Here is a 144,179-nt window from a genome sequence, read left to right as displayed (position 1 = left end):
TTTTTTTTGTCCTGTTTTGCATGGTTAGCCTCCAGAAAGTAGCAACTCTCCTCCTACATGCTAGTGTGTCAGGGATTAACGCTGCCTCATAATAGCAAAAAGGTTCTGGGTTTTAATTTGCTGGTCATCTGCAGAGACATCTTTTCACCAACCCATTTTTCATTTTTAACCAAAACTCTTTCTTTCTTTCTTTCTTTTTTTACTAGGAAAGAGTTCTTCTCCTTTCATACCCATTTACGTTTTGGTAGACAGGCAGGCAGAAGGTCGAGTGGGTCATCTACAAGTCAGATGGTTGGTGGTTCTATCCCTGATTGCTCCACTCTGCATACCAGCATACTTTTTGGCAACATACGGAGTCCCAAGTTGCTCTCTGATGTGTTCATCAGAGTGTGAATGTTAGAAAATACTTAGGAGCAGTGTTGGTCAAGTTACTTGAAAAAAGTAATCAGTAACTAATTACTGATTACTTCCCCAAAAAAGTAATCCCGTTACTTTACTGATTACTTATTTTCAAAAGTAATTAATTACTTAGTTACTTAGTTACTTTTTAAAAACACGATTTACAACCTGAATAGGTGATAAAGCGATAGATCTTTCAGCCCAATTCTACTTTTTCTACATAATCCATCATACAAAATGTAATCAAATGGAAAAGTCTCTTTTTAAAACTTGTTTTATTAGTTTTAATCTTTTAACTTTATGCATCAAGCAAAAATTTAATTATATGCAAAATTCTCTGACTGGAAGAAATTTGTTTAATATTTAAACCTATTTTCTGCACATTCCAGCACATACAATAATTTTTTTGTGTGTGTGTTTACACTCAGTCTTTCAAATAGATGCAAGTAAAACACAGCAGAAAATAAATAAAATCAAAGACTAACGGTCCTGTTGCTCTATTTTCACCTGTATAGCAGGAGTAGGGTAGGCGGAGGTTTGTCCTGGTGCAGGTGTGCCGCAGCGGTCAGTGGAAGAATCCACGAGTTTCTCTGTGAGTTTCCCATTACGTTGTAGCGCACTCGGTGCTTGCTTGGAAGTTTAGGGGGGGTTTTTTTCGCTGTAAAAAAGTTTTCTTCCCACGCACAACGGACACTAATGTTTTTGTCACTTTTTATGGAATCAAACTTAAAGTAAGGTCAGTACTTCCACGCTTTAAACACTGCACGCTCATACTCTCTCCGCACTCGATATATGATCCATTGTTGATCTGCACACAGCTGTTGTCACGAACGTGGCACTTGCTTACATCACTGTCATGAGACATTCTCGCAAAAAATCTCGGTTTTAGTAACGCAGTAACGCAGCGTTCCTACGGGAAAGTAATGGTAATCTAATTGCCGTTTTTGCAATAGTAATCCCTTACTTTACTCGTTACTTGAAAAAAGTAATCGGATTACAGTAACACGTTACAAGTAACGCGTTACTGCCCATCTCTGCTTAGGAGTAGACACAAAGCTGTAGTATGAGTGAATGAGGCTTGATGTATAAAGTGTTCTGAATGTTAAAGTACAGTGGAGCAGCAATATCTAAGAACCAGTCCTTTTACTTCCCTTTATTCAAGGTAGTAGCCGCAGAGACAGACAGAGAATGTGGTGAGACGGGGCAAAGATGCAGACACTCAAGAGTCAAACTGGAGACTCAACTGCTAAGGTCAATTTAGCCCAGTGCACCCCAAGCACTCATCCAGCTGGTCTCACTGGTAATTAAAACTGACTGGATGAGATCTATGACTGCAACAGCTAACAGAAAATCCTCATCTTAACAATACTATAAAAATTTCCCTTGCAATTACAAAACTGACTTTTTTGTATTAGTTTTGTAATGAACCTATTAGACAGACGTATGGATGGTGATTGTGATAAAAACTGGAGTTGGATAAATGAGGAAGAAATCCTTCAGGTCATAAGAAAAATGAATGAAATGGGAAAATGTCCAGTGGGAATCAACTTTAGATCTGGGTGGAGGAATGAGAAGAAGTGTCTCTGCATAGTGTCTCAATAGTGTCCCGAATACTTGTGGAACAGCAGGACTCGTTCATTTGCATTTACATTTGCAGATTTCCTCTATGTGTGTTTTTAATCCTTGTGTCAAATCTGAGTGAAAACATGAAAAGATCATTTTCTGTTTTTACCAGATTCTTTCACATTTTCTGCATTTTCATCCTTCTGTTCGCTGAAAACAGACAAAAAGAAAAACTAAAAGACTGAAAGACGTGGTTGATTTCTTGCTATGGAAATACTTCTTACTTTTCTTAGTTGTAATGCTTTCTCCAACAAAAAAGAGATTATGCACCATAATCTAATTTTGGTACATAATCAGATTTTACACATTATAATCAGATTGCGCATGTTTTTCCCAACTTTTTTCTCCCGCACAGCTGTTGTATTAGTCTATTTGATGTGTTGTGTACTTTAATGTTAGCCATTACAATAAATAGAGACCCAGTCTACTGAAGTTTAAAAGCCTCTGTGCTCCTCACACAGGATGTCTCATGACCAACCTGAATGGTACCCACACACACACAGTTTAGCAGCTTACCTAACCTAACCTCAAATCAGCTCTTCACCTGAAAATTTGTCCTTAACTCACAACATGCACTTACAGTACTAAACAGAATGTGTGAGCCAAGGCAAGTTCTGGTGTCCACGTTCTCGCTGTTCTGCTGGTTCTGACCTCTCCTGTCTCCGTCTGCCTCTAAACAATGTATTGGTCACCTCTTCACCCGAACACGCATTCACCTCCACCGTCTGACAAGCGTTGGGGCCCCAGATCATAACCTCTGTCTAATTTATGCTCAACTTTGTTGCGAGGCCACGCGCCATGGTGCGAGCTCAGTTCTCTAGAAGCAATAAAAGTAGTTTTAAATCTTTACCAGGAGGACAGAAAAGGACGCTGGTCCATTAACGCTGAGATTCAGGACGGTCGCATGCTGCATAGATGAGTCAAATTTGCTGATATGAATGAATAAGGAAGGATCTTAAAGACTCATTCAGGAGAAAGGTGAGGAGAACAGGTGTGTAAAAAGGCAAACAGGCACTGGGTAAAACTACTGGATACTGTTTCACGAGGAACTTATCATGACTGTTCTGCACCTCTCTGTTTTATGTCTAAATATGTCTCCTGGGCCCTTTGCTTTCTTTCCTTTTTTCTTTTTTCCCCTCCTCATCTTTTCAAGAGCAAAAATTGCCCGTGACAGCTGCTGGCAAACTTGGAAGATAATTTAGGTGGAAAAGAAAAACAAAAGAAAAGAGTCCTCTGCTTTGACATAATTACCTCTGTACAAAAAGAAACCCCCCTTTGAGCCGCTCTCACTGCACTTTCTGCTCCAGTAAACAAGCTTTTTCTGAAAGTGTGGAAGGTTTTGACAACAAGTTTTAGAAAAGAAAACGAGAGCGTGAAAAGAAAATTGGAGTGACATCAGCTTTTCAGTGAGGGATGTCAAAGTGGAGGATGGAAACTTCAGGGAAGAGAAATAGATGTGGCTTGAAATAGCCATGAGTCAGGTCTTTCTTACACAGCAATGGGTTTGCCGCTTATAAAAAAAGAAAAGAAGTTAAATGAATTCATTTGAAATGTGACGATTTAAAAGACAAAAAGCACAGAAACGTTTAAATCACAGCTGGATATTAGAGATTCCTTGGAAGCTTTCTACGTCTTGTAAGTGACACACAATCATTGCTGACCATTCTCGATTTAGCAGCGAGGGAAGTGCCACGCTATGTCCTTACGCACAAGTATAACGAGTGATGATATTTTCATAACCCGGTTATGGTGAGGTAATCAGCTATAAAGGAAGGCCTCCACCAACAGCTGCAGTGAGGATGACATTGGCTGCAGATCCTGGAATCTAAAAGGGACTGCACCCTTTTCCTTACACCTAGGCCTTTTTTTTGTTTCTTTTTGCACAGAATCCACAATTACCAAATGGAAAAACTGTCATTCTGACCCAAGCCACTAGTCAGCATTGGGCTTTAAAAGTGTGGATTTCTACATGCAAACTGAACAGCACCTCCTTTATTCTGAGTAGCTGCCCCAGATGTAGAAGTGCAGAAAGTTGCGGGTGTAAAAAGAAGGAACAAAGGCGTGGTGGGTTTGAAAATATGCCTTCATTTCCTCCCTTACAATACTTTCCAAAAGGCCCACAGAAAAGAGCACTGATGACAGAATGATTAAATATGTGCCTTCACTGAAAAAAAAAAATACGATGAATTAATTATTGCACTTGTAAGCGACTTTGAGCTGGAAAAGCGGTCATATAATTAGCCATTAATACTCTAAACTGACTCTGACAAACAGCTTAATGATGCCCTTACGAGACTGAGATAATAAATTGTGAAAAAAAAACTGCTCAGGAAATCTCGCTTTGGTCTGCAGCCATCTAAATATACATTACTTATATGTAATCAGCCATCATGCATAAAATAAACACAGTGCAAGATCTTTATTTTGAAAGGTAAATGGAAACAGTGCCCAGAGGTTTTGTCTCCATCTGTGTGCCGTTTAGCTGAACACCTGAAACACATGCGTGTGTGTGCGTGCGTGCGTGCGTGTGTGTGTGTGTGTGTGTGTGTGTGTGTGGTGAATGAGGAGGAGGGGAGCAAATGACAAGGCAATCGCAGCCTGTTTCTATTAAATGAGACACTGTCAGCCTCAGGAATCAAAAGTAATGTAGCAGAACTAGAAATACCGTAGTCCTTATTCCATGAAATGTTTTTCATCAGTTGACATAAATGACCCACAATAACCTTGTAGTCTGGACTTCACAGCCAACAGAGATAAGGCAACTTAACCTGTACGCATGCACGTTGTTGGATCCTGCCCATCCCTGAACTGTCAGTTTTATTGTTGTTATTTCTGAAGTGCTTTATAGATTTGTTTTGGTTTGGTTTTTTGTGTCCTGTCTGGCACTGTAGCAATCAGAATTATTGTTGGAAGGCCAAGAAAATGCCCAACAGATTTACTTTCCCAAGTGGGCCTTTTGCTATACTGGTCCGCTTTATTGTCATAGTTTATTTTATCTTTATTAGTTATTTTCATTCTAAGTTATTGTAATCAGGCCAGACTGGACTCGGGGACGAGAAAAAAAAACAAGAAGAAAAGTTCAGAATATATAGATTTGTAAATAAACAGTAAGGGACAAAGCCATAAATGAAGTAAAAATATTGTGAAACTGCACATAGAAACTTTATTTGGGACAATTTTTTTATTATTATTTTGGGTGCGTTTTTGGCTTTTATTTGACTGGGGAATGAGAAGGGAGGAAAGGGGGGGAAATGGCAGGAAGTCACCTGCTCAGCCAACTGAGTTATAGTGGTGTTGACAACAGCCTTTTTTGACGAGCCTTTACATGCAGGTAAGGCTTCCAGTGACCACTGAATAAACTGAAATAACAGTTATGGCTCACTTCCAGTTCTTTGAGACAGATGTCTGGTTTCGACCCGAGATAATTCCCCATTGATGTTGCCAATATGGTTTCCGTATGTTGAGAAAAACGTCTACAGAGCATTGGAAAATTGGTTCCATTTTATATATTTGCTTAAAATCTGGTCATATAAAAGGCTTAATAATTAATTTAAAGCTTACATGATTCTTTAAAAAAGAGATTTACACATGTTTTTATCGACCTCCTGTTTATGATTAAACTTATAGAGGTGTGCAGATAACTGCGCCATCTTAAAGCATTTTGTCTTCACTTGCTATCAGTTGTGTTAGCTTAAACTGTACTTTGGAAAACTCCAAACATGGTTGGTGCAGTGAAAGTTTGGAAGCACTTGTGACATATAATCCCCTTTTTCTTGGTTTTGTCACCACATTTCTTCTATTGTAACCAAAACAAAACCTGTTGTGATGTGGAGGAATCTCCTATTGCTACTGCATAAGTGTGAAAGCTGGAGTGTGTTTTGGTTTTGCCAGTTTAGACTGTTGTAGAAGCCAATGTGTAGTTAGGCCAGCATTGTGACAAGTTGACAGCTGTTTAAAATATTCTTGGCCATTTTGCTGAGTGCTCAGACTACCAGTGAAAAAGCTGGCTACGTGTCAATTTCAATAGTCATGCTAGAAATCCCTGATCATTTTAAAACAAGGTTTTAAAGTTATGAATAGCTAATTAGGCTTTAGATTACATTAAATGTTCCTGTGTGATGCCTTAAAAATACAAATATAAATTATATTAAATATCCTACACATATACAGTACATTTGTGAATACAGAGTGGAAGTCAGCAGCTGGTACTGTAGTAGGAATTCACATTTAGGTTGTAGTGTGTAAAGGTTCACCACTAGGTGTTGGTAGACTGCAGAGTGCAGTCATCATGATTTTGTTTTCTTACCTCTCCCAATTTATGTGCATGATCCTAGCTATAGTGGCCACAATGTAGGACAAACAACTCTGGCAACCATTCTTCTGTAGAGTAGGCTGTCAGTCCGCTATTAGCTTCATCTCGAGGAGGCTATAAAACTTTGCAAAATAAGTCCAATATGAGTTGAGGAGTCAGTGAATATTACTTCTGTCCAATTACAGTGATAATGAGGTGAGTTGTTGATGATATCCTCAACTTTTCTGTTGGTAAGCGCTGCAGTTTTTGTCGCTGTTAGCTGCTGTTAGCTGCTGTTAGCTGCTGTTAGCTGGCATTAGTGAAACTTTCTTTGAAGTGGATCTAGAATTGTTGGACTCAAACACTTAGCATATAAACTCTCACATGACGTGAGCATGTAGTCAAACTGTTTATCAAAGAGAACGTGTGATCTTTAGGACACTCTAGCCTAGTATTAGCTAACAAAATGTTAGCTTACAACCAGCAGCTGTTTTTTAGCTGGCTTGTTGTTAGCTTTCCAGAGTCAGGACGGTTGCCTGTCTAATCTGCTAACAGTAATTGCAACAATATTGGAAATAAATAAGCATTTGTATGCACATTTTCAGGAACGAGATCCTTGACTTCAGTTTAGGGGATGATACTTGAGGTAATGAGGAAGAGAGAGGAGAAAAAGCTGTGGTGGAGGACATGAAAGACGTAATGAGGAAGAGATGATGAAAATATACATGTACAAATGTTAAATGGTCATATATAATTTGAAAGAGCTATTAATTGTTCTTTAAACTAAAAGTAACATATATCTGTGGCCACTGTCTAGTTGCATAAATAAAACATAATCAGGCTGAACAGCGATGTCCATCTCAGCCACTGTATTAAGGATGTTGGGGAAACTTGGTGACTTGTATTTTTAATGCAATAATATACGTTTACAAAAACTCATCACTATATTGGAAGACGTATCAGTGTATAGTTATGACTATAAAATTGTGTTGTTTTTTTTAAGTAGCCTAAACAAATAGTAGCATTGAACAAAAGAATCAGTTTGTTTTAATAGGATTTCAGCTATCGTAGATATTCTGTCAGAGGCCTTGCAAATTGCAGTGCAATACTACTTTGAGTGACAGTCCAAAAACTGAGTTCCACAATGAGCCACAGTGGTGTGTTTGTTTTGCTTTGCCTCTCCTGTCAGTGTGTCTGTGGAAGCTGTGGTTGGAATGGGGTCCTTGGGGGCAGTCAGGGCAGTCATCCCAGACCAGATGAGAACAGGTGGCTATTCTTGTAACCAGGCCTTTCATTAATACCAGTGCTCCAAGTGAGCATGGTGTTAACACTTTTACAGCTCCCCTGGGCAATGCAAGGCCCATGGCAGACTGGTATAAAAGCCTGTGGTGACAGGTCACCTTGGCAGAGGGTGGCACTGTCTACCTGGGCACTCTGCCAGGTCACATGGGTCAGTTCTGCGTACAGACATGTAACCTCAGCGACAGGGCATTGCTGGAGTGAGAGACAAAACAGCTGGTAAGCGTCTAAGACTTTGAACTCAGAATGTCTTAGTGTGTTTGCTGCAGTACTGTTCACAGAAGGAAGTTTGGCTTCTTTTAAAAAAGGGACCGTGAGTAGACATAAATGCAGCTGAGTACAAGAAATGGACTCAACCAATCAGCGTTTATCTAAAACAAATACAAGTAATTCTTGAAGCATCTGTTGCCACAGCTGCTATGGTTTCAGACGAAAAGTTTCTTCTTCAGATCATTAAATCCCTGCGGCAGATATGTAGATAAATCAGCAGGACATGATACTTGAAGTAATCCTTCACCAGCACCATATGAATACAATCACAATTATTTCTTTGATGCAAACAATGCATAAATCATTGAAAATAATGGCAAAGTTTCATCTGAAAGGACCTGCATCTACTTCAAAGTCTGACCTCAGCACAGTGAGGTAAGGCCACTGAATCTTACTTGGCTTCTATATTTCAGCCAAACAAACTCATCAGTCTGTGATGATAGATGTATGTCCTTCATCTATGAGGCTTGCATTAAGAGACATCAAAGGTACTGCAGCCTTGTAAATGCTGCTGCCGGTACCATTAATCCAATAACCTTTTCGCTCATCGAGACTGTGTTGCTTTCACAAGATAAAGTCATCCTTGATTTATGCATCAGCTATAATCAAGAAAGGCTAGAATTTCACAAGCTGGACAAGCTAATGCGTAGAAAAGCCCAGTTAATGTTACATGTTACACGTCCAGAAATGTGCTTGTCATGATGTATGTGGGCTGTGAGCTCCCATTGCAAGAAATATTCTCCTGGTTAACTTCAACAGGCTGGCTTGGATTAGTATGTTAAGTGGCTCATTTGTTCTTCTGAGAAATGCAACACGAGCTTGATCAAAGAAAGATACTGAAGTCTGTAAAATGGCTACATAGTGGCAACAGGGACCGGTCAGATTAACCTGATATATTAAAACACTTTAAAAAAAAAAAAGTTATGGCATTGTGCTGACAGCATGCTTTTCTCTTGAAATGCCTCAGCATCTATTGGATATTCATTGAGGCAATTTGCACAAGCATGATTAGGTTCTTTTTACACAGCTCACCAACTTTGTCCCAAACATTGCTCAGTGACCTGCAACTGTTGGAGCCTACAGTTGTAATTTGTGTTTATGGCCAAAAAGCAAATGCTAACACCCTAAATTATAACAGTAATGGGGAAATAGCTCTCTGAGTTGACCCCTGTAAACATTTCCTGTTGAGTTGATGGCTCTTTCACTCATTTTTGATCATAAATGACCAAAAATAAGTGAGATAAATGAATAAAAGTGAATAAAAATGCAAGGGTATTTTCTAAATCTTGGTCAAACCGTGTTTCAGATTGTGGTATTATCTGTGGTATGAAATTGTACAGTCATTGGCTAAAGGCTTATCAATCACAAGTCATTAGCCAGTGAGCGTGTGCTTTCACAGATTTTTGGAACCGCAACAGTGGAAACTTTCACCTCAAGGCTCCAGGAAGGGACACCACAAATCAGTGAGTGTCATGGTAGTTACATGCATCTTTTATACAATCTATGGGCTTAGTACAGGCAGATAAATACAGAGCTGATAACCTTTAGTCATATTAAAGTGAAGGTTTGAGCATTTAATTTGACAAGAACTGAAATTTCAATTTTGGAAGCGCACTTTTTGACTGAGCATTTAATTCTGATCTGAGATTTTCCCAGAGTTAATATGTTCCATACACACTGAAGCTGGAGTAGCAGAGCAGCTTATCAAGGAACTAGCCAGTATATCAAAACTATGAGCAACTTCAGCCCACCAAAGAGAGTTGCCATAAATCAGCAAAGGCATTGTTCTTTTATAAGCTCAACAAATGTGCATTGTTTCTGCATGACTTCAATCATCTAACACAATACTAAGTTTCACAGAACCATCACAGCAACAGTTTCAGGAAATAAACTGGCACAATACAGCTATTGAGGTTATACAAGCTGCAAGCTGATGGCCAAGCTGTCCACATATTTGTTACCTGCTCTGTATAATGTGGAATCTCGGGCAGTGCGTTAAAAGTGAGAAAGGTACTTGAAAAATGTGTCCAGCTTAAGCTCGTGAATAAAGTTTTAAAGTTATGAATAGCTAATTAGGCTTTAGCTAATTAGCTATTCATAACTTTAACTTTTTAAAAAGTTCAAGCAAAGCATCTATAAATACTATGGATGATTTGCTTGAAGTTTTTCCCACACAAATTTACAGAAGGTTGATCGTTTCTTCCCACAGGAGCATTCGCTCACTCTTCCTAAAAGATCGCAGGCCCCTACTCTAGAGGAGGAGGACATAAATCTCACCCTTTAAGAGATTACACGCTATTAAAGGCATATGATCCAGATTGGATGGAAAGCAGAGCAATGGAGGGGGCTACAGGAAAGACTCCAGCTTGCCTGGAATGACTCTGGCTGACACACTGGCCCCATTCTCCACTCTCAAGGTTTATTACCATAGGCCTGTTGGTGCTTTTGATTTCTGATGGTCAAAATCCAGTCGAGCGCTATACATCAAATTTAAGTGAAGGATCACAGTGTATCTATAAATGCATGATAATGTAACGGCCCATTCACCCACGTAGTGAAATAGGACTCGACGTGAAAAGCCAAGTTTGTATCTGCGCTCTCAGACATCCCACAGAAGTTAGATATATGATACGCCATTATGCCAGAGGATAAAGCAACAACACACTGACAGATTAACACACCTGTAGCCATGGCTACGAATAGGATAAACACAGTTTGTAGGGGGGAAAAGGTTTTGTTTTTGCCATTACTGTTCAGAAAGCCATTCTCAGTGAAACCACAGTCATTTACACTCTCAGTCTCTTGGGGAAATTAGTGTGAATGCACTCAAACGGCCTCACATCTGGAGTCAAAATGCCGAGTGGTCCTAACGAGTCCCTGGTGTCTCAGTTTTGATGGTCACAATATGCATTAAAGCAAAGTACTGATGAGCAGTGAGCTGCCGTCCTGAATGGCATGCGCCTTATTTACAGTTTATACAGTTTGTACAAGTAAAGTCTACGATGAGCAAAGTAACCAAAAGACCCTGCCACAGGTAGCCTCTAAGTGACAAACCATGCTGAAAATAATTTAATAGTCATTTTTATATTTTATTTATGGATTTGCTCAAAGGACATCGGGTTTTGTCAGCAGAAGTCAAAGGACAGATCTGAAGATAACATACTCTGTAACTGATCTTTTACCCATTTATCTGTTAAAGATGAGCGTACACACACGCACGCAAACACGGGCACGATTCCTCGCATTCTTAATTGATGATGCTCATGGTTGCGGTATGAAACACGTGTAACTGGGTCTTTATTACCTTGGTAAAAAAAAATTTTAAAAAGAAAAATAAACACACGCAGTGTGTTTGTGGTTGCTAAACACACTCCGACGTGCTGCCAATCCCTCCCTTTCCGACAGCTGAACAAAAGCTGCTCTGTTTGAAACAAAACATCAGAATGTGCAAGAGGGCCCCAGACTTCGCTTGGCTTCCTGCCAAGCTCTCCAATGGCTCATCAAAGTGAGAATAAGGAAGGAACTCCACTGTGGTTTCATAGCAAGCTCGAGCTTGGACTGAGCTTTTAAGAATATGTTTGAAAAATTGCCATCTTTTTTCTCTCTCTCTTCTTCTTCTTCTTTTTTTTTTTACACTCGGGCTTTGTAGTGTGAAGAGCAGAAAAAGAGGCATATCCACCATGGTACTGAAAGTGTTTGAAAGTCATGTCTTTTGAGCACATAAGACAAGGAAGATGTAACAGGAAGGGGCATCTTATGAAATTGCTCAGGAAACATCTTTTACTTACACTCACAGTCTATCTGCTGTATATCTAAAACGTGAACATCTAAACCACTTGGCAATAGAGTGGCTCTTACAACAAGTAAGGGTGGGGCTGATGGATCAAGACACGTTTTTTTTTTTTTAATGAAAGAGTCCCTGGGTGGGTAGGATGCAGGCATCCAGTCAAGCATGAAGCCATACAGGCCAAGGTCCCTGGGTGGCACTGTGACAGACAGAAGGAGGGAATGGCTGGACGAGGTGCCTGGGAACCTTGTTCTAAGAGGATGACAGCTCTATAAGTCAGGCCTTGATAAAGCAGTCAGAAGTGACAATCTCTGGGTCACAGCCAACGCAGCGTCCGTCCTGCTCAGATAAAGTCAGACAGGCCATCCATCAGTCCGGAGACGCACAGCTCTCCCATGCTCTCCAGCCACAATGGAAACGACTCAGTGACCAACGGCTGCAGGAATGCACAGAGCCTCTCGAGAGCGAGAGGCAGCGCTAAGGACACAAAGATAGTTGTCAACCACCTCCAGAGAAATCATGCATGGCGATTAGTAGGAGTTTGTGACGTTTCGCATGTTGAGAGGCAGAGGTGACGTGTCTCTGAGTGAAAGGGTGGAGACGGTAGTTCACAATGACGTGGGACATGACACGTCTTTCGCTGAGAAGACCACCGTAGCTGCAGAAAGCAGGCCAGCTCCAGAGAACCTTTATAGCTTAATGAGAATGCAATAAGCCAGAGAAAGCTACAGATGCATTCCACACGCCAGGCCTGTAAAAAAGGCACACAATGCAAGTGTCACAGGAAAATGAAAGCTCTCCTTTTTTACAACTATAGGCCACATTTCAGATATAAAAATAGGATATACTTGGAGACTGAAAAAAAATCCACAAAAACATTTCTTTTAAAGTGAGAAATAGCCAAGACTGTAAACTATTCAGTGCAAACATATAAACTGGAAAACCTGTTCTGTAGCTTGTCAGTATGCACAACCTCTCTCTGTGTCCATATCCTCTCAAGCCAGGAACTTGTCTGTGTGGCTCCAAAGAAAATATAACCAATTTCACAAGAACAAATAATAATTTCCCTCTCATGTTTACTCAGAATTAGCCTCTTGCAGGTGCACATGATGGGAGGAGAACAGGAAGTCTGCCAACATGATTTAATTCTCTTTTCTATTGACAATAAAAGATAGTGCTTTTAATTGTTTCCAAGCATTAGATTTATTTGCATGCTTAAAATAAGTTACCTCAGCATGTGTAGTGTCTGGACAATGTTAATGCTAAGTTGATGGAAGCTGGAAATGACCCGACTTAGGGCTGCTGGTGAAAAAAAATCTCCTCACTCCATTTTTTCTTTTTTTTTGTTTTTGTTTATCGTTTTATTTGTATTCTGTGCAACAGTTAGAATAGAAGATTTGTGCCGCTCGCTAATTAGCTAGCAAGTGCAAAGCTACAGCTAGTGCCTGAAAGAGTGGAAACTGAAAGAGACAGCTAGCCTGCTGTCGACATAGCAACCTGAAATTTTACTGTATGTTCTCTAAGTGAAGGAAAAAAGTGTTTTATGACAAATAATAACGCATCAATTTTTGTTTATAACAGAGTTAATTAATATGTTTAAGTCAGAATTCATTGCACTCATTTTCTTAACAGCCTAAAATATGATGCATGCGAGAGACTAGACTAGCATCTTAAATGTCAGTTTTTTACTTTTTTATGATACCTAAAATTTCAAAACTTCTAGATTAACATGCAGAAAACAGATTTTACTTACTTGTTAAATTTCTCTGCCTTTGGGGTGGCTGCAGCTCAGGAAATAGAGCAGATCATCTACTATCTGGAAGGTTGGTGGTTCGATCCCGGCTGCTCCAGTTTGTGTGGAATGTGTCCTCGGGCAAGATACTAACTGCACTTTGCTCTGTGTGTGTGTGTGTGTGTGTGTGTGTGTAGACAGAAAGCATTTACATAGAAAAAACGTGCTTTGTGTTCTCAGATAGACTATGTAAGAACCAGTCAGTTTAACTTGAAGGTGTCAAACTGTGTCTGTTCTTTAAATTTCTGTAGTTTAGTAACCAAGCAAATACCTAAATACCACATACTTTAAAATAGCTCATTTACAAATAATTACACTTCTGATTTTAAAAAATCCAACAGTTCAAACTCCTTTAAGAATAATATCAGGAGGTATAAATGGAGTGTAAGGTGCAGGGCTTTTTTATTGCCTCTGAGTTCTCATCTGAACTGGCATTTAGTTTTGAGCTCCCAGGCATTGGATCCCTGGCCCGGGTTATTGTTTACCACCAACCAACCTTTATGAAGTGTCACCTTCAGAGGGCATTGTCCTCATTGTGGTCTGACACAATGAGACATTCTGCACCAGAAATAGTAACATGTTCTCATTTCGGAGGCGAATGCCAGCAGCAAGGAAACAACATTCCTGAAAAAACAATAGCGTTCCAGTCCTGCTTCATCATGCTTTTTTATGGAAGGACTCTGCTCTCAAAGACCTGCATATGCTGTGCTCCAGTGCTGTTCTGTATGCAACCTTTAATCAGGCTCCCAGAAATGCTTTTAACTTGGCAACGGAGTGAGTGTGAAGGACATGCTAACTATGTCAAAGAATGTAATTCTTTCTTCCTCTGTGATTGCCATGCCTCATCTCCTTTCCTGTGTAGACAAACACTTTTCTTCATCAGATCATGTTCAAACACTTTTTTAATTACACCATAACACATAGAAGTGGTTGTATAGGCGAGCAAATTAATGACTGGAAAGTTTGCTTTGGAAAAATCTCAACAACAACACTGCTAAAGCAAAACTACCATTTGCAAACCAGTGCAAGCAAGTCAGCATAATTAAAACGGACAATCCATTAAAGTCACACACTTAGAACACAGTGTGGAAAACGTGAACATGTTACAGGAAGGAAAAAAGGGTGTCATAGCAAAACTCAGTATCTAGTATGCATTTGAGAGACGTTGCTGTCCCATAGCACGCTTTTCTCTGTTTCCCTCTGCAGGCTGCTTGTAGCTGAAAAGTGTGCATGTCCAGGTAGCTGGCTAAAAGTTGCCAAGTTGCTATTTTTTCCTATGTCTTCATGCGACTGAGGTAACTTGTACTGCAGCTGTTTCTCATCAGCAAAACTTCAGCCTCTTCATAGTTTATAATGGAGCCCAAACCCAGGGGGACAAATGTTACTTGTACTGTATGAGCAAGAATAAATCATGGTGCTCGAGAGACAGTGCTGTAGATATTTCCCTAAGGTAATCTGAAAAAAAATAGAATTCAAACAAATGTAGCCAAGAAGACTGAGTCTGAAGAAGAGCAACAGATCGCCACCTCACAAAACACTGGAGGCTTCTTCATAAATCACTTTTTATCTGGAGCTATGCTAACTCCATCATTGCTGCCGATGCAACTTGACACGCAGTAAGGATGAATATGCACACCGTGTCAGCTTGGAGGTGTAGGGTGTGCCCTGGCAGGGGATCAAACCAAGGTAAGGCTGTACTTCCATCTGATTGGCCTGATGTTCTCTGCCAAGGCTACCTGCAGTGCTGATATCAAAGGCAGGCTACCTGGTCTAAATCCAGCTGTCGCTTGGTTTCCAGTTCGTTTGAGAACATCTGTCCCTCTCACTGAACTGAGTCCAAAGTCTCATCAAGGCCTTATTTAGAGGAATAAAGGTGGCCTATGATATTTAACTCTTTCTGGCAGCCAGGCTTAGTGCTTGGAGCAATGGAAGTGAAACAACGCTCTGTGTTTTTGAAAGGGGAAAAAAATCAGCACGGCTGACCCTTTGCTCATTTGCTACATTGTCTGCACCACATTATTTTGCCCCTATTGTTAATCTTTTTTTTCCCCCTCAACATTCCAGCCTACAGTGCACCATTTGTCCTGTCAGTGCTCTCTATTCATGATCCATGGGGGTTTACAGCCATTGTCAACCTGAAGTTACGGTGACTGGAGGATAAAGGAGTCACGCGGCCCCTGCAAAGTCCTCTAACACACTCATACCTGGTGCTAAGGCAAACAAAGAGCAGCGGATTCTTCAAGCCTTCAGCTATGAACGCTGGAAGCGCACAGTGAAGACTTCCTTTGTAGGGATTTGGACAACATTTATCAGAAAAGACACATTTTATGGCGACATGCTCTTTTATTCCACTCTTCAGAATTGTGTTTGTCATGGTTTAAAGACCTCCCAGGGCATGTTAATGAATAAACCCGCCTAATTACGGTGAGATAGAGAACAGTGTTGTGTTTGCACTACTGGAAACTAATTGTATGCATTGTGTGGGTAGCAATTACCCAATATCTACCCTTGGTTTTCAACTAAAAAAAGCCTCTCTTTTTTTCACCTCTCCTGTGTGCTATGTAACAGTTAGCATATTACCACTTGCTTTCTACTATTGCTGTGCTGCTAGCTACCTAATTTAGCTTAGCTACAGACCGGAAGGAGATTAAAGGAGCCAGATTGGCCAAAACACAGCAAAATTAGATGTCAGCACCTCAAATTATTGCATGTTATAAATCTATATATGTAATACATGCCTAAAAAAACAGTAGTGAATTATGTGTGGGACTATGTCTCAGCCAGGTGCAATGACTTCCTGGAGTCCAGACAACCAATAAAGATTTTTGCGCTCGGAGGAAGATTTTGATGTATTGTTTTGCATTATTAATCACATGTTGAAGGTTGCACATGTGTGGAGCTCCTGAGAGAAGAGGTTCAGGCTTGTGCTCAGTCCCTGCATTACTATTCACCCCACATAGCAAATACACTCCCTTGTTCAAAGAATTACACTCCCTACACCAACTTTTCATTAAATATACATAAATCCAACATGGTTTAATAAAGTGGACTACAGTGAATCTGCCTTAAAACGCAGACTGATAAATACTCAATCTATATGTAAATATGAGGTACACAGGAAAAAAAAAAAATCAAAACGCAGTGAAAATGCATTAGCCGCCCTGTTTGATCAGAGCCCCAGGAGCTGAAGTTATGATTTTTAATGGAATCAGAGGAGGGGAGAGTGTCAGAGCCGAGGCAGGGAGGTGAGAGTATGAAAGCATTCACAGGGGAGCTGGCTATCTGAGAGGACACCGGATAACAGAATGGACCTGAAAGATTACTCTCACTGAGTGGAAATGGAATTATTGCATTTGGAGGTCTCAGCAGCTTTTTCGGACTCCCACAATCACGCAAAAAAAAAGGTTTATGTCAAATCAAAAACAAGTTTCTCACTTGCAGCTCGAGTACACTCTTAACTACGTGACTAATGAAAATCTCTGTTTCAAGTATAAAGCATGTGTGTTGGTTGAAGCAGTTTTTGTCATTTATTTTTGCATGTTTTACCTGAATAATTGGTTGAAAAAATAGTAATGAAAGAAAACTTGGTTGTTTCACAAAAAATTACAAAAAAGGAGCCTTGAACAGATAAGTATTAATATAAAATAATATGCCTATTATTAACAATACCTGCGTACAACCATGCTTGCAGTACCTCGCCTAACGCTAGTAATAGCTTGCTAACATGGTTATGGTGTAAAAGATTGGCATAGCTTCCAGAGCTCAAAGTCAAGCTATTCTATTTAATGGCCACCAGGGGGCAATAAGTGGGGTTGCAAAACGACTTTAGGTCTATAGAAGTCTATAGGAAATTGCCAGGACCTCCATAAACACTTTGCAGCTGAGTTTGTGTTTTCAATTGCTAATTTCGGTTTATATTATATATAACAATGAGCTATTTTTAAAATTTTAGTCAGTCTAAGTTTGAGAAAAGAGCATTATCCAAGACATACTCACTGGATGCCAACTTGTGACTGACAAGTTGGCAGCTAATGAGCATATAGTTTCAGTCAGACCCACCCTCATCACCACATTTGATTTAAAAAACACCAAGAGGACACACTCACTCGCTTAAATAAGGTTTTCTCCACAGACTTCTATACAAACAGGATTCTTTTGCAACCAGAGGGCTCGCCCCCTGCTGGCCATGAAATAGAATGCAGGTCCACACAGGGAAATAAATGAACTAATAAATGAATCATAGTAGCTACATCTATCATTTAGTGTCATCTATGGCATAAACGAGAAACCAGGCATGATGAGTGAGTGGTGGCTCTGACTGTGAAACTTTGGTCGTTGTACGTTCACTGGTTATTACTGTAAAGTTATTATTTATTGAGCACACACTGGGAAATCTCCCTTCTGATTCTAATAATAACCATATTTTCCTAAATTAATTTCATATTCAGTCAATATAACAAATTCAGTCAACAATATAAAATAGAGAATAAAGACAACAAATATAAACAGGAAACATTCACTTAGCTTACAGAATGAAGGAGCGCAATGCCTTTTTTTCACAGACAATACCACCAAATTCTTTTGCATCCCAGGAGTCGCCCCCTTCTGGATATTAAAAAGAATGCAAGGTGGGTCACTTCTACATACAATAAATTATTTTGGAGTGAAAATTTAATTTTGTATTTAATTTAACCAAGTAATTAGTGGCTTCATAGTGTAGTACTTTACATATTTAACAAACAAGCGAGGGATCCCATACTCAGTCTCTGGAGGAGACACAAATCCCCTGGAGGTTATATCAGGATGTAAAGATCTGCCAAATCAAATATATGGCTCTACATGCTGTGGTGCCTCCTTGTGAATGAGTATCTCCTGAGAGGAGCTTTCATTTATCTAACAAAGTTTCATTAAAGAGAAAAAAAAGTCTAATGAGATTGCTTAACCACAGCTAATTTGACTCAAACACTCACTCGTGTATCCACACTAATAAACATTCATAAAAGGCTGGGGTAAAACAGCTAAGTGCAGGAATGCACTTAGCTGTTGTCTATGGAGCCCCATTAAGCTGGGTTATTACAGGGTGTGTGTGTGTGTGTGCACGTCACCATCTGTCTTTTACAGGGTGCCGAGCACTAAGGATGGTGATATGTACCACGCAGCTCTGTATGAATCATGTGACATTCCACACATAGTGATTAGTGCCAAATTACGGTCCGCACAGGGAACTGAATGAAGTGCTTGCAGATGCCTGTCAATGCTGAGCTCCAAACCTCTAATCCCAACACTATAGTTTTAACAACTTTGGAGCACATTATTTATGTATCATAAAACAAGCCTTTCAGATCCCTGGACAAATTGCCCCACACTTAGCTCAGCTAAACACAGTGATACTCTGCCCTCGCTGCTGTCACATGAACAAAGCAGTCTGACAAAGACCTGGAAAAAAAATCTGAAATATGAAAGTCAGGAGTTCAGGAGTTGGTTGTCTTACATACGTACTCAGCGTGTGGTGGTTTGAATTTGAGTTTTCTATCATTTTCATGCCATACATCTTTTTAACTGAGCTGAAGTTCAGATTTAATAGCTTGATGTTTAAAACTCGTATCAACACAGATGCCGTAAATCAGACACGAAACAACCGTGACCTCCTTGAACTACATGTTCTCAGCTCCAGGATTTAGTGAGATGCTCCATGGGTGCGCTGCAAATGCTGTATATTATAAACAGCATGACCTAAAAGTCTAAATGCTGGAAGTGAACTAAATATTATTACAGCCCTGTCTGGAAGACATAAAAACAGTTTATAATGACACCAAGGTAGAGGAAGAAGGAAGGAAGGAAGGAAATGGGAACGCTCTTGCTTTTATAGGGATAGTACAGTCGTCACTAATGCTTCAGTGGAACCAGCTAAATAAACTCAGCGTGCTTATGACTGTACGTCAGGAGGAAGTTATCCTGTAACCGGGCAGATATTTAATATTTCCCCTTTTTAAAATGGATAAAAGTGCAACACTGTCTCCATGTTTGGAAGGGAAAGCACAGACTTCCATACACCTGCAGTGCTGAGCAGAGGTTTACTTGGCATCATATCAAAAACAAAAATTGAAGTATTGTACAGCACCAGTGCTGAGTGAGAATGTCCAACGTATGAGTGACAGCAGCTTCAAAGTGAACCTGTTATTCACATTTATACAGGGAGTATTTTATAGACGGGAGGCTGAATGGATGTCAGATAGCTGTAGCATTGTCAGTTGCATTGTCAATAATTAGGAAAGTTTAAGCTCATTAAGCTCAGAGTCGTAGCTGTGAAGTAGAGAGAAAGCAAATCATATTTGCAGGAACACTGAGGAATTCTTCTCATTAGAGCTCCTGTAATTTGGCTGACGATCATTCACAGGGCAAGCTCACAAGTTTGTACACACAAGAAATGCCAACAATGCTGCAGAGGCGGGTGGCGTATTACAGCATGGGTGAACTAGTAACAGGATGCAGCTACGCTAAGAGTTCGCCACGCCTTTAGGTCGTCTGTGTGACCTTCCCTCTGTGGTTTGTAAGCACTGCACAATCCCTACAGCAACTGTAAACCGCAGACGCACATACATAAAGACCCCATGTGGACACGCACACCCTGCGTTTCTCCGCCGGAAAACACCTGGATCTCTCCGCACCTTCTGACTGCAGTAAATGCCAGATGGTGTTCATTAAACGCTGCATTTAAGAAATGAGATTAATTAAGGTGTTCCAGCTTGAACGGCACAGGCCCGCGATCACAGTTCGCTTTATTGCCCCCTAGTTTGCGACGCCCTCCCTGCGTTTGCCTTAACGTTATGGGTGTTACATTTCTTTGCATAATAGTCAATTTGCTGCCAAGAAACACAGAGGTGCTAATCTTCTATTACACAATAGCGGTAAAACAATATTTCTACAAACGTAGCACCAAATTTTTTTTTTGGACATTAGGGGGATCGAGTTTTATTGTTTTTATATAGGAGCCTCTCTTCTGTGAAACCAGTTCCCAAATCTTCTCTACTTTTAAGATTACGCTTTGTTTTGATAAAACTTATATTTAGTGCATCATGGGAAGCCACCAGCCCTGAGTGTTTCTTCTAAACTCACTGTATGTTTATACACCACTCTAGATTTAATCATTAGTCATTATTAATGTCTTGCTCTCTTCCACAGGGTCTCCTCTCCTTCAGCCAGATGGCAGATGGTCACTCCTCCCTGAGCCTGGTTCTGCTGGAGGTTCCTTCCTATTAAAAGGGAGTTTTTCCTTCCCACCATCACCAAGTGCTTGATCATTGGGGACAGCTGATTGTTGGGGTTTCCTCTCTATTACTGTAGGGTCTTTACCTTAATATATAAAGATCTTTGAGGTGACTGTTGTTGTGATTTAGTGCTATGTAAATAAAATCAAATGTAACTGAATGAAAGATGAAAAATACATGAAAAATATGGCATGATTATTGTGATCACATACACTTTGTCTCATTCTAAATGTCTGCCAATAATAAATATATATTTCCAGTGCTATGGACCACTCAAAGAAATAACCTTTGAGTTAAGAGTTTACTCCAGAGTCCCAGGGCAGAGGAAAGCCGCAGGACAATGCAGCAGAACAAACCCTCTGATAAAACCTAGGAGTGTTTAAGAAACACTAAACCTCCAGCTTTGCAAAGTCCTCTGCTTCCATCTAGTGGCAAAACATTTATAGACAATCCACACACACACGCATAAAATAAGTGATGCCACACTTGAAATCCTTAAAAATAAAAACAAATTTATTAGCAATCACAGGGAAAGAATGCATGACATCTACAGAGCATTTGTTGGAATAAAAACGCCAACTTCTTATTTACAAAGTCTGCAGTTGAATGTGAATAAGTTGAGCACATGCACATACAAATTGCAAATAGGCTAGATTATTACACAGTTAACAAAAGCTTTCCCCAAATTTCCCACACAGTCACCAGATTATACAGCCCCTCACCGCTGCTGTGGTCCCAACAATCGACATCTATGATTACGACGATTTCCAACAGACGCTGAAAAACAATGTGAGACGACGGAGCGTGATGGACTTGTCGACGGTATTGCAGTGAAATACACGAGCCGAGCAGGCCTACATACAAATATGGGAGCAGAAGGAATAGGTCACTTTAAACTGGGGGGAGGGGAGCATAGAAAACCAGAAGAAAAAGACATTTCATAGTGATGTACTGGCCAAGCAGGGGGTGGATTAATAGTATACAGTGCTCAGACTTTTTTTTTTTGGGCCGGGGGTGGGGGTGGGGGTGGGGGGGGGTCATTGTCTTTTCGCTGCAAGGACACTGCTTGTCAATCAATATGTCGTTTTCTGAGGACACAGTACTGTCCTTGGACTGCTAAGGCTTTCACAAGAACAAGAAAAGAAAAAAGAAATCCGACATCAGGACTCAGATAAGAGCATCGCAAAGAATGGACGACATCAAGCATTCAACACTCTGAACTCATGGACTGCCCTCTGTTCTCAGTGTGCTCCATCATCACAGCTAACACTGCCTTCCACTTATCCGACTCAAACAAGAAGATTATGGACACACAGACTCGGGCACGCCCACGCTGCGCTCAGACTGAGAACGACCTGAGAACTGCAAGCAAAAGTTACGCTTCAAAAAGCTACATAAGAATTCACAGCCTGCAGGCTTCGAAGTACCCAGCAACCAAACAACATGTAACATCGTCTCACTCGCTCGTCGCTCATTCATTACTTCATCCTCAGCGTTAGCCCGGCACTGCCTTTTTCTCAGACGTCGTAATGCGTTTGCGTGATTACAAAACAGAATGAGATTGTCGAGAGGCGGCGTTAAGTGTAATCAAGGGATTTCTGCTGTGTCTGTACTGAGTGTTTGTTTATAACAGAGGCTTCAAAAACTGCGTTGGGCAATAACTGTCTGATCGGGAACGCTCTCAGCTGAAGGCACTTAAAACTTTGCTCAGGATTTTTGCCCCAGACGCAGCCGCCACTTAAAGTCTTACCTTCTATTGATCGTTGTGTTACGTGTAAACTTTGATTCAAGTCATTTATTAGAACAGCGCTTCCATACACCAGCAAATAAAAACGCAGGCTACATTGCTAAAGAGATTATCAGGAATTGAAGGCATTTAGCACAAGTGACCATCATCATCATCACCATTTGGCAAATAACTGTTTAAAAACTACAATCGCACAATGTCACGTAAACACCAAATGTTGACAGGCAACAGAGCACATGTTTGATTGTGGGATTAGAGGAGCTCCATCCTAATGTAGCTGGGGAACAGTATACTGCAACATTTAAAAGAAAAACTCCATGATGTACACAGACCCACATCATGTGTGTAATGATGAGCGATAAGGCATGATGGGTATGAACAATCCACCTGCTAGCGCAGTAGTGAGACAACTTTTCAAGACTCCAGATGGTTTTGGGGTGGTGGTAGTGCTGTACAGGGGGAGGCTACACATCTATGGTAGTGTAGTAGATGGTGCGCGTGGCGACAGTAGTGAGCGGAGAGAGCTGGAATACGTCACAGAGGCAGTGGAAGGGATTGACTGTCAAGGACCCATGACCGTACAGTGGGGCTGAGGCCAGAGCTGCGACCGGGAGGGAGAGGAGGGCGAGGCTTTACTTTCAGCTTCTCCGTGACTTTGAATGCTGGATGAGCCACTGCAGTGTGATATCTGCGGGTGGAGGAGGAACAGTCAACAGATCTTTAACACCCAAGCAAACACTATCTGTGAAGCATTAGGCAGTACACTTAAACTGATGAGGGCCACGATGGATTTCTTGGTCTGCTCACTTTATTAATTTCTTTGTATCATAAATGCTATTCCTTTATACATGTATTCATTCCTTCTACATCAGATTGTTTTGCTGTTTGAGCTGTCTTCTGCACGGCACTTTAATCAGCATGACAGACAAAAGGAAACCACAAGATATCAACCAAATCAACCCTGAAGGCTGAAAGAGGACCTAACTGATGACTATAAAGAGTAGTTCTGCATGCTATACCTCTCTATCATCTAGAATAATACCTGGTTAGAATATGAGAACAAATCATAATCCATATCAACAGACTAAATACTTTATGTAACTGCCAACATCCCGTGTATACTGAGCTTCATTTCAGTTATGCTGCATTAAAGATAATGCCGAGATAACGTCATTTTCAACAGAATAGTCACAACACTGCCAACAATGCCTGACATTAACCTGAGACTGAAAATGAAGGTTAAGTTGATTCAAACTCTTTTAAACCCCTGAATGATCATTGCATGACTTCCACAAATCCTCAGATACTTACCTATGTTGTCTTTCTCTTTGCAGGACACAGAGTAGCAGCAGATCTCTCGGTCCTGAATGGCAGATAGATTCCTGTAATGAGGAAAGTGAGAAATGTGAAATTCAAATGGTAGTAGTCCGTGGACACGTGACCATTGCATCAGTCACTAGCTTATCTTACAGATTGACATTCGCAAAAGTCCCATAGATTGTATAAACTGCAATGTTACCCATCAGCTTCTTAAGTCCAGTTTTCAAGAATCGACCTGGTTTGGTTTCTTGAACCATGATGAGCAAGAGGTAGATCTGACTGAGAAACCAAGCACACTGTACGCATGTACAGTGTGAAGCCCCACCCTAAAGCACACCCTACTTTATCATACAAGTTAATAATTGTGACTGTAAATTACAAATTTTACATGAAAGTGGATTGAATTTTTTTTTATGAAACTAGTGATGGGATCATAAACTCATAAGAAAATTGTTTACTCAGGTCACAGCAATTGAGGAGTATGGAAATGTCCTCATGGACTTGTGTACATGATATATTTTTGCAAACAAGGACCCCTGCTGGCTATCAGAAAGAATGCAGTGGCCTCAATTTTCAAACTTGTAATCCATTTTCATCTTAGAAAAAGTCTATGGGGTTATTAGGAATCATCAAACACTGGTCAAGTAGACACTTATTATGTAACAACACCATTAACAGAACATTTGGCAAGAGTTCATTTCTTACATTTTTTCAATAAGCTGCTTCTCATCAAGTGCATTGGGAAGGTCTCGTTTGTTACCAAGGACTAGCACCTGGAAAAGAAAGACAGGGCTGATCAGTACCTAATGCAGCAATGTATCAGCATCACTCTCTTCACTCAATCACATGCCTCAACCATCACACAATATTTACTGTTAAGGCAAAATAAACTGCCTGCGTGAAGTGTTGAGTCGAGGAAGCAGAAAATCTTATGGATTCATCAAATCGCACTCCGTCAACTCAATGAAAAGAAAATACATCCATAATTCAAGCTCTGTTTCATATTACCAACAAGTGTAACATCATCAAGCCTGAGTCACTGCAACTAATGGCTTTCTGCAACTGCTAACTATGACTTTAATGACTGCTTGTGACTGTCACTGGATCCTGATCATCGAGTGCTTGCTGGAACACCACAAGCTTCTGGTGATTAAAAAAAAAAATTAACAAGAGGTCTCTTACTGGAATTCCTTGTAGCTGTGGTTTGTCTAAAAGGTTGTGCAGTTCATTTCTGGAAGCTTCTATCTTCTCTCGGTCTGCTGCGTCCACCATGTAACTAAGGATGGGGAGAGATAATCAAATTAGAGCTCACAGAAACAAGGCATTTCTAAATACTAATGTGCAATTTGCTACATTTTTCATGCAGCCACAAAGGGAACATGCTGTACCTTTTTGGCAACACACTTACACAATAGCATTGACTCCTCTACAGTAGCGCTCCCACATGCTTCTGAAGCGGGGCTGTCCACCTATGTCCCATATCTGACACAAGAAAGCACAAAATCGAGTCAGAAACGACACGCACACGCACACCATTTTATCTGTAAACTTTGTAAATAGTCCCATTTACATTTGTAATTAGCAACCAGCTGCATACCCATTTTTGATAGCTTACCTTTATTGTCACGTTGCCTTTAGTAACCTTCCGCATGTTGAAACCAACTGTGGGGATCATGTCTTCACTGAACTGTCCTGACTGCACGAGACAAATAGCAGACAAAGGACAATCTCATATTAGTCAAGACTGCATGCTTTAATCTGATCTAAAAGCCACATGAAAAACAGTGTGCACACTAGTCACTTCTGTGCATGATTAAATTAGAAAATAATTGAATTACAAGGGTTATTTTCTTCCAGCTGAATTTGAGCATTTGCCATTTTCACTCCATTAATCATAAGATGGTGCCATCTATGTGTCAGCACAAAGTTCACATCACAAGTAATCGGACTGCTTCGTGTTTTGTTTCAGCTCAATCAATATGAAATACAATAATGGATAAAGAATAAAGTCATGAGGTTTCAGCTGTAATTGGAGTGGGTATGCATCACTGGAAAATGAAATTGGATGGAAATGGTCTAAAGGTTAAAAGTTTTTTAAAGAAATTGGACACATTCACATGAAGACAACCTTTACTGCAGCCAGTATCTGAACCCACAGACACAAGCACACTGCTTGCATCTTCCCTGGTGATTCTCCCAGGCCTTCACTGCAGCTAACAGCTTTGGGTTACTACAAGGTCTTTCTCTCTTTACTCTGCTCTTTGGCCAGTCATCGAGATCAGGTGTGACTCAGCCAGGCATGGATATTGCACCTCTTTACATTTATTTATGAATAGAGGTCCAGTGAAACTGGTGGGATCTAAAAAACACAAAAATCCTCCTATAAGCTTCTACATTAACACTGCTGCTTCTGACAGCAGAGAAATCATCAATAAATGTCAGTGTGCCAGTTCCCCTGGGAACCATAACAGCACCACCAGGCTTGCCAAATGGGGGGTGGGTATGCTTTGGCTCACAAGGTCTCCCACTTTCTTCACACTTGCCTTTCAATGTACTTTGTTTCACAGCTTTACCCAATCTGTGTGTTTTTGAATGCTTAGCATGAGGTTGCATTCTGTACTGAGTCCCATGAGGTTCTGATCTCAAAGATTTGTCTCACCCACTGACAAAGAAAAAAAAAAAAAACATTTATGTAGTCTACATCCTGAAGAGCATTCTTGTCCCATGCAGCCACAAGATGTGATCACCTGACCTGGTGATTATGCCCAACAACCTACCTTTGATTATCCTTTGTTTATGTATATTCATATCTTTAGCCTGGCCACTTTTAAGTATTTGGATTCCAAGAATCCAAATACTTTTGAAGCCCTCAACTCTGACACACTATGACGTGGCACTTGTACTTTACTTTACACTTATGTACTTTATTATTTCAAACTAAACATGCAGGAACAGAGAACCAAAACAACAAAAATGTGTAAACTGCACACATACCTCCTGTAATAACCACACTTTCTGATCCCAACCTTTGCACCGTGATCACACATTCCACAGGTTTAAAGCACCAAATACCTTAATTCTAAATGGGAAACTGTTTTGGTCAGTACAACACAGTCTTACATCAACTGAGGTCATGACTCAGCAGTGACAACTTTGTACGTTTAGAAAGATGCGAAGAAAATGTATAAGAGGTCAACAGATTTACATATGCAAAACGGTCTAAACTGTCATGTATGCAATCAACGTGTGAGGGAAAATGACTCGCAACCTTCTTAAAAATGACACCATGGCATGACACAATCAAACGTGGAATCATCACTAACCTCACACCCGCCCACAGTTGTCACTGTCAGACACAACAACAAAGTGAGGGGTTAACTTTTATAGCGTCCACGCTGCCTGCTGCATGACAACAAGCCATAAAAACACAACTCAAACGAAGGGAATTGGGAAGACTGCTCTTGTGCGCTTACAGGATGTCACTTTGAAAGATTAGGAAATATTTTGATGACAGACTATCCAAGTATTCGCAGCTGGCAACCTGCAGCCATGATTACTCAAGTGTCGTCCCCTCCGGTACACCCTGCTAGCAACAACATGACGAGGCAGACTGTGTTCAAAACCAAATAACAGCCCGTGTTGTCGACATACCGCTTGTGTTGACACATTGGCAGCAACGAAAGCACTGACGGCTCCGTTCACATGACCGTTTCACACGTAAGCGCATATCATACCAACCAAGTTCGTCACCGCAGCTAGCAAAACAACGACAGGGTGTACCGCAGCTAATGCTGCAGCTACTGCGGTACACTTGTAGCTTTGCGACCCGGCTAAGCAGCCATGTCGCATTATCTTTAGAAGTTACGGTGTAGAAATGCAGACAAGTTCAAGTTATACACAGCACGTACTGAAACCTCCTTCTGCGACCTATATAAGGTAACAGCCTGGGCCCGCACTGTGACTGTGCGACTTCGCAATCGTCAGCTGCTTACCGCTATCACATTGACGAATGTGGTTTTTCCGGAGTACTGAAGTCCCACTAAAGTAAGCTCCATCTCTTCTTTCCAAAAGAGGGACCTGAACCAGTCCAAGAGCCTGTTTATAAGGGCCAGCATCTCGGATGAAACTGTAGTCGCAAGTCTATGCGGCCGTCAGGATGGAAATTGGGAAGCGGCGTTCACAGGAAGCAGCTAGCTGCTTTGTCATATCATGTGATCCTGGCGACAGGAGAAGAAGAAGAAGTGATTCTATTCTTCTTCTGAGGGGTTTTAATGGCACCTTATGTGGTACACTACTGCCATCTCCTGGAGAAACCCTGTCCAGGCTGTCAGGTCTGGTGCACAATGATGCTCTTCGAGCTCCGGTATGATCTTTACTCCTGCTACTCTTTCCTTGTATCATGTCACGGTCAAAGTTCCTGTGACTAACAAGCACGTGCGCTGTTGTTTATGACACCTGACAGTAGTTACGAAAACATTACTTTCCCCAGTGTTCAGCCTTACTCATTATGACTGTATCACAACAGAGGGCCCGGGCAAAATCAGCCCAGCAAAGACTCAAATAACATCATCATGAAGGAGGACATAATTTTAACTGTATTTTCACAGGTTTTACAGCTTTTTCTATCAATAAAGACCTCCCCGTGAGCATTCATACTAAACCAAAATAATTAATTTCTGTATTTTAAAATGTACTTTAAGCTCAAAGAACCACGCTGACAGATTTCTTCCATCTACTACAGAGGCACATCTTTATCGTGCAACAAAAAGTAAGACGTACTGCTGAAATTACACTTTTTATATTATAAAAAAAGACGATATCCCATCAATTAAATGATTAAACTTCTTTACACTGACAGAAAGGGGGGTTTCAAAGTGGGCTGTATGTGGTCGGTGACATAAAATGAGTTTGGCATCCCTCATATCCTCTTTTTTCTCCTACCTCATAGTTGAATGCAGTTGTCTCACTATAAACTAACAAGCCCAGTTCTGTTCCCAGTCTTTCCAGTCTCCTCTCCGTCTGATTTTAATAAACAAATGTGTGTGCCTGTGATCGCACTCTTTCGTCCTCCACTCATGCGTGTGTTTCCTCACACGTTTAAGCCTGCTGGGTAGAGTTCACATTTTTAAACTTAGAAATATGTGAATTTGCTTGTTGTGTGCCAGTTGACTCACTATTGCGCCATTTGGAAATGCAGAAGTTATTATTTTTCGCATTATCTCAGGATTTAGCAGATCTTGATCAACTCTCTGGAATAAAGGTTATAGCATAGGCGTCTTTCCTCCAGCTGGCAGGGTTTTAGTATGTTTTGGGTCACCAAAACATGAAAGCTGACTCTGATTTTTCCACCCGCAACCTCACGCTAGCGCGGTAATGTTAATTTTAGTAACGAACGTGAACATGTGCACTTCAAAGTGCGCCCTGCAGGTACATTTTACACATTATGCTGTGATAGATCAGCACCAAAAACAAGACTAGAAAAGCATTTCGCTTCACCTTCCATTCTTTGATCTGGTTATAATAGAGGACCAAACGTTCTGGACACCAATAAACTGATAGCTAAAACTGTACACCGCCACCTTCTGATTAGACACATTAGAAACACAAACTAATAGGGTTTGAGTGTGCGTGCATGGTTTTCATATAAATAACAAACTACATGCAAACAACATGAGCGCACTGCATCGCATGATCTGTTGCACTTGGCAGTTAACGACGTGTAACCTGCAGGGCGTCCTTCTAGTCATGCTTATAAAGTGAGGACAATAAAAACAGATTAAAATAAAGCCACGTTTTATTGGAAGATAAGGTGCATAAAATGGCAAAAACAATCACAGCAAATGTTATTTTATTAAAGGCACTAGCACAGTGTCATTGAATATTTTAGGTGCATTCCCTTGTCATCTCATTGATCGCGCAGTCTCCAAGTAGTCGTGAAGATCGCCGCCTGCCGCAAGAAAAAGGAGTCTGCGTCTTTTACTGCTTCACCTCTGTCTGCTCAGTCTGTCTTGTTGCAGTCCTTGAAAAAGATTTGAAGAGACAAGTGAGTAAATGTTATATATTTTTTTTCATTGACATTATTGCCGCCTCATTGAGCATAAATGTTTAAGGTGTAAACTGAATTACCTGCAGCCTAAGGATTGTGATGTACTTCTCAGGGGCTGCTGCGCTCATCACTGTCGTGTAAACAGTAATTCTGGGAGGATATTAAGACAGGCGACGGTCACTATTTAATGCGATTCATTGCGTGAGGTTTTATTTTTTTGAAAAGCAGAAAAATAGACATCAAGATATTCATTCAGCTATTGTTTCTCTGTAATCTACTCGCTACACTATACTGACAAAAGTATTCATTCTTCTGCTTTAACACACATGTGAATTTGAGTGACATCCCATTCTTAATCCATAGGGTTTAATGTAATGTTAGTGAAGTCAGACACTGATGTTGGATGAGAAGGCCTGGCTCGCACTCTCCACTCTAATTCAACCCAAAGGTGTCCTATCAGATTTGGTGGGGACTCTGTGCAGGCCAGTTAAGATCTCCCACACAAAACTCGCTCATCCGTGTCTTCATGGACATTGTTTTGTGTGCTGGTGCACAGTCACGTTGTAACAGGAAGGAGCCATCACCAAACTGTCCCCTCAAAGTTGGGCGCATGGAATCATCCAAAATCTCTTGGTATGTTGGAGCATGAAGAGTTCCTTTCACTGGAAGTAAAGAGTTGAGCCCAACTTCTAAACAACGATCCCACAATCCCAACAATGCGTGGCCTATCACTTCATGGCTGAGCTGCCGTCGTTATAATATAATACCACTAACAGTTGACTGTGGAATTTTGAATTGTGAGGAAATTTCACGTCTGGACTTGTTGCACAGCTGGCATCCTATCACAGTACCACACTGGGATTCACTGAGCTCCTGAGAGGGAGCCATTCTTTCACAAATGTTTGTAGAAGCGGCCCCCATGCCTAGGTGTTTGATTTTATACACCTGTGGCCATGGACGTGATTGGAACACCTGAACTCAATCATCTGGATGGGTGATCGAATTCGTTTGCCAATACAGTGTATGTGCTACATGTCAACGAAGGGCCCACTGACATAACCGCTGAAGTTGGAAAAAGGGAAGTAAAAGTGATGAACACACTAAGTGAACTATCCCATCTAAGCAACACAAGCATTTATAGAGTTGCTGGAGGATAAATAAGGGCATCAAACAGGAATAACGTCCTTCTTACCCATTACACACTGGATTCAGGGACAAAACCTGGAGGAAGAGACAGAGTTATAAGCCCGTACATCGTCTCCGATTACCAGAAGTGTGACTTCGTGAACCAATGTTGAGGTTAGTTGACTTACCTGATAGAGTGTATTCATATTGATGTGCGCCTGGCCAGTAGCATTTAGAGCTTTGTTAGCCGCTTCTCTAAGAAATGAGCACACAGCAGCGGTGTAATAACAGCAGCAGCAACACAGCAAGCGTGCTCATCATGAGACATGACTCACCTCCGATGATCTTTAGCAGGAGGAGGAAGCCAGTGGTCAAAGTTTGTCTCCACTCTGAACCATCTGAAAGCAATCCCCAAAACACACATTGAAATGCTTACTGAGCGATGAAATCATTTTCCATCCTCCTCCTCAGATCTTTTTTTTTTTTCACCTACCCTCCCTTCGCAGTTTCCAGAGGCCAGATATCAGCAGGGCCCTCTCGATCTCTGGTGATCACGACCCCTTCCCCGGCCCGCACCCCGCCGACTATGTAATACACCCCAGTGATGATGGGGACTTTTGAAAGACGCATGACTGCATCCTGAAAGTCCTCTGCTTCCTCCAGTGTCTGTCAGGCCACACAAAGAATACTTTCACTTCCGCATATTGTCAACTTTTTTTTTTTTTCTTTTTCCCTACACTAACTTTTCTCACCTCCCTCACCAGCCAACTAACGGGGGATCTCTTATACAGGAAAGCAGAGACGATGTTCTTCCACCAGTTATACCAGTGTTCAGTTCCTTAGGAAAAAAAAAACAAGCTTGGAGACAAGAAGAAAAATGAAGATGCTACCTTTTCCACAGCCATGTGTGGTCTTACCTCGCTGGTCACCTGAGACAGTAAACTTGTTAGGGCTTTGTCCCGTCCATAGCCCGACATAGCCCGCAAACGAGGTTCCACGGTATACCTCCTGAAATGGTGTGTCAATAAAACACAAACTAGATTTTAATGTCCGAAAAATTCAAGTTGCTACGTAATTACTTTAGCTGTGCACCTGCTAATGCATGACGTACCTTTCCATTCTTGAGGAAGACTGCGTTAAAAGTCAGATTCTTCAGAACAGGATGCGGGTAATCGAGGTTCCTGCCGTGGTACACGTGCCCCTTTGTGTCCTGAGCCACGATGCTTGTGCAGAATCTGGAAGTGGATGAAGTTGTTTAGTGTGCATGAGAGGATTGAACTTTTGTTCAGCACTGTGGGGCTTCGCTACAAATGTCTAGGTGGATTTAAAAATCACACATACGCGGATACTTCGTAGGCAAAGTTGAGCAGGATGACATCGGACAGCGTTCCTCCCAAGTGTGAGGCCAGGCCGCGGATCTCCCCCGCATATGGCTGAGGAACGTACTTTTCCAGGGCCATCACAATAGGTTTGACTGCGTGATGCAACCATTTTGGAATCGTGGAACTGGAGCAAAGAAAGCAAATTTAGCATGTTGGTCTGCAATCCCTGTCAGCAGAGATGTAGTGAAAGATAAACATGACAACACAGCAAAGGCAGAAATAAGATAAAGCAATGAGAGAGGAGGTTAAGTTGAATCTGTGCTGTGAGGGTTTCCGTGAGTTGTCCTTTGCAACTACTCAAACAACGGCTGGGAAAAAAGCAACAAAAACACAATAAAAAAATAACACTGTACATAAAATAATCCTTTGTGAGGCTCAATGCTCTTTGTGTTTTGGTGTCTCAAAGCAACATAGTGTGAGTTTGATGGTGTCAATCTCTGAAGATACTCTGCTTTTCTGCTGTAGAGCTAGTTGTGTGTAGTGCCTGCAATGCTCCCCCTGGACTGACTGCCTTGGCGTTTTTCAGGCAGCCTGTGTTTAAGTGGCTAACAGTGGTTCCCTACATACATGCACTACAGTGCAATGCTTAGCTTAGGCACCCACTTTCTAATACGCCAACTACATGTAGCTTAAAGTGGTGTGGCGTAAGGACATCAAAAGCCATTATGATTACATTTTGTCCGTCCTCCCCTTCAAGTTAATTTTCTCATACGCCTGTGCGACGCTTTCAGAGCTGCTGCTATTTTTAGATCACAGGCGAATGAAGGAGACACGAGTCTGATAAAGTCAATAAAGTCAACGAATCAATAAAGTTTTCGATTTTCACTGGAAAATGGACACCGTTATATGTTAGAGCTAAGTATTAAGAATCCAACCCCCCAAAAAACGGGTAGTAAGCAGACTACAAAATTCAATTTTACAGTTTACTCTATTAAAGTCTGTATTATGTATGAAAATCATGATTAAATTAAAATGCCCAAATGCTGGGGTACACCTTGGGTACAGTGGTCCTAAGGGGTCAAACATACTGTAAATTAAAGAAACACCAGGCAACAGAAAAATGCTGCAAAAGCAAAAAAAACACAGTAAAAGTTGAATAAAACGCAACAAAAGTTAAATAAATACAACAGAAGAAAAAAAAAAAACGCACAAAAAGTTAAGGTTTTTTGTGAACTTTTCTTTTTGTATTTATTTATTTTTGTGAGCTTTTGAGACATTTTTGTGTCTTATTCAACTTCCACTGTGTTTTGTTCTTCTACAGCTTTTTTCTACTTGCTGGTGTTTTCTTAAGCTGCAGTACATTTGATCTCTCGGGGCCACTGTAGATAATAGCTGATAATAAAGTCCACAAAGGACACAACAAAATGTTTTCAAAACCAGAGGGCTGACCGGGGCTGATAAACACAAGCTGAAGGAGACACGGGCGAAAGTAACAACCACAACCGAACAAACGGGAAATGACACCAAAACACGGCTCGAGAGAAAGCCAAAGTCAAAGCAGAACAGGAAACAGCCCACAAAACAAGGCGGTTCGCACTGAACATGTTAATATATCACTAACAGAAAGATCAGACAGAAGGAGGAACAAAAAAACGTGACAGAAACCAAAACTTAAATAAGACATAAAGCAAAACACACACCCAGGAAGATGGTAATGTCACGAGACCAGAGCCGTAAAATTTTAATCTTCTTACATTACCAAGAATCTGACTTAAACATTAACTAGACCTCTAAATGCAACAAGAACCAAAATCCAAATGAACAGAATGATGAAGAAAACAAAACAGAAACCAAAAAAATCCTGACAACTATCAAAAGCTAAGAGCACTAAAGCAGCAGTGAAGCCAAAAAGAATCAACACAAATCCAAAAACATTCAAAGGACCATGATACTAAAATTGAAAAGCAGTTTCTAGTTTAACTGGATTCTTGCTGCTCGAATTTCCAACCGGTCAAACTATCATGAAAACAGAGCTGACAGTTGATGGATGACAAGTATAGTAGCAGATCTTTACTCGTAAGTGTGAACGTGTTTGTGAGAGCAATCACAGCCTTGAAGACACCTCATGTAAAAGGGACTCCCACTTCCCCCCCCTTTGAATAAAACTGCCTTTCACAAGATCCAGTCATAAATCTACAGGTGTGTACTCGCCAGATAAAGTAATAAAACAGTAACAACTAGCTGCTCTGCCCTTTCACTCTGGTAACACTCTATAACATCAGTGTTACCGGCCATATTTTTCTCCCACTATGTATTAGACGTGCCTCGCAGTCATTCATGTTAAACAGACCCCAGGTTTAATTAGGACATAATGTGGCAACTTTTAATACTGACATGCATTCTTAACATTTCACAGAATTTAAACGTTGGTAAAACCGCGTGTAGAAATCCAGTTTTTCTTGTAAGCCTTGTGTCTTGTTGTCCTGCCAATGAGGTTGATGTCAGTTAAAACAATAACTGCTTGGAGGCATAGGCAGCTATTGTTTTAACTGCCTATGCCTCCCGTGTGAATCACACGGGAACCACTTTTTTGATTGCACAACCTAAATTAAAAAAAATAGTACTGCCGAAAACAAAAGGTCAAGAAAAACTTTGCCAAGAGGACCTCATGAGAGCGACCCCTGCTTCCTTTCCTTTCCTTTCCTTTATGTGAAGATCACTTTTAAATCGCATCGTTACACAAGATCAAGCAAACAATGATGTAGAATTACCGAGTACTTTAAACATGTTAATCGCTTTGAGCAACCTAACGCAATACGTCACCAACCCCATTTAAGACCACGGATTTTGTAATCTGCGCTGAAACCCTTCAAACTCCAGCAACCCCCCGAAACCCACTTCGAAGATAAAGTTCGCAAGTTCGCACTTGCATACTTGCACTATTTTTTTGCATACTTCCTGGCAAACTTACTCAATGACCTCTACAGCAGCTTTATTCACGTAGTCTATGTCGAAGACTTTCGCAAGAGGCATCCATCGCACTGCTGGATCTTCATCCAGACTGATGTTCACCGTGGGTGGAGCAAACTGTGCCCGGCACGACACTGCGAGTCCGAGCAGCAGCAGCAGCAGCGTTGTCCGCTCCATCTTTCTGTCGTCTGCACCGGAGACAGCCGACTCCTGCCTCTGGCTGGCAACGATAACGACATCTCCGCTTCAAGCTTTTCACAATAAAAGGAAGAAACCGCGAACTTACTCACGCAAACTGAACAGCGCTTCCGCAAAACGAAGGCGTTGAACTTGATCACAATATCACAAATCACAAAAATCAGAATCACAATTTAAACTCCTACACAGCCATTTCATTCAGCAGTAAATGTCATCTATATATAGTTTCATAAGCAAAAACAGGAACAGAAACACTCCTTTTAGCTTTTTGTGTATTTCGAAACTGTGTTGTTGTTTTGGAGACCTGGAATTTAAATGTGCCTGTCACTAACACACTTCCCTTCAGCTTCTGTTGTTTAAATGTGATATAGGCTGTAAATAATAATAATAAAAAAAAACACTGCAGTCATGACAAAAAGGTTTCAACATTTTTCATAGTAGATGTTTGAGGTATTTGACCCAGTTCAGTGGTACACATACAAACAAAGTATATGAGTCTACTAACACCAACACTGGTACTGATAATATCAATATCTGGATCGACTGTGGTTATACTCATCATACAAATGTTGTCAAATAACTCAAGGATATTATACCAACATCATATTATTATTATTATAAGTTGAAACGGTTTATTATGCCACAGCAGTGCACTCATTGCCCTTGCATATCAGGACCTCTCCAACACTTGAAACCTTCAAAACATGTCTAAAGACCCACTTTTATTCTCTGGCTTTTAAATCAAGATGACTCTGTTTCTATTGTTCATTCCATGATTCTATTTTCTCTTAATCTATATTCTATTTTATTTGGTATGTCTTCTGCTTTGACTATTTTACTGTACAGTACTTTGGTCAACAACTGTTGTTTTTAAAAGTACTATATATATAAACAAATAAACTTGAAACTACTATCAAACTATAGCAACCCTACATGGGTCATTTACCACTAATCAAAAAGTGGCAGAGATCTGGAAGAGAATATGTGATCTAAAATATGACTTTTGGGCTTCAGTCTTCTCTGTTTAAGCACATCACCGTGTGATCTTCATATCACAGATGTGACCAAAGCAGCAGGATATGTTGGCATGTTAGATAATCACTCACAAAAGGGGTTAGGAGTCCACAGCTGGTGCAATCTTTCTGCCAATTATTGATCCAATACCAAGTAAATGCAGGATTAATATTGCAGATAACACTATTGATACTGATTGGTATCAATCGATTGATCCGCCCACCTCTAGCAGACTGTGGTAAAGCCAGACAATATTGTAAGAGAAATGAATGTTGTCAAACAACTTAAGGATATTATATCAAGATCATATTATTCTTATAGGTTGGGATCAACCTCAGATCAATCCGCCCACCTTTATTAACTAATTTTCATTCATGTAAAAAAAAAAAGCATAAGGTTTTTGACTCAGGTTCTTGTGATAGCTCTTTTGCCCCTCAGTTACTCCGCCTTGTCGGCCTGAATGGAAGCTTTTTAGCCCAGGGGCAGATCTAGAGAAGGTTTCCTGGGGTGGCATAAAAATCAAATGGGGTCGCAAAATCAAAGCCTTTTTTTAAACATGTATGCAGGTGGTTAAAATGATTAAAATGCACTAAGTCTGCACTTGTTTCATATAAATATTCTCTATAACTTAATTATTTTCTGTAGTACAAATAACTAAACAATTCAGTTACAGAACACATTGAATTTAGATGTTATGTCCTGAACAGCCTGTATAATAAATACATATTTACCCAAAAGTATAAAATCCAGGAAGCTACACAACATGGGCTGGTTCTTTACAAACACAAGTCTAACTTAGGTTTCACACTGGTAAATTTACACAAAATGTCAGAAATCTGCACTGTCGTAAACAAAATTTTAAACCTAATTTGTCATGATTTCTTGGGTTAATATTATGAGGTCCAAAAAACAACTGGCACATTTTTGGCTACTTTTGATTTTATATTTGTATTTCACCTTCAAATTGTTTTTGTGCGACACCCCCACTCACCCAAGAAAGAGCAAAATCAGAGTACCGTAATTCCCGGACTACAGAGCGCACCTGATTAAAAGCCCCATGCTTTAATTTTAGAAAGAAAATCAATTTTGTACTTGTACAGGCCGCACCGGATTTTAAGCCGTATGAGTTTCACTTGTAATATGAGATTTGTAAGGTAACATAGACATGGAAACATAAACGTTATGGTAACATACAAAAATAAATACTGCAAATGCTTTTTTTTCCTCGAGCAGCGCCTGTAACACGGCTACCTTTAAGTATACGTACGTATCAGTAACACACAAATTACGCTGCTTATGGGTTTTTTACTGAACAGTGCACAAACAACATTCCAATGTCTCTTAACAACCGGTAGAAATATATACCGTATATATATTACTTATCAATTTTATTGGTCTACTGTTACCAGGCAAAATGTTTTTGGCCGCACGAAAAAAAAAAATGCATTAGCTGCACGTCAGTATAAGCCGCAGTGTTCACAGTGTGGGGAAAAAGTAGCGGCTTATGACCCGAAAACTACGGTACTTTTCAAAGTGCTATGCAGCCATTTACTTACATTGGGAGTGAGCAATGCTAAAATAACAAACCCCTAAACATCCCTAAACTTCCCTATATAAAAAAAAAAAATCCAACCAAAAGACTTACCTGACCTTCTAAGTGAAAAACAGGAGAAAACCGAGCCAACAGAAATGGCTTCTCACCCCTACCAGGCTGCTGCAGTGGACAATATATACACAGTGAAAAGGGTACGAAAATGCTAATTTACAACAAAAATGCTCTAGCGCCAGACAAACACAGGTTTTACATACTAATACCAATTTATTACGTTTTCATACAAAGTAAGAAAGTCCAGCATCCTGTTGATGGTGGAGGTGTTAAGTCTGAGCAGGTCCAGCTTGCCGATCAGCTGCTGGGCAATGATGGTGTTGAATGCTAACATGAAATCAGTGAACAGCATTCTTAGGTGGGCGTTGCATTGATCCAGTTTTGATAGGGCTAGGTGAAGTGCCAATGAGATCGCATCGTCCATTGTCTTCAAACTCCGAGGCTGTAGCTGTCTTTAGTACAGGCAGTGGTTCCCAAACTTTTTTTGCTAGGCCCCCCTTTGTTTTACAAGAAAAATGTTTGCAAAAAAGGAGTTTTAAAACTCCTTTTTTGCGTTTACGTGTGGACGAGGAATACAGAGTTCGTCCCGCAACATCAAAGGTATGTGCCTTTTTTCACGTCACAGTGTGCACCACGTTACTGTTTACATGAGATGAATGCAGAATGGCAGATATTCAGATTAACAGTGACAGTATTTTGTCTCTATCTTCAGGTTAGTGGCGGGCCCCACACTTTGGGAAGGTCTGGGAACAGGTATGATGGTGGTGGTCTTAAAGCACAGTGGCACAACAGCTTGACTCAGGGAGATGTTAAAGATGCCCACTAGGACATCAGTCAGCTGGTCAGCACAGGCTCCGAGCACGCGTCCAGGTATATTGTCTGGTCCAGCAGCTTTGTGTGGGTTGACTTTAATGAGAGTCCTTCTCACACTGGCCGTGGACAGGGACAGCACTTGGTTGTCTGGCAAGAGGGTGGCCTTCTATAGTCCGTCTTGCGTCCCATTTAAACAAGTGCGTGTTAACACTGCCCCTGGATGTCCTGGCCTCTGAGGTTAAGGTGTACGGCTCCTGGTTGTCAACTGACCAATTTATCATGGCAAAGCCTGTGGTGGACAAAAGATAAGAGGCTGATTATAAAAATGATCCATGCACGCCTTATGACCTACAGCATGTACAGTTAACACAGCTAAATGGCTGTGAAATTGTAAAATTACTTTTGAAATAAAGCTATTCAAAGTCAATTAACTGGGACTATAATAATAGCAATGTTAGCCAGCAAACAAAACGTTAGCACTAATTAAAATAAGCTGCTAGGTGATGTTACTGTTTCAAGTTCTCTCATTGTTTGACATGTAGGGCAGATATTTTGGTGACACTGAGATTAGCCAGACACTAAACAGCAGTGTAATATCAACGCTAGATTAGATGTTTTCGAATCCGATAAAATGACATTATTCCTGTTTATAGAAGATGTTTGTCGTCTGTTTGTTTGACTGACAGGAACAGTCAATTTTAATAATCGATTCATCGATTAAAATCGATTCTGGCTTGGATAACGTGATATCGATTCATTAAAATCCTGAATCGATTTTTTTATATAAATGTATTTTGCCCAAAATTCCAGAATCTCAGGTGAAACATCACAAAATTTTGACAACGACCAAACATTTAAAACAGTAAATGAGAGCAGGTACACGGCTTCTGCACAAAGACATAAACACAAAGCGCGGACCCGTGGATCAAAATCAGTCGCCTTTCTCACCCGACGGCACGGACAGGGTCAGGGCTGAAAGCCGACAGCTCGCTGATTCTGATGTTTCGGCGGGTCCGCGCTTTGTGTTTACGCCCTTTTTGTGGTGATTCTAAAGCTGTTAGTTTGATCTCTTTCCAAACAATATTGACCGAACCAGCAGCAAAAGAAGATCCAAACTAAACTTCACATAAACATTGTCATGAATTCCCTCTGACTTTTGCTGTTTTGCTTCCACCACAATAAAATCACACTTCATGCACAGCACTCTCTCTCTCTTTCTCTCTCTCTGTACTTCAAGAACAGTTTCCCATCTAAAAATCTGTTTTCTGCATTATTCGCTTGCTTGTTACGCACAAGACTACCGTTGTTTACAGTGCTGTCGGCCGACGTTTTTTTTCTCCTTTTACTTCCTTCCGAAAAGAAAACCTAATTTCTGCCGTTCAATAGGCTTCTGAACAAATTTGAATTTTTTAAAATTATGCAAAACGCTCAGCCGTGTCTCTAATAAAACCGCTGTAACTTCAGAGGTAATGTTCATAAGTTGACTAATGGTTTTCTTTTGTTTTTGATGTACTGCAGAATATTTTTATAAAATCCCAGGCCAGGAAAATCATCTTCATGTTTTTCTGTTTTATCTTCAGCTACTTTGACACAAAGGCATCTGCTGTGATGCTCACAACTTTGATAAAGTCTGGAAAGTGTCAGCTTCCTTTTTACAAATACAAAAATATGTAAATGTACTGATCTGAATTATAATATTTCTGACTGTCTGAGGCAAAATTTCCCAGATTCAAATTGAATTGAATCGAATTGTGGCTCGAATTAATTCTAGAAATCAGTGATGATACCCAGCCCTAGTAAGCAGTTACTTTATCCTTTCACTTAAAACTTCCAGGAAAAACACTACCTTGGCTACTTTTGTGCTTACATTTGATCTATGCTGGGTCACTACTTTTGCACTATAATGCTGCTGCTGACACCTTGGTTCACACTGACAATTAGAAAAAAGCTGCTGCCTCCAAACTGCAAGCATCAATAAAATGTTACAGTATTGTTTTCTATATCTGTGGATATATCATTATTGGTAGTTTTCTCGAAATAGATCTTCATTTTAAAAAAAATCTCTGATAACATTGCTGAAGCTAGCGCCCACCCCTACTGCACGTACTGCAAATATAAAACTGATATATACTTACATCATGAAGCAGTTGATGTCTGGTTTCCGACAAATACAGTAAAGAGGTGCGTTCTCCCCCTCCATACCAGTGTTCTCAGGCACTGGTACATGGTCAGTGTCAGACACTTCACTGTCCTACAACATACCACATAGGACCACATTAGAAATGACATATATGTAGACATGCTAATTATACCTGGCTGAATGGATGCAGTAACAAAATGTTACTTAACTACTCTAGTTATTAGTTTCCAGTTGTGTGCAGTTGCTCCAGTCTTACTGACAGTATACTGTTTCAAACACCAGTGCCAACACTTTATTTTTTAAATCTTAGTATGATTCTGCACCAAGACTTGTGGCCTGTTGCTCGGTAACTTATTGTCTGACTACATTAACTACAGTTCATAAACATCATTCATTTTCTCCTACTTATTTTATTCAGGTTGTATTCCAGCTGTCATAGGGCAAAAGTACACCCTGGACAGGTCGCCAGGCTGTTGGAGGGTTATTAGAGAGACTCAGACAACCACTCACACCAACAGCCAACTAACCTAACCCCGCATGTCTTTGGAGGAGTTCAACACCAGTCTGGCCGAATCACAGATAAGCAGGGTGTCTGTGCTGCAGAGCACAGCTGTGTCAGAGACTCTCGACATCAATGTAGCGTTAAGGATGCGGGGCAGGACGCGGAGCAATGGGTGCACTAACACAATGTAAATATTAAAGTTATCGCCATTGTCAATATGCTGTTGCGCTCTTGTTCGTATTATTGCAACCATATCTCTATTCTAGCTTACCCTAAAAGTTTGGAGAGAATTGGTCTGTTAATAAACGCGATCGATTGTTTAGGACTGCTCTAGTAATCACGTTGCATAAACAACTCTACTTCCGGTGGGAAAACTAATTAAGGGTAAAGTCGCACTAATAACACCTACCACCCACGTTCATAAGCATACACTATGATCACTTCCACGCAGTAACGTTGTAATAAATATAATCCCCGGTAAAGTCAATTAGCGAACACTACTGGCATGTAATGCCAATGACGATCATTTCACAAACTGTAGAAAATGCTCAAAATGTTGTCGGCACCAAAAGTGAAGGGCTGACAGTTGTGTTTATATACGAACCGTAAGCGCTAATGTTGGTTAGCATCAGCTAAAGCGAGGAAGTTTGACACTTGCAGAGGCAGTGAACGCAGAGAGAGCTTAAAAATGCATTGTGGGTTTTTTTGTTTAGTCTTTGCTTCGTTGCTTTGATTTGGGATTTTTTTTAGCATTAAGACGTTGCACACAAAATTACAGATATAACGGTTACTTAGCTGCTCGTTGGATAAACCCATGGACCTTAGAAAAGATCAACACTACTCGGATGTAAGCACCCGTGTATAACACAATAGGCAAAATTACGCTTGCTAACCTTTCCACATCACAGGCTTCACATTAAATAAATATTTATTTATTCAAATACTCACCATGATCTGAGACCGTTTAAATATTTTGTTACTCTGAAAATATGGCAGTATGAAGCTAAACTTTTAACTTGACGGCTAACGCAATGCTAAGATTTACACGGAAATGATCAGCGGACATCGTTAAAGTACTATTGGTCTACATTCTTCTTCTATGGTAACAGCCTGGGCAGAGTAACAGCCAACTTTAAACTGCCGCCATCTGTTGGCACCAATTACAGTAGAAAACATTATTACGACAACACGTTTTTTGGGGAAAATAACAGAGATTGAAACTTTATTGATAATTTGTCCAAGTTGAAAAATGCCCTCCTCCAAAAATATCATGTGACAACCTTATTGCCTTACAGAATCATGACGTCACACACATGTAGAATCTTACCACCATTCTGATCCTTTGATCCTTTGATCCTTAAAACCCATAAATAGGGGTGAAGCTCAACGACTTTTAGTCCGTTTCTCGCAGCATTGATGTTCGCAGCATTGAACCGTTCGCCAGAAAAGCCTTTTGAAATATTTGGATCCTTTGCAATTGTAACTGTATCCAGACCCAACATGTCTCAAACAAATCCAAAGGGACAAGAAGTTGACCCCTACGCTCTTCCCTGGGATGAGCCACTAGACTCTTCCCTTTCCTCTCTTCCTTGGTGTGACCAAGTAGAACTAGAGGAAAAGCGTTTGGAAGAAATGAAGGATGAAGCGCTCACAAACACAGAGAAGATTAAGTTCTTGATGGAGGAAAATGAGCGAAAGAGCGCCGAACTAAAAAAGTTGTCATACCAGCTTCAAGAAAAGGAAGCTATTATTGAGGAGAAACAACAGGATCTCCGTGACATGGACAAAAAGAACCAGGAGCTCCAAGGAAAGCTTGATCAAGCTCTGCAACAAAATAAAAAACTCGTCCAAGAGAAGAAACAAGACGGCATGAAGAAGAGAGGGCTGCACAGCAATCTCCGAGACATGGAGCTAATGTACAGTGTAGACAAAAAAAGGCTTGATCACACACTGCAAGCAAATGAGAAGCTTCTCCAAGAGAAAAGGCAACAGGAGTTAAAACAAAAAGAAATGCATTCCAAGCTTCAGAGCATCAAGCAACACAATGAAAGCTTGCAAGAAAAGCTTGATGAAGCTCTGCAAGAAAATGAAAAACTTGTCCAAGAGAAGAAACAAGACGGCATGAAGAAGAGAGGGCTGCACAGCAATCTCTGAGACATGGAGCTAATGTACAGTGTAGACAAAAAAAGGCTTGATCGCACACTGCAAGCAAATGAGAAGCTTCTCCAAGAGAAAGGGGAACAAGAAATCAAACAAAAAGAAATGGATTCCAAGCTTCAGAGCATCAAGCAACACAATGAAAGCTTGCAAGGAAAGCTTGATGAAGCTCTGCGACAAAATAAAGAAATCCTTCAAGAGAAAGAGCAGGTGGACATAAAGCAGGGAGACATGGAGTGCCAACTCCAGCTCCTGGAGGGAAACGACAGGATGCTGCAGGTAAAGTTCGATGAGACACTGCACAAATATCAGGACCTGCTTCAAGAGAGAGAACAGCTGGTCATTAAGCAGAGAGGAGAAAAACTTCTTCTCCAGGAGTTTGAGAAGAAAAACCAAAATCTGCAAGAACTTTACAACAAAATGAAGTCCAAAGCATCTGAGCTGGAAGGAGAAAATGAAAAACTGCAAAAACAGGAGGCAACATCTAAAGTGCTGAAAGAAAGGTTGGAAGAAAAAGAAGCCGAAATAGAAGAAGTGGAGAAAAAATGCAACAAGCTGCAGAAGCAAAACACAGAAACAATCGAGGAGCTGAAAATCCTCATCCTCGAGAAAAAGGTGCTCGTGGAAAAGCAGCTGGAGAAAAAGAAAAAACGCTTCTGCTTCTTCTGGAGGAAGAACACTCCTTCTTTCACTACTGCCAATGTCACCTCGTCTTCCCCCACCTCTGTTCCAGCTTAATCCCCCCTCCCTTTAACTACTAACACCTCTCAACACATCCTTCTACCCTCTCCAATCTTAGAAGAGGTTTACAAGTTTGTGGACAAGGCTCAATGGGCCCAACACTCTAAAGGAAAAGAAAGACAACGCAGGAAATTTCACACCTTGCTTTCAAAAACACACACTCCTCATTCTGAACCTACACAACCCAGAGAAGAAAACACACCTGAAGACAGTCAGGAGAAATGGGTTAAGAACTTTTCAGACAGGAATCTCACTGAACCTGAAAAGAGAGTATTAGCCAAAGGACTCAATTTTGCCATTTCTCCACAACAGTTGCCCATAGTGGACCTCATCACAGCCACAGAATCTGCCATACGGATTAATAAATTATCACAGACAGAAGCAGAGCAAATCAGGATGAAAGTCTCAGCCACCCTCTCCAGTGCCAAAGTCCCTCCGTCCAACCTCACAATACAGGAAAAGAAGGCTGTCGCTTCCCTGAGCAAAGACCACAACATCACTGTTTTACCAGCTGATAAGGGAAGATGCACCGTGGTCCTAAACACTACAGATTACCATACAAAGATCACTACTCTCCTCAGTGAGAACAATACCTACGAAGCCTTAAAGCGAGACCCCACAAGCAGCTACAAAAAGAAAGTTATAGCTTGCCTTCAAGACTTTGAAAAGGACAAAATCATTGACCGCCTTACATATCACCGCCTTTACCCAGGGGATGCCATACCCTGCATTTACGGACTTCCTAAAATCCACAAGGAAGCTGTCCCACTCAGACCCATAGTCAGTAGCATAAACTCAGCAGTGTTGGGAAGGTTACTTTTAAAATGTATTCCATTACAGATTACAGAATACATGCCCCAAAATGTATTCTGTAACGTATTCCGTTACGTTACTCAATGAGAGTAACGTATTCTGAATACTTTGGATTACTTAATATATTATCATGCTGTTTACAACTACATGAATGTACTATTGCTGTGATTTATTACTGTTACTGAAGGTCCGCGGCTCCGAACCGTAGTAAAGGGACCTCTGGCTAATACGGTGGGTTCCGTGTTGGGCTTGTAGCCGAAAACTAGCTTTACTTTGTTGTCTGGGTCAACCTTGCTAGCGAGAGACAGAGAGAGGCGTTGAAAGGTTGCTCCAACAGAACTTGTTGTTTTTGGAGGAAAACACGAACACGGTGTACAGTCGAGTCTTAATAGCTTACTTACAACTGGGCTCGTCAGGCACTCTTCTTGGCTGCAGTGGTTATTATTATTATTACATGCTTCCAGCTCCCGTTTTTGCTCGATGGCAGCTCGTACTTTTCCTTTTTCTCCCTCCCTCGCTCACAGCCACATAACGTGTATGGCAGTCCATTCTCCCTGCAGCACAGACTACACTGCCCATGATGCTACATTCTTTAGAGTTATACCGGTAGCATTCTGCCTATTAGCTTAGCACAACAACAACAAAAAGGCCTCTTTCACCCAGGAAACACGCAGAGAGAGCGTCACCCTGTAACCATGGCAACCGTAACGCTGCCACCTGGAACAACAGAACGTAGCTTTCAAACAAAACCCAAACAGTCCTGACCCGCCACAATATGAAACAGGGAAGTACCGCCGTGTAATCCACTATTTCAACAAAGTAACTGTATTCTAAATACCACCTTTTTAAACGGTAACTGTAACGGAATACAGTTACTCATATTTTGTATTTTAAATACGTAACGGCGGTACATGTATTCCGTTACTCCCCAACACTGAAACTCAGCCACTTATAACATTGCAAAACACCTTGCTACCATCCTTGCTCCTTTCGTGGGGAACACCCCACACCACATCAAGAACTCCACCGACTTCACTGACAAGGTCCAGAAACTTACCCTGGATCCAGATGAAACCATGGTGTCCTTTGATGTAGTCTCTCTCTTCACTTGCATACCCACCACGGAGGCAGTGGAGACTGTCAGAAAACGACTACAAGAAGACAGCTCCTTGGAGGACAGGACCAACTTCACACCCAATCAGTTTTGCACACTGTTAGACCTCTGCCTCACCGCTACATATTTCAAATACAACGAAGGCTTTTACAGACAAAAACATGGCTGTGCCATGGGCCCCCCTGTGTCACCTATTGTAGCCAACCTTTACATGGAGGAAGTGGAAAGGAAGGCTCTTGGCTCTTTCAAAGGAAGAGTACCCAGCCACTGGTACAGATATGTAGACGACACCTGGGTCAAAATCAAGACACAAGAAGTGGAATCCTTCACTGTGCACATTAACGCTGTGGATAAAAAACATCAAGTTCACCAGGGAAGACACAAAGGACGACTGTTTGCCCTTCCTGGACTGCGCTGTGCACATTGAAGAGAATGGCAACCTCAACATCGAAGTTTACCGGAAGCCCTCACACACGGACCAGTACCTCCTGTTTGACTCCCATCATCCTCTGGAACACAAACTTGGAGTAATTAGGACCCTACACCACCGGGCAGAACATGTTCCCTCTAAGCCTGAAGGAAAAAAGAAGGAACACACACATGTAAAGGAAGCACTCAAAACATGCGGCTATCCTAAATGGGTGTTCTTAAAGTCAGCAAAGAGGCACAGAAAAGAAGATCAGACACCAGCGAGGGAGGATAAGAAGGACAGACGCAACAACATTGTCATCCCCTATGTAGCCGGTGTATCAGAAAAACTCAGGAGGGTTTTCTCCAAGCATGACATCCCGGTACATTTCAGACCCAGCAACACGCTCAGACAAAAACTGGTTCACCCGAAAGACAAAACGCCAAAACACAGACTTAACAATGTGGTGTATGCTGTACAGTGCAGCGAGGAATGCCCAGACCTCTACATTGGAGAGACCAAACAGCCACTTCACAAGCGCATGGCACAACACAGAAGAGCCACCTCCACAGGACAAGACTCAGCTGTCCATCTGCATCTTAAGGATAAAGGACACTCTTTCAAGGATGCCAATGTTCACATTTTGGACAGAGAGGACAGATGGTTTGAAAGAGGAGTGAAAGAAGCCATCTATGTCCACTGTGAGCGACCATCTTTGAACAGAGGCGGTGGTTTACGACACCAACTCTCTGCCATCTATAATCCAGTTTTGAGTTCCCTCCCCAGACGCCTTAACGCCCACTCACATCCTGGGCCATCTGACCTCAGGAATTCGCATGATAAGGTGGGGCCAGGTTTCACAATGAACTCACCCGAAACTCTGGCTGATAGGGACCCACACCCAGTTTCACACCTTGGCTCAGGCGATTAGAGGATCATCAGGGGGTCCTTTTGTCCCTCTGTGGGGGGATACTCCCACTAGGTTTAAATCTGGGACTCCCCACCATTTGACCTTAGAACTGAAGAAGCTTCTCGGATGAGAGATGAAACGTCTTCAAGTAACTTAAAGAAGTCCAGACGCTTTTCTTTGCAAGCTTCTTTGACTAACACCTCTCCCATCTCCCTCCCCTCTTTTCACAGTCACCCCCCAACCAGTCCCGACAGTTGACTGCCCCCTCTAGAGCCTGGTTCTGTCATAGGTTTCTTCCTTTAAAGGGAGTTTTTCCTATCCACTGTCGCCTAGTGCTTGCTCAGAGGGGATTGTTGGGGTTTTTCTCCTCTCTCCCTTTACTTTACGCTCTTCTTTACATCCCCCCACCCCCACCTTTTATTTTTTCTTAATAATTGAACAATAAAAACAATTGGCTGCTAATTAAATGTGTCAAATCAATGTCTTTATTCAAGAATACAAGAAATGGGTAATAGCTGCATGTGTGTTTGTGTGTGTGCATAATATGCATACTTTACGTGTTGGATCCAAATCCCACAAGGAATTAAATAAAACAAGAAGACAAACAAAAACAAATATTTCTCTCCCTTCCCAGGTCAGGAATCAGGATGAGGAAGAAATGAGGTCAGACCAGTGCAGATTTTTGCACTACTGACATAAAGTTTCTGCTGATTAAAAAAAGTATGTCGATATCTCTGAAATACATTTGCATTTGCATTGATTTAGTTTTGCAAGCTGCTGATTTGACACAGATCCACTGCCCAAACGTGCCTTTGAGTTTTTCATCATTTAACAAGAATAGGCTCAGGCAATCATTGTGGAATTAGGCTTAGCATATGTGACAGTACATGGCACAAAATAAAGAAGAGGTTTCCATGTATCTAAATCCAGATTTTAGTCCTAATTTTTGTTGACTATAATGAAAATATATACTCTTTAGTATATGTTAACCGCTGGATGCAAAGTAATATATACAAAGGAAAACTTTCTGAATCACATTTAGTTTTACATTTCAGATCACCACAATAGGATATCCACAATTTAGGATTCAGGCATATGTTTTAGTTCAATATCGCAATCATTCTATGTTTGAGTAGTTTACAGAACCAGCAACTAGCAGCCGCAACTCTGCTGCTTCAATTCAAGCATTGCAAGCATTCCTTTATACACAGCATTTCAGTCAAGTTGAGGTCTGGGCTTCCATGCTGTACATTTGCTTCTGTACTTGGGGTCATTATCCTGGTGCATGGCCTAATTTAGGAGAAGCTTTAGCTGTCGGACAAACGGCCTCACATTTGACTCTAGAAAACTTTGTCATGCAGAGGAGTTTGTCAGCTGCAAGGTGACTATCTCTTGTGGCTGCAGAACAAGCTCTTTTTGAAAAAAATCATCCGCCTTGAACCAGTATAGTTCACAGTTGGTTTGAGGTGTTTGATTCTTGCTGAAGGTACTGCTGTGCATTATGGCCAAACCTCTACTTTGGTCTCAGATGCAGGGGGGGGGGGGGGGGGGTGTTCTCGGACCTCAGGCCTCAGTCTGCTCTGGCTGCTGGCGGAGCCCATGGACACGTCACTGCAGCTCCCTGTGGCTTCTGCACCATGCCTGCTGGGTGACCCCACATCTCAGGCTCTCCTCAGCTCTTTCCGGTAGGGTGGCGCGGCTGCCCCTTCGATGGTCCTCCTTGGGCTCTCGCGCTCTGGGGGCTTCTGGATGTCTGGGGCCTGGGGGACAGGGCTATGGCTCCCCACAACCTCTAGCAGAAATTCACATGGAGAAACCTTTTGAATACAAACGCGCTCGTCTACACAGGTGTGAATACAGGTGTCAACACGGGTGATCACAGACACAAACTATATCTTTCTTGGCTGCTACCTCAAAGCACATCGTGCGCTGTCGGTCTTGCGTGCTGCAAAATAACATTCACTATTTAGTATTTATTGTTACCTACACTTGTCTAGGTTATTGCTGTGGTCTCCATATTGTTTTGCTCTCTTTTTGCTTGTTTTCTTCTTTTTTCTCTTCTCTCACTGTCCCTCTTCCTCTGTTTTTCTTTCCCTCCCTTTCTTTCTCCCTTTCCCATCCCCCAGTCATGTCTGTCCAGTCTGTAATAAATAAAACAAATAAATAAATAAATAATAACAACAAAGGTCAATCAAGTTGCCATAATGATCCACTTGGTAAAATTAATTCATTGGGCATCTTTCAGACAACTCCATAAATCATCCACTAGTGCTCTACACTCCTCCTCTGCCCATCATTAATATGCTCAACCACTACAGAATTATCAGAGTACTTCTGTAAGTAGGATAACCTGGATTTGTACTGAAAGTCTGAGGTGTACAAGGTGAACGGAAATAGAGACAACACAGTCCCTTGTGGATCTTCTGTACAGCACACCAACAAAAATCACACAGAGCTCCACATTCTTCCACCTGTTTTGTCAGGTATTCATCCCCAGACTTATTTTAATTTAACAATGCGCTGACTAAATAAACCAATTAAAAACACACTGGCACAATTAAATGTTGTTTTTGATTATATCCAAGGCTTATTAGACTCTGGTCTGGTTCCACCAAATCATGAGAAAAATATCTGACGTAGTAACGGCTGAATCGGTCAGCTGTTGTCATTTTATTTGCTCGTTGCTTGGTGCTGGTAAACAGCTGTTAGCTACCGGTGGAAAAACCTGACCTCACCAATGAGTTGGGTAAAAGTATTTGAATTTCATTACTAATGGAAACCCATTTCACACCCCATGAAGTAATCTGAGACACTGTTACTATTCATTGATTAGTGCAGTTTTCTGCAAATTCTGCAAACACACGCTGACCAAGGCAACAGTGAGAATGTATTTTATTTTGATGAGTGTTTTCAGCAAACTTCTATAAAATGTAATCGTTACTGAAACATTTTGCTCTTATTAAAATTTATCACACGAAATGAAGCTCTAATTCCACAAGGTGGCGCTTGTGTCGCATGGTTGGATTAGTCAGGCGTATTTGCAACCTTAACAGTCTTTGTAGACTAAATTAAAAAAAAAAAAAAATCAACATACTGTTTACAAGAAAAGAAAAACTGTCATTTCCACGCGCCTCATGGAGACGTAGTCTGTGGTAAGCGGCTCATGATATCGGCCTTTTAATTATCACTATTACTACAGCTACAGCTGCATTACCACGCAGGAAACAGCCCCCAAACGAGCGGCAGAAGGTCGGCGGAGACACGTATTCCATATTAAACACGAAAGTAAATCAAAGGCTTAAAAGTCATTTCCCTCATAACCTCAAATACCATTTCCACTGTGGTCTTCTAAAGCTGCCAGACACATCTTATCTCCAGACACAGGTATGGCCCACTTGAGAATTAAACCACAAAAGGTAAACTTCTCGTAATTCGGTGAACACGAAGTTCATGCCCACTTTATTCTTTTTTAGGAACATTATCTCCAGGTTTCAGACTCACACTATGGATCGTCATACTAGTGGGTTATAATAGCAAGTTCTTCCTTTCCACTGTTACTCATCTGTAATAGCCGACGGTTAAATAAATATGAACGATTCCTTTGCACATTTCTGTAGATATCATTCGGAATTGAAAATGTTCACAGTAGTCTAAGACACGCTATTGATTTACAGAGACTGTGTTGCTTTATGGGTTATGTAAGTGTTATGTAAGTATGCCTTGTTATGAGAAACTGTCAGGGTGGCTGGCTACAACACGTTTAAGCCAACAGGCAGTCCAACACAAATTCCACAGGGAGGGGAAAAAGCTTTATTAATACTTTAATATATATCAATAATACTTTATATACAAAATATGTACATCCTTTGCGTTACATTTCAAAATAAAAATCCCAAGTACCTCTTTCTATACAAAACTATTATATTTGTTTGAACTTTACATTCACTCTCTTTGCCACAGACACATTTAAAGCAAATACGTTTGAATCACCTGCCACTGTTTGTGTCTGTGTTAAAACGAGTAAAGGCAACAGCATGAGCTAAAAACAGGCCTGGACTCGACAGGAAAGCAGTGGGCAATATGCAAATCAGGCTGACGCCGTATGTATACTGTACACGATGTCGCGGCGTACAGCCAATCGCTCCCTCAGCCTTTCCCTACAAAATACACTCAGTGGGTCACGTATCAAAAATAGAGATGTACGAGTAGTATAAGCAAAAGAAATAATTACAAGACACTGCTTCACAGGAACTCCACCTAAAAAAAAATGCACAAACAGTCACGAGCAACAAATTAAATCATAAAAGCGTGTATGGCCACATCATTCATCGACAGACATGAGTGACACACCTCGTACGGTGACAACGCCCTGAATTCTTTGAACTCTAAACTCTGCGTTCATTTAGCTTTGCCATAACTGAAGGAGTTAAAGGGGCAATTTTTTTTTTTTTTTATGGTAGGTCTAAAACAATAGTTTGTTGCAGTTACAGGAGCAACAAACACTGAAAGTAGATCATCCTTAAAAGTCATTCAAGCAGCATCTACAACGGAGCTTTTGTTCAATCTTTACATTCATTACAGACTGGCGTGTGTGTTTGTGTGCGCGCGCAAAGAAATTAGCTCCAAAATGTTTTCAAATGGGGTGTGTGTTTGTGTGTGGAAGGGTTAGTCTACACCTTACATTCTAGGTTAACCTTTGACATTCAACAATAAGTGCTGAGATGACAGGTATTGCAGAAAAACACTTGCGCGCTCCCTCGTGCACTCTAAACTGACCGTATTAAAACTCACAGTATTTCAGAGCCATGCAAAAGGTCTAACATGAGCCTTCTCGTGGCCATGCCAGAATCCCCACAGAAAGTCTCATTTCACTTCAGGAGCTCATGATAGATGGAGGTGGGACACAATGGGTCAAACTACAGCTGCTGTTTAATGGGATACCAGTGCTTTCGTGTTCGTTTATCCCATTCGACATTCAGAGGATACGATTTGTGACACATCTGCTCAGTCTTTGGTTTCCAGATTCAAGGGAGCGACCTGCTTTAAAGCTTTGTGAAACATGGGGGAGTCCATGCGACTCTGGTGTACTGGAGATCCTGGCCTCGGGGACATGGACATCATCAGAGACGAGGGAAGTGCCTCTGCGGGTAGGCCTGCTGCAGAACCGCTCATGCCTGGGTACATGACAGGCAAGCCCCCAGGGTACCAGCATTTCTCCAGCATGGGCAGATACGCTGCTGCTGTTGCCGCTGCGGGAGGGATGAGGTAGAAGGGAAGGCAAAACGGGTTCTGGTTAGGGGAGAAGCTCATGTAACTACCAGGAACTTCTGTCGTGTGACTGGAGAGAATTTCATCTTCCGGGGAGTCCGATCTCAGCTTCTTGGCCCGAGGCTCATCGTCCTCCTGCTTGATGGCACTGGCCATGCGCTCAGATCCCGAATGCTTGAGCTCCCCCTCCATCGAGTGGCTTTCTGACCACTGGGCTTTGGGGTCCCGCTTGTCATGTTCTCCCCCATAGCCACTGTCAGTGTCTGTGTCACTACCGCTCAGCTCCCCTGTCCCGTGGGGATAAGTCCTCTGAATGACTGGGACGCAGTTCTTAGCAGGGCCTTCAGAGGCCCTCTGTGGCTGTCCGGCGGATTTCTTCACTTTTTCAGAAGAGCCCACATCCTCATCCGGCCGAAGGCTGCTTTGATGCTGCAGGACTTCCGCTGCTACCTTTTGGATGTGAGTGATTACGTGTGAAGGAGTCAAGTCCCTGCTGCTTTCTTGGGTGGCCATATAGTGCAGAACCTCTTTGGCGCATAAGTGAAAGCCAGAGCGGAACATCTCCTCGCTGCTCTCAGCGCTGTCACCTCCATGATCACCTAGGTGATTAAAAAAAAAAAAAGTTTAAATCCTCTTTACAGCAAGTTTTACCTCAATAAAACACCAGTGCCAGTCCCAGTGATGCCTCTGTACCATTTCCACTTCACAGCCGTAAACAAATAAGAAAAATAAAAATGAAAATGAAAACTTACCAAGCTGTAGGTCCTTCTGTAGAGCGATAATTTTCTGCTGCTGCTGCTCCAGGAGAGAACTCAGGGCTTTCACATGCTTGAGAGTGAGTTCCAGCACCACAGCTTTCTCCAAATGACCCAGCGTCTAAAACAGGAAGACCTTCAATAAGCATGTTGATCTTTCTTATGTAACACATTCTGCAGCTGAACAGAGAACAAGTCTGGAACACCCGGGAAGTCATGCAGTCCATGTACACACGTACAAAAACTTATAGTAACAAATTTTAAAATATCAAAGAAATTAAATTAATTTTTAAAAAAAAAAAAAGTACGATTGCAATTAAAATTTAAAAAATAAAACTTTTTAAAAATTATTATTATTCAGTTCTTCTCTTAAGATAAAATAAATATAGACATATGTATATAAATATTTTTTTAAGGCTTCAAAACTGAACTGAAAGTCTGGCGCAAACAAACTGCTCAGCAGAACCATGTGGCGTCTCAGATTCCCTGGCTGTTAGCAAACCTGCCATATGCAGAAATAATACTCACTGTAAGCTTAAGATGTTCTGGCAATAAATCTTTCAGTTGGGCAATGCATTCGTTTATTCTGTCGCGTCTCTTCTTCTCGATAAGTCGGTGGGGCAACTTGTAGGTCTCCTGGAGAGGGTTGTGAAAGGTGGTCAGTGAAATTCTGCTCAGATTTAACTGTTTAAATATATTACACTTGTAAAAACTAGAACTTACCTTGCTCTCATTATCTCGCTTCATGCCCCTCCTGGGTTTGTACACATAAATTGGAAAATCCACTCTTTGGAGAGAAGATTAAATTAGTTGATTTCACAGAGCTTCAGTATAAAGCGCAGAATGACATTTTTTTTTTTTTTAATTTTTTTTAAGTAAAAGAAATTGCTTCGTTTACCCTTGCATGTCAGCTATATCCAGAGAGGGGTGTTTTGGCATACAGGGAGGTGGTTGCGCGCTGGTAATCCTCTCCATGTCGATTATATGTAAAACCTGAAGAAAATGTTTTGGTTTTTTTGTTTTGTTTTTTTTTAAAAAAAGCTCCAAAATGTGTCCCAGCAGCCGCAATTCAAAATGAAAAAAAACTTTCCAAGATAAAAGAAATAAAGGAGAAAAAAGTATTTCCTCTTATCCAGTGTGAGTGTGTTTTCCTGTTGTGAGCTGCAGTCGAGCGCAGCTGGAGTTTTGTCGCCCTGAGGTCCGGGACTCAGTAGTATGTCTAGGGAGGCTCCACGCCCGGCGCAATGTGTGAGAGCTGGGTGGATTTCTGACTACGTGTTAAATAAACCCTGTGACTGCAGGCACGTCTCTCAGCTACAGACACAGACTCCGCTCCGTCACATGAGCCTCACGTGTTGGACGGTGCTTTCAACTCCTCACCTCCCCGCTCGCTCCGCCCCCCTCTCTCTGCTGCTGGAGCACACCCATTTGTGTAGTACTCCTCCACTGGGGCCGAGTCCCGTGTACCACCACGCTTCGGATCTCGGGGGTTGAGTCGTGTTTGCAGAGCAGAGCGTGTTTATGGAGGCAGAAAGTAGAGCAACAGATTTCCCCTGGACAGTTAGGAAGTGTGGAGCCGCTTTCCCCATTTTAACTGGCATAGTAAGCTGCACTATAGAAACACTAGCATAAAATACTATAGCCTCGACGTTGAAATACAACTTTTTTTATTTTTTGTTATTGGGCAAAAGGCCTAAATTTTGAGATGAAAAAAAAAAGTGTGGTAAAATTAAGCGAAACTAGTTAACATGTAGAAATTATAACACAGAAGAAGCTTTTATCATTAAGTTGCAACACTTGTTTACAATACGTTTTCCAAGACTTTGCTCATTTTAGACGCTTTATTTTCTCACGTTAACATACTTACACTGGGCTCAACAAACAGTTGCAACACGATAAGTCACGCGATAATTATCTATGGGGTCTCAACGTTTCAGTGCGGCCAGCGGGCCACTTATTTTAACTCCCCGCATTTTCAGAGCCTGCCAAGTGTCACGCGCTCAATGTGGCGTGGACATCCGTGTAATTTCATTCTGTACGGGTCTGGTGTGCGGCACGTGCACCTGCGGCAGGATGACAGAGTCCCTGTGGTGGAGCGCTTTCTCTCTACATACCCGCACCGTGCTGGTACTTATTAGACCTGCTTGTACCCAGCGCGCTGTCACGTTGAGCTCCTCATGGCCGGGAGAGAGCCGAAGAGCGGATCCCTGTCGGTGACGTCAGTCGAGCAGACGACCGAGAATGCCCGACTGGTCGGTCGGTTCCACCCGCCGACGTCCCGAAGCAGACAGACTAAATATAGAAACAGCTTCAAAACAACGGAGAGGAGAGGAGGAAACGGGAAGGGGTTGCAGATAAGATTTTGCTCTTAATTCCGATAAGGGGGGGAGGGGGTGTCAACTACTGTTTTCGACTCTGTCCGCATTTCTTATCATTTCACACAATTAGGTGCCAAACTGTGTGGTTTTAAAATAATATTAACAGATGCCAGTATCTGATTACCCCGAACTGTGTGCATATAGCCTACTCCCATTAGTGTAGAAAATTTGCACTCGTTCTCCTTGCCCTAAATTATTAGTTGATATAAGTTAATATAAGTTGTTTAAGAATCATTGTAACCACGCTGCACCCTTAAAGTTTGCATTTACAGATGCAGCAAGTCTGCACCTGCTACCACCTTCCTTATGCAAGAATCGGCATTATGAAGCATGAGCTTCTCTGACCACAGTTTATCTGCTGAAAAACACTCAAGCAAGAATGCTGATTTTGCCTCGAGGTACTCGTTTAAGGGTTTTGGAGGGATAATTTTGTAGAAAATTGTTTACATTTTTCTGGAAATGACTGACAAATGAATGGCTCTTGTACGCAGACATTTCATTAAAAAACGAATTAAAAAAAAAATCAAGTGCTTCTAAATATCAGGACACCAACTGATTGAACCTGGACAGTTACACATTAAGTAGAGCTTGGTGAACATATACTTGGCTGTCAGAGAATCAGGAAAGTCCCTGATCAATGGGGATATATTCTACTCAGATGTTCCCCGTTTCCAGTCAGCATATACAGATTTTCTGAAAGCCAGAAGAATAATTTGGGACGTGGCCCAGTTTAAGTTTTAAACCAAACTTTCCGTGTGAACCCATATAGAACATTTTGCTTATTGCCAGTGAGCGGCTTCTGTATTTCAGTATCCATTTGGGTGATCAGATGAAGACAAATTCATACATTTTTCTGCTTTATAGGTCTCCAGTTACTGAAATAAAGATACAAAGGCAGTATTAAAAAAAATGAGTCATGTGGTAATGTACGAAGGTGTGCATTTGTAAACAAAAACACATAAATCCTGTAAAAGCACATCAATAACAATCAAACACAGCAAAGGGAGTAAAGGATAATTACATCAATTTTAATAAATAATTCTACTCCAGTATACAAATTGATAGCGCCTAAATTTTTTTAAGTAATTATAATATTCATAAGTAACCGTTTTTTCCCCCCTCTTGTCATTTTTCTATACAAAAGCGAAGGTAAGCAACAAATTGTATATACACATAGGTAGTCCAAAAATGAGAGAAGTCTAACAGTAGCAACTAATGAGTTTTGGTGGAAATAAAAGTGACTCGGCACAAGCAGCAAACATGTCTCAGACTTAACTCGAGGACCAAAAACAGGCACAAATGGAAGAAGTCTGCTGCAAAAACTGGACAAATTTATTATTGTAAAAATGACACAACTCCTGAGCAAATATTAGCATGAGTGGCACTAAATGTCCTTTACGACCCAGTTAAATAAGAAAGCAAATATATCATAAAATTAGTTAGCACTGAGATATGACACTGTTGGCTTTACACAGGTGAAAGTAAACTATCCGTATATATTGCTCTCAAACAATATGCTATCTATACTGAGTGCCGTTGCCCCTCAACAAGTACGCACATTTTCAAGAAATAAAAGAAGAAAGTAAAACTGAGAAGGCCAGCTTATTAAGTATTATCCCTATCTGTGTGTAAGTACAGACAACCAGCAGCTCTCTATTTTATCCAGAGACAAAACATCGGGCTGTGCTTTTAAATAAGACATAAATGATGGAATTTAAACCCACACACCAATGAGGTTGCATATTTAAGTTAATATATTGCACAACATACAAAAATAAGACATGTAATACTGCTCATTATTCTAGAAATATAAATAGAGAACAATAACATAAAAAAAAGAACAACAAATGGGACTATTCCCTCTTGTCCAGTCAGCTTTTTCCCCCCATTTCAAGTTCAACCAGTGAAGGCCATGTGTTGAGAAATCCAAATGATTTCTACCTAGGAAACATTTGGCACCAGTTCTGACAGGCCTGAACAGAATGAGGTGGGTGAGTGTCACGTTCTAGAGTAACACATGCGTGGTGGGTAGAGCTACACATCGCCTTATGACTACCTATGTTACAGTGTTTCCCTACCGTTATAAGTTACACTCAGTGCAGTATACATTATGTGCAACCTCGGCGTGAGGAGTGCGCGCTCCACCTGGGCGCAAAGCCAACGCGGAGCTCCTTCAGGGCTGTGTGCCGGTCGACCTCACGCAGGCTGCTGAGGGTTGACGTTCATGTGCTGAGGGTGTCCCAAAAGGCCGATCCGCTGCTTCTGCTTCCTCTGCTCTGTCATCTGAGGGGAACAGAGAGGGCTCATTTTGTTAAAAGAAGAAAAAAGAAAAAATGATTCCACCTTCTCTGCTCTGCAGTCTTAATCGATTCAGTCTGTCGCAGCACCTTATAGAAACTGACAAAATGCAGCAGCAAACTCTGCATGCAGCTCAACTGAAACACATTCTTCTGAAATCCTGCCAGCCTTGTCATCCACTTTGCTGTGTCTTCTGACGAAAGCAGCCGAATACAAACTACTAATCCTGAAACTCAGTCAAGAGAAATTTCAGAGATCAAGAGAAGCGCATGAGTCAAAACGCAGGTGCTAACCTTTATACGAGCAGGAACAAGAGAGGGTTTTCTGCTAAGAATTTACTTTAATTGACATAAAGTGGTGATTTGCACCTCGGCAGTGAAACACAACAATATTAAAAGTGAGAAGACAAAGTGGTCCTGTAATGAGTGTTCCAGCAGAAATAATTCTGCGCAGAGGGACGTGTTAGAGAAAAATATCATTTAAAGTCAGACAGCAATAGCATGCTGTCCTTTTTGCGCTATAATCCGCTAATTATGGCAATCTTTTGAGTGACACAACATGGAGAGCACTCATGGTATAATTTTCACTCTCCGGTGAATAAACGTTGGTTTGTTCCTGAGAAAGTAAAGAGTTTAAATTCATCAAGCGAAGGAAAAGAAATCAAAGCAGGCTATGCGAGCATTTGTGCGTTGCAGCGCGATGTGACAGATGTTCCTGTGCCCGTCATCGCTCTTGGAGGCACAATAATCATTTCCCCCACTGTCTGGGTCAAAATGTCTCTGAAACATTCACTTCCTCACAAATAGTTCTCATTTCGAGGGTAAAAGGCTTTTTACAATTCTGTTTACTAGAAACAGCAGATTGTGCAACAATCGTCTTGTTTTCCTGGATATGCAACACCAGCAGAACTGTATCCTTACACAAGTTCTAGTGTGTCTGCTGAATGCAAAAAGTAAAATCTTTTACAGAATAACCAAACTGAACTGAAGCTTAGCTAACGGGTCTATAATCCTGAGAAACAAAAAATGTGCTTATAGCTCAGTGATGAAAATAAAATCAGATTGAGACTCTCATGAGCGGTGCTGTGAACTATGACTCACCACCTTTTGCATTTAGAAAGCTCTGCATCTAAAGGGCAATGAGAAGCAAACAAACAAACAAAACTGAAAAAACGTCAGCTTTGCTCTTTTCAAAAAGAAAAAAAAAACCCTCTAATGCTTCATGTTTTCTCCCCCTGACAAAGTGTCAGACATCAAAATCAGATTCTCGATCTTTTGATCAACTTTAGCTCAAACCGACCTGTTCCTTGAGCTCGGTCAGCTGGCCTGAGAGGTTGGACACCAGTTTCATTGTGGACTCCAGTTTCTCCTGCAGATTTCTGATCTCATTTTGCTCCCCATCTGCGTCACTGCTGACCAAAGACATGGCCCGCATTCTTGGAAACCAGTCCAAGTTGTGCTCCTGGTAAATAGAAATTTGATTTGTTAGGAGGGGCATGGAGACACAGTGAAATGTATTTATCACGTTTCCCGTGACTGCCTTCAGGGTGCTGGAACCTTTGCAATTTTCTAGGAAGTTTTTCACTTCTCATTCTAATTTTAACTCACCAGAACAAGCTTAAATGGCAAAAGGCCAAATGAAATTTGTACCCCCCCATCTAACGCCCAGTTTTATTGTCTGGCTTGTGTGCAGTGATTTGAAGCTGACTCTAAAAGCGGAATCAAACTAATTAGAATGGGACTTTCCATATTAGAATCACATGGGATATGCAGGCATTCTTGAAATCACTCACACGAGGCAGCTCGCTTGTTTGATCTGTTTCTGTCACGCCTAATCTTAAAGAGCAGACGATCACACTGGCAGGCGTACAGAAATTTTCTCATATGACTCCACATTCTTTGCATCATATACACAGATAAACACCGAGATCTCGAATGTTCTCATCACTACTTCAAAATGCTCTCTGCTTGCTATAAGTTTTTGTAGACTGTCGGGAATGAGACTTCCACGTGCAGCAGCAACCAAGAAATAGCAACATTTGATGTGCATCATATATAAAAATAATAAAATGTTAATAATGTTATTTAGATGAAGCAGCATGCAGAAGGCCAAAGACATAAAAGCCAGCAGTCAGCTCACAGGTTGTTGTAAACTGTTTTTAGTGCCTTTTCCCCAAATGCCACGGTTAATGTGTGTTCTCCCAAAGAGGCATTTATACTGAAATCTTAATCAACACACTTGCATATTATCACTGTCATGTTCCTTAAATCAGCACAACGATCTGCCCTAATGCTGCATGAATGAAATGCAAGTGTGCTGCACTGCAGGCACTGAGGTCACTGTCCAGAAATCGTGCAGTGCCAAAGAACTGGGCTGAAAAAGTCCCCGCGTTTCAGTGGTCGATTTGGAGACATCGACGCAAGTGAGGTGGCCGTGCATACCGCAAACCAGCCCTGGGTCAGACGGTAGCCCGAGGGGGAATCACACAACACTAAAATAATGAGCAGCAAACAGTCATTCTGAAAGGAGGAGAGGACGGCTGTGAGCAAGTTCCACTTCCTGAATGCAAAGAGACAGAGGCTGTGTTTACTAGTTTACCTGCCTCCTCCCATTCTAACACGCACTTCTATATCTGAGGACAGCTACTGCAATATTTGGTACGTGTAAGAAATTAAAATAAATAAAAAGATACAAATGTGCCATTTTGATTATTGGAACGCTACAGTCTCTCTAAGAAAGATTGTTATCTCTCGCTGACTGTCACAGATATAATAATTTGAAAACATCTTCCTGTTCCCAGACTCGGCTCTGCTTAAAAAAACAAAACAAAACAAAACAAAAAAATCACCTAAACACGACAGAGGTCATTTCCCCTATTTGGATGTCGCCCGCAGGTTGCAGCCACACGTGTGTTTGTTTGACGACTTTATCACTTAACGGCCTAGCCTTCTTTCCATCCCCAGTGTTTACATATGAAAGCACTTCCAGTAAACTGAGAAGTGCAGGCATGACTTAAGAGTCTACAACGTGCTGGTTCAATGGAAATGACGGAAGTACATTTTTCATTATTAAAACCGCACGGGCCATGACAGAGAAACAGGATGCTGTGTGGTTAAAACAGCAACACAAAACGTCACAGTCATGCCACAAGCCACCTGATAAGCTGACGACCCACTCACTTTACAAATATGCAAATAAATGCCCCCCCTTCTCCCCCCTCCCAGAATGATCACAGTCTTGAACGTTTACAGCAGCGGATGATTGGAAATAGAGCAAATAGAGCATGGGTGTCATTTTTTTAAGCGTCGGACATAATTAGAAGTAGGGCAATGGGTGCAAACTGAGCATAGTCTTTTTTACTGTTTTCTTTTTAACACCTTAGATATGACATTTCACCCAGAGCCCTCCACCATTGACGTCAGTCCCAGTCATTGTCAGAGTAGTCTGACTTCTACACCCCCTTATGTCCCGCTGCTTCTTCCACGTTAGTGCAGCATCAAAAAAATCGAAACACAGTGGGAGAGAGGCAGCTCAGATTGAAACACAAGAGCCTGAAAATATACCATCTGCTAATCAAATCACTGGTAAATACAGTGGAATATGTCTGTAATAAAAGAAAAGAAAAAACAAAAGCTAACAACTGAAAAATCTATAACAAAATAATTCATTAATAACTCCTATTACTGTTGGCAGAAATTATATTCATTATTATTATCGTCATGCAACTTTTGTGCATTCAAATAAAGTTTAACAAAGCAAGTATCCAAAAATTGGAGAATTAGATGTATGTATGACTGTATGATAATTTATTGGCACTACTGCACTCTACATTATTATGGTTTAAAAAATATGAATATTATTGTGAAGTTTTATTTAATGTAGATAACATTACATGTTTACTTACATTCTTTCATGTAGGATTTTTTTTAATATCTAAAAAATAAGTTAAGTGTTGTATGGTTTTCCGTCTGCCACTCAACCAAAAAATAAAACCAAAAAACTCCAACAAACCTCATCCCATTTTAAAAGCTGATAAAACGATATCCTTGCACACAACGTGACTCAATTTAACCTCCGTGAATGATTTACCGAATGCGTTTTATGACAGACGCTCTATGAATGATATACTCTTTGTAACGAGACACAAGGACACTTGCTGAGAGTTGATGTTAAGGATGACTGGGCACGCCGGCATCTTTCACACAATGTGCAACTTCTTCTGTTTGGCTAAGACCCTTAACCCAGTCGGAATGAACCCTTGACAAACGTATTTTGGCTCAGTGGGAGTACACCGCTAATGAGCGAGAGGACAGGGAGTTAATCCCAAATCAGGTGGTTCCTCACAAGACTAAGGGTAGCAGATCAAGGCAAAAAGAAGGAAAGTGGGCTAAATGGCATCGAATGAGAAACTGGGTCAAAAACCGACGGCAGCACAAGTGCGTCAGGGGAGCAACCACTTCAGAAACAGGGGCTTTCCTGTGGCAGTTAAAATGCTTTCTAATTGCTCACAGACTACAGGTATGATGCAGCAATCAAAACAATCACTTTTCAGGCCCTTTTATTTTTCTGAAAGGCACAATTTGACAGATATCCACTTGAATCACTTTCTCCGCTGGCTGTACATTTATCTGATGTGCCGCTCTGTTTGGCATAAACACGAGCACTTGGCATTTGCTATCTTATAGTATTTTATGATAGCAAAGCCTTTGTTGGAACTAATAACAGTGATGACATACTTTCTATACAACACATAGAAATATGCATTATGTCAGGATAGAAAAAAGTAAACTCAAGGTTTCAGTGTGTTTGCATGCCAAAGTGGCTGTCATGTGGTGATGTAAAGGGTGCATGCATGTGTGTTAAATGATCAAAACAATGCATGCCTCCTTCAGAGGATTAAAACCTTTTATGCCAATGGCAGACTGTGCCTGAATGTTAATTGTCCATTCATAAAATGGACTGATGTGATAATGCTTTGGAAGGATTCAAGGTCACAGAGGTAGGGATTACATAAAAGCAGTGCTGGTACACTAGAGCACACGAGGTGAAAAAAAAATAAATATTACTGCCTGTCACAGTGCAGGAAGCGAAAAAGACTGCAGTAATCACTTCTGTCCGAACCCATATAAACCTTTACGCCTAGTCGAAGCGCCTACAGTGTTCTTCACGAGTGAAGGTTAACCTCAGTTAAGACCACAGCGGTAGCAGATACAGTGTTGCACCGTACGTTTTGCTAATGTAGGCTTTGAGGCACACCTGTAGCACTGAAGAAGATGAACGAGAGCTCTATTTTGAGAGGAAGGCAGCTAGAAGAAAGTGAAAAACAAGTCGATTACAGAATTTCCGGAGTGTCTGTGAATTTAAAGGATAAAACCAAAAAAAAAAAAAAAAAAAAGTAGATGTATCAGTCTGTAATATAAGTACCTAGTAGCTCAGTTCTTAATTAGTATCATCCCCAACAATGCAGAAGGCAAATAGATGGAAAGATACACTGTTGAAAAACAAATTTAAGTAAATTAATATTATTAGGAACTGGGACTCGCATGCTACCTTACTGAAGTAGCTTTAGCAATAATTAAATTAACGTCTAAAGCAAAGAAAGAAAATATCCACAACGTACCTAATTAAAATAAAAGTCTTTCAACATCCTCTTTGGGGCTTTTTTAATGCAACTGAAATCAAGACTCGGAAGACTTGCAGCTACACTAGTATTTGCTCCAATAAGACCCTCATTAAACTAGTGCATGTGCATGTTAGTGACAACATCCTTACCCGGATCATTTCAGCCACATAGCTCTCTGGGCCAGTGTACTCTGTTGAGTCCTTGACCTTCACCAGGACAATGAAGAACAAGTAGTGCCACATGTTGTGCTCAACTTTGATGTGCTCTTCAAAGGTGACCGTCTTGTTGTCAAACTTATCTCTTTCCAAACCTAAAAATACATAAATAAATAAATAAATAAAAGACATAATTTCTCACCAACACACGCGCACACACACACACACACACACACACACACACACACACACACACACACACACACACACACACCAAATAATCTGTCCTCTTTACTTCTTAGGAAAAGTGAGGAAATAAATTTTCTTATGCAAGACTGCATCATCATTCTTGTGACCTAAATAATGACAGATGACGATCATGACTTTTTTTTTTTTTTTTAAGACAGGAAATGGGGGTATGAGGGAATGGGCAGACAAAACAAGCGAGCACAATTACAACTTACTACTGATTATTTAGTTGAAATTACCCCCCCGACAAAAAAAAAAGAAGAAAAGAAGAAAAAAAGTGGCGGTGCAGTGACAGATGAGGCCAGTGTCTGAGTATGTGTACTGTCTAACATGGTCAAGACCCATATGGTAACAGGAAGAAACACTCCTCCTCCACATCAGCACCTGCCATGACTAACCATTCATTCTGGGAAGAGGAGGCGTTTGGTTGTTTACCCAGAAGAAAAAAAGAAGAAAGAAAAAAAGCCCCCATTTGAAAACAGACCTGATGTGAAGTTGCATCATAGCAGGAGCATGCTCATGTGAGAGCTGAGAACAGGGCACTCGTTTGATTTCCCTTAATTTCATCATCATCATCATCATCATCCATTTGCATCGTTCACACCCGCAAAATTACCGAGTCTGTAGCGAAACGTGTTGCGTATTGACTGTAGCTTCGACTCGAATGGAACTAAAAAGGCATTTCCGCTTTTTCTTTTAAACTTGAAGAATGGAGTGCTACTAGTACATAGAAACGAGGGTTAAAAAGACAGGAAAAGAAGTGTCAAAGGTCATGAGTCATATTCCCATAATGCTGACATATTACAGCGTTTGCCGAGTAGGCAGAATGGCTCTAAAAGTAAAACTAGAATTACCACCTAGCTGTTGTAGGCCTCCTCCAACTAAACAAGTTTCCCTTCCCACCTTTGTTTGAATGTGCTTGAATTCTCACCAACTTCATCGACTCATTCCATTAGATATCAGTGTTTGTCATGGCAAGCCTCACCTTTGACACTAATTTCTAATTATTTCATTCAAAAGAGGTCCCAGATGTCAAGAAATTCAGTCCAAGCCTTCCTGATATATTAAATTGGGGATGCACATACATAAATTTCCTTGCCTTCATCATTTCAGCACTGTTGGATGTGTAACTTTATTTATAAACTGCATGGTGGACAAAGACAAAGACCCACAGTTTGGGCAGAACCTTCAGAATAAAAATCACATCCAAAACAGAAAGAAAATGTTAAGCTGTGGGTTTAACTTTGTGTGAAAGAAGTGTGCTTTGAGTCCAGGTAACCATATGTTTGAAACTAACACAAGAGCAGGACTGATGTAGGGTCATGTAATGTTTTATAACCCAAATCTAATCAGTTCACACTGAAGTCTGTGAGAACGCCAGCGAAACGTATAAATACCTCCCAAATTAAAGAGTTCTCACTTTTATGAGAATAGGACAGAAACCTTGAGCAAAATGGGGCCATTGAAAGCATAAATAGCAGCACTTAAACAGTCTTAACTATTTTAAAAAATTATTTTGCTTCTTTCCTCACCGCAAATAAAACATGTTGTCTTCAGAATTTCCTCTTTCTTCTGCTTCTCACTTCTCAGGTCAGCAAATGTGTCAATAATGACACCAAAGATGAGGTTTAGGACAATAATGATGACCATGAAGAAGAAGAGCAGGTCGTAGATAACCCTTGCTGCAAAAAGTGGTTCCTGTTGAAGCCAAAGAAATTGGGGGGAGGGGGGGAGGATTGAGACAGGCAATGAAAGCTCGCACGTTATGTCAGCCAATGAGAGCATTTTTCAGTTTAGAAGGTCAGTGAGGAACAGAGTAAAAAAACAAACACATTTTACTAAATCATTACTCACAGATGAAGCTGAACAAGTTTTCAAAGCAGTCTTACAAGTACAAGCACTGACCTGTGATTCTGAAAACTTCTAAGAGAATGCATAAAAATATTATGTCCTTTGAGAGGAGTTCATATACATATATAAGAACTAAGTTAACATATTGGTATGACTCAGTGCCCTTTTGCATGGGTACAATCCAGCTGTAAGGTTGTGTTTGGCAGGCTTCTGAACAACTGAAAACAGACATCAATGCAAATGAGCAATAAGTTATATAAAGTTAATAAAAGTGTGAATGATTCATAATTCTTTGTGCCATCTTGTGGGTTGAGTTGCAGGTCTAATGCGTGGTAGTTACAAACTTGTCTTCATCCTGTGTGTTTTTGCTATGTTTGGAGCTTTGAAAACATCCTCTTTGTAAAGGACAACTTTCAATCACAGACTTTCAGACATACTGGACTCCTGATAAATGGAGCACTTTTCTACTCTACTGGAGCGCTCAAAGTGCTTCGTATCCTCTACTACACTTATTACCTCATCCAACACATATTAAATTGACAGCAAGTCTACTTTTGCTTATAATGTTTAATATTAAATTCCTTATTACAAGACTAAATACACCTTTAAATATCTGTTAGCTTCTCAATTTAGCTGAACTCGAGTTAGACTTATTGCGCATGGCAGGGGGATGTGCCAGTACGTCTCATCTGTGTTGCTAGACTTTAAAGTAAAAAACAGGAAAACCAATATTTGGTCATTTTATGACTCTTCTTCACACCCTCAAAGGTGTGATCTCTCCTCATTGTTGGGTTCCTGTTTTTTTATACCTCTTTGGATGGTTTCCGTAGGACGTCCCCGACACCTCCCCCACTCCTGAGGCCGTGGCTCAGTACTGTGACAATGCACATGAGCAAGGAATCGCACGTCCGCTCCTTGTCCTCAATCACTACCGCTGATGGCTGGATGGTAAGAGAAGCTACAAAGACACAGAAAAGTGTTACTGTAGGATCCTTTAAAGTTTACTCTGCATTTCTATCATCCAGCAAAAATACCTTTATATATGGTTTCAGTAAAATAAGTGGCTACATTACATAAAGATTCAATTAGCTCTAATATATTACCAAAATAAATTAGGAGGTTTTAATGTGACTGAGGACATTCTTCAAATTCCCACACAAAGGCTAGTCACCAGACTACCCTAATTAGCCCGCCTGGTGATGATGGATGGGAAGCTCAGACAAGGTCAAGCTCCAGCAGTATGAGGATTCGACATGGTTGGCCGATCAATTTAAAGGTGTTACGTGTTCACCTTTGAACGATGTCTTTATCCCAACAAGGTTGGATGGTTTGCAAAAACTCATTGTTTGCAGTTAGAGAGTCCCCGCACCATCTCTGGGTGGACCCATCGACCTGCTCTAATCTCTGACCTTTCAGCTCTGGGCCCCTACATCAAGTCTTAGGCTTGGTACTGTGAGACCACAAAGTCTAAAGAGTCTAAACCCCTGGTGTATGACCCAGCTCCCTGAAAGCCCCCAGTTGGCCCAGTCAGTTTTAATCCCATGACCACCCAGTCGCCTAGATTTGTAGCTCGGTGGGACGAATCTCTTCTGGGCAAGTCAGAAATGTGTGAGAACATAAAGTCCTTCACACAAACACACGCACCCAGCCACGTGGAAAAATTCAAGAAATTCACGAACAAACACATGGATTTACACTTAAAAAGAAACCTTCGACCCTAGCCTCCACCCCATGTACACGCACTCACGTTTACCTTTCACTTTGTCAACCTACCATCCATCGTGGCCTCTGTTGAGCAGTTTTCTCCATTTTCTTTCTGACAAACTCCACCAGAGAGAAACTCTCCCACCATGCTGGCTCCATGCTCTGTTCAGTTAGGAACAGAAGAAATTATGCAAGTATCCAAACTATACAAGGTTCACATTTGAGAGTCAAACACTCATTTTTATACAATACATTTTTGTGGCGACGAATAGTGATAGTGTAGCTGGATGCTAAGAGCAAGTTGGATGATCTTGAAGTGAATGTACAAAAATCCTCCACACTTAATATTTTTCATCTTTGGTTTTTTTAGTGATTCAGAATGAATGAGGAAAAACATTCCATGTGTTCTGGCATCTGGGTAAGACATGACATGCATTTTGGTTCCAGCAAGGAAAAGGCAAGAAGCCTGTATTTCAACTTACCGAGAGTTTTGTTGGGTATCCGGTCGACAGCCAAAATAAAGTCGTCCTTGAAGAAGATGTATCCCACAATAGAGAAGAGGTAGACGAGGATAAGCGCCAACACAGCTGTCAGAACAATTGAGCGGCCATTGCGGGTTACGCTCTTTATTACGTTCAGCAGGGTTTCTTCTCGGTAAACCAGGTCAAAGAGCTGGAAAGAACAAGGGTTTAGAGATGTGTGTGGAATATCTGGAACTGGGTTAAATGTCATATATGAAATGTGTATAGGATGAAGTATGTGTGAGCTCACATACTAGTAGACTGTAAAAGAAGACATGGACAAAGACCCCCAAGCTGCAGATAATCAGATAGAGCAGGTGGTACAAGAACTCGACATCCATAATCATGGCTGTGTATCCACGTGTAAAGGTTCCTCGGTTTCCAACGAAGCTCATCAGGAAGATGACCTTATTACATAACTGAAGAACAATGGAAAACACACAGCATGTATAATCAGTATGGTAAGGTTTGTTCAAAGGCAGTGCCTTTCAAACAGTCATTGTTCAACTACTAAATATATGGTGCAAGTGCTGCATTGTCAGCATAGTGTGGAATCTCCCTGACCTGATATACAAGATTTAAGATTCAGTGAGTGACATTTGTATTAGCAGCTGTTTGAAGGCAAAATCTTGCTTGAACAGAGTCCGTGTTTCTGTACTGCATGAAAATTAAATGTCAGGTTCATGCACACTTACATTAAAGCCTCCTAGTAGGAGCAATGTGGGCTCGAGGCCCACCGAGAAGATCAGGCGCAGGATGGTGGAGGCAATGAGTGCCCTGATACCGTGAGGCTGAGGCAGCACTATGACAATAGCCAGTGAAACCAGCATAGCCATCCACAGCAGGGCAGACAGATGGGGCTCCAGAGTGCCTGAGGATGAAGGAGACGTCATTAGGGCGAGGAGAGAAAGCTTTCACTCAATCTTTTCCATCACAGCCAACTATTTTAAGTAGTTATTAATTCTTTTATCAAGTCAAATGATAATCCAGTCAGTCGGGAGTGAGGCAAGTCACACTCGCCAACATCGGTGCGCCGTGACTTAAATGCATCAGTTTATCTGTTTAAACATGAAAGCAGCTGTGTGATCGTTGCAGTGAAGCAAACACACAAGCCCTTTTCAACAAGGCCATCCTTCAGATGTATTCATTCATAAAAAAGCTTCAGGAAACAGAATAGTAAGCCTTTCATTTTTAGAGAAGGAACAAGAGTTGTTTGTGCTAACTGTGATATCAGAACAATTGCTACATTGAACAAAACATTTGTGTCACTACATCAACAAGTAAATGACACAAAGTGGACATCAGGTGAAAACTTGAAGCTCACTTATTTTTAGTTGGGAATGTTGATGCCTTACAGAAATCTAACTTACATTTATCCTATGTATTATTTGTTCTATATCAGTTAATGCAGTTCAGGAAAGCAGTATTATGAGCTCATGGTGCACCGGCATCACCCCATAATCTGATTTCTTCATGAAAACAAAAAACGACTTTTGTGTCAGGCTTTTCTATGAGAAAGGACGAAGAGCACTTTCGATGTCTCCCTCCATTCCCGTCTTTCAGAGGCCTCCTTCTCGTCTCTCCTTGTATACCAATCACATGACAGGTTGTTACATAACCTCCCACTGGCTAAAAATATACTTTTGTTCCCGCCAAATGTATCAGCGATGCATCCCAGGTACTGCATCGTAACAGGCAGACTGGGCGCTCAGACTTGGCAGCCAACCCAGACACAGCAGCTTTGACGTCACACACCTACTGTCTAAGGCCATTCATCTCTCTTACTTGCTTACGCTGCAGTTATAAGAAGAGAAGCGAGACTGACCTTCACATTGAACTACTTGCACTACACTTCACATATCCACATGGCTTGCATTGTTGACAGACAAAAACAATCCGTTTCTCTTCATATTATAATAGCCGCCTGTGACAGGGTGGAGGCTCTGGCAGTTTGACCACCTGACTCGGACCTCATCATCAAGCTCCTCAACTTGTAGTTATTCCGGGTGTTTATTTTTAAGGCTTACACACTTCTGCTTGCTACTAGAAGTTCGCAACCACAGTTTCTCTCCAAACAAACCGCTTACAGTGAACCATCCACGGTCATTATAAGTGAGGTTTTCAATAGTGTTTAAGGTAATTCCATGTAGTTTAAGACAGTATGCAAGTGAGGCTTGCTATGAATCAATGGCAAACTTGCATAAACAACATTTCTGACCAATTTAGCTTCACTGGTAAAATTTGATATTTCTTTGCAAGCAGCTGGTTTTAATATTCAAATGAAGCATCTCAGCTGGTAAGAAAATAGGGCATGTTATGTTTTCATGCACGCATCCGTGTGGCGGTAAGCATTCACCATTTTACACTCACACAGATGCCCAAATCACCTAATTTTGCAGTGAGTGGTGTATCCTGGAATGAACCTCTAAGCTCTCAGAAGGCCTTTAACAGTGAAAACCACATCAGGTTTCTAAAGCTAAGCTAACAACCTCTTTTTTTGTCTGCTCTACACCACTGCGAGGAAGTTCAAACAAAAGGGACCTCGCCGTTTGACCCCAGACAGAACAATTGAAAGTTTATGCGAAAAACAATGTGCGTCTTCTCTTTGCTCTGGAACAATGGAGGCCTTAACGGCTGAGGCTTTTCGCGTCCCCACAAATATTGCCCTGAAGCAGAACTGAGATAAAAAACGGAAGGGAATAAGAGACGGCAAATCAAAAAGAAAACTGAAACTTCACACAAAAACATGCTCAGGTCTGCTTATTCCTTTGGCTTGTGAAGAATCTCCTGTAATCACTCAGAATCTCTGTTTGAATGAATATTCAGTCTTTGAAGTTACAACTTGTGACCAAACACCAGACAGAGTTTTCCCTACCCCTAAATTTAGAAACGAAAGCCTCGTGACAGCCCAGACTGATCTGGGATTATAATCATTTGGGGAACAAGGTCAAATCTGGAGATCTCAGGGATAATAACTTTTTATGTCCACATCCTTGTTGGTTAAAAGAAAAGGAGTGTATTTTATGCATTTTAAATGAAGATTAATATTCATTACGCTGGTTTGTTTTGGGTTTTTTCCACTTTTTTGTCCTTTTTACTCAATACATTCAAATGTTTGTAGGCATTAAACTGACATATATGGTTCAGGTTGATTACTTCATACTTTGTAGTGCCAAAATCTACACTTTAGGCACAAGAGACACAACAGCTCTAGAGCTGAAAATCAATTAAATCAGCAGAGCACTGAATTTCTGTAGGTGCTTATATGCTTACATAATTTCTATAGTTGTGAACACGGGGTTAAGTAAATGCATGATGGATGATGGACTTTGGTTGACATAACAAAACCTAACCATAACCCATGTCAGAAACTGATAGGGCATGAATGGAGCATCACTCTGAGGACACTTTTTGCTAAAAACAAAAGAGAAGAAAAAAACCCAGTTTGGAAACACGTTTAAATCCAATCAGCGCCGGCAAACGGTGACTCTAAAAGAAGGATGGCACACAGAAAATACCGATGTTAAGGAATGAATAACACCATCTGTAGTTTCGGTATCGAAATGAATGGCCTCAGTCTTTAAATTCTGGCTAAGATTGGATCTCAATTTGGTTTTGTAAAAACATAAATGCTTCTAGATGCCTTGTAGCATTTGTTGTGCAGTTCTGGTTTTGTGGGGTGGGGGTGTGTGTATCAATCACAAAGTCCGCTCTCGTCTTAACCCTCTCCAGGCAGACGTTGCAGATTTGCAACAGTTAAACACTAACAACCTGATTACCCCACATACATATTTTATGATTTTTTTTACTCAGAAGTACCACTGCAGGACTTGGTTGTGCATTAGCAACAAAAAACGTAATTTGAGCCTGAGAGGGTAAAAGTTGTGACCACTGCTGACTGGCTGTATCAACATGCAGAGGTCCATTTCAGAAAATGGGTTTAGTGAAAGTGAGAGATGACGGATCCACTGGGTTTTTTGTTTCAGACAGAGCTAAATAAAACTCTGGGTTACTCATCAGTTATTAATAGAGTCTGAATCCACCTGTTCCTTGGCAGGTTTTCTTCAACAAACACAGAATTTCTTTGCGATGTCTTCCCTTTTCGTCTGAAAAGCAGTCTGAAGCAGCTGTGTGAAACTTGATTGGTTTCCTCATTGATACAAAAACTTTAACACCAAGTGCATGTCTTTATAAACATCAAGCTGTTACCACAGAATTGCTTTAAAATGACGGCTTTTATGAAGAATCGGCCACCAATGCGATGACAAATGCTGCTGACCAACTTTTAGCTGTGAATACAACCTTTAAATCTTCCTTCTTTATATCTCTGCAGATATCGCTGAATCATACACCAGAGCTTACTTTACTGATAACCGTTTAGATAAAACATGTCTGTGAGAAGACAATGATCAGTCATCAGTGTCATTTGTCATGTGAGCACATGTGAAACAGCCTTATCACAGTTAGCAAGTCATGTTGTGTGTGAGTGAAGGACACCGTGGTGTAGTCTTCCACTTTAATAGGGAAACTTTATGATTTCAGTCATAATGTGTTCTGATAGTATTTCATGTTCAACTACGTTCACACTTATAAATACAGTCATTTTGATCAATAAATAATAGCATAATAGCGCTTGGTGTTGAACTAAACACTAAATACTAAAATTCACTATGACTGGCATTGATGCAGTAGTTTGCACTTTCTCTGCGCAAGAAGCAGCAAGAAGGCTCCTGGGTGAAATCTCGTGGCATGTTTTCCCTGTGCTGCGTGGGATCTCTCTGGGTACTGCCTCCCACAGTCTACAGACATTCATATCCAGTTAATGTGTGATTGTAAATTGACCTTAAAAATGGTTTGTACTGTAAAGCATTGTGAGTTCGCTTTTACATTTAAAACTTCATTTAAAACAGTTCACTGCTTGGACAAATATTTATCAGTTGTAAAGCAAGACATCTGCCATTTGAAATCTTGCTGTATGACGTGATTCTGGCTTTTTAAGGTGGTCACAGTATTAATAGTCTGGGTGAATCTATCACATACCATAATTACCAGAAGTCACGCAAAGAGAGAAAAAAAAAGACCTCAGAGGAAAAGACGTGCAAAATCAATATTTTATGACACCACTGCAGTTCAAGATCCAGCTCTTCAACCGGGATTACATTCTCTTCACAGCTGTAGCGATGCTCACACCTCCCCAACTTTGGTTAGGGAGGTGTGAGGCTACACCCAAACCACAAGCACGGGAACATACAGCGTTCTGTAAGGTCCTTTAAAGCTACGCACTCATAATTCCTTTAACTGTGGCAATCTGATCAAGTACTGACTGCAACTGTGGAAATGAATATTAAAAAGGTCTAAACATAGAGCATTTCGTAAAGGATGTGAAAATTGGGACGCAAATCAACAAGCCAGACACCCCTCGTACATCTCTCAACAGAAGCCAGATCTCAAATAGATTTTAGTTTTTTTTGTGTTTACTTCAGATTAAAAGACAGAAAATAAGCAAATGTGACATTATGTAAATTTTTTGAGACACTGGACAGCTAAAGGTATTTAATTGTCGCTAACATCCACATTCCCTGGTAGATGCTAATATAACTAAGAGTCGCTAACATTAATCAGATTTCTGCTAACACTAGTTTTTCACTTCTAACATCTTCAACTCCAGCGTACACAACGCCTTTTTTAATTGCTCTGTGCCAGTCATATACTGGTTATGGAAACTTGGTGAAGGAAAAAATAAACTATTGCATTTCTCTCTAAATATCAAAAAGATTCCTGCCATAACTTTACAGGCTAATCTACACTTTTTAGATCACAGTTTGCCTCGGGTGGTCGAGGACTACTTTCTGTGAGCTGGAAGGTCTAAATATGCTGAGGTGTTGCGATACACCTGATCATAAAATGAAGAAATTGAAGAGTAAACACTCAGTTTCTTTCCTGTTCTTTTTAACCAGGTCTCTGATAACACACATGTTGCACTCTCTGCATCCCGCCCCACCCCTGATCTCAGCAGTAATGCTTGTGTCACTCACTCCCATTTCCTGTGTTGTAGTAGTCACACTCATTGTGTTAACCACAGTGCATGCACACACACACACACACACACACACACACACACACACACACACACACGCACGTACACACACACGCAGATAACAATCAGGGCATAAGCAATCTGTTATTCTCAAGTGTTAAAGTTGTAAGTTGTAAGACCAAGGGTCTGTCATGGTGTCCACGTGTAATCTTCAGCTCAGGCACGAGAATATAAGCAGCCATGAACTGAGACATGCTAACAGGATGTTCACATAAAACAAAACTCTGTTTATCTATAAAGCTGTAGATTTCTCATAATGCTGCTTCAAATTGACCTACACAGCAAAGCTTATCTCACATTTCACCTCGGACACTTCTGCTACAGCACACCACTTCTACTGCTGGGTGTTCGACCATAAGCAGCTCCGAGGATCGAGTCGATGAATCGCTTCTACTGTTAGTAGCCGTACACTATGAATCAGATGGCAGTACCTACACAGAATATTTACAATATTTGTTCTGTGTTTAAGAATATTATAGCATGATCTCAGCTGCAGAATGACTTTTTGTTTGTGTGTTTTAAACTCCAAAAGAAAACTGACAGAAGTCATCTTAACAGGGCAATGACTGGGTATCATACACAGAGAAAGACTGAGAGTGACTGACCTCCACGGATGCCTTCCAGAGGGTAGAAGAAGGCCACGAGGAGGTTCATGAGCACAGCCAGGTTGAAGGAGATGCTGCTCCAGAATGACATGTTCCTGGAGCACCAGTACAGGATGGGCTGGGCTAGAGGACAACATAGTGAAGCACATTAACACAGATGGCTATGCTAAAGCACTCAGATGTAGTGCGTACATGTCTGTACTCCAAAAACTGTCCAGTGTTTCAGACCAACCAAGTTTCACTCTCAATACCTTTGAGTCAAAGCTGAAAAAAAAAGATTTATACAGATAACCAACTTTGCACCAACCCTAAATTACATGAACTGCTTGAACTCTCTCTGTCGACAAACACTGAGCATGGCAACTATAAAACTGGTGCCATTAATAGTTTCTTTCGTAAAGCCAATTCCAGCTACTCCCTTGTCACAAGTGGCAACCACAGCGAGCAGCTCTGCTTCTTTGGTTTAGAAGAACCAAAACTCGCTGAGTGAATATTCTGGATATTTGATTTGGTTAGTAGATTTGGTGTGAAACACAGTCAAACGAGTCAGAATGCAAGTGTGTACATTTACTGCTAACATAACCACCTAAACAGAATAATCTGGGACACCTCAAATCCATTTAAGTACTCAAAAGTCACACACATTTCACATTTGAAAAAGGAAAGAAATACCCTCAAAAAAGCCCAAACAAACTTGGGACTCTGTGGAAAATGTAAACAAAAGAATGCAACAATCTGCAAATCATTTAAACAATAAGCATCTGAATAGAATTTCAAATTATGATTCATCAGACAACAGGACATTTTTCACGTCTGCTCAGACCATCCCGAATTACCTAAGGCACACAGCAGATACTAGTGTTTTGCTCCGTTTATTTTATTTGATGTTGTTGCATGGTAGTATGAACATTTGGAATTTTTGGATGCTGAATGTTTTCTGAAGTATCGCCGAGGCTTTCAAGGGATTTACACCTGTAGGTTTTCAGACTGTCCCTTGTTTTCAGGGATTTCTCTGGATTCTCAACATTTTTATGATTTACCATAGATGATGAAATCTGGAAATTCTCCTCAGTTTTCCAAATCATTATAACCTCTGTGCACTGCTGCATTTAGTGACCCAGTAATTTACTGACAATCTGCTCATCAACTACTTCCACACGTAGACATACTGTTTCAAAGTTGGTGAATCCTTTTAAATTTTCCGTATTTCTGCTTTATATGTCCTAAAACCTCACTGAAGTTTAGGATCGGAGTTATTTTGAAGGTGAAATCAGAGTCACATGTTTCAGTCAGGTGTGGGTGGGGGCTCGGTTTTATTCAACGAATGGGGATTTATCAAAGTCTGACTTTCATACATTTAGGGAAGTGATTCACAGCACGAAAAGGAAAAGAAGTGCGTTTGCAAAACCTAACTTAAAAGTCTGAGCACCAGACTTTGTGTAAAAAGAAGAAAAGGTCATATGCAAGGTCACAACTGAACTACAAGTAACATCTGAGGAATTAAAGGCGACGCATCGGCTTATGTTCATGTTAATGAATGCACCAAAAACAATAGTGCGTGTGTGTGTGTGTGTGTGAGCGTTAACAGATCAAAGGGAAAGCCACTGATCTTCAAAAACAACACTGCTACTGGTTTGACAAATAAGACCTTTGGTATAAACGAGAATCTTTGCGTTTGGAAAAAGGACAGCACAACATCCCAGCAGCCGAACTTTATATGTGAAGCATGGTGATGTCAGCGTCCTGTTTTGAGCCGGGTTTTGCTCAATCGAAGCACAGGTTAACAAATAGCTTCTTAGTCTTAACACTTAATATGCGGTCTGTGCTAAAACGTTGAAGTTTAAATAATAATGCAAATTATTTTGCTGTTGATTCTTTTTGGTTATTTTCCATTTCAGACAGCGACAGAGTTTTTTTTGGAAACAGGGTTTCGCACTAAACGCTTTTCCTCTTTTATTTGAGTAAAAACAACCATTTGCACGCACATATTTGGCCGCACACTCACACAGACACAGCATATTAGACCTCGGTCAGGAGATCAGTATCGTGGCTAATGCTATTTTGAGGTCGGCTATTCATTAGAAAAGAAGAACTGCGGGTGGGGACTTTTGGCAACAGAAGTCACTATATTGATGACAAGCGGTTAGCACCAGTGGAACAGCACAGTCTCCAGCTGTGCTGATTCATTCACATAGGAAAGAGGCTGGTCTCTTCATATTTTGTTTCCACATTATAGGCTAACGCTGTCTCTTCTGGCCCGACTGTATGACGAACCACAACCTTTTCTTTAACCAGCAAAGACAAACAAAAGCAAAAACTGGCAGAGTCAGGTAGGCAGTCGGCAGGAACCGGACCTGACCTTAAAGGGAAAGTCAAAGTAGTGCTCTTAAGTGCATAACTAAAATAACTTAAGATTAATGAACAACAAAAGATTAAAGTGAAAATGACATCAGGGCTGAGTTTTTAATGCTTTGCCTTTGTGTCCTGTTCCTGCTTTCTTTTTCCCCAGCTTTAATTGATGTCAATGTGAGAATAACCTTACAGCTGGTATGCAGGTAAAGTACATCAAACCATTAATCCCATTATGTTGGGAAGTTGAGGCTTTTAGTTTCCAGAAAAACAAAATACAGGAACCTGAACATTGTAATATCACAGCAGTATACTTTTGTTTTCATCGAGATTAGAAGATGTAATGTGATAATATCACAACACTGGGAGCTATATGCTGTATGCTTTGCTACTAATATTTATTATTAACAAACCAACTCAGTGATTACAGTGCAATTTAAATATAAGCAGCTTATAAAAGTTTACATGCTCTCTCGACTTTCATCTCTCCAGGGTTCAGCATTTTGGCAGCCTCTTTCAGACGTGGACCCGCATCACAACAGGTCTCTATGGGTCAACTTTATTCTGCTACCAAGAAACTTGCAAAACTTTGAACCAAACTCATTTTTGAGTTTTTGTGTTTTCTTCGTGTTTGTGCAAAGTAGGTCCGATTTACTCTGATGCAACCGATCTTGTAATGCTAGAGTGAGAGGGAGGGAAACTTTGTGCTTATCCCTCATGCCAATGTGTAAAACATAACCTGTATGCAGTGTATGTGTCAGAAAGGGGCTTGGGGCCTGGAGGGATGCAAGAAGAAAGAGCGTAAACCAGACACTAGTTCATAAAGAGTTGAGGAGAAAGACGCACAGGGAACGGTGTTTGTGTTACCAGTAGCCTCTTGAGTACCTCGCAGCTTCTTCTGCCAATTCATCTCATTAAAGAGATCCTCAGAGCGCAGGAAGAAGTCATTGATCTTGCTACCTTGCTCATCTCGCTCTGTGGTGTAGTACACACGTAGCTTGGACTCCTGAGTGAGGAACTCGCAGATGTTGGGCACAGGGAAGACGATCTGCTCCATTGTGCGATCCAGCCGCACAATCTGGACACCAAACAGAGCAGCAGTCACCGATCAAAACATCTGTGACTGCAGCAGGCAAATAATTCCTTATTCTTTTCTTATATGAAAACAGTTTGTATCCTTAAAGAAGTCAACATTATTGTAGTTATAGTAAAAAGAAACTGAAAACAAAAACAATACTGTGGAAAAAAAAAGATTTTATGAGCTAAACAAAATAAATAAAAAACAGAGGAAATCTCCTCGGTTTTAGTATTTATCTATCATCTATCATGTATCTATCATAACTTGACTGAGGAGGCTTTGATGGATGAGTTTATTGAGACTAAAAAAAAAAAAGCTAATGAAGCTAATAAAAAATAAATATGACCTAAACTGAAAAAAGCAAACCCACTCTGGAAACTCGCTGAAGCTGAACTGAACTAAAAACAAAAAGTAAAAATAGTGGTTATATTTTTTAAAATGAAAAATATAACCACCATGACACCTCTGATTCAAATGGACTGCCTGGCATAAACTGCTCTTTAGAGGAAAAAAACAAAAACAGGGTTGTTTCTTTCCAAAAGCAGCTCATGAACTGAACCAACAACTTGAGCTTAGAATACTGGCAGCAATCTGCATTCCTCTTACTCATCAAGTGCGCCAAACATGCCAAAGGTACGCGTCATTCTGTCACACGACACAAAGAAACACAAAAACAAGCCAAGAAAAAAAAGTATCACATGCTTCAAGTCAATAGTTAGGCCAAAACATGTCACAGTTCCCTTAAAGCAACACTGGCATCTTGCAACAGAGATGTTAGATAGAGCAGAAATAAAACTGTGGGAAAATGATGAATTGAAAATAAAATACAAGACAGACGGCAGCAGGTGAACATTAGCGGAGTTTATTTACGACATGGAGCCAAACACTGACCTCAATCTGAGCGGTGTGTTTAGCATAGAACTCCAGGGCCTCGTCGCCCTCGCCATATGTTCCTCCTGGCTTTAACATAGCTTGCAGCTCCTTGTTGTGGCGTGCTAACTGAAAACAGATGATTGACAGACACTCGTCACAAGTGTTACTTCCAGCATGTCAAAAAGGTTGGGCAACACTGCTCGTATTTAGAAGCTAGGTTAACTCTACATGCTACTTTTCCTTTGTTTGAATGCATCAGCTTTCATTCCCCAGCAAGGTTGCAGGGTGGGGCTGTTTAGCCCCATGATTACCGTCATTCCACTAATTGATTGTATAAACAGGCCCTCTGTTACCGAGCAGCCCACAGCCTGAAAGCTTTCAAAGAGGTAATGATTATAAAATGAAAAGTATCATGTGTTTTCAGGAGTTACTGGAAATCCACTGGTCTTATTTGCTCATGGTGTGTTCCCCTTTCCACACCTATTTTATAGCGGCTTACTTGATGTGCCAAGATGTAGATGTTATGACCAACATTGCGTGGTGACGCGGAGTGCTCCTCCTCTCCATCCTCACCCTCCTGCGGCTCCTCAACCTCTATCTCTCCTTGCATGTAGGCCTTTTTGATCACCTCCACCTGCAGAAAAAGATGACTGTCATAACAGCACCTGCTTGTTACTATGCAACTGTTTGCATTGCACACATACCAGCTCCTTAGGTCTCATGTTATACAGTATCCTCTCGGCATTCTCGCTGTCATGGCGACTCTCCATAATTGCGAGAAGCAGCTTGGAGGCATTATTCTAGGCAAAAGATGACAAGAGACAGATTGGCTTTTTTACCTGATTGTCAGCATTCCAGACTTCCAGAGACAGTAAATCAAATGCAAGTGTTCTTTCACGCTTTACTTATGCAATTTGTGATGGAGCACAGGAAAAACCCGTGCTGCCCTGCCCTGATTTTGAGGCGTTCTACTTTCAGCTACTGTCAGCTACTGCAATTCCATGAATTTGAATGTTGTATCTAAAGCTTTTGACACAGTCTAATGACATAACTACCACATTACTTCTCCTACAGACATGTAACACCTGCATAATCAAATCAAATAACACCTTTTAGACGGATTACTAAAAGTATCACACCACTTCAGAACACTCACTTTGAGTTCCAACACCAGATCCATCCTCTTCTTGCCAAGGGGGTTGATGTCATTCAGGATGAGAGCAATGATGATGTCAATGCCATTGCACTCATGTGTGGCAATGCAGTTCTAAGGAGCAAAGAAAAAGAAATGGCAAAACACAAGCTTGACAGTAGTTCTCGGTTAAAAATAATGTTTAATCTCTGCTGTTGGTGTTTTTCATGATATAATCAGTAAAACCAGCAGGACAGCAGACCATTTTTTTTTCTTTAGCAGTAATAAGATAAGAGTCTGATCCATTTTCCTGTGAGTCAAGCTCTACTCTTTTTTCTGCATCTATTATTTGTACTTATGCACACTTACAGATAAAGATTTTAATAAGTGCGAGATGGACGAATTGGAAGGTTTTATGTCTGAAATGGCAAATTTGATAGTGCATCACAAATTCATGCAATGTGACAGCTGTCACAAACCTACAGCCAGTTATAAGGTGCCGACTTCAAAGACAACATTAACCGGGTCTCTCAACAGATTATGTATTCACTAACAAAGTGAATTACAAGAAGAGGAAACAACAGTAAGTTATCCAAGAAATCTGGAACCATCTATCAGGTGGTATCTAGAAAACAACCAGCACCATTCTAAAGGTGAGAGTGGCAACATTATTTACATCTCATATGTTCTTTGAAGGAATTCTCACTCTAATTTCAGCGACTGTAAATTTCACGCAGTGTTATAAAACACTCAATTGAGTTTCTTAATCTTTATTTAACCAGGAAGTGAAACTACTGAGATTAAGAATCACTTTTCTGAGAGCGTCATGGGCAGAGGGCACGATCAACATCCTGGAGAAAACAGGTGGGATGACAAAAAAAGGGCATTAAAAAACAAACAAACAAAAACAAAACAACTTTGTTCCAGATTTCATTTGAAGCCTGACTCACACCGATCAGATTGCCCTCAGGTTTTCATTCCCGGCACGGTAAGGTAGTGACAAGGCAGGTCACATATCATAAATTTTCGGAGGCTTCAGACTCATAAATCACACGAGCTGTTAAACATGTACCACACCTCAGAACTGAACAATAAAAGTGTGGGAGCCAAATGGTTTGGAGTGACTTGATACAATTTTACAAACAGAACATGCAAAGCATAAATAAAAAGAATTCCAGCACTTGTTCCCGTTTATTCTCTCTTTGTGAACAAAACGCTGTATTTAGTCTGGCAATGCCCCTCTGGCACTGTGCAAAGGAACTGGAATCAGTTCAAACAGAGACTGTATTTAGCCAGTTGCTTGTTTAGTCATGCCAGTTTCACACTTGTTATAAAAATGACCTCACAGCAGCAGGAACAGAGGATGCCGCCATCATATGAGAAGACTACTAACCTATGCCAAAGAACAAACAGAGGCGTCCTACCCGGAGTAGGCTGGTGTTAGTGTGCTTAGGAAAGACAAGAGCCTGACACATTCCTGACAACAGAGAACTCAAACAAAACTAACATCACGATCAAAGCCGGCAATCGATTTGATAGCTACAGAATATAAAAAGCTCATCTTGCACACAGGTGTACAGTGTGTTACCTGGTTCTCGTGGCAGGGGCCTTGGCAGTATTCAGTAAGGCTCTCCACAGTCTGGTTGATAAGTCCTACATTCTTCTCATTGATGTAAAGTCCCAGAAGCCCCAGTCCTCCTGTGGTGCTGCCACAGATGCAGTCCAAGAACTGAAGAGTCTCACACACCAGATTATAGTTGTTCTTGTTATTCTGGTTGCGTAGAAAATTCTACAGAAGGACAACATGAAAATAAACACTCAACGTGGAATCTTTCTTTACTTGGACTCATCTCATCAAAAACTTTAATAGCCGCTGTAGGGAAACATAAACACTTTGTTAACAGTTAGTCACAAAATTAAAATGTATGTGATGTGGCATGAGGTAAAACCAAGAGACTTAATATGAGATGATTCACGAGAGTGTCGGAATCTGCAGAGATGGTTGGCAGAAGAAAAATTCCTCTACTTAGGTAATCTAAACCATTTTCTCTTTCTCGCTGACGTGAGAACTAAATATAAAAAGTCGTGATGGCTTTTCCAAACCTACTGCATACGGCAGCAAGACAATTACTGCAGTGACATCTTTGGAAAGAACACAAACATCTCAGTGAACTGATCATCTGTGCAGCGAGGCTAGCGGTAAATCAATATCTGGCTCCCACACAGGTTCAGAATGGGAGAGACGGCACAGAGCCAACCAGCATTTAATGAAGGCCTGTCCCAGTTTGGAGTGCAAGAATCAGTGCAAGCAGGAAGTTTTCTGTCTGGGCTGCCGGAGCTAGCCACTACCAAACACGAGCACACTCATCATAGTGAAACCAGACCAGCACATACAAGACTGTGTCAGGAAGTTCTGCAACTGGTGCCTATTTTCAACAGTTTCATTTCTGTATAAGATGGTGTGATGACTGAAATTCAGAACACGGGACAGAAAAAGTTAACCCCGCTCCCATCAGCCCACGGCAGCCTATATATTATATGTATATATATTCAAGGATTCAAGGAGCTTTATTGTCATTCGCATCATGTTAACATGAGGTGGAACGAAATTATGTTCACACGGTCGAGCGAAAAGAACCAAAATAATGAAGAAACAGATTTTTTTAAGTAATAAATATATATATTTTTAAACAAACAGAATAACAAGTAATAAAATAATATGATAAGTAGAGTGAAACAACCTGAGTACCAGTATGGAGAATGGCTATAGAGTGTAGGTATAAATACTTTAGCAGCAAAGGGCATGATGACCAGCACTGATAAAGTGACAGTGTCAGTAAGTGTCGTATATATAAATAAAGGACTTATAATCACAAGCTGGTCTGATGATGGCTGACCTGCAGCTCTCTGTTGTGGTTCTCACACAGCAGCTGCATGAGGCGCAAGATGGGCTGCATGATAGTGATGGTAACGCTCATCTCGCCCTCTTCCTGGCTCTTATCAGCAGTTGGGACAGGAGAGCCATCAGCTGCAGCTTGGTGCTCTTCGGCTTCGGCCTCACGACGATAAGTTGTGTAAGCCTTCTTGGTGACCGCAGAGGCCTCAACTAGCTGCTCCTTCACTTCCTCAGTCACCATCGCCACTACCGGCATATCTTTCACTAACCACAGGTAAAGAAGAGGCAGTCAAACACCACAGACCATTGGACAAGACAACGGTTACAATGACTGTTCACTTGACAAGTTAAGAATTTATGTACTGATCCTTGCTGTCATTTACACATACAGAGATATGTAGAAATGATACATGTGATAAATAATAAATAATAATTTGGTACACGGGTATAATTAATAATGAAGAAATGGATTTACTGCCTCGTACGAAGAGTGCAGCAGAGGTTTGCTTTTCCAGTTTTTCATAGTGTCATATGTGACTTATTTGACAATGCAGTCAAACACTTCCTTCTCTAGCCTATTGTTATGTTGGTAACGCAACACTTGTCGGACCTTTCTTGCGTGCCGGTGTGTCTTTGTCTGGTGGTTCCTCGTCCTTTTTCTTGCTGCCCAGGTCACTGGTATTGACAGTCACAGTGGCTTTGATCTCCTGCTGGGCCAGCTTCATCCGCTCATAAAACACTTTAAAGAATTTCTCAGACTTGTTGTCTCCCGTTAAACGATGGAAAAATGACCTCTGGGGTGGAGACACAAAAGAAAGAAAGAAAATAATACGAGTCGCTCAGACAATCTCCTTATAGGTTTTTAATTACCTTATAGTGTTTACATAAAAATCGGCATTTACACCAATATTTTAAACGCATTTTAATCTCTTCTAGGCATTTCTTATCATTGTCTCTGCTAATTGTTCTGCAGCGCTTTTAGCCAGAGGTTTAGTGAGAATTAGTTATATAATCCTGCTCTCACAGTGCCAGGAAAACATGCTTTAAAGGCTCACCTGATTTTACACTATCTGCTCTCTGCCCCTTATCAGAACTTGCTTCTGGCACCCAGAGTACTCAGATGGGTCTTAACATGCACAAGTATATGACCAAGGGCAGAAACGAAGACGAGCTCTGGGATTAGCATGCAGCCACATTTAAAAACATGCACACACCAAAAGAAGCAACTACACAACCTGTCCTGCAACCTGTACTTCACACGAGCGTACATGTAAGCAGGAAAATGCACACAGCTGTATAAACGTGTTCATAGAGTAGGGCTCACTCGTGCTGAGTGCATTTGTTTAACAGCAAAAAAGCAATTACTTTTTGCTTTTATAAGCATTCAAATATGAAACACGAGACGTTTTCCTCAAAAACTTCTTACTCATACTGGAGCAAAGGAAATATTCTGCGACCTACGGCTACACAAAGGCCAATCTGGCTTGAAAGCCCTGTTACATGGAGCTGTTGTTTTTCCTGCAACAGGCTCATATGTTCTGTCCCATTTTCCTCTCAACAATCCCTCCTTACATAAGACCTGTAATCAGCTGAGTGGTTACAGTGAGGGCACAGAGCGCCAACACTGTTACATCAGCCGCAGAGGGCGAGCAGTGCAGGGGGAAAGAAAATGGGAGCGGGAGAGGAAGAGAGGAAAACCCTGCCCTACTTTTTACTGCCAGAGCGGCACGAAGTGAGCGTGTGGTGTGAGAGGGAGGTGGAGAAAGGGTCCGAAAGTGGGAGGTGGGGTTGATGCAAGCAGGAGTTATCACGTACTGAGATTCTGAGGCAGCTTTCAAAGTCTGTTACATAAGACTCTTTCCAGGTTTAGCTAAACTCAGTTAAGTTTGAGGAAAAAAGGAGCAAAGCATAGAAACAGTACAACATCAGCAGTGCATGTTGTACTGCTGATGTACAACATGCAACATAAGCAAGCGCATATGTTGCTTATCTCACTGCATGAGATAAGCAACATATGCGCAGAAAATCAAGACAACTATTGAGACATCTTTCTGCAAAAATCACCTGACTCAAATCCCAAGAGGAGCAGAGCACTCAACTTGTTTCCCTCCCTTCCTTTATGCAACAGTTTCTTTTTCAAGCCGTTAACATCGTGTTGTTGACGAGGGTCATTCACTGATAGTGATCTGATTAAAAGTCAGACTTATGCAAGCAGGCAGACTTCTCCCAACAACAGCTCCAGGACAGCAGCTTTACAAGATAACTATATTAAACAGAACTCATGACTGCAGCCATAAAAACTCAATTTCTCCACTAATGTGAAGAAAATTATTTTGTCAACACTTGCTTGTTATTATTACTGAACAGCAAGCAGCAGCTGTTTTCCTGTCTGCACACAGTCAGGGTTGGACATCTGTGACATGTTAAAAACATTAAAAACTGTCAAAAGACAGCGTAAGTTGCTTACTCACACTCCTTTGTTAGATATTTCGATTTTTTTAGAAGTTAAAGGCTGTTTTGCTAAGCAACTCTGCAGCTCTGTAGCTGACAGGAAGATGTACTTATTAAATCAGCATTGTTAGATGGCAATTCACTCAATAAGTGAGTCCAATTTCCTTCAATATGACAGGATCTCAAGCCTAACTCAGATAATCATTTATACACATGTTGCAGGCTAAATTAGCAACACTAATAAGTCTTCAAGGATACACCTAGACAATGAAATGGGTTTATATAAAGAGTTAAATCCTTTCTCACACTTGTACTGCAACACTTTGGCATGGATCGCATCTTTATTGCTGGATTGTAGGACCTCATAAACAATAAGGCTTTAGATCTGGTTATCGGTGCTGAGTAGCTACAGCTTGTTGGAGGTGGAGCAAGCAGTAAATTATTTGGGTGTGAACTCAAGTTTTGTCTTATCTGTGTACTTGGGAAGCAGTCAGAGAGTAAGAGTACAGGTCCAACCACATGCTAACTGCCACATTGTGGCTTACTTCCTAGCAGAGAGAGAGCAGAGATAGCTATCGTGTGCCACGATGAGACAGAATTGAAAGATTTTAACTTTAAAAAAAAGTCCCGGTTACAACTTTTATAACCCTTTGAAGAATCTGCCTAGCTGCAGCTTCTTTGCTGACTGCTGAGTCATTCTGTAGAGAAAACTGCCATCACCTAGTGAGTCTCTGTTTTGCCATCTGAGGCAGTTTAAACGTCTCCCACTAAAGAGCCAATAAGCCTCCTGGAAGCAGTTTTGATCCTGCTGCTTTAGGTTGACTTGAAATCTTCCTCCTATCTTACAGAATCAATAGGACAGCACAGCAGGCCCTCCTGTCTGATTATTCTGCACTTCTACTTTTCCCTCCATTTCCCGTCAGCTGCTACCCCAGCTTCTGGCATCAACACGAGCCGGTTATGTAAGGCCTGTTTATACCACCAGCTCTCCCTTTCTTTTTATCCATCTCCCGCCTTTGCAGCCTGACACCTTGGTGAGTGACAAAGCCATCTCTGTGCTTATTGGATGGCTTCAGTTGCGTACTCTGCCACCGCCCAGCTGGTATCCACAGAGATCTGCTCTTTGAAGCTATAACAAGACTGCCAGATAGCAGGTTTAAATCAAACCAATCTACACGTGATTGCGTTTTCTCAGAAATCTGCACGAGCAACCATCCACACAATCTAAAAATGTATGCAGTGACTTCAGCAAGTAATGATTGAAAGAAAAAGGTACACATGGCAGGACTGAAATAATTGGACCTTCATAAACTATAAACTGGGATCTAAACAGTAATTTCCTTGCCCACGCCGCAGTTAAACGAGAGCTGGTATGCTGAGGGCACCGATGCCTGGAAACTCACTTTGCAGAATCTTTTTAAAGCTTTCCAAGAGGTAGCTGTGAAGTGAAACTGAACCGAGGAGAGGCGGGAGGGGGTAAATCACACTTGGAGGGGGCTGAGGGCAGCGGTGTGCCACAACAAGCCTATTGAGTAAGAGCAGTCGCACCTGTTCGTGCCTGTGACAGTTAGGGATCTGAGGTCCTGATGACAGCGATCACAAGATGGATGGTGGACTCGGAGAAGCGGAGACTTTACACTTCGTCTCTTACATAACACATAGACACACACTCCCACAAACTCTAAGGCTGTTTATCAAATAAGCTTTATAGTCTCTAAGTATAACCTGCAGTATGGCTGCGTGCATGTGTTCATGAAGTGTGCATTTGAGTATGCACGAGTGAGGTTTTATGATCACTCTAGTTTTGCTGTGTGCATGCTGAAAATTACTCAGGGGCTGTCACAGTGTTTTACTGCTCATCTCTGAACCACCTGGAGGGCACGAGCATACATGTCACGCAACATGTTACTCTGTCCAGGGTGAGCTGTGCAGGTTTTGGTCATAATATGAGAGTTATGTACATCAAAAAGTAATGTTAGACCTACAGCATGTATGCTGCACAAGACAGGCAGTGTGTCATTTTATTGTCAGACAAAATTTACAGAAGTAAAGTTGGCAGATTTTGTTTACTTAAAATAAATGTTGTCACTTTATGTAATTGAAAGTGAAGATCTTATTCTCACTTAGGCCAACATTGTGAGACGCCTACTACGTGACTGCTGAACACATGCGGGGTTGACTTACTGGGTTGACTTACTGGTGACAGCTCTGCCCTTTGGGTAGATATGCAGATACAAAACGGCTTAAAAATGTACTGACAATGCATCAAAAACATCTTTTGTTCATCTACCAATAGTTGCGTGTTTGATGAGGTACATCGGTGACATCAGTGAGTCCTAGGTGTTACTAAACAAAGTTGGCATATCTTGACAGGCCTAGATTGGATTCCCACGACTCGGTGAAAGCATGATGTTTCAGCTCTCCAGTTTCTAAAGCTCTATTTTCATCAGACAGACACGCCTGGGTAAGAGAAAAGATAGGTAGGACTGTGCTATGACCCATTTCTTTCTGTCTTTACTAACACATTGACTCCTTCTCTCAGGGCTGTGATATTAAGTCCAGCTAACACAGAGCTCTGGGCCCTGTGTGAACCCTTACTGAAGCAAAGGAAGCGTGCTCTCTCTCTCTGTGTCTCTCTCCCTCTTTCATTTATTTATTTTCTAGAAATTCCATTGGCTATGCTACAAACCTGGATTACCTAGAAAACAAACAAGCAGCCTTCTTGGAGAAATCTGGGGCCATGTTGTTGTCCTGCTTTTCATTTAGACAACAAGAACCCTTCTGTCCTAAAAGAAGGGCAGGCAACCAATCGTTGTGTAAGACAGGAAAATGTGATGCATCTGCTGATATGCTGTAAATTAACTTTGGATCATACATGACTCCTCAACAAAGCTTACTTGTCCCAGCATCATTCCAAGGAAGCAGAAAAACACATTAACTCAAAACAGGACCTTACTTGATAAAAATGTTCTTATTCAAGATCATGAACTGCTTTGCTTATCAAGTTCACTTTGAGGTGTTTCTGTACCAGCAAGTGTAGGCCTCGTCACAGTAGGTGTCACAGGTAGAAATGTATACATTTACTAGCGGCTCAAAACTGCTTCTACACTTGTAATGTGCACAAGAGACTCACTGAAAGCTGCAGTTAAAGCAACAAAAGTAAGCTACAGACTGCTTTCAGTAGTGGACATCAAGCTTTTTAATTATGCCCAGATTTTAAAAAGTTACAAAAGCAATCCTAAAGAAAGCTACAGGTCTTTCCAAAGGTAGCCGCAAAGACTGTATGAAATTTAACGGCTCTCTTTCGAGGCCTTTAAGGATCACACCTTTCATTGCTCTCTTAAAAGGAGCAAAACATGACCCAGATAGAAGTCTGTTAGAAGGACTGGGGCTCTGTGTATTATTCACCTAGACACAGAGAGAGGCAGCAGCTTTTGTAACAGGAGTCATGTGAGAGCCTTTGCATACAAAGTCAGGCCTTGTCAGGTAACGATACTATGCAAATAGGAGGCTATTATGCAACAGCCTTGTTTATGCAACACAAATACGAGAGCACACATGCATAAACCACAAAACCAGAATATTCTGATAGACAGCTTATGAGCAGCATGCACATACAAACACACACGCACAGACATACAGACACACCGCAAGGCTGAAATAATGCAATAGTACACAGTGGTTGTCTCCACTCTCAACCTGCTTTCTGTGAGGTTTGCAAAGAGTTAGTGTTGCCGTAGCAACCCCTGCCTGACAGTAGAGAGGTGATGACGTGCTTGGCTGCACAGCTCGGACATCTCCCAGCAGGCTACTGTTCATCTTCCTTTCTGGTTCTTGGCCTGAGCTTTTTTTTTTTTTTAAACATAGAAAATGTGACAACAACATGCTTTCTGCATCATTGTGAAGTCGAGCTTTTAAAATACAGCCAGGCGGACACTCTGACAACAAATATGTGCCTGAAGGCATCTTTAGTCTCTGTTGTTTTACGTTGACAGCAGCAGAGCAGCACCGACTTAAATTCTTGACATTGCGGGTGAACACATGAGATAGCATCTTATTGAGATTCTGCTCATGCCTCTGTGTAGGGAAAGGCTTCAGTGCATTTAATTACTGGTTAGACTTGTAAGTGCTGAACTTTTACTTGTGAACCCTGTGACCCACTCCCCCCCACTTACCTGAATGACTGTGTTTCCACCCTCCAGGAGTGCAATGGCTAACAATATGCTCTCTTGGAAAATCCGATCGCTGGTGGCGTTCATGATGAGGTCAATGACCAGATCAGAAGCCCCTTCTTTGTCCAGGTGACACTGGACCTCCGCTAAGCTCAGCTCCCCTCGACCTCCGACCCCAGAGCTGACAACTAAGGGCAAAGAAGTCAGAAGTCCAATCATTCCCCTTCACTGTTTCCATCAAAGTACAAAGAGCAGCAGCTTTATCTAGACACTGAGTGAAAGGGAACATTTAGTGCAGAATTTATTTAGGAACTCTGTAAACTAGCTCAACTAACAAAGAGAGTGGGATATCAAACATGAATACAGGTGGATTACTGTGACTGTTAGTATCAGGTATTTAGTGCATACGCAAAACAGTTTACTGCAGGCCTTCAGACCAACCTGAATAACCAGAGAGATACTATAAACACTGGGTTATACCCTTATTACCTCTACCAAGGACATTATGTTTTCCGTAGTGTGAACATCATTCTGACATTATGTCTGTAAACATGACAGCTTAAAAAGTTTTGACTGAAGTCTGCTAAAACTTTGTAGGGATGTAGAGTGGGGTCAGGTAAACAATTGAATAAAAGTTTTTAGCCCCACCAAGGTATTCAAGGTCAACTTAATGACGATTGGGCAAAAACAAAAAAAGCCTTATAGCTTACTTCCTCTTGTGTATTGTCAATATATATATATATATATATATATATATATATATATATATATATATATATATATATATATATATATATATATATATATATATATATATATATATATATATATATATATATATATATATATATATATGTGTATGTATATATATTTATTTATTAGGGGTGCAACAATACAACATTTTTTTATTTATTTTATCAACTTTCCTTCTGACGATGCTGTCTGTGTTGAGCGCTCAGTGGATCTGCGTTCGACTACTCCGCCTAGGCTGCACTGTCAAGCGCAGATCCACTGAGCGCAGCACAAGCTAGCGAGACAGAAGCTAAGCTCGTTGCAACATGGCAAATTGAACCTCCCCCACCCTCATTCAGATCTGGAACTATTTTGGTCTTCATGTGAAGTATGACCCTGGTGGTAAGCGCGTCATGGACAAAAGTAAAACAGTATGTTGGATGTGCCACGCAATGCTCAATTACATGGGTGGGAACTACTGCGTTAGCGCAGTTAGCTCGTTAACGTGTTGACGCTGTCCAGCCCCACGCACGGCGATCCGCGGTAGCTCGTTAACAGATATTTGCCGTGTTGTGGCGTTAACGTCATTTCAGATTAACGCTGACAGCACTAGTGGGAACACAATGAATATGACTGCACATTTACTCCGACATCATCCTAGTGCAAAGACAAGTGGAAGCAGACAAAAACAACAAGCAGGAATGCTACAAACTTTACCCGAGTCATTTAGACAGCCGTTAACACATGATTCTCCTTATGGGAACCTGATATGTTTAATATGCTGCTGAGAATATAGCCCAGAAGAAGCGTATAGTATATTATTATGTATATTATTTTGGAAAGAGACATTTCTCTGTAATAAACTCTCTTTTCCAAAGATGAGTGATTCCTCAATCAGATATATTTATTTTTTTTATTACTTTGTTGTTTCAGGAACATTAAATTTAAAAACTGTACTTTTGAGTTAAAATATATATTTATCCATCCATCCATTCGCTTCCGCTTATCCTTTTCAGGGTCGCGGGGGGCGCTGGAGCCTATCCCAGCTGTCATAGGGCGAGAGGCGGGGTACACCCTGGACAGGTCGCCAGTCTGTCGCAGGGCCAACACACAGGGACAGACAACCATTCGCACTCACATTCATTCACACATTCACACCTAATGGCAATTTGGATTTTCCAATTAACCTATCCCCACAAGCTGCATGTCTTTGGACGGTGGGAGGAAGCCGGAGTACCCGGAGAGAACCCACGCAAACACGGGGAGAACATGCAAACTCCACACAGAAAGACCCCGGCCTGATGTTGGAATTGAACTCAGGACCTTCTTGCTGTGCGGCAACAGTGCTAACCACCGTGCCACCGTGCTGCCTTATAAAAAATATTATATATTTATAATTTTAATAAATGACAAATTAAAAAAGCATGAACATTTTTTTTGTATCGAAAAAATATCGAACCGCGACACCAAAGTATCGAACCGAACCGTGAATTTTGTGTATCGTTGCACCCCTAATATATATATCTATATCTATACACACACACACACACACACACAGAATTTATACACACATGAAATTAATTATTCCCTTAAAAGTAAATACTACAGAGACAGTGAGCTACTGTGGCGGAGGTTTGTGTTCTTTGAGTCCTTGTTTGGATATTTGTTGGTTGTGCAGGTATTTGTTTTTTTAATTTCAGGATTTGTATCTTTTTTGTGTGTTTTTAAAAGGTGGACATGGTGGACAATGCTGTGCATTTAGCTTATAAATGTAGCTAACATCACAATGACATTTGGGAAAGTCCTAATAATTATATTTAAAAAAATCTACATGTGGTTGATTCAATCACGAGCGATTGTTTCAGTTCGGTTTATTTTATTTAAGATGCTATTGGGTAAGGAGGAAGTAAGGCGATTTTGAGTCATGTAATAAGCCACAGGTGTCTTTTCAGCCACCACACACTCAAAAAAAAAAAAAAAGCACGTTAGATGTGTCTCTAATCCACTGAGGTACTTTAACTCCTACTGCTGCCTACCACAGCCAGTAAGAGAAGAACTGGTGAGATAACAGCACCCATCAGAGCCGTCTCTGGCTGGGCGAGTCACTGAATCAACAACACATCCCATTCTAGATGGAGCTTGGCTCTTTGGTCGCCTGGCAACAACACGACCTGCGTTATGCGGGAGACAGAGCCAGTACGCTCAATAGCAGAGCCCCCCAGGTCCAAGGGCTTAAAGCAGTGTAAGGCCACAGCTGTGAATAAGATCTTTCTTTTTTCATGCCTTCTAAAGCATTATAGACCAAATATGAGTCATCGCTGATGAGAGACACGGCGTGACTCACTGGAATGGGTAAATGTCACCTACTAATAATCTATTAAATTTATGAATCTCAATCTCATGTAAGCAAAAAGAGTGAGGGGGGATAAAAACACCACTTTAACTGTTTCCTCTACAAATTCCTGATTTGGTGAGACCCGTGGTAAATAACTAAGGACACATTTGCAAATTCTTTATACTCTACTGTATATTTCTTTGCAAATATTAAAATGGCAAAATATTAAATGTTGATAAAAGGACATTTTATTCAGTTTCATTGAGGCAAACTGAGGCATTTTCAAATCTGATGCCAGCAGTATATATTACAATAAATTATATGTACTTTTTTTTTTTTTTTTTTTTTTTTTTTTTTTTTTAATGGACCAGAAAAAAAAAGGTTATTTATTTATTGTTACGGTAAGTAAAAAAAAAAAAATTATGTATACACATATGACAGTTCCGGAAGTACTGCTGCTTTTTCTCTGTCATTTAGGCATAACTAAGGTGAAGTGAATAACTATATTTTTACTAATTAGGCCCACTGGTCAGAAGCTTAACCAGAAGCAGAAATTCAGACAGCCAAGAAGAATTTTACTGCAACTTCCTTGCCCCAAATGTCATTCACCACTTGCCTTACTCACCAGATTTGCCTCCCTGTAACTATGTCCATTTTCCAGAAATGAAATTCAAGTTTAAGGCTCACTATTTAGCCACAGTGGAGAAGAAACAGGCATGGCAGTGGTACAAGTGCAAGCAGACAGATGCAATGGGAAAATAAGCAAAGCTCAGAGTCCAGAGTGGCAGCAAAAGATGACCTTGATGGCTTTAATTTGACCTAAAAAACAGTTTTGTTTTTTTAAAATATGCTAACATTCAGATGATGGCTTTTTCAGTTAAGCGCTTGCTTTTTTTGGCAACACAATGCTAACCCACATTCTCAACCTATAAAATGTATCCAAAGTTAAAGAGCCACAGTTCAGCCTACCCGTTTCCACTGCTTCACAAAAAATCCGAAGCAGTATGACAACGGAGGACCAAGACAGCCTGAGCACCTGAAATCACTTTCAGTACTACAGCAATGAGTCTCTTCAGTTCCTAAACACTGAAGACTTAAGACAGTGGTAAATGTCAATTTCAAAATTCATTACAGATTCATCATTTGCCGTGTTGTCCTTTACTATTTTCAAGTAAATGCGCAGCGTCTATCAGATAAATGACTGTGAATGTGGGCGCTGAGTTTAAGATAAAAACATTTACAAAGTATGTTCCAACACAATGCTCGGAGCACGCTCTGTTGACTGCTACCCACTGGAAACTGTCACTCGCTCACTTTTCCTTGTAATCTGTGCAACTAACAGAAATATTTCCAGCATTATAAGGAATGTACAATAATCAGTAAATACTTTGTTGCGAATTTGTAAATAATTTAGACTGTTGACAAAAACCAGTTACTCTGTAAAGAGTTAAATGACACAAAGTCTTTTATTATTGCCAAAGTTAAAAGTTTCCCTCCTTAAGAAGATACATTTGATAACATTTCATTTATGTACATGAGCATCTGGTTGTAATAAGTAGCAATTAACCTATTTAAAAAATTAAAAAATAAAAAGTAATAAAAAAAAAGGAAGGGGAGAGAGAAAGTCTTTCTGGGTAAAGTTATTTTGAATACTGACAAACAAAATGTGGTCAGATTAGTTTATGATCAATTTACTTATTTATTTTTAATTAGGTTAAAACTGTGAGCATTGTTACTGTATTTTCCCATGTAATTCATCAAAACAGTAATTTTTAAGCAGCTTGTTTAGTTTAAAAAAATATCTGAATAAAAAATAAAATGACTTTTACAGAAGCTTCTGCACACATGGTTTGACTTGGATATAAATAATTATTTCCTAATGAAACTGTAATGACTGCAGCTATCAAAACAGACGGTTTAATAAAACTAGATGGAGCTATGCAGCGATAGATGGAGATAAATAGCTGAAGCAGAGTGTATTGGTTGAAAGATTTCATTACAGGAGCTGAAAACCTAATTATTTAATAGCTCTACCCAATTATTTTACTTTTTTTTTTTAAAACCACATTTCCATAATTGCACAACTGAAGCTGAAATTTTTCATGTGTTTCCAGCTAGCGGTCATATATTATAGCTGGCAGGCTAAAAACTATTAGGGATCTAATTTTTATGTTGTGTGTGCAGCGCTGTCTCACCTTCCCCAAGTAAATCATTTCATTTCATCTTATCTTTACAACATAACCATGTAGACACACAGACACGTAGAGCATTGTTACACAAACCTGTAGGTGATTTCCCTTGCGCTCCAGGCGTGAGTGGGCCGTTACTGAAGGTGGTAAGGCTATCTCTCCTCTGGCCAGCTTTGATATTACCATAGTATCGATTGACCAAAATCTGCCGCAGAGCCTCTCCCTACCAGGAAAATGAATGTTAGGAGATAAGGATCTATTTCTGCTATAGAAATGGAACTTGAACCCAGAGTTCCTATGCTGACACAAGACTATCAAATTGATACAGAATTGCACTCATACTAGTATGTCCTACATAGACAAAGCCACAACATAAAGGAATAAAGGGTTACAAGGTTCCACATAAACCAAAAATGAAACTTCATTTTGTAAAATGAATTTCTGAAATCTCCTCGCTTCACTTGAAAGGTTTCCTTTTAGTTTTTCATGTCATCTTGGTGTTTTATGGCATTTTATGGCCATACACGTGCCTTGAACTTTTGTGCAAGTAAAACAAAACATAAAAAGAAAGAGAAAAAAAATTAAAGATTAATCTGATCAAGATGTCCACCTGGGAAAAAATAGAGCACACACACACACACACACACATTTTTTATTTGATCCTTGCACTCTGACCTCAGTCAGTGATGTTCAGAGTTGACATTGTGCTCTTTCTCGGTCTCAACATATGCATTAACCCTCGGCCTTGTATGTAAATCACAGCAGTGTGTCACCTCTGTGTCAGTCTGTAGCAAACACAAAGCGCAGACTGAGAACCCACATTAGTGTTTCCTGGCTCATCTCTGTCACATGTTTTGTGTCATAACTGGGAGGGGAGTGAGTGAGTGCCATGCTGTAGCAGCAGTGCAACAGTGAGGGCATCACAATCAGTCAGTCAGTAAGATGCAGGCCTGTGCCAGACCACAGCAAACCAAACTCTTTACCTACCCTCCTTTGATCCTCCAGTTGCTTCAGCGGCTGGTTGGGATCAAGCTCCTTAAAGGTGAGGTGAGTTAGCAGAAAGCATTAAAATAAGAAAGAAAAAAAAAAAAAGGTTGGAAAGGAAAGTTGGGGAAAACAAAAATAGGGTGTCAATACAGTGCAAATTAGTTACTTTACAAGCATGCAGGAAACTGGGTGCAAAATTGATCATGCAGTTAAGAGGGAAGTGGTTGTGTCAGGGAAGATGTGAGGTCGAGTCAAAGGCGTGCAGGGCTTCATGCAGAGGAGGACTGACATGCTTTTTTTTTAACACCTTCAAGAAGTTTTTGAAGTAAAAATCGTACATTTTTAAAATCTAAAATTATAACCATTTGTCAGACTACCTCCCTCATTACTTTACGCTCACAGTGGAAAAAGTGCCTAAATGATTTACATAAAAGAATGATAGACTGCTGGAGGGGAAGAAACAAGCCAAGAGCCATGAGAAAAGACACACTTCAGGTTACATAACAGAGCAGTGAGCTACTGACACACACTGTAAGCACCAATCTGGCATGGAAAAACACCTCACCCATGACTCCAACCCCCACCCCAGCCTTACAGCAACCCCAATGAAAGGAGGTCAGTGAATTGAACTTTCATCAAAGAGCTAGAAGGACAGATGAGCGGATGGGAGAAATGACGGAGGCAGAGAGGAAAGGATGAGTAGAGAAGCGGAAGACTGTATGCAAACAAGGGCATATATGTAGCATGTTCCACAGAAGCAGCAGTGGCAGAGGGGTGATGCAGGAAGGGCAGGGGGGTGGAGATAAAAGTGGAAATGCATAAGGAAAGGTTGTGACTTTTCTTTGTTTAAATAAGGATCTGGAAAACGCACAGCACAAATAATACAGGATGGTGGCCGATCATGAGTATGAGTGATGATCAGTAGTGACGCATGTTAGTGGGCAACGGGCCAATATGAGTAAAACACACCTCGGCCGGGATTTCGGGCTCAGGTGGAGGTGCCAGCTGATTGGAAATAAAAGGACGCAGTTAGTTGGGGTTAGAAGTAGTCGGATTAGTTAGGTCACTCCACCCTCCAAGAGCAGCTTCCAAAACCAAAACTTTCTATTACCAGTAACGTCAGCGATTCATCATCAATGTGCAAAGAGCCAGGAGCAGAGAAAGCAGACACAAAATGATGTTTGTTTTTGTTAAATGTTTCTCATTTTAGTGTTCATGGGGTTTGCTTGTTGACAGAGCATGAGATAAGCAGCATTACCACATCGCAGCAAAACAGCAAAAGCTCAGTTGCCCCCACCTCACCACAGACTGCTGGTTATTAAAGCAACACTGGTGTGTTTGGTATTCTGTGGTTCCCTCTTAATAAAATGATAATAACATTAGAAACCAAAGATGGCAGAAGCAAATATGCACACTTTGATTCTTCTGAGGACATAAAGAAACAACAAGAGATATTTATGACTGAGCATGTTTTCAAACCATTGTCATGATATGCTTGGTTTGACTACAATCATATTGTTACAATCATATTGTTACAATTGGAAAATTGCCTAAAAATAAATTAATAAATTTAAAAAGTAATTAAAAAAGTAAAAAATGACAAAACTTTTCCCATGCTAGCTGTTTGAACAGTAAATGTATGTATTGCATGGTCAGAGACGCAAAAAGTAATAAGTAATGAAACCAACTAAAAACAACAGATACATAATAAATTCAGAGAGAGAGAAAGAGTAAAAAAGAATAAATAAAAAAATAACAGAAATTCTAATAATTTCCTACCACATAGTAAAACAATGAATACTTTGATGGCATAATTATACAGAGAGTTTTGTAGACATTTACCTTAAATGAGTTAAAACAAAATAAAGTGCTAATGCTAGCCTATTCAGTAGATGATTATTTTCTGTGAACGGCTATTTAAAAAACTAAAAGTCTATACACGCACACACACGAAACATCTCACTGCAGATAATGCAAGAAAAAAAGACTAAATAACAAATACACAACCAAACATGGGCATACGTCTCTGTCTCTCTCTGTCATGACTGGGTTACCAGTCATGCTGCTTTATGCTGATTAATTGTGCAACTGGACAGGAATTTCCCTGCATCAAGCCTCCTTTAATGTCAACACACTGACTTCCACAGAAGAACGGTGATGCATCACACATCATGCAACTTAAGTTATATTCAGCAGCTAGTTAGTAGCAAAACTAACTTCTCTTAATATACTTACACGTGCATCGAAATCTGACCGTGAGGACAGCCCGACCCTATAATTGCCAGCATTTTTAACGTTTCCAGAATGTGTGATTAAAATGACTACAGAGGCGAGGCCTGGCAAATAAACATAATGGCACTGTGAACATGGCAGTAAATAGTGGCAGCAAGGGTCACATGGTCTCAGTGACCAGGAAAATCTGTTGCACTTTCTCTGGAGAGTCAGTTTTCAAACCATCTCTCTATTAAGAATATTAGAACTAAAAGCCTAAACCTACATAGGATTAGATGGAGCTTTATTATCTATTTTTTTTATATTTTTATAAGTTTACCGGGAGTAGAAAGCTGGCCCTGTACCATGTGCTCATTACTACCCAAGTTAAGGCCTCAATTTTTCTCATGGCAGTCCGTCTAACCTAACTTGAGCTCCAGCTCCTACTGTCTCCTGGAAGACATGTCTGAAGTGCTTTGATTTCCAATTACCACTGGAGATCACACATCAGTGGAGAGTTTAAAATTCCAGGAAAACAGAGGGGAAAAAAATGCTTTTGGCTCTTATGTAACTGCTGCTTGATAGCTGGCTTGAGCCCAAGAATCGTGCAACTTAAGTTAAGGAAACTGGGACAGCGCTGCCTGTTGCTGAGAAACGTCCGCAGCTCCCCCTGTTGAGAAGAAAAAACAGAGCAGCTCGGAGTCTCCAGAATTCAGTCACTATAATGGGCAGAAGGATAAATGAGGACAGGAGCAGGCTATCTGAGGCAGCTTGGCAGAGAGAATGATGGGAGTGGCAACTGGTAAATACAGAGAAGGCTAAAAGAGGAAGTAGGTAAAGGCAAAGAGACAAAACAACGTTTGTGTGGGGATTGAAAACAATGTGGTGACAAAAAAAAATGCACAAGAAAAATAGAGGAAATAGTAAACTCAAAACCTCCCAAAAACAAACTCTGATTGGCTGAGATAATGAAGAGACTGTTATGGGTTGACGGTGAACAAAAAGAATTTGGCGAACTGGAAAAAGACATTTGCGCCCACACAGAGAGACCGCAAAGAAATAGTTCCCTTATATAACCTTCGTGTCCGGTTACACGCTCGACCTCAGCTAATCTCTCTGTATCACCTGAATTAGAAGGAGAAATGATCTCCATCTCGCGCCCTTATGCTCGTGCAGCCTCTCAAATGAAAGCCGTGCACACGAAGCGAGAACAAACACGCAGCGATTGATGCGATAAGGCCTGACAATGAGTCCGCCTAGCTGGTCAGGTCTTGTTTTCTCCCGGCTTGCATTTGATCATGTTGCTATTTCTGGAAGAATGAGATAAGCTATTCCTAATGGGTGAAAAGTCATTCCACTTGATCCTGCTCCCTCATCAGCCTGACTGGATATGCAAAATCCAGTACAGCGTCTGGGCGTGCAGCAACAAGAAGCACGATGGAGTCTGTCAGGCAGTAGTGAACTAACAGCTGCACTCATTCCTAGAGGTCCCTGGGTGGGTGATTCTGAAAGAGAGGGGGCGTGTTGTAAAAGGTCAGGGAGCAGCAGCAGGCTACACACTTGAGTTACGTAACAGCTATAATGGCAGTTTATCTTGCTGCTGATGAGGGGAAGTTGGGGTTTTGGCCCGTCTGCCTTCCTGCCATCAATCCGAGTACCCAGAGACGTGCTGCCAGCCATCAGCCACGCCGCTTCATGCTGTTGTTAACACGAATGAGTGGCAGAGAATATGTGCCGTTAGGGAGTGTGTGGACATTCTTAGGATGCTGCACGTGGGAGGAGTTGATGAAACAAAGTGGTGCTCTGTGAGAACAGCCCTGTTTTTGTGGAAGCTGGGGATTTCCATCACTTGAGCAGTATATACGGGGAGAGAGGGAAGGAGGGAAAGCAAGACAGAGACATAACAGAGAAACTGAGAGCATGCTGCTTCCTGCAACTCTGGAAAGACCCTTTCCGACAATTTCTCCATTTCCTTACTTAACAGCTTTGTTCACTTCTCTTACACACAGACGCACGCCCTGCACCACACTCTGGATTAAGTGGCTATTGTGATGTTGGCGTGCTTTTAACTTCAGTGTTTCCTGCTGCCACAGAAACGCTTCCTCCCGTGCAATACTTTCAGTTTTAATCAATTTACTGATTACAATACAAGCTCCCGACTAGGCTAAACATATAGATATATAAGCTTTCTATTATTCAGAACATTAAGGTTTCAGTACATTTTAAATCAAACCAAGGTCAAGAATTAAATTTGATGCTTTGATGAAAGCCAGCAGAAGTCCCGATAAAAACCCAGTGAAGCAGAGGAATGGGTTCAGGTCGTTTTATCCAATTAGAGCAGAATTGGAAAAACATACAAAGTGCTTTACAATAAAACACTTTAAATCTGGTTCCACTTTTAAATATTTAAAGAAATTCCAATGCTAGGGGGCACATGTTGAAACGCTCAATAACCCTGGCCAGAAACCGAAGAAGTCTGTGTACCAATTTAAAGCAACAATACAGTCATTAAAGCAATACTATAGTCCTAAAACTGAGTCTAGAACTCACAGTTCTATACTTAAAATGACTAAAATACAGCAGCTAGCCTGAGAAAGCTGAAGGCTGGTGAACAGACATCTAGTATGAGTAAAGATCTGGCAATAGGTCAGTAGGAGAGAAAAGTGTGAATAACTCCTTCAAAATGAGCTTAAAAGATTTGTAAGTTTAGCTGTAAAGATCAAATAAAACGAAACTCCTCACAAAACATCTACATTCGTGTAAAATAGTAATCTTTTCGCAATACTGGTCTGAAGGAACATTTCAGATATGATGTGGTTGTGGCGGCACGCATAATCTTCAGAGAGCAGAAACATGTTTCATCAGCTATTTTAAAGGCCAAAAGGCATGACCAGCACACACGGCCCGATGGCCTGTTTTACAAAGCTGATAGATGGAGTATCCCCAGCTATATATACACTCACACCTGCTCTTGTAATTGTGGCAAAGGGCTTAGAGGAAAAAATATGCCATCTTATCACCATCCATCATCAGGGGGCTGTGCGACATTTAGAGTGACTCGTGCCACAAATAGAAACAGCTCTACGATGTAATGCAGTGTAACAAAATGGCCTTACAAATATTACTGCTAAGCCGCCTGTGTGCTGACAGTGATGCACTGAATGAATACATTTATCGAGGAGCCTGTATTAGCTATCTTTAAAAAAATACGAGTACAGAGTTAAACAAAAAATTTAACCTGCACAAAAATATAATAGTTGTTTGATGGATGGATAACTTTTGTATACATGCTATATCCAAACATTAGTAACTATTGATTATAAAATGTCTCTCGCATTTCTCAACTACTTCAAGAAAGTTTGAACCAAGTTATGCTTTACATCCATGTCTCTGCAGATTTCTACTGGATATGCAGTAATAACATGACCCATAAATTCAGTTCTGACAGTCCACAAACTTGTAGCAATGACAGCAGACAGTGCTTTAAAAAGGGCACAATGCAATGAGGAAGAAGATTCAAATTCTAGCAGGTGGCTGTTTCACACCCAGCTTTAAACCACATGCACAAAAGATCTATTCAGTAAGCACAGTCTCGTCTTGAGACCCCAAAATTAACACGACCAATCCAGGGTCTAACCAAAATATGCTAACTTATGTTATTTAAAAATAACAGTAAAATCCTGTAGGATATATTCTACAAATGTAACACATCTTTACCTAAACAGTTCACTCAAAAAATATATAGAACAAAGTACAGCATGGCACAAAAGCACATACAGTATATTGACAAAAGCACTGGGCCACACCTCAGTCCCATTACCACAGCTGAATAAAATGCAGTCTGCCTTTACAAATATGTATATATATTACAAGCTTACTGAATTCACGTGTGGTACTGTAATAGGAAGCCACCATTGCAAAAAGCAGTTGCAACAAGTGAAACTTTTCCCCTACTGTATATTCCAGCATTAACTGCACATGGTATCACTGCAAAGTGGAAGTGTTTAGTAACCACAAAAACTCAGCCATGAAGTTGCTGAGCTGCAGTACTTGGTAACTTCACCAAGTGCTGACGTGCATAAAAGATACCTGACTCACTAACTTCAGAGCTCAATGCTCCTCTGGCATTAACATCAGCACAAAAACTGCGCACCGGGAGCTTTGTGGGTTTCCATGGCCCGGCAGCTGTGTTGGTGGCCCAGTACTATTGGCCATATAGAGTTTGTGAGGCAGACATTTTAGCATTATGCTACTTTTTTCCATGAAATTCAGGAGCAACTCTTAACAGGCACACTGCGGGGAAATGGACTAAGCTGCTGACACAGATGAGGGATTGAAACGCTAGAAAGCCTATGTGAAACACAAGCACATCTATGCTGTTAGTGGGAGACAAATGAACATCGCAATAGTAAGTAAAGTGATCAACCTCAGCCACATCCATTTCATCATCAAAGGCAATCAGCTGCAAGAGAAGAAGTATAGGAAGCAGAGAGTTAGTAGAGCTAGATTAGTGAGTTAGAGCTCTGTAACAAGTGTGCAAATGTAAAGCTTCTGAAACCCACACACAGACACACACGCAGCATGTCAGGTTAGTGAAAAAGGGCGAAGAAAGGGCTGTCAAGGCTCAAAAACAGAACAAGTTAATTGCAGTAAAGACCTTTTTTACATCATCACTGCATTACATCAAATATTTTTATGTTAAGAGAACTGACTATAAAAGTGCAAGTGTTTGTTTTTAAACACCGTTTGGTTGAGAAGGTGAAATATTTAGTACTTTTCCCCCAACCAGCTGCTTTCTTTCCCTCCCTGTTTATCAACACAAAAATAATGTCTTTATTTTATCAGTTATGGTTGAGTTTTGTTAAACAATAAAACAGGAAATCCAGCAGATTTTGAAGTTGAAATTGGAGATTTAATTACAAAATTAAATTAAAAAAGTTTAACCATTTTCAAACACCACAAAAAAAAACCCCCAAAAAACTAACTAACAAAAAAATAAATAAATAAAACCCTTTCTGAAGTGCTTTCATCACAAAGACAAGCAAGCAGATTTTTTTCCAGAATGAGCTCAGTCTGTAATGGACCAAACAGGTTCAGTATGCAAACCAATAAAATGAGAGATAGACTGTTGTGATTAAAGTACACTCTCCTGTTAATCTTACTTGGCCTGATTAAAATGTTCTTGAAGCTTCATAGATTCTTACACCAAACTCAAAGGGACGTTAGCCATCATTCCCTGTTAAATATCAGATTTAACTATTTTTTTAATCTCTAATAATCTCTAAAAAAAAAGGCAAAGAGGAGCCCCGATTTGAAATAACCATATGTTGATGTTCAATTATCCATCTGTTGAGGAATCATTGCCATGCAACAATTAGAACCTGATCCCTTACAAGCTTCTTACTTTTTCTGTTACCGTCAGTCATGCTTGCCACACACACACACACACAGTGTGCACACACAATCCAGTCATTACTAAGCACTCAAAAAAACTAATTAAAAAAAGTGAATAAATCACAGGGTAACGTACAACAAATTCCCTGCCAGCAAATCTAGATAAAAATAGTTATTTTAGCAGTTAAAAAACAACAACAAGATTTTTGAAAGTTGTTTTAATGTTTTCATCTGATATTAAAGCGCTTTATCCTTTTACTGGAAAACAAGTTGGCACAGTTGAGACAATTTATTTAGGATTAGTATAAGTGATCATTAGTAGCCAATGAATGGTGCGTAAAATGGTTGAGAGACAATGTTGGATCATGCACATTGTTAATAGAGTTAATAAAGCTGATACACATAACACTGTTTTTTTGTTAGTTAGTTTTTTTAATTTAAGGAGAAAAGCAACATGGGAATCTTTTTATCATTACTTTTTGCAGACTCTTAAAAACACTAAAACTAGAAAAGAAAAATCACAAAGTGCCCTGGCTGCAGGAATATCAAATGAAAGACTTGATGACGTTCGCTGTGTATGAGTCATTTACTTTTTGTGTTCTACAGAGGCTCCAGAGGTAAGCAGAGAGCACTCAGTTTTGTTTTTGTTTTTTTTATTGCTCTGTGATGTCGTGTCTCACCCTAAGTTTTGACGCAGAACATCCTGACATCCTGAAAAGTGTTGTAACATTTTAACTCATGTGTGGGAGAATCTTGGGCAACACGAGAACCAGAGAATGAGAAACAGGAATGAAGGAGGAACATACCTTCTCCCCATAGCCCCGGTCTTTTGACATCATTTCCCTCAGTGTCTGCAGTACTTTGATGCACAGGCGCTCCTCGTTCTCTTCTAGCAACTGTTTGGTGTGTTTGATCAGTCTGATCAAAGAGAATGGGGGGGGGGGCAGAATCGGCACAAACAATAGAAATAGACTGATGAACTCATCACCTTCCTCCAAAACTCTATATACTTCAAGTCTCACAGTGACATAAATCATTTCTATGACACAGTGATTATCCTTGTTCTGAACAGGAGACTTGGGAGTTATGGGTCTAAAGCATATTTAGGTGCCTTGGGCATAACTGAAAACGGTGATTTAAGAAAATGACTTCAGCTGACTACAGCAGATGCTTCATGTTCACAGAAAACTTAAAGACTAAGTGATTCCCCAAAGCCAGTGCAGGCTGATGCCAGCAGCCACAGTTGAGATCGTTTTCTCTGCTTTTTCACCTTCAGACGTTTCAGAATGTTACAGTAGAACTGATTACGAGGAACAAACAACAAGCGGCTCCTGGCCCTGCTACAGACCCTCCTCTGCTGAAAAACTAGTCTCATCAGGTTGACAAAGATGCTTGTCTCCATTCATGTTTGAGGTACAAGACAAAACTACAAATGCACACATGCGAGCGGTTACAAGGGGACTTCCAAAAGCGTTCCAAAAATAGCAACAGCACTGGAAGTGGTTCAGACAACTTTAGACTCACTTTGATATGAATCCTCCACTTTCACATTTCTTGCGAGCGTCCGTGTTTTCAGGGAAGAGCAGCTCCGGACGATGCAGGACATCCACCAGCACCGAGAGCTCAGCCTGGACCAGAGGTCTCAAACGGTCCTCTAGGGCAGACACGATGTCCTATTGAGCAGAAGCAAAGGTTAGAAATAACCCAGAACTGTGTTTTATGGCAAACAGCTACACTGTTATAATTAAAACGGTCTTCCTATTCCTGCATTTCGTTCAAAGACATCCAGCTACAGTCAGCCTCACATTATTTTGCTTTAATATTAATTTAATATAGAAACAGGAAGGGACACATCCAGTGCATTACACATCAAATCACACCATAATAAACACCACTGTGCCACCTTTTGCAGTGCACTTCCTGTCACGCCTGGTGATGATTACTGTGAAAATGAGTGATTTTGTGTTGGGTGCTGATTAAAGAAGTTTGAGAACATCAAGAGGTGGGAAAAAACATAAAGCTGTGAAACTCCAGCAGTCTTTGCAAAGACAACAGGAATTTGGGAAGTACACAGTTGTGGGAACCACATAAAACCCCGTCTAGAAATGGGTGGATTAGGAACGAAACATCTAAAACCTCACTGAAAATTTATTTCCATAACAAAACAGCTTTGCTTTATCGTTGGAATTACAGGATAAAAAAGCCCTAAGGTTTCATAAGTAGTATCAACAGTGTGCTCACTGATCCTTGGCTTGATTTTTCAGTCTTCCAGTGAATACTGAGTCATGTGTTACTAGAGAATAAGGTGGAGCAACATGGTCTGCTGCTAAAACCACATTTTTCTAGGATGTAATTGGACACATCTTTTATGGTTTTTGGATTGCCACACAGTTACCAAGAACATTATGTCACCCTGTGCATACTGGCAACAATTAACAGCAATGGTGAGGGGGCTTAATTAACCCATTGTACTTTCACATTGGAGTTTTCAGTTATGATAAAAAGGCAGACCGAGCTGTCTTCATATAGTGTTAACTTTCTTCCACAAAAAACCCCAAAGAGGAAGTGGAGATTCACTGCACTCATTCTACTGCCTGATAGGTAGAAACCTGTGGTAAATATCAGACAGTCATGTTGCTTTAAGTGACTTTTATAGATTTTAATCACCTCTTCTTCAGAGAAACACCAAATACCCTAAAAGATAAGACATCAATATTAGAGCAAAACTTTCATTTTTGAAAATTTGAATTTTACTGCAAAACACAAATACCATAAACAACGAATCAGTACAGATCCATTTATGTAATCAGCCTGGAGAGAAAAGCAAAAAAGCTGCATGTGTATGCTGTGCATTTGGAAATGTAGGACATCTACACCCTGTTTAAGAGAGCTCCTGTGTGTCAGGCTGACAATGGCACAAATGGTCATATTACCACAACTAACAGAACTGGATGTCCTGTACCACCATACCATCTGATGTGTCGATAATGGGCTTCATAAAAGCACTTACTGCTTTCTGTGCCCCCTGATATATTGGCCTTCTTTATGAACACACAGGTAACAGTACACAATCTAAAAATAACGTTAAAAGATTGCCTTTTTTTTAAACCAATGCATTTACTTTAGCAATGTTTAAGGCAGTCAGTGTTTTTTTCTGTCTGTGTTTGCATTATTTTTATAGCTTTTATTGCTTTCATTGATGTTTATGTTTCATTTTACAAGATTTTTGGCTTACGACTAAAGCACACAAAAAATTTAAATGGATGAAAATGGATTAAGTTTATTACACCGAAACAGCAACAGACCGTCTACTGACCTGTAGCCTCTCAATAATGTTTCTGTAGTCTTTTGAGGTGGTCAGGCCGGAGTCTCGCCTGGATGTGTTCTTAGCAGACAGTCTCCAGTTGAGGATGCTCTTTTGCACGACATTGTTGGACTTGACAAACAAGTTGTTCACCTGACTGTCCAGGTCCACTGGGATAGCAATGGCTCTGCTCTTGGCTAGGCAGAAGCAGAAAGTACATATAATATGCGCCACTTTTTAACACTGAGAGGTTTTACTGAAATTCATAGTCTGTGTTAGTCTTAATATCTTACCCACGTCTGACAGTACTTTAATGCAAGCCTCAACTGAGGCCTTCTGGACAGGGTTAAGCCAGTTACAGTGGTAAACCCTAAACACTCCTTGAAGAAGCTGAACAAAAACGGGCTGACGGGTCTGTAAGACAGGGGGAAAACTAATTACATCTTGCCTTTCAACAAAAGAAGGAAGGAGGAATCGTGGTGTAAAGGAGGGAAACTGTTAACAAATATTTAATAACACACAGAGTGACTATTGTGCTCTCTGAATAGCTTGAATTCATAACCCAGTTTGTGGTAGACGTGACAACATGAGCATATAAGGGCATCAGAGGCAGACGGGTTAACAGCTTAAGATCCATTGGGCAAGCTTCCTAATCACATGCATTCCCCTTAAAACAAAACAAACCGGTGTTTAAGAGAGAATACAACACATTTCTACCTGGCCACAGCCCTAAAGTACAATAAGTACCTCAGTTATCTTTCCAACAATGGCTGCCTGTTGCAAGAGAAAAAGGAAAAGGGTTGCGGAATTATCACGTAATGGTACACTTTAGCGAGCGTAGTTCCCAGAAAGTGCAGTTACATAAAGGATAATCGCCATTTTCTAGAGGAACCAAATAGCAACAAAAAAGCTCCAAACACAGATAACAGGAAACAAGTGTCTAACACAAAAAACCTCAAAATTACTGTACCAGGGATTTGGAAATTGGAGGTTATTGGTCATGACTTATTGGAAAGTCATGGGGGAGAAGAAACAGGGCTAGAACAAGTCTAAGAAACACAGTAACCACATTGCATCAGTACATCATCTGCACCAGCAAAGTCCCAGCAAAACCTTGTGCAACACACCCACAGATCTGGGAAGAACAGAGTCTGTGTGCTGACTAAACTATGACCATATAAAAACCCACACACTGAATACTTCTTCACATTCACAGCCAAAAGTTGGGAAATCAAATTTGGGGAAGTGCTAGCATTACTTACATATATATGACGAGCCAGCTATGTAAAGGGAAAAACGTAACATTTCATGGTATGTACGGTACATGCTTGAGTACAGTTCCTTTTTCCCCCCCCAAACAGTGCTGAGAAAGTCTCCGATTTCTAGACTGCACAAAGAACTCGCAGTAGCAAAACTGCTTGGAAAATACTTTAAAAAGACATTTTACCTGAAGGCTTGTGCTCTGGTCAGAAAAAGGAGAGCTGAAGAAACATGTGACAATGCTCATGACTGTTTCGGTTACATAACGCTCCAGCATGGTGTCCGCGTGCTTCCTGTCACTGGTGTTGTTGCACACCTAAGCAAAGATAGAAGAGACGTTAGCATGACACACGGCCACTGGATCGGACTTCCTGCATGTGGCCGACAGGTAACTTGCTGTGTGTTCACTTCACAATGTGCTGACTGGATTCTCTGTCTATTTATTGTCAAATATTTTGTGGCTTACCCTACAAATGTCCACCAGGAAGTTCTCAAAAAGCTTCCACATGTGGTTGGATGTATAAATCTCCTTCATCTCCACCTCTGTATCCACATAGCAGTGGTTCAGGAAGTTGATATAGGCAATCTTCACCTGTTGGATTGTTGGAAACTAAATGAGTGCACTGGTAATCACAGTAGTTTTTAAAACATGTATTCCCAATGCTCTTCTCGATCAGAATAAACTAGAATAAAGTGTATTCACTCAACTTTAAAGTGAGTGAAGAAAAAGTCTTCCATACCTCAGGAATACAATCTTCATGGGTGACAACCCGCACAATATCATCCAGGGGCAGCAGAGAGTTGCACTTGATCTCGGTGTAGACGTTCTTGCCCTCAGTGCAAACGGCCAGCAGTTCGACCAGGTGTATGTGGTACATCAGGGGGCTGTTTTCATCCATGCGATCCCGCTCTGAACGCATCATCTGGACAAGGGTCTGAAATGAGGCACGGTCGTTGTAGAACACCAGGACATCCTCGCCGGAGTTTACCAGCTGAGTGGGAGAGAGTCACAGCCGAGTGTACAGTGTTATTCCCAAACTGTCGCCCCTGTATTAGAAACCACAAGCATTACTCAAACAACAGACCTCTGCCATGACAATGTCCTGACACTTCTTGATGAACTTGTTCTCGGCCTTGACAATGGTTTGCAGAAACTTGAGATACTGGACATGCCGACCATGCGACTCAGTACAGTGGACAAAGTGCTGAACCACACGCTCGTTAATCTCGCTGCAGAGCTGGAAGTTATTCATGAAGATGTGCTGCATGGTGACAGCCTCCAGGATCTGGGAATGAAACAGAAGAGAACATACATTTTCCCAATATGTGGTATTTTGGGATATTTAACTCTTCGACTCGCCCAAGGAGTAGCTGTGAGATGCTTGTGATGCTTACCCCCGGGTTGAGAAATAAGTTTATATGCTTGTGGAGAAGAGCCTGGTTCTGCTGATTTCCTGCACAGAAATTCTGCAGGAACTCGTGGGCCAATTTCATGATTTCCTGCATCCGTACATCCTCACCCTGGTGCAGATAATACAGAGCTTCTTTTCAGTTATGTAACATTAATGGACAATTGCAAGCAAGGGGAAGCAATGAGGATCTTTAAAGCTTTCTAACGATTCTGCATTTGTATTCTGTTTCAGTGTCCGACCTTCTCATAGGGGATCTGTAGGAGTTCTAGCACCACACTGTGAGCTCCCATGTTCCTCAGCAGCCTCTGCTGCTGTTTCCTGCTCTTTTTCCCTGAGCTTCCCTCCTGGACACACAGCTTACTGAGGCGCAGCAGGATCTTAAAAACACAGACACACACAGAAGCAACATTTTAATAATCAGCAGTAAATCTAAAATGAAAATATAACTTAAAAGGCAAACGCTTATACCTCTTTTACAACTCTGTAGTTGTAACTGCTGGTACTTTCAGTCTTCTTCTTGTCTGAATCTCCCTGTAAATCAAGAAGCAATTATGAGTCCTTTCAATAATAACTCTATATTCAGGGAAACCTTTCCACATTCAAATTTTCAGCGTACCTTCTTTTTGTTGTCAGATTCTGAGGGGCCATCTCCATCCATCCCATCTTCTCCTTGCCTTTTGTAAACCCACAGTTCAGACTTCTCCACAATAGAACGCAGCTGGTCCAGATCTGACTTGATCTGCTTGTAGTTCTCAACATCCTGACTGGTCACCAGGAGCTGGACCTTTTAAGGTTTAACAAATTTTTTTTAATGTTTTCATCAAATTTAACTTCATCTGTAAAAAGTCAAGTTATTAGAATGATTTCAGATGATGACTTGCTATTAAAATCAGGTGTGGATGACTTACTTGTTTGAAGGCCATGAGGACCTCTTGTCTCTGGCTGAAGTGTCTGAAGAGCAGGTGAAGCGCTCCAGACACGAGGGGCGGGTAGTCATGCATGGTCAGGTGCAGAAGGACCCGCAGGAAAGTGCGACCACCATGGTCATCCAGGTCTAGTGGGGTGTTTTCTTCACTAAACAAAAAAAATGACAAACACTACCTCAATTTTACTTTATTAAAAAAAAAAAATTCCTACAGGCAATTAAAGCCCATTAAAAAAACGTAAGAATCCAATTTAAGAATCACCTTCCTCCAAAGATCCCTTCTGCTTGTTCCTCAATGTTTTCAAAGTCAAAATTTCCTTAAAAAAATAAGAAAAAAGACTTCAAATAAGTTCTTTATAATCATATACATATATGTTAAATAATGTAATTAACATGGTTAAGAGTTTCACACCTGGCATTGGACCTGTGACATTATTGGATCCATTCTGAATAGCAGCGTTGTCTCCTTGTGGGTTGTTCTCATCAAATTCTCGTTTGAAAATACAGAGCAGGCAGGAGATCCTGTAGTCTAGCCGAACGTTCAAAATGAACTGAATAAAACAGATAAAAAGTTACAATATAGTCGAAGGATTTTTAAAAAATAATAATGATGATTCTGATGTCGTGCCTGCAGAATCTCAATGATCTTGAGCTTTGTGTCCATGACCATGATATCTTCTCTCTCCGGTTCAGTCTGAGTTTTAACCGCATCACCCTCAGGCTGATGAGTTGGTGTGGTGGGCAGCAAACCGCCTCCTCGCAGCACCACCTGGGTCATCAGCTCCCCAACTCCGTGAATGGACTTCATCACATTACTGCCACCTATAATACAGACAGATCAAGAAAACATTGAAATCTGCATGAAGAAAAAAAATAGTGAAATGAAATTTAATTTAATTTTAGGTCAGATGTTATTTGTTGATACTATTTCTCCTTAAAACTCTACACACCTGGAAAAGTGAGAGCTTGATAAAATCTGCCCTTAAATATTGTTTAAGCAACGTTGCTGCAAGAAAGTATTCAGGCTAAGGGAAAACATACACTCTTTACCTTTGTTTTCCTCTTCCTTCTCTATCTTGTTAATGGGGTAGATGGTGTTGACATGTACACAGTCTAAAATGTTCAGTAAGATCTTTGTCAGTCGAAGCAGGTCACTGAAGTTGTAAAAACCAAAGTATATGAGGTTCCTTGCCAGGTTCACGACCTACAAGCAAGAAAAGAACCAACAAATGATTTACAACTGTAATAAACGGCTGTCACTTCTCATCTGTTCATACCACAAACAAAGAAGCGTTACCTCGAAAGTAAGCTTGTTTTTCTCCTTGTCAGAGAAGGGAATATTCTGCGACACCACCTCTCTCAGGTAGTTCTCCACAAAATCCATGGTGAGGCTGAAGCGCTCTTTGATCTCATCCCGTGTGGTCCCATCGTTGTCATAGCTGGATAATTAGAGGAGAATCGCTTTTAAAAGACACTGCGTCATTTCTGAAATGGCGATACACGCCCCTTTAAAGGGTTTATGATATGAACTCACTCATCAATAGCGATTTGAGATGGAATCTCAGACCACAGACGAGCATATTTGACAGGCGTGACCTGCTCCTGAGGGTCACGGTCGACATGCATGTGCAGCATCAGACGGCAGAAAGATGCTCTCAAGTCGTACGGCAGGTCCTCATCGGACATGCAGCGCAGGATCAAATCCACGTCCAGCTGACCGGAGATCTTGTTGATGGCGAGATATTGACGGTCCAGACACATCCGGGCAAAAAGGTTCAGCTGGCACCTGGGAAGAAAAATGTATTCTTAGTCCTTTCTAAATCTGAGCTGTAATCTTTTTATTAAAATTATCATCATAAAGACATGACACCTGTAGTAGCTGACCACCTCCTGATCATCCTTCTGGCCTTCCTTTGCATCCTGGGCCAACTCCCGGATGCTCTTACTCCGGATCTCCTTAGAGTTATCTTTCCAGAAGAGCCACACCTCCTCTTCATCTTCCGCCTCCACTGGATTGTCCCCGTTTGTCACCACCTCAATCTCAAACCTCGACAGAACCAATCTGGTACACAACACCAACATTTTTTCTAAGCTCTTGTTTCAGTTGACCACATTAAAACACCTGAAACATGAAAATGAGCATCTCACTTGGTTTCAATGAGGATGTCAGCATTGCTAGAGTCCAGCACAGCATTGCAGATGAGCTCCTGTGTCACAGGGATGGATTTGTTCATGGACACACAGAGATCTGACAGGTAGTCCAGAAACCTGGTGACAGATGACAATATATTAAATTAAAAAATAAAGAAACTAATTTCAGACTACAGTGGAACCCCGACTTATGAAATTAATTCGTTTCAGAGGGTCTTTCGTAAGTCAAAATTTTCGTAAGTCGAAGCACCTTTTGAGTGAGGCGATGCGGCTGAAGACGAAGGTCTTGGTGGAGGCTGAAGAAAGCATATGTATGCATGCATACATACGTACGTGTACATGTACATAACATTATGGAATTTAATTCTAAACAAAACTAAAACTTACATTTACGTTAATTAATGTACGTACGTACACTGTGCAATGATATTTTTTTCTACATTTTTTTAAACTCGCTCATATTTATGCCGGCCCCATTATGAATGAACGATGGGCTAATTGCAAACGAAAAGCACACGAAATAGCGCACTGCAACAACAATATGTCTTTCATGTGGAACAGCAAAACGCATTTCGCAAACGGATTTCGTTACACATTTTGTCGTACCACGGGCAAAAATATTGCCGTTAAGTGACTTTGTAACTTGAATTTTTCGTTAGATGGGGTCTTTGTAAGCCGAGGTTCCACTGTACATACTATCCTATGTGAGGAAGAATAAATAAACTACTGTATATTAAAATGTTCTTGGCTGTTCCGCCTGCCTCAGTACTCTAACAGTTCAAACAGTCCTCTCTGTTTGAACCACTGGATTCACCTCGTTCACACATCATTAACAGCAATTTACATGACATAAACAAAATACATTTACGCACTAGCTGTCAGCATATTCCCTCTAGTACCAAAGTCCTGCACAAGCAATTCCACTCATATTTGTTCTTCACTCATTTGAAAACGTTTACATAGATTTGCATTCCTTCAGAGCTGCTATATAAGCAAATCTGACCCAGTCTAGCCACAGGGGCTCCTTCTGTTACAGTTTGAAGAAAGCAGCCAGGGCCCGTGTCTTTCTGTGAGCCTTACCGTGGTTCCCGGTTCTTCCTCACTAGTGTGACGAATGTGTCTATCTCAGCAGCAGTTATGTGTTTTTCCAGCAGCTTCCGGTTGTTGTGAAGTAAAGCCGTTATTGTGTCTTCTGCCAACACATCATATCCTATCTGTTTCTGCATGAAGCGAAACTGTTTGGCTATATATTCCTGCAAATCAGACAAAGGAGGGGGTAATCAATGCAGAGAAAATGTCACACTACCCAAGCTCTGAGTGAAGCTGTGCTGTTGAACCTACTTGGTTCTTCCTGTAATCCTGCTGGGAATGGCGGAGCACTCTGTAGCAAAGCCTGCAAATATGTCTAAACGGTGCGTGGCGCTGGTCTCCCAGCTCTTCCAGTCGCAGCATGGGACCATCACCGCTGTCAGTGAAAGGGGCTTGAAGAAGTTTGAAAATCTGTAAAAGGCAACAGGGATTTGTTTTAGTGCCTAAAGTGAACATTTTAAACCAGCACATAAACGGTCACATAGGTTTAAGGCCTACCTGTTTAAGAATATTCTGCTCTCTCATGAGTTTCTGTCTTTCCCTGTTAGGTTTGTTGACCATGATCTCTAAGACATCCTGCCCACTGTTGGGGATGTCTACCACGAAAAAAACTAAATCTTCCAGGAGCTTTGTCACAAACCTGGAGAGGGTACAAGTTCCAACTCAACAGTTTAGTCTTAATTTCAGTGAAAGAGTTCCTTCTATACTTATACTATCCAAATAAACAACTAACAAATAAAATATAAAACCCAATAAGAAAGTTAGCAGTCTGTTGTCATACATACCTCCTTTCATTTTGTGTAATGGTACCCTTTTCCAGCTTTCCAGCAATGGACGCCAACACTTTACTTGCATCGTTAGCAAAGTCTAAATCACGCACTTCTGCTGGTGGCACTGGGACAATGGCAAACGCTTCTTTGTCTTCTTTTACTGCTGATGTTCCAATCTGGAAAAAACATCAAATCAATCACTGTAACTGTTAATAAAGACTCATTCGCATGTTGATCCACAGCAGCTACTCACCCGTAGCATAACAGGCTTCTCCTCCTCTTTGTCAATGGGGAGGTTGGTGCTATGAACCCATGTGTTGGTGCACAGATGCCGTAGCCTCACATAGGAGCTCCTGTAAATAAGAGAGGAAGCTGATGTGATGAAATAAAACAAAAGACAAACAGAAGCTGCGAATCAGCTACAGAGCACAGTGGAGTGTGATGGGGACAGGTTAGCATAGTGCTTCAATAATCAGACTAATCATGGAGTAAAATCATTGTTAGCCCATGTATAAGCCTTTGATGCTATCAACAGCTACAAACACAACCTTGTTTTAATGTTGTGGGCATTGTGTGATCAAGAATAGATACGCACGCACATTGTATTTTCTTTCTTTAATAACTTTCTAAATCTTCTGTTTTAAATCCCGTTGTGTTTTATGAATATTAGACAGATTTAAGGAGGCTTTGAGCGTTCATTAAGACAGACAGCTCCATTCAACAAGCTTTTATTCCACTCTCAGGCCAAGACCTCCATTTTCAGCTCACAACATGGCTCACAATTAAGACCTACAAAAGACCATAAATCAACTCCTCTCTGAAAAAACACAGAAGACCATAAGCACTCTGATTAGATTTATTATTGTACGCTGTTATGTGACAAACGTGCAGCTGATAATTGTAAACAAGCTTCCTGGTTCTGGAAAAGGCTGCTTACAGTGGCTTCCTCAGGAAAGTGTGTTGTTTGTACAGATTAGCCAGCAGTGACCTGTACAGTATTATCTCTCTTACACTAAGCACTGAACCTTTACACATAGTCAAGTTTGAGCCAACTACGTCCTTCATTCTCAAAGCATCCAGCCAGCTCCACGTGTGTGAGTGAGTAAGCGTGTGTGTGTGTGTGTGTGTGTGTGTGTGTGTGTGTGTGTGTGTGTGTGTGTGTGTGTGTGTGTGTGTGTGTGTGTGTGTGTGAGAGAGAGAGAGAGAGAGGTCTTCAGCACAGGCAGCAGACAGCAGCCATATTCTTGGCAGGCATTACATAACCGCCTACTGAGGCTAACAGGCTTACCTTTGTGTACCAGTTCTGCCAGGCATTAGTTAGTCCCCTGGCTGAAGTTTGAGGGACAAGGTTATTTTAGGTTGGAGTGGGAGGCGTAGTAGTAGCCTGCATCATGCAGACACACACCTGACTATGCCACACAATAGAGGCTTTGATAGAAGGTGGGGAGAATCTAAGCTCACCTTATGTGCAGTGACAATGACGATTACACAACTGTAATGTTAGAACGACACATTCTCTCTTTAACACAATGCTGTCAGCTGGAATTGAGAAACCAAACTGAGGCTCATTATGAATAAGCCAGAGGCTTATCACCAACCTTAGGACAGAGACTACATGATATATTGCATCGTGCGACTGCTTTTGCATCATCAAATTTTAATCTAAGAAAATAAATCCAAAAAACATTTCTGCCAGATGTTTTTTTTTTTTTTAAGTGTGTTTTTGAGTGATAGTGCATGTCATCTTAGAAAACTGAAAGTTTTTCCCTTATTGTGAACACTATCCAAGCCTCAGCGGTTTCCTGTTTCATGCCATATTGGGACTTTCCTAACTCTCCTTGGTAAGTTTCACACAATCTCAAGATTACCAGTATAACATACGCACACACGCACAGACTCCATGATTTCTGAAAGTAAATAAAACAAAAAAACAAAAATTTACCCAAACAACACAACGACGTCTTTGTCTGTCTCTGGTGTGAAAGATGTGTCAGACCACTCATAACAAAACTGGCCCTTGTCCAGCCTTGCAAAACGCAGTCATCACCTCAGAAACTCCCTTTCCACTGCCGTTCCAAATTCCCCTTCACAATGCACATGAGTCAAAAGTTTACTATTGTCACTGTTTGAACTGCTGAAGTCTTGACATCATTGCGGTCTTTTTGATTAGCCAAGGTGTTGTTGAGATTTTTGTCATCTGCATATTTCCCCCATATTTTACAACATTCCTGATGCTTTTTTTCCCCCACTGAAAAAAAAATCTATGAAACCACTTATTGGTCTGATTGGACTTGTCTGAACACTAATCTTAACATCTTTTATGATTGTACACTAGGAACATTTTACTTTTGATTTCTGCATACTGTGAACTTGCATAAATCCAGTGGCTTCAGAAGCAGTATTTGTGGCATGTGTATGTGAATAAAAAAAGTTGTGTTAAATGCCAAACCTGGGCACCATGGAGTCCCCGCCTCTCAGAGTGGTAGGGTCCAGCTCAAAGATGGAGGAAATATCCATACCATCAGGAACAGGCACCAAAGTGTACATGATTTTCTCCTGTGGACCCCGCAGGCGACCACGTAAAGCTTCATTATCTCCATCCAGCTAAAGGAAGAAAGCATGCAGTGAGGAGGTGCAAACCACTAAAACACAAAATGATTGCAGCTTACGGAAAAAATATGGCTACACTATTCAACTATACTGAGGCAAAGGCATATCCAGGTTGTCTTCTTACGTCAACCCACTAATCACCAGCTAATTTGATTTTACAAATTAGATTTAATATCTGATGGAAGTTGAAAAAACAAAAACAAACAGTTGATCATACAGCTGGACTTTGCTGGACCAACAGCATGATCAAACCATAGATAACAACACTGACACCTAATGGCAATTTCACTTAAGACATGCATCAGGTAGGATGCTAGAATGGTGACACCATGTGGTTATCAAGTGCAACTAAAAATGAGGCCGCACACACACACACACACACACACACACACACACAAATGAACAGGGTGCCACCAAAACTGCAGCGAACAAAAAGACAACAAGCATGCATGATCAACATTGAGACAACAAGAAATGTTTGAGATACGTTGCTGCAACTATGTAAAGACTGTGTGACAGTACCTGGAAATTAAAGGGTGTAAAGTCCACCACCTAGAGGAGGAAGCAGAGACCCAGCAGAGATTTTAACAAGCAAGATTAATAACGGCGAGGCAACCAGCAGGGCATTGCAGAGCACTCAGGGGGGAAGCAATCAGGCTTACTTACAGAGGGCCGCTGCTCGGCATTCTCCTCCTCAAAGTCGGGATTAACCTGGCAAACATACATTAAAACAGCCTCCTCAGCATCATTACTTTTCATATTGCTGTCCCTTTGCTGTGCTTTCAACATCCCAGCATGTGTATATACAGTAACAAAGCTTTGAACCAAACATTTCAGAGTATTGTTCTGGAAGCTCATGACAAAGTAGCATGGGTACAAAGTGATAACTGCAAATCAAAATACGAAAGTAAACATGCTGACACACACCTCACCCATCTCAGCAGCCAAATAGCACCCTGTGGCCAAATGTTTAAACCTGAAAAGGCTGTTCCAGTAGCCTGCACCTCCCCTGCATGGGTCATGGTGAACCACCTGGCAACGGCAAAGCACGCAAACACAAATTACAATAAACCCGCATTATTTATTTGAGCAACATCACTTTTATTGTGCTCAAAGATAGTGGTGAACATTAAGTTTTAAGTACTCAATTATCAGAAAACTGAGCTTCAAAGGCATTATGCATTTACATAATTACTGACCTCAACTTCCCACAGTGCTTTGCTGCTTGTGGCAGAAGTCGCAGACTGCCGGCCGGTTGTCCTAAGAAAAACATATTGCTTCTTCCTATAGTCGTCACAAGTGAGAAACTTCTCCTGCTCCGCATGGAACAACCGGACTACATCGCCCTGCAGTTACATTGATAAACACACGTGGACAGTTACCATGGTTTTTAATTCTCTTTCGACTGTTTTATTTTCAAACCTAAATGTTTTTTTTAGGTTATTGTTGTTCCTATTAAACTGTGTTTCATGTGTTCTAATACGCCTGCTTTGTAGCCAGTAAGGATGTTATATGTACATTTGGGAAAAACTGCTTAATGTAAAAAAGCTCACTGACCCCCTTGAGTATTGTTTCCTTGTTGTCGCTCCATTTCATGAAGAGAACAACTTTCCAACTTGTGTTGCAATTCACAGAATTAACCTGAAAGATAGGAGTATTTTATTTTACTTCATATATATATATATAAAATAAAGTGTATGTGCATTCACCCAGAATTGGATTGACAGAAATGAAGTTTAATAAAACTGTGTGTTTTTGTACCTCATTGCACCCTGGGTTATCAACTAGCTGGTGGCTGCTTGCATGCAGAGGTTGTCCAGCATTGACGGGGTTAAGGACTACTTTATCTCCAATCACCACCTGCAGGAGCAACAAGAGAAACAAAGAAAAATGGTGCATTAAATGGAGGATGATTGGGATAACTACTGTATATTATTTTGCAATACTGAAACAAGTGGAGGAGGCTAGTTTCCAGTCATCCACTAGGTGGTGCTGTAGACCATACTGTGTGGGAATGAGCCTGAGGAAAATAATGAAATTGTAGCCCTTGTCTCTAACGTTACATATTCACCACATATGAATAAGAGCAGGTATTAGCAAATAATAAAAAGAAACTTCAGTCTAACAAACATCTTTTGATCAACAGCTGATTTGTTTTTGCTGCACACAATCTGAACATTAAAAGAAATCTGAATTAGGTGAAGTATTTTAAAAACAGTCTCACAACAAGTTTCAAATCTCTGCTTTTCAGGCAAGGAACCAGCTCAACTTTAATAGACAAACATCTACTTTCTGCAACCAGTCCAGCTGACAAGTATGAGACATTTGTCCCTCAAAGAAAAACCTTCATATTCAAACAGAATAGTTAAAGCCTTTAGCCTCTCCTGTCATTTCCACTGGTGGCGCTGGTGGAATGTATAAGTTCTGCACTGGAGCAGCCCCTGTTCCTATGTAGGGAGGATGAATCATATGCAGAAGAAAAACTGGTCCAAGAGGATTAATAAAATGCAACTTAATTAGCTGATCAGTCGTCTTAACTCTATTAGCTTCCATCCACCAGGAGTAGAAAAAGGAGCCCGAGGATTAGAGGTTATGTCAGTGTAGTGTGCGCTCTTTCCATATCACCGCATCTTACTTTCCAGGTCAAAACCTGGCACCAACAATATCCACAACATAACTACACTACTAATAGTTAAAGTGTGTTAAACCAGTAGCCTCCAATGTAGCTGCTAGAGGAAAGTGTACTACAGGTAAAGCCAGGTAAGTAAATCCACTTCTATTTAACTGCAAACACCTAAATGTTTTTCAAACTTGCAGACTTCTTAAGAGGTTGAGTGCAGTTACATGAATATTTTTTCTTTTCAGATTTCAGATTTCTTGCACCTAAAACTCCCAAACACAAATACAAAAACAATAAAATCTATAGTTTTCCATTAAATCCACTTAAAGACACTTCACAGAAGGACATTAACTGATATGCACTCACTGGTCACTTTATTAGGTATACCACTTTAACTGTAATACTAATCACTAATACAATGCTAACCACCCAATCAAATGTTAGCAACTCAAGTCAATGGACATGGACAGCACAGCCTGCTGATGTTCAAACCATTCAACTTCGAGCTGACAGGAAGACAACAGGACATCGCTGAATACGCAGCACGCAGATGGGCTACAGCAGTAAAAGACCACTCCGGGTGCCATTCTAGTCAGCCTAGAACAGGAAACTGACGCTACATTTAACACGCGCTCATCAGGATTGGACTGCAGAATATTGGAAAAATGTTGCTTGAACTGAGTCTTAATATCTGCTGCAACATTTGCACAGTGGGGTCAGAATTTGGCATAAACATTGTCACATCTAACCTGAGTATTGCTGCCGACCATGAGCTTTAGGAGCACAGTGCACCAATCTTGGCTCAAATCATTAAAGTACCTTTAAGATGTGGCGGAGGGAGACAAATCTGCTTTGTGATGCCACCATGTCAATAAGGACCAAAATCTCTAAGAAATGTCCCTCACCAGGCTGAATATCTGCCACAATTAATTACGGTAGGTCAAAGGGGAACAGGGTTCAGCCTGATACCTAATAAAATGTCCAGTGAGTGGATATAATAATTTATTACTATGTAGTTATATATTTAATAAGAACTGGCTTTCATAAAAATACATGGCTTTCCCCTAAATTCCTCTAGTATTTAACATTATCATTGTAAACTAGTAAAACTGAAGCAAATGTTTACAGTACTGACATAATTTGGGGCTACACATTAAAAATAAATAAGTAAATAAATAAACCTGAGCCGTCTAAAGCAGGTTGCTGAATGTTTGTTTGTTTTTTTGGATACTGCAAAAACAGCTGCAAGAACCCAGAAACAAACTGGGAAGACTTGAAAAAGTTTATCAGTAGTTTGTACACTCACCTGCTGACTACTAATTATTAAATGTAAACCTATTCTGGCGTTCCAATTTTCTGTGCTACACATCAGTCTACGTAACTCCTGTTTTCAAACCTCTTTAAAAGTCTAAAAATATATCCTTGATTTCTCTTGCTGAGCATAATTAACTTGACTCCCACACCCTGCTCTACCCACACTGTCTCCCAGGGATCGGAGCTTGTAGAAAGGCTGAATGTAGAACCAGGATCCCTCGTTTCCTGCAGAGTCCAGCGTCACTCTCATGGCATTCTTCTCCAACAGTGCAGGTAAGCGCTTGTTCACTGTCAGGTATTTATTGCTTTTCAAGTGCAGCAACTGTTGGCAAAATCAAAAAACAGAATCACACGGTCACAAGCCCCACATACTGTAGTCCTTGTGGGTGTCATAGACTACATTTCTGGTTACCGATGATCTCATACTCGAGTGCAAAACATTCCTTTGTAATGTGTAAAGATAAGAGAGCCTGCAACAGATAACTTTACAGCACATCTTTGTGCTGTAGCAGTTATTTAAAACGCCTCTTTCATTAAATAGAGTTATCTTCAATCTTAAATACTGCAGCTTTTCTGTTAAGCAAAGAACCTTATCTCACTGGGCCTTAAACGCACCTGAATGACATTTCCATACTGGATAACTGTCCCCAGCAGCTTTCGGTTTTCAGACTCATTCTGCTTCTTCTCAAGATCAGCAGCATGCTAATGCACAGAACAGAGGTACAGAGATGGAAACATGCAGCAGTTTTGTCTGTGCACATTTTCTACACAACAGCACAAAGTTACGCAGCACTGCAAGATGTTGGAATGGTGATGTCAGACTTACATGAAGTTTATTGAGGAGGACTGTGTCAGTAGTGCTGTTGCCTCCAGGTTTTGCTGCCTTCCAGAACTGTTTCTGTGCCGAGTATCTGTTCATAGGACACAGTTTGAAAAGGCAATCTAGGGGGGAAATAAGAAGAGGAAGGTGAAAAGTTACACTTCATCTTTTCATATCAGCAGTGGTCTGCTTGACCTCAGCAAACAGAGGAATGTGTCAGTAGAACAAAGCAAGGTTTTGGCAAATGATGACCTGTGTGCAATTTAGTTTGATAGTTTTAAATGTTGAAAGACTAGAGAAGCCTTACTGAGTCGCACCAAACACTGTACATTCCTGAGTTTAATTTTGAAAAAATATATATAAGTTATTTTGTCAACACTAATGGCACAGGACACTCCTCTCCAGAGTTTGTGATATTCAGTACTATATAGTACTTTACCCTGCATTCATTTTACAAGATATAACCTTAATACAATATCATACTAGAAAAAGTTGCATTTCCTGCTAAAATGCCATGTAGCAGAAATCATGTCCCAAAAACAGCTGAAGAGGCTGAACTGCCTGCTGAAGATGGCTTTATTTGAAAGGGTACACTGAAGAGTGTCAAGAAAGCAGAGGGAGCAAGAGCGGGGAAGACATGCAGGTAGGAGTCGAACCTGCACCGCCCGCTCTCTGGGTGTCTGCTTGCCCCAATGAGGCAAACCTGCACTCACCCCAGAGAGAGATATGACGAGAGAAAAAACTGCTTCAAATCCAGAGTTTGAAATCTGAGAGAAGGACAGATTTCCTATCCTGAAACAAACGTAATTCATGGAAAAACGGTAAACGGTATCAAAAAAGTTCTTTCAGTGTCAGTAGTGTCTGAAGATATACTGGCACATGGCTCATGTCTCTGGAGTTTAAGAGATATGACGAGTTGAAATGTTAAAATTTTAAAAACTATAAAAGTTATGAGCAACAAAAGATGTACCTGGCATTAGCAGAAATAACAGAACAGTTTAAAATTTGAATGGTTAAAAGGGAGCAAAGAATAAAGAAACAGGAACTCAATAGGTTGAATTCCTACAGCATTCACCCAACTGATGTAAGATAAGTATGAACATAAATTTCACCCACTGTCACAATGAATGCTGGTCAGCTGATTGGTCCGATTGCCAAAACAGTTTGGCTCCATAACAGAGTTAATCCCTACAGACGTACACACTAAAGTGCCCTCAAAGTTTACAACATTAAACATGTTTAAAGCTTTGGGTATAAAAAGCTTTGAATTTTATGGACACCTACTTCCTAAAGAATGTGAGAGTTAGGAATATGGGCAGATTCAGCTGGCTTACTGTGAGGTACATGCAGTAATATTTAATAGGCGAAACTTATTTTTTAGAGTGTTACATAGCACTAATAATCAGCTATGTGTGACTGTGCGGTACATGGACAGGCTTGCTAGTATTGGCTGATGACTTATCCAACATTTCATCCAAACATGGTAAATTGTGGCTCCAAGTAACACAGTGATGGACAAAAGGCTAACACAGAAGCTTGCAAATTGCTAAATCTAAGAACCAGTGGTTGATTTCACTGTGACACCGACGACCTGAGCATCTTCACATTTAGCTGTTCATGTCAGGATTAAGGATAAATTGCCAGTCTCTCAAAAACAACGCCTCAAAACAGTGAACTACTAAATCCACAAATAGTAATGATTATAACAGTAGAACAAAATGAAATTGAGTTGTGTTGCAGGTATTTATAGATAATGTTTGCAATATGAAGTAAATGAATCGTCTTTTATCTGGTCAGACTGAATTACCCACTAGAAGCAAACATGCTCAATTCTTTATAGTATACTGTAGACACTGTACTGTATATGGTAAGTGGAACAGGAGACCCAGTGAGCTATAAATGTGGTACAGTTTTTTTAAAGCCCGAGTGGATGCTGCTGTTGGAAATGCAGCCACTGCAGGAGCGTCCCAGAGTTATCTATCATGTGGCATGGGTAGAAGAGGGAGGACAGGATGACAGGAGGCCAAGGATCAATAGAGAAAAGTGGGCAGTGGCAAAAACATCTGTCTGATGGGGTAGGCAGCCAGGAAAAGACAAAAATAGACTGGGAAGGACCTAAATATTACGGGCAGAGAAGTATTTGCTTGAAGGAACGATAATAACATGAGAAAATAGTGTAATTTACCTAAAAGACTTGCTACATTTTTTACAGCATTTACCACAATTAGGCTCAACCAAAAGCGAAAGAAAAACAAAAAGAGATGGAAGTAAGAAACTAACACATTACAATCGCTAATGAGCAAAGTCCTTTCTTATAGAGCAGTTAAAAATTCAAATTTTTCCAAATCCAATCTTTGAACAATAAAACTCTAAAGCACACCTTTTGCACACTTAACCAATTAATATGCAAAGGAAATCACTGAAATCACTGAAATAACAAAATAAAGAGATTTATATACACTTTCCTGTCATCATTGGCATTTTAGAGAGCATCACGAGCTGTCATAGCAGAAAAATACTAGTGGATCCATTTTACTGAATGGTAGCGTCATTCTACTCTGTAACATCAGTGAATAATGAAAGAAAAAAAAAAGCTAAAGCAGTATTTCCTGTTTTAGAAATACTGCATTGTAGAAAATGAATTTCACATTTGGCCTCTGATTTAAAGCTCGCAATTTGCTCCAACAGAGTGAAGTGAGGCAGCCCTGATCCCTGATTCATAGTAATAACACTGAATTTTATCTGGGTTTAGGAAGTAAGATGAAGCTACAGAGACTTCTACAGAGAATCATATTTTCATAAAATGAAGGCCTTACACAGTGCATCCAATACAATACCTATGCAATACCCTTTTACGCTAACATGAGGGCAAGTGAGTAATTTTTTTACTCATAAAGACCACTGCTTCCTTCTCTTTTATTGGTCCCTGTCTCTCTGCCTTAGCTCTGTTAAGCCTACCAGTGTAGTTCCCCCAGGCATCCTAATGTAACAGAGCAAAACAAAATCCTCAGAGTTGGTGGTTTTCCCAACTGATTACTTAACATTTCCTGTTTCTTTAACAAGCTAATCATGACAAACTTCAAAAGGAGATGTCAGTGCCTGAGTGATGGTTCTTAAACATCTCTAATTCAATCTCTTGCTTGATTTCATGACTTTGGTTTCCTAATTCCCAACTGAAAGCTGTCATAAAAAACAACCTTTTTCATTAATTTAAATGGTTCAAATTCACATTTTTCATTCCTCATGCGCACTCAAGCCCTACTGAAAATACTTGTGAAGAAATAATATGTTTACTCTGAGCCTGGAAAAAAAACATATGTAAGATTGGTATACATACATTCTTGAAAAAAATTAAAGGGAACATTTTCAAAACATCTCAATGGGGGTAAAAAAAACCTCCCGTATCCTGATAGGGACTGAGTAATGTGTTAGGAATTAAAAGATACCACATTTTTTGATAGAAATGTAGCAGCGACACCGACCCTAGCCAAATGCAAACTAGCAAAAACAGTCAAAGAAGATGAGGAGGAAAAATGTCAGCTCTAAAACCATTTTGGGTGTTGTCTCAGTGTTGCCCCTCTAGTGCACCTGTTAATTTCATTAACACCAAAGCAGCTGAAACTGATTAAAACCCCTTCTCCCACTTAACTGTACCGTTAAATATCTCAAAAGTTAACTGACTTGATGGTAAATTAATTTAAAAACAATTTAAATTTAAAACAGCAGGTAGAACAGAAATGGGGACATTTATTTCAAATATTTTACTTGCACATTTGGTGCATGACGTACATTTTGGGCACCAAAACAGCTCTGATCCACTGCATTGTTGACTTCTCAACGAGCTCTGAAGGTGTCCGGTGGTTAAGAAGAAGATGAGGCCTCCAGGGATTTGACTTGCTTGTCCAGCACATGCCACAGACAGCTGATGCTACATCACATCAATTCCCAAAGCAGTCATGAACAGTTTCTTACAGTGTGGCAGGGCAGGTATATTTACATTTTTAAAACATCCCATGCAGTATGCAGTCTGAAGCAAAGAATTCACATAAATGCCAAAACCAAACATTTCCCCTGCTAACCATGGCTTTTTGCTCTTGCATTTTTCCCCTTAGAGCATCATGCTATCTGTTCTTTCTCAGGTAAATAACAAATGAGTCCAACAACACATTCCAGCTTTTACTAATTATATGCAAAGTGCAGCTTGGATGGCATCGCAAATTATATAATATTTATCAGTTTTCTGGATTTTGTGTTTCTACCAACAAAAACAGTCATAACATTGCGCACGAGAGGACGACTGAGCAGAGCTGAGCGCCAAGCTGTCCTGTACCCACAAAGTTTTATATGCACAGGTAAAATGACATGCAATCATGGAGTTAACCTGTATGTGAACAAAGACTGACATACACATATCATAGCCACGTAGATTTAAAATAAAACTGGTTCCCTACATACATCCTTGAGATAAAGACTTTTTAAACAGCTTACAGGTTCTATTATTACCAAACCAAGACGTCAGGATTTAGCTCTGGTTTCACTCGGCTTCTATTGAACACTCACCTTAATAGAAGAGGTGATACTACTGTCTGTGGCTGGATTATGTATTACTTCACAATACTACCCCCCCCCCAAAAAAAAAAAAGAAAAATCTTTTTATTGCTTCTTTAACTCATAAAAATGATCTGTAATCTAAATATACCACTCTATTTAGGATAATATATGTAAGTTTATGTCATAAAAGGAACCCTACCATGATACCAGAAGTACATTTATACAGTTCCCCTGTGCAGTTACTGCAGTGTATTCATTAACCACATCTCTGAATATGATTTGAATAGGTCAGTCAGACATGAACACATTTCTTTGCATCCTCAACTGGAAAAGCAGGCCTTGTTTAAACTCATAAAAGACTGCTGCCTATCTGCTATTCATCCAAATTTTCCCTGGTACAGAAAAGCAGCATATAAGGCTTTAAATGTGCAAGACTCATAAGGGTAGTGTGTCTGAACTGTGCGCTGACGACAAAAGTAATTCAGACTGTGAGAAGACGACAGCATCTCTGGATATTTTTTTTTCTGTGCACTAGTTTTAACTTCCAACTTCACAGCAACAAAATGTGTTCCCGTACCTAAGCTGTCATTTCCACTACAGAACTGTGGCCACTTTTACTGCAGTGGCCTGAGGGCAATGTTGTCGTAAAGAAATCAAAAGATCTGCATGATTCCTGAAGATAAGGTTCATGCTCTGATGTGATGTTTTCCTGTGTGTTAAAAGCATGAATAGGACCCACTAAGGACAATTTACTTTATATTGTGGCTGGAGCAGTTCCTGGTTGACTGCTCCCACTAAGTGGTTATGAAAATTATACCATTTTATTGAACCTAAAATGCTCCGCTCCCCCAATAGTGACTCAATCAGATCCCCATGTCATAACACACAGCTGCAAATGTTCTACTTTGAATCTGATGCTTCAGTAAATCAGGTCAGTCTATGGTTACCATGCTATGTGGAAAGCAATTATAGCTAAACTATGAATATAACTGAACAAAGAAATGCTTCATGCATGTGGTCTGTGGTGTTTACAGCTACACTGATGAAAAGCATAATGCATTTTCAAAAGAATACCATGATTTAAAGAACTAAATTAGTTTGAATCAGGTATTCACAGGTTTTAGAAGGAAGAACAGGACGAGTTCAAAGCACTAAAGTGAAAATATTCTGTGCTTTTTAAAAAAAATCTTAGTTATGAATTAAGACTAATTTCAGGAAACATGGAAATAAAGTCAGCGATTAAAGAATGTGTATGAAAACTGAAAGAGAAGCTAGAAGAAGCTAAACTCAGTGATTCAGAGGATGTGACACAAATTATCTACATCCGAGAGGTACACTGAACACCATCTGCATAAAAAAAAAGAAATATGATAAGACTGAAAGTCTTTTGTTGTACCTAACAATAGGTTGGCCCGTGAATGCACATCATAAAGGCTTTGGTTATATTTTGTAAACACTGTTGGAGCTCACACAGCTCTTAACAAAGCCACTCTGATCTCAATGAATGTGGAAGGTGATGTAGAAATCCTCTTTGATAGCGTTGGCATACAATCAAAAGCAGAACTATACTTGGTGTTCAAAAGCAAAACACAGTCTTATTGTATTTTTAGACACATGCCTCCTAGTTAATCTGTGCATGTGTTCACGCTGTCAGTTTAGACCCTGCTATTAAGCAGCGATGGCAAGTTCCTGTGACAAGCTTTTTGTTTACAGCTGCCTGGCATTCTGCCTGAAAGAAACTACATATAAGAACAATAACACAACCACATGTGATAGAGACAAAGCTATTATGTCCACACAACAACACTTGCTAGACTAGAAGACTTGAATCTGAAACCATCGGCGTACTAGTTGGGAAACTGCTTACCCGAGGCCAGTAGATATAAAGGATCAGCCATTTCTGGCTGCCTGGTACTGACACTATATGAAGACAACCATCAAAATGACACTTCTTTTTATTCATTCTTGATTTTTCTTTTGGTCAAGTAATGTGCAGGTTTATCTTTGGCTTTTTGGCTCTGGGCACACACTATTCTCCTCCTGGATATCATCACTCAGGGATGACCTGACATAAGAGATCATCAATTGAGACATGACAGGGACACTTGAAGTCCTGCTAGGCTTCTCGTGTCTAATGAGACCAATTTTTCTGTTTGGAAGGAGCACTGCTACAAGTCAGTGGATGTGTCCTTGGCAGCTGTGCCATTTCACTTTGAATTACCTGTTGCAAAACAATTCAAAATAGGGTCAGAATTTGTAATATGAACAGCAAAATTCATGAATCCATTACAGCTAAAAAGGGTTTGCTGTACAATGATATGTCAAATGTATTCTTACTACCTTTGCTGCCAAGAGAGCATATCTGAACAGTACTCGACTGCTTCAGGTAATTATGGCAACACAGTCCTTCTAGGTGTTCCCTACTCGACATCCTAGTATAACCATTGCCCTTTCCATCTCGAAATCATTTCACAAGCACAAAAAAACTTTAAGTGTTGTGCACACAGCTTCCAAGTTAGTCACCTTTAGTTGTGAGGGTTAATATCCAAAAAAAGAGTAAAGACCATTTCAAACCATTTAAAATATATTGTTAGTTGTTCTGAAAACAAACAGGGCTTATATAACTTATTGGGATTGTATTATACTCCGCATTTTCTAAATAGTTTTTTAAATAAAAGATCCAAGCAGAAAATGAATGCATATAATCCATCCTGAGTATGGGCACAAATGAGCACAAAACAATTAGACCAATTTGCTCATGAGTAACAGGTGAGACTGATGCGTTCTCCTGCATGTTTCTACGGCATCTTTCAGTTTGAATGTAAGGCAGCAGTGAGCATAAAATGGCAGCAACACAGACTCATTTCATGAAATGTTCATCAAGAGAAAAGCAAGTGATTTTTAGACCTTACCTCTGAATTTCTTAGGGGGGTTGTTGAGGTCACCTGTATCTGGTTGTACCACACAGCGATCATCCACAAGCCTGCACAGACAGCCATCATTATGAGTGAGTCAATAAGGACATATGCAAATGAAATTTGCTTTAATCCTCAGAAGGGTTTAATAACTTTTGGAATAACAGCATTCCTAATGATATTACAATATTATGAGAGAGTCATATTAAATTAGGGCGATAATTCAGGTAAAACCCATCACTATCTGGATTATTCTAATTCATGCAGCTTATGTACCCAAAATATGACTGAATACAAAAACAAACAAAAAAAACCCTTTTTTTAAAATAAGCAAAGTATTGTGTTTCCAACACTTTTTTCTTTTTTTGTTCACTGTAGCATATTCTATGGAGCCCTGTAGAGACAAAAATGGTTATTGTGTGGCCTTGAACTAGTAACATATAGCTACAAACTCAATAACTTCAGCCACAAGCTGGTGTTTCATGGGAATGAGGTATGCAAATCTTGTGGCTGTATCTTAACAGTTTATAGTCAGAATTAGGGATGCTGTTTGGGACAGACATTTTGAACAGCCACATTCTCTGCAGAGCCCAAAACATTATCAAAGACCATCTCACCCAGGTCACCATCTGTTTGAACTGCTGCCTTCTGTAGGCGTTACTGATCCATGAAATCCAGAGGTACCAGATTCACTCACAGCTTCCAAATCCAGTAATCGCTCCCAACAAATAAAGATAGCTACATAACGGTTTTATACTGTGCACTTAAACATATGTCATTTTATGTATTTTAAATATATTTTATGTATGTGTTTATTTTAAAGCACCACATTAGAGCAGAACACCTAACTTCACTGTAATGCAAAGTACAATGACAATTAAAGGCTTTCTGATGTCTTAACAATTCAAAAATCGTTTAAACAAGACAAAAATGGAGAAGAAGTCTAACAGCAAAACACTCAAAATACCGAAAAGCATAATCTACTGGAAAAGGTTAAATACTGACCATGCAAACAGTGCATGAGTATTCAAGTATTCAATACTTTAATAATCAAATTTAATGCTTTAAATGTATGGAATATAGGCCACTTTTGACATGTTTCTGTTTATGCCATCACAGAATTGTGCAGGCACGCACAAACACACACACAGGAACAAACACCCCAAGTGTGCAAATGTAAGGAATGCTAGCAGCAGTATCCCGCTTTTCTTGCATGCTAGCATCAACATAGCTGTATCAAAGGTGGTTACAAATTGCTTTAGTTGACTGGTCATATTGACGCTTTACCCTGACACAACCTATATAGATGCTCTCATTTTCTTCATTTAAGGTACTGCAGAACTGTGCTGGTTTACACAAGTGTCATGCACTTACTCTTCACCTAGCTTGTTTAAACCCATCACACAAAGGGTTGCAACCCCTTATAGAGGCAGTGGCATCATAAAATCGTAAAACCAATGCTCTAATGCTTTTATGCATTTATAGAATAATTTGTTTATATTTGTAGTATTTCTGGTGCCAACTCCCAAAGGTAGCAACTTTTAAACATGGACTTAACTACTAGTGTACATCCCTCGACCAAATATCCAGAATCTATGAGTGCTGTTCTGGTATTATGAATGTTGACTCACTGGCCTGGATTTGTGGGACACTTAAGCATGTGCTGACCGACTTTAATCACCTCAGTGCAAATGCGCAGAGCATCAAAAATAAAAAAAATAAAAAAAAATAAACACACAAACAAAACCCTGAAATTGACTAAACTTAGGGGTACTGCACTGACCGGTCAAACTTCACTGTAGACTGTTTTGCCAACCTCCACTGTACCCTTAACGATGAGTTTTAACACTTCAGTATTTATCAATAAAGATTGTTTGATGACCATTAGGATAGATTCCAGATGGTAGCTCCAGTAAGCTACACTATATTGCCAAAAATATTTGCTCATCTGCCTGCACAGCCATATCCATAGGGCTTAATATGTTATCAGTCCACCCTTTGCAGCTATATCAGCCTTAGCTGTTCCACAAGGTTCAGGAGTGGGTTGTTGGGAATTTTTGACCACTCTTCCAGAAATACACTTGTGAGGTTAGACACTGATGTTGGACAAGAAGGCCTGACTCTGCTCTAATTCATCCCAAATGTGTTCTAAGGTTGAGGTCAGGACTCTGTGCAGGCCAGTGAAGTTTTTTACACCAATCTCACCCATCCATGTCTTTATGGACCTTGCTTTGTGCACTAGTGAATAGTGTTGTGGTAAAAAGAAGGGGCCATCCCCAAACTGATCCCACAAAGTTGGGAGCATGAACTTGTCCAAAATGTCTCTAAATGACAAAGGATTAAGAGTTGCTTTCACAGAAGGGGCTGAGGCTAACTCCTGAAAAACCCACCCTCCACCAAACTTTATACTTGGCACAATGCAGTCTGAAATTATTCTTATACCAATTCTCGTACCAGCAAACCCAGACTCGGCCATCAGATTGCCAGTTGAAGAATTGTGATTCATTACTCCAGAGAACATCTCTCCACTGCTCTAGAGTCCAGTGGCAACATGCTTTACACCACTGCATTCAACACTTTGCATTGCAATGGTGATGTAAGGCTTGGATGCAGCTGCTCAGCCATGGAAACCAATTCCATAAAGTTCTCTACACACTGTTCTTGAAGTAATCTGAAGGCCACATGAAGTTTGCAGGCCTATAGCAACTCACTCTGCAGAAAATTGGTGACCTCTACACATGATGTTCTTCAACATCTGCTGATCTTAGTCTGTGATTTTACGTGGTCTACAAGTTAGTGGCTGGGTTGTTGTTGTTCCCAATCACTTCCACTACCACTAACAGCTGACTGTGGAATATTTAGTAGCAAGGAAATGTCATGAATGGACATGTTGCGCAGGTGACGTCCTATCACAGTACCACGCTGGAATTCACTGAGCTGATGCCTAGGTACTAGGTTGATGTAATGCACCTGTGACCATGGATGTGATTGGAACACCTGAATTCAATGATTTGGATGGGTGGGAGAATAATTTTGGCAATAATGTGTATATAGGCAGAGGTTGCTCTCACTATGACTTTTGATGCACACCCAATCATTCTGTTCTGAAAGCAGACCTGAAATGTGAAAGCAACTGCTCAGTTCAGAATAGAGAAGCAAGGTTACCTCTAGTAGACGTCCAAGGTGTAAACGCTTAATGCATCCATCCGTGGATGGTTGCAGTCTTGCCAGCTCAAATATAACAGAGGAGCCCCATCCCAGCATTAGTAGCTTGTAACTAATACAAATTTTTTAACTTATTCAATGTATTGTTTTTTGGCGTGTCAAGTGTACAGCACTTTGTTTTCAGCTGGGAGTTGTCTGAAAGTGCTATATAAATAAATTGGTTGCTTGAAACTAATTACTAACTGCTACTTTTCTCTGTATTTTACATGCTTCTACAATCATAGACGAATTAATCTGACACAACAGTATATGCAATATTAATTCTGCTCTGTCACAGCTCTGTCAGTCAGAGGAAATACAAGTTTCATTGTGATGACAAATCTTTTTTTTAATGATGTCCCTAAAATGTTCCCAAGCAAGCAAAGGCACACAATCTCTCCAGCATGTCTTGGGTCTGCCCCAGGGTCTCCTTCCAGTGGGACTCACCTTAATGACCTCATCTAGAAGATGTCCCTGGAGGCATCCTAGCTACCTCAAATTTCTTCTGATGCAGAGGAGAAGCAAATCTATTCTTACCCACTCACAAATAACTAAGCTCCTCAACCTAAGGCTGAGCCCAGGTAATCTTTGCAGATATTTTTGCTGCTTTGTATCTATTTATCGTATCATTTTGGGGTACCATCCACAATTTATCACCATAGGTGAAGGTGGGAACACAGACTGACCAGTACATTGACAGTTTCAGCCTTACTGTCAGCACTCCTTTTGCTGCAAAAGAGAAATCTGTCCAAGTTCAGATGTGACACCTGAGTTCAAAGAACTGGACAGATATAAGGTGTCTGAAAGCCTTTTTTAGAATCCAAACAGTGTAAACCACCACATTTCAAAGGGGTTTGAGAAGTTGCTGAAATCATTCCTGTAGCTTAAAATTATAAGCTGTAAGGAATTCTCTTGTCTTTCAGGGCCTCTATTTTGGGAACATTATTCCTCTTTGAATCATAGTTTTCTAAATCATCAACCTCCAGTGAAAGCACAAATTTAAAGTCAGTAGTACGATAATTACAATTCAGGGGAAGCTCCTGGGAAAACTATAAGACAGTATATCAGCACAAAGAGGACACTTGTGTAGGATGTAGGTTGATTCAGGTGCATCTTTTTATAGGTCATTCTGTACACACTTGCACACTGCAGGAACCCTGTGACGATGCAGAAGTCACATGTCGTGAGAAACTTCTCTGCAGAAATGAAGAGCTGATCACCTTGATCACACTGATGCACCGATGGGCCGAGCTCCAAAAGAAACATGAAACTCGGGAGTCAGTGAAATCCAAGGGCAGAAAGTGGCCTTCAGGGCTACACTATCATTGATTGTCAGCCTTCCCGCACCAGTTGTGATCCAGGTAAATGCACCTGTCTCTCAGGAGTGCAACACTTAATACAATAAATCTATTTATAGGTATGTCCTCTAAGCTATTCCCTACAACAGAGAGCACTGACAGAAGCGGATGGGCTGGGAGGGGGGATTACTTGGCATAACAACACAAGATACGAAAATTGACAAGCTCCGTCATGGTGGTAGCCTTCAAAGCTGTGTTCACATTTGTTGCTATGGTAGGTGACGCATAACACTAAAATTGTTTAAGAGCATAGCGTCTGAAGGCAAGGAGAAGGGCTCGACTCATCCTCTGGTAAACGGCAAACTGAAATGGTGACAAGGCAAGAGCAGAAAAACTGCAGCTCTTAAAAGGGAGAGGGACAGGACAATACAGATGCTGTGCCCATTTTCACCTCAGGAGAAGAAAAACAAACTCCCCAGGACAGCAAACAGAAAGAAGCAGAAGGGAGAGAGACAGGCTAATTCTGGGTGCTGAAGCCTAAGATGCCAGACGCTGGACAGCAACATTCACATCAATGATCACCCGCTGTTCCTCTTTTAGCCTTCTGTTTTTCCTCTGTGTGCCAGTTGTGTGTCAAGGCTTTTCTCAATTTCCACATAATGAGATGCACTTTTAACTCACTGCCTACAATTAGGAAGGAGTGGAGATGTCAACTAGTTGAAAACATGGTACTCAGCATGTACTGGGAGAGTAATTTCAGGCACAGAACAGCAAGCAAACACAAAATAAATAAATAAAGCTACAACTACAGGACCTAGCACTTCTCAGATAGAAGACTGGACTGACACGGTTATCCAGAATGACATAGTATGTTGCTGTGTATTCATAGATAAGAAAAGCTACACATTTGACTGAAATAAGTTGCAACACATCAGGTACACACAGCATAGATGTCCTTAAATTTGAAGATTACAAGCAAGGTGTATCAGCGTCTTCTGTAAAAGCTGCTAGAGCTGGTAGATACTGTGTTCTATTTTAAATAATTTACTAAGAGACAGCATTTACCAGCCACTGCTGGTAAAACCAAGCAACAAAACTGCAGCATAGCAAACAAGTTCTACCCATTACTGTACTAATATTTGAGCTAAAAAATTGATGCCTGGCCATCTGCAAGACAGGCTAAACAGTGTGCAAAATAAAGCCTCCAAAGGACCAAATCCTGTTACGTTTTCCTGCCTAGTCCAAATATTTTTCTATCCCAGTCTCTGCAATACCTCAACTGAACTGGAAACACCTGAAAAAAACCTCATCTTTCTTTTTCATTAATTTTGGTTAAATCAGTTATTCACTGTAACCTTTTTTATGTCGACTAAAGACTGGCCAATCTGATATTTGTTAGAGGCCAATATATACATTGGTATCGCCATTCATGTTGTACATTATGAGTGAAGCTTATGAAAGAAAATTGGGTGAGATACTTAAAGAAAAACAACACTTGGTCTTTTGGCCTTGGCTCGAAACAACTCATTCATTACATGGGTTAGTATGTTCGTTTTGCAGTGTGTTGGAATAGGGAGATGGTGGAGGAGTCATGAAAATTAAGATAAACACAGGTAGGCTTACCCTAAAGTGCTGATAAATCCACTGGTGGAGCCTTCTGCATACAGGGAACAAATGTCCCCGATATGGAGGAAACTGGACATTTTGTCTGACATGGTTTCTCTGTGGTGATAACACCTGCAAAAAGTTGACAACATGAGAATTTAAAGAATCATGACAGACAGCAAATACAACCAAGCCATACTTATTTAAGACATTTAAATTATTTCATGCAGTAATACAATTCAGGTGTACCTATACTGTAAGCTGCAGTGGTTATGATCACCTATTTAAACTATTATTACCTTTATGATTTTGCTACCCATAGTTTGTCTACTTGATTTTTTTAGGCCATTCTCAGAGCACCACCTACTGCAAAATCACCAATGGCTATAACAAAAACTACTATTATAAACATTAACCACAAATAACTGAACTACAAAGCCGTCCATTCCCCTTGTATGGCTTCATTTTGTTGCCAGTTCTGCCTAACAGTACAGCTTGGACATATTTATGCAATATTCGTTCATAGATTTGTTAGAAATGAAACAGTAAAAGGCGTGCATGTGCATTGTGCTGTTATAGCTGGGTGAAAGCAATAGGTCTGGCATTTAGGTCACCTGTTTGTTTTCAGGCTACGAGACCTCAGCTCGAATGAAAGACCACCAGCTATACCTTCTGTGGTCTATATAATCTGTGATTTTTGCAATTACTAAGAACCATCCAAAACCTATGTCACCATCATTTCAGACTGAGAAGCTCATTGTCTGTAACACTGTAGCATCAAACATCACTAAGGGGCAAACATATTTATAGTCCTGGATGTGATTGTGAAGGAACAGAGACATTTACCAAAAATAATAAAAGATTACAATTAAAAAATGAAATCAGAAGTCTCAATCCACGCTACACATATAAACTTTCTATTCCCTTCTCTACAGCCCTGTGTCAAAGCACGTAAACTAATTTACACGTCTCGTGGCACATTTGAACCGAGTTGCACGAGCATTCTAGCTACATTACATGTCAGGTCGCACGAGCTGCAGCAAGACAACAGAAACAAACGAGCGCGTGGGCTACTTCCTTGACAGGGATGCTTGCATCTCAGTGACAAAATGAACAAAGCCCGAGCCTGGAAAAAAAAACTAGCGCGCACAGGCAAGGACTTTACCTGACAGAACTAAAATGAAGGCGTCAAAGGATAGAGGCAGAGAGAACCGCGGGAAGAAGTGGGTCAGCACGGGATAATTTCCACAGTCCTATCCTTGGTTAAGTCCATGGCAGTGAAACTCCAGGTAAGAGCAGCCTGAGCGACGTTATCTCTGACAGCTGAATGCGTCCTCGGCAACAATCCTCTTCTTACCTCCTCCACATGTCACCGCAGGAACGCCCCTTTCGTTACTATTTATAATACGGCAGTGCTTCTTGGGTAATGTAGTTCTTTAGGCATTTAACTCACAAACAGAAACAATTTTCAACCAAATACGTGACCTTAATTATTGTAAATAAATACAATGTATTCATGCCCAGTGGCATAATAATAAAAAAGTATATATATATATATATATATATATTTTTTTTTTTTTTTTTTTTTTTTTTTTTTTTAATGTATAATTAGCCATAAGAATGAAGAAACTATGGTGTCTTTTAAATACTCTGGAGATAAATGGTACTCTATCTGAGCGCTCAAAGAACATTATGTGCCTAACACAAGCACTCTTTCTGTCAAACATTGATATTCCAAGAGATGCATCAGACAGCAACTCAGGGTTAGTATTTTGCCCATTTGGCATGTAGACTGGAGCAGTCAGGATATCGAATTTACAACCTTCCGATTAGCAAATGACCTGCTCTACCGCCTGAGCTACAGCCACCCCATAGCCAACAGTGATAAAACGTCTGTAATATCACATGCCGTAAGCCTTTTGAATACAAATAAAACCCATAGACACATGTTCTGGACTAGTAAACATATCTCTTGGGGGGGGTGGGGGGTCACATGCATGTGACTTGTTTTTTTGTGTTTGTTTTTTTAGTGTCTACATTATTTTACGTATATGATGTCAAAAACAGAGGCAATCACACTGCCTTGTAAAGAGGGGGTCATGCTGTGCATGCCAAAGTGAAAGGACACGAGATAAAGACATCCATTGTCTGGGCAGCCTCCTGTCAGGAACACTGATTCAGTCGCAAGCAGTCAGATTCCTGGGTTTGTAATGTATTTATTTGCTTTACTTCCATTAAATTAAATGGTCTATGCATCCTAGAAACAGAGATGGACCTGCCTACTTGCCAAGAAGTTTTTAAATTTCTAATGTAAGCTTTGGCAACCTCACAACCTCAGTCTCTCTCAGTCAATTTTGAGTGATCTATTTTTTTTTTATTTTTTTTGCAGCCGACCCAGTAAAACCACAGTGTGTCATTTTAGGCTAATGAACTGGAACAGACTCTTCTGTGCACTGAAATAGTTGTAAGCACTGCCAGATGCCAAATTTACAAAGATTAATAAAAAAAAAATAGGAAGGAGAAAGTCCTTAAAGTGATCCTAGCAATTCTTCCAAAACACGAATATCTGAAAATCCTTAAAAGCTTTATTAACTCATAATGAGTCATAATTGCAATTTCAATGAGGAAGCAAGAGATGTACGAGGAGAAAGAGCACTTTCATCCCAAAAATGGGCCCAGTGGTATTAACCAAGCCCATCAATTAGCTCTTGATTTGGTTTCTTAGCTACCGGATGTGGAGAGATTGTAAGAGGACTAAATGGGGTTGGATAAGTGTCCATTACCATAAAAGTGCTTCTTTTCACTTTCTACATTCCACATTTGCTTTTTACACACACAGTGGGGTCTTTCAGATGTAAATGGCTGCATGTTGTTATGTAGTAGAGCTATCTAAGACCAAAACCCCTCTGATATTCATGCTCTGATGCTCTGTATTCTTTGTGTTGACCACATCTCGCAGTCTACTTGTACAAAACCACTTATTATTACTGCGCGTGTTACGTCACTTTCTGTACAGGGAATTGCTTTTCCAGCTTAACGGCTGTCTAATCCATCATCGTTACCCAACTATGAAACAATCTCGATCAAAAGAGCATTAAAAACCACAATGCAAAAACAGACTGCCCTAATCATTGGGGGACAGATGGGAGGTGGGTGACTTGTCTCTCAGCATCGCTGTCAGGACTTCACGACATCAGACACTAACCTTTCTTTACTCTAAAATATTTAGAAGCTTTGGTTGAATTTGACATTAAGTGAAGTTGAACAAAAATCACTGAGTACTCAGTTGTCATGGATACACTGTACAGACGACTGGCTAGGGAGGAAGTTTATAAATATAAAACTGGACACAACTGCTGCTGTGTTTTGTGAATTGCAGAAAACGATGTCAGAAATGGCTTGATTTGTAGCTTGGTGAACACAGTGCCCTCTTTATTCTCTGGGTTCCTTTGGTCAGCGTTTTAATTCTAGTAGCCTTCTTTAACGTGAAGAAGTCACGTGCTCCAGGAAGACACACACACACTCACACATACGATGCATGAACACAACAGACTCAGCGGTATAGATAGATATGAGGCAGGATAGGTGTGGAGACAGCTTGATCTCTCGTGTAATTTAAGGGTCGTGGACAAGAGCCCAAGATTGGTTGGAAGGACGGGTGATTCATCTCGTAGCTGACGGAGATGAACTAAATTTACAAATGACTATCAAATTAGCAAATACAACATCTGCATGCTGGGAGTGCAAAGGAGACAGTGGGATGACAAAATGCAGCGACCATCTGTGTGGGAGCACAGATTGTGAGACTCATCATTGTGCGTGTGTTACAGCGAGTATTCTCATGCAGATTCCAGGCCTTCCCTTTGCAGCAATGTGTAGGCACAATGGCTGGTAGTATTCTCTTCTGAGCCTCTGATAGGCCCTGTGTGGGCCACGCTTGCGAAACCAAGCCCCGCATTCATCGGAAATGATGGTATACAAGCAAAATAGGGGAAATTGAGGAAAAGATATATTAAAAGGCAACAACTCAGTTTAGATTATTTCTTGGTGACAGAGTGTTCACTGTTATAACGTTAAGTTCCCAAGTCCACATCAGCTCTACGGTGTTGAAAAAAGGAGGAAAGGAGGGCTCTGTAACCCTATCACTCTCTTATTGGTGTTGTGGATCTGGGACAGGAAACCACTCAAGGCATGAAGCCACTGGGAGCAAGAACCACAGATAATGACTTATTAGCAATTTCAAGCTAAATGTAGAATACTGGTAGAACTTCACTGTCATGGTTCCTGTTATACTTCTTTGTTTGGTTTTGTTTCGAGATTCTCTTGCAGTGGTATTTTCTAATACTAAGAAGTGAAGTTAGTTATTTCCTGTTTTTACTTTGATGGCATGTTTTATTATGTGTCCTGTTGTGATACTATTTCTTCCTTTCCATCCTCCATGACTGCCTGTCCCACTGTCTTAGGTTCATGTATTTATTTCCCACCTATGCCTAATCACCTGTCACCCAGTGTGTATGTGTGTGCATGTACTAGTCCCTTCTTTACCCTGTTTTGTGTAGCCTCTCTAGTGTTCCTGTACCAGGTTCTTGCTTTGTGTTTCTCAGTTTGTTGCATCAGCTTATAAAGGCTCATTTCTGTTTTAGGTTGGCTGACTCCTGGTGCTTTTTTAATACTACTTCTGAATCCCGACGGAAATTATTATTATTGGACTTCCTAAACCAATAGTTTAGTCAATATCAGCATGCAACATGCACAACTGTGCGGCAGATTGCGTAAACAAATGTGCCGTAAACAAATGTGGTGTAAAAACACACTAACTGAGCACAGGATCTTCTTGCAAAGTCTGAAAAGAGACAACAATCTGCTTTCCTCTCCTGGTCTCCCAGCCTTTTTCAGTACGTGACGTATGCAGGCTGTGAATGACATCACACCCCCGTGGAGTCGAGTCCACACATGGTACTTCAGTTTTAGTCAGATTGCACACACAGAACCACATGCAGACAAGTGGTAAGCAGGGTAGTTGGCAGCCCCAACGATGCATGAAAGCAAGCTGCTCGGAGGAAGCTTCCTGTACGTGCTTAGTGGTTGACCAATGACAGCAAAAGAAGTGAAATAGGAGAACATAATTAACCAGAAGGAGATAAGATAAGAGTTTTTTTTTTCATCTCGAAGCTGTAAAGAAATACAGATCCTAGCTATTTTATAGCCTGTAAGACAACAGGTATTAGTAAGACACTGGGGCATAAAGTAGAGATCTACCTCACTAAAAATACCAGATAATTATGCTGGTATAATGGCCTGCATATCCCCAATGGAAATAGTCTGATTAGACCAGAGATTTTCTAATTAGGCCTTGTGATTTTTTTTTCATATAAGAAAAATCATTTTGTGCTGGATCTATATTCAATTTATAGCAAATGTAACCCACTCACTCTAAAAAAAAATGTAACAGTGAGCCTGATAGCATCTAGATAGAAGTGTGCTTTGGATATTTCACGTCCGATGAGTCTCCTCTTCAAAAGCAATGTGCACAGACCAGAGGATCACTTCACCACGTCACCTTGGTTACGGCATAATCAATATGACACACCGTATCCATATGTCTCCCAGGCGTCTGATGTGCACAGGTGGACGTTAGCAGAGTTTCCTGTGTGACCCAGTCCCACTGAGGGAAACAATATCTGGAGGAGGAGACAGTGGTCTGAAGTCACCTATTTAACCTGGAGAACATGTTCCATAAGCTGTTTTAAAGACGGGTAATCCATTAGGATCAGGAGGATGTCAGGACTTCAGCTTCACTTTCACTGCATGCTATAAAGTAGCAACTTACTAAACTTAGTCTGTGTTATATGGTGGAAAGATGTGCCAAGACCGATAATGGAACTGGGGCTTATATTTTTCAGTGAGCTGCTGCACATGATTTAAATATCCTTAAGTGTAATAGCCTGCACATGAGTCGTCTTATGCCGACACGCACTCTTGCTCAACCGAGTGTTTAAACCTGTGAAACAGCGGGTCATTAAGCAAAGCTTGTGATTGCAGTGGGAAATAATGACAGTGATTGTATCAGTGGAAATCCTTGGCATAAGTGAGGTTGTGATCAAACTGGTTATTTTCAGGTTCTCTAAAACTGATATCCATCCTTTCAAGAGTCTCCCTTCAATTTAAGTCACACTAATAATGGTGTGACGTTTCACTGAAGCATTTCCTAAAGTAATAATACACTCCAAAGGACAGGTCTGGTTAACAATTTGTTGTATGTGAGAGTAGAAAAAATGCACATATGTGGTGTTCTGATCAGAATTGAGTGCAGCTGTGGAGGCGGGTGCTTCTTGGGCTCCAGAACTTCCTGCTGAGCTTGCTGCAGGTGCCCTGGGCCAAATTTAACTTCACATCTGTGAAGGGAGGAGCCACGTTAAAAACCCTCTTTAACGCTACCTTCCTTTAACACTGAAGTGAAACTGCAAATTGCAATTTACTCCGCTAGATCAGCGCACGACAGGGGGAGGAAAGGAAAAAAACTACTCTGACTCCTTAGAAGAGCAGCCAGCAGTTCTATTGAACGTTGAGATACTTTGCTCTGATGGCTACAATGAGAACAAAAAACAACTTATTTCACACATTCGGCAATTATGTCAGCACAAAGGCAAATGTTTTATGTGTTCTGCTACAACCTGAGAGAGCACAGCTAGTCAGGTGTTGTCAAGTTCTTTAAAACACATTAGAATTAATGACGTGTTGTTGAAAGAGACTGCCGATTAAAATATGTCTTCTCTTAACACTGAAACAACAAAGTCAAGAGTTTTAAAACGTGTCCCAAACTGGAATTTGAAATGCCTTTGCCATATGAGGCCCCGCAGATATATGTCATTTTTTCTTTTCCCCTTGATTTGGTTGCAAGATTCACGACAAGGACATCTGCTCCCTCATCAGAGAGGTGCCCCACTTCTGAACAAATGGACTGCCAGTTGTAATTTCTCCACTGTTCATTCACCCTTAAATAGTGTCTCGCTCCTTTATCAAAGTGATGCATTGCTCACATAAGGATCAAGGTGTACCTTATCTTTTGTCCTTTCGAGCTACACCAGGCACGGCATTTAGGTAAAGCCTATCAGGCCAAATCAAAGTGGGGGCAGTAAAGCAGAGGTGTCATGATGAAAACAAACATTATATATAGAAGAATGAAGAATTGTTCTTAAAGGAAGACTGAGTGCTCTGACAGCACTGTACTCTTCTATTCATCTCTGAGTTCAATTCTAGTCTATTTATATAGCGCCAAATCGCAACATGAGTCACCTCAAGCTGCTTTATACTGTTAGGTAGAGACCCTACAATAACAGAGAGAAAACCCCAACTTATGGGCAAGCACCTGGCAGCAGTGGGAAGGAAAAACTCACTTTTAACAGGAAGAAACCTCCAGCAGAACCAGGCTCAGGGAGGGGCATCAGCTGGGAATGGTTGGGGGTGAGGGGAGAGAGCCAGGACAAAAGACTCGTGGAAGAAGGGAGCGAAGAATTAAACATAACTAATGATTCTCCCTTCTCCCTGTACACCAACTGCGGCACCTCCACCCACCAGTCTGTCAAGCTAATCAAGTTTGCAGATGACACCACCGTTATTGGACTCATCTCGGACGGGGATGAGTCTACCTACAGGAGGGAGGTTTAACGACTGGTGTCCTGGTGCAGCCACAACAACCTGGTGCTGAATGCCCAGAAGACAGTGGAGATTATTGTGGGCTTCAGGAAGCACACAGCCCCACTCCCCCCCATCATCCTGACTGACACCCTCATCACCTCTGTGGACTCATTCCACTTCCTGGCTACCACCATTACCCAGGACCTGAAGTGGGAGCCCACCATCACCTCCGTCATTAAGAAAGCCCAGCAGAGGATGTACTTCCTGAGGCATCTGAAGAAATTCAACCTGCCAACACGGACGATGATGCAATTCCACACTGCAATCATCGAGTCCATCCTCACCTCCTCCATCACCGTGTGGTACGCTGGAGCCACTATCAGGGACAAACAGAGACTGCAGCGTGTTGTGCGCTCTGCTGAGAAGGTGATTGGCTGCAGACTCCCATCTCTGAAGGACCTGTACACCTCCAGGACACTGGGGCGTGCAGCTCGGATCACAGCTGACCTTTCTAACCCTGGACACAGTCTGTTTGACCTGCTCCCCTCAGGCAGGAGGCTCCGGTCCATTCGCACCAGAACCTCTCGCCATAAGAACAGTTTCTTCCCCTCTGCTGTTGGACTCATGAACAATAACCATATGACTGTTCCCACCACTAACACATGACCCTACGCTGTGCTCACTGTATCATTCCATGTTTGGCACTGATCACCA

General features: G+C 40.7%; 4 protein-coding genes, 1 long non-coding RNA gene and 1 pseudogene across 7 annotated transcripts; 1 reads left to right on the top strand and 5 right to left on the bottom strand.

The window, feature by feature from the left end:
• Nucleotides 1–21,746: 21,746 nt before the first annotated feature.
• On the bottom strand, nt 21,747–28,024 carry LOC102779037 (ADP-ribosylation factor-like protein 8B). The gene is made up of 7 exons (XM_006784727.2): nt 27,789–28,024; nt 25,412–25,492; nt 25,205–25,278; nt 24,979–25,072; nt 24,502–24,569; nt 23,788–23,858; nt 21,747–23,164 (listed from the first exon to the last, which is right to left on the bottom strand). Exons 1-7 carry the CDS (start codon nt 27,909–27,911, stop codon nt 23,115–23,117), a joined length of 561 nt encoding a protein of 186 aa, XP_006784790.1. The 5' UTR covers nt 27,912–28,024; the 3' UTR covers nt 21,747–23,114.
• Nucleotides 28,025–29,572: 1,548 nt separating this feature from the next.
• Nucleotides 29,573–35,481, bottom strand: LOC102784030 (N-acylethanolamine-hydrolyzing acid amidase-like). Its single transcript, XM_087840541.1, has 11 exons — nt 35,261–35,481; nt 32,309–32,473; nt 32,079–32,202; nt 31,885–31,975; nt 31,720–31,805; nt 31,461–31,633; nt 31,303–31,365; nt 31,156–31,222; nt 31,035–31,063; nt 29,923–29,992; nt 29,573–29,815 (listed from the first exon to the last, which is right to left on the bottom strand). The coding sequence occupies exons 1-11, from the start codon at nt 35,434–35,436 to the stop codon at nt 29,795–29,797; spliced, it is 1,065 nt and encodes a 354-aa protein (XP_087696667.1). The 5' UTR covers nt 35,437–35,481; the 3' UTR covers nt 29,573–29,794.
• Nucleotides 35,482–37,454: 1,973 nt separating this feature from the next.
• LOC148102703 (uncharacterized) lies at nt 37,455–42,651 on the bottom strand. The gene is made up of 3 exons (XR_015719027.1): nt 42,481–42,651; nt 41,026–41,141; nt 37,455–39,179 (listed from the first exon to the last, which is right to left on the bottom strand). It is a non-coding gene; the product is annotated as an uncharacterized LOC148102703 (long non-coding RNA).
• Nucleotides 42,652–42,974: 323 nt separating this feature from the next.
• LOC148102702 (uncharacterized) lies at nt 42,975–44,427 on the top strand (annotated as a pseudogene).
• A 7,036-nt stretch (nt 44,428–51,463) lies between these two features.
• Nucleotides 51,464–55,073, bottom strand: bhlhe40 (basic helix-loop-helix family, member e40). Its single transcript, XM_006784728.3, has 5 exons — nt 54,598–55,073; nt 54,423–54,486; nt 54,228–54,335; nt 53,697–53,820; nt 51,464–53,543 (listed from the first exon to the last, which is right to left on the bottom strand). Exons 1-5 carry the CDS (start codon nt 54,672–54,674, stop codon nt 52,681–52,683), a joined length of 1,236 nt encoding a protein of 411 aa, XP_006784791.1. The 5' UTR covers nt 54,675–55,073; the 3' UTR covers nt 51,464–52,680.
• A 2,011-nt stretch (nt 55,074–57,084) lies between these two features.
• Nucleotides 57,085–137,179, bottom strand: itpr1b (inositol 1,4,5-trisphosphate receptor, type 1b). 3 transcript variants are annotated; one of them, XM_035905036.2, is made up of 62 exons: nt 136,993–137,179; nt 135,846–135,959; nt 129,718–129,788; nt 122,261–122,376; nt 122,050–122,136; nt 121,598–121,756; nt 119,262–119,360; nt 119,058–119,141; nt 118,700–118,846; nt 118,428–118,532; nt 118,167–118,211; nt 118,023–118,052; nt 117,340–117,494; nt 115,144–115,243; nt 114,906–115,066; nt 114,619–114,760; nt 114,373–114,531; nt 114,112–114,284; nt 113,029–113,148; nt 112,751–112,942; nt 112,415–112,666; nt 112,178–112,319; nt 111,931–112,084; nt 111,509–111,702; nt 111,293–111,431; nt 111,143–111,197; nt 110,864–111,029; nt 110,572–110,739; nt 110,424–110,486; nt 110,195–110,332; nt 109,939–110,064; nt 109,629–109,829; nt 109,284–109,535; nt 109,010–109,135; nt 108,731–108,859; nt 107,577–107,697; nt 107,296–107,480; nt 105,504–105,652; nt 104,786–104,897; nt 103,012–103,047; nt 97,344–97,379; nt 96,375–96,422; nt 95,481–95,610; nt 90,135–90,319; nt 84,119–84,302; nt 83,510–83,772; nt 82,201–82,401; nt 80,637–80,747; nt 80,185–80,280; nt 79,980–80,114; nt 79,499–79,606; nt 78,376–78,607; nt 75,181–75,303; nt 69,174–69,349; nt 68,733–68,897; nt 68,440–68,629; nt 68,027–68,119; nt 67,063–67,211; nt 65,935–66,100; nt 64,148–64,308; nt 59,675–59,836; nt 57,085–58,360 (listed from the first exon to the last, which is right to left on the bottom strand). In XM_035905036.2, the coding sequence occupies exons 2-62, from the start codon at nt 135,935–135,937 to the stop codon at nt 58,274–58,276; spliced, it is 8,346 nt and encodes a 2,781-aa protein (XP_035760929.2). In that variant the 5' UTR covers nt 135,938–135,959; nt 136,993–137,179; the 3' UTR covers nt 57,085–58,273. The 3 variants fall into 3 exon arrangements, with proteins under 3 accessions (XP_035760929.2, XP_006784793.2, XP_035760930.2); XM_006784730.3 differs by having other exon boundaries at nt 78,415–78,607; XM_035905037.2 differs by lacking the exon at nt 103,012–103,047.
• Nucleotides 137,180–144,179: the final 7,000 nt, after the last annotated feature.

This window comes from Neolamprologus brichardi, chromosome 5, assembly GCF_056152115.1.
Source record: "Neolamprologus brichardi isolate AB-2024 chromosome 5, ASM5615211v1, whole genome shotgun sequence".
NCBI lineage: Eukaryota > Metazoa > Chordata > Actinopteri > Cichliformes > Cichlidae > Neolamprologus > Neolamprologus brichardi.
This window is presented reverse-complemented; position numbering and strand designations above follow the sequence as displayed.

What these genes read in the sequence shown, in the direction of transcription:
- LOC102779037 (XM_006784727.2), bottom strand. Translation starts at nt 27,911, where the DNA reads ATGCTGGCCCTTATAAACAGGCTCTTGGACTGGTTCAGGTCCCTCTTT. An exon ending in AAGCAGCTTATTGAAAAAAT is followed by an intron (nt 23,859 to 24,501) that starts GTAAGAAATGAA and finishes TCCTCATTACAG; the next exon opens with GAATCTATCTGCCATTCAGG. An exon ending in CAAAGAGAAAGACAACATAG is followed by an intron (nt 23,165 to 23,787) that starts GTAAGTATCTGA and finishes CTCCACCCGCAG; the next exon opens with ATATCACACTGCAGTGGCTC.
- LOC102784030 (XM_087840541.1), bottom strand. Translation starts at nt 35,436, where the DNA reads ATGGAGCGGACAACGCTGCTGCTGCTGCTGCTCGGACTCGCAGTGTCG. An exon ending in TTTGCCTACGAAGTATCCGC is followed by an intron (nt 32,203 to 32,308) that starts GTATGTGTGATT and finishes ATCCACTTCCAG; the next exon opens with ATTCTGCACAAGCATCGTGG. An exon ending in ATATGAATACACTCTATCAG is followed by an intron (nt 31,064 to 31,155) that starts GTAAGTCAACTA and finishes CTCTTCCTCCAG; the next exon opens with GTTTTGTCCCTGAATCCAGT.
- bhlhe40 (XM_006784728.3), bottom strand. Translation starts at nt 54,674, where the DNA reads ATGGAGAGGATTACCAGCGCGCAACCACCTCCCTGTATGCCAAAACAC. An exon ending in GATATAGCTGACATGCAAGG is followed by an intron (nt 54,487 to 54,597) that starts GTAAACGAAGCA and finishes TTCTCTCCAAAG; the next exon opens with AGTGGATTTTCCAATTTATG. An exon ending in CAGAACATCTTAAGCTTACA is followed by an intron (nt 53,821 to 54,227) that starts GTGAGTATTATT and finishes TTCCTGTTTTAG; the next exon opens with ACGCTGGGTCATTTGGAGAA.
- itpr1b (XM_035905036.2), bottom strand. Translation starts at nt 135,937, where the DNA reads ATGTCAGACAAAATGTCCAGTTTCCTCCATATCGGGGACATTTGTTCC. An exon ending in TTACACCCTTTAATTTCCAG is followed by an intron (nt 117,495 to 118,022) that starts GTACTGTCACAC and finishes TTCTTCCTTTAG; the next exon opens with CTGGATGGAGATAATGAAGC. An exon ending in TCTACATCTTGGCACATCAA is followed by an intron (nt 79,607 to 79,979) that starts GTAAGCCGCTAT and finishes ATCTGTTTTCAG; the next exon opens with TTAGCACGCCACAACAAGGA.